General features: G+C 44.1%; 2 protein-coding genes across 4 annotated transcripts; one reads left to right on the top strand and one right to left on the bottom strand.

Annotated features, from left to right (window-relative positions):
* The first annotated feature begins 25,231 nt into the window (after positions 1 to 25,231).
* LOC147451770 (epoxide hydrolase 3-like) lies at positions 25,232 to 27,489 on the top strand. The gene is made up of 6 exons (XM_086517636.1): positions 25,232 to 25,456; positions 25,706 to 25,807; positions 25,915 to 26,126; positions 26,201 to 26,383; positions 26,524 to 26,744; positions 26,937 to 27,489. The coding sequence occupies exons 2-6, from the start codon at positions 25,738 to 25,740 to the stop codon at positions 27,187 to 27,189; spliced, it is 939 nt and encodes a 312-aa protein (XP_086373762.1). The 5' UTR covers positions 25,232 to 25,456; positions 25,706 to 25,737; the 3' UTR covers positions 27,190 to 27,489.
* Positions 27,490 to 41,979: 14,490 nt separating this feature from the next.
* LOC147451769 (homogentisate solanesyltransferase, chloroplastic-like) lies at positions 41,980 to 130,458 on the bottom strand. Of its 3 annotated transcripts, XM_086517634.1 has the most exons (11): positions 130,138 to 130,458; positions 90,974 to 91,024; positions 90,183 to 90,301; positions 89,953 to 90,099; positions 71,347 to 71,572; positions 67,708 to 67,781; positions 67,550 to 67,642; positions 66,328 to 66,445; positions 42,911 to 42,973; positions 42,771 to 42,803; positions 41,980 to 42,695 (listed from the first exon to the last, which is right to left on the bottom strand). In XM_086517634.1, exons 1-11 carry the CDS (start codon positions 130,441 to 130,443, stop codon positions 42,621 to 42,623), a joined length of 1,305 nt encoding a protein of 434 aa, XP_086373760.1. In that variant the 5' UTR covers positions 130,444 to 130,458; the 3' UTR covers positions 41,980 to 42,620. The 3 variants fall into 3 exon arrangements, 2 of the variants coding, with proteins under 2 accessions (XP_086373760.1, XP_086373761.1); XM_086517635.1 differs by lacking the exon at positions 130,138 to 130,458 and having other exon boundaries at positions 90,974 to 91,093; XR_015188822.1 differs by lacking the exons at positions 41,980 to 42,695; positions 42,771 to 42,803; positions 67,708 to 67,781 and having other exon boundaries at positions 130,138 to 130,434.
* Between the last annotated feature and the right edge of the window lie 13,721 nt (positions 130,459 to 144,179).

Below are 144,179 nucleotides of genomic sequence, written 5' to 3'. Positions count from 1 at the left end.
TGTCCCAAGTGTTGCCCTTGTTTACTTAGCGCGTGCATGATCATGCCACATATATTGCCTTTGCGAGCAAAAAACATTGAGGATGCTGCTAAATATTTGTTGTTAGATGGCATCAACTTTGAATAATCAGTTTCTATTGAGGGAAATTATGTTGCTATTGTATAGTATTCAAGTTTGCAACCTAGAGCAACTCACAAGCATTCTTTGCACTAACGCACGACACTACTGCATGTAGATCATCACCAACATCAACAATATTATAACACTTATCATCTTCCCTTAGAGAATGGGGCTCAAAATTTTTTGTTCTATTATAGCTACTACGTGAAGCACCTTTTGGGTTTGGTATGACACAATTTATGGGGTTGCCGCATTTAGTTGCGGTAGCTGTGTCCTGGAGTAATATAGTGCCTTTAGTGTATTTTTTAGGACAAAAATTCAAAATTCTCACCTAATTTGGAGGATCGCCTTGACAAAAATCGGCTGAATTTGGAGAATTTTAGTGTAAAAACTGATAAAAATCCTACAATTTTAACCAAAAACCGCGTGATTTTCAATGGGTTCCTTTTTCCATTGGTTCACATAAACTTTTTGGTGAGCTATTAACCCTCACGGCTCACGGACACCATATCACCTACGACGGACGTTGTATTATTTACTTGGTAGGTACCGGGCTTGTCTGTCCAATAGGGAAAGGGTAAGAGTGATCGCCAATGAGAGGTGCACTCTAACTGGAACATTCAAGGGATTAGTTGGCTAAGCATGGGCGCCCAAGTGTGAATGGGGTGAGCTCATATAAAAGTCAACTAAACCTAAAATTCACTCATTCGCTCATTTGTGCAATTGAAGAGTGCTCTTGCTCCATCTCTATCTTCTTCTTCTTCATCTCCTTGTGTGTGTGTGTGTGTGTGTATGCGTGAGAGAGAGAGAGAGAGAGAGAGAGAAAGAGAGAGAGAGAGAGAGAGTGTGTGCAATCGAGCATTGCGGCGGCACGACGGCGGCGAGGCGGTTGAGCGCGGCGTAGCGGCGTCTCCCTCTTCTTCACGGCGAGGAATCCTCCACGAAGCAAGCGTAGAGCGGTGAGTGACACACCATCGTCATCTTTGAGCTTACTAGTTTAGGCTTCTTGTGTGCTTGGAGCCATTTGTGGCTCGCACGCGGTGTATCGGCAAGTTCCTTGCATTGACACGTGCGACATACGCGCACATTTTTGGCGAAGGGTTTGGCCTCTCAACCTACGGGTTGTGGGTTCAAATTCCCCTTTGGGTCTTCCTCTAGAGGGACACCTTGTGCTCACCTAGTGTTCACATTGCTAGGGCTCTTGTCCTTGAACACTCGAGTGCATCCTCCTCCTAGGGTAGGTCTCTCTACCATTCCCAGCATGCGGTGCATCAATTAGGTGGCCATGGTGATGCCTACGCATGGCTCTTGCTCGATGGTCCGTGGCCCTTGCCCGACCATGATTCATGGCTAATATTTGGAAAGGATTGCAATTTGTCGGAAGTAAATTTTATAGCTCTGGGCTACTAAGTGACGTTGTCATACATAGTGTTCCATCATTACAAGGTTGGTTTGCTCACTAAAAGTTTTTCTTGGAAGCAACTTTAATGTGGATGCTACAGTACAAAAACAAATGATGATGTAGTTGCTTGTTTTGTATCAGTTTTTTTTGGTGTCAAGGAGTCGGAAGCTTGCTCGATTGATAGAGGAGCAGAAAAATGTGTCGTAGCTTAATATCGTGCGTTTTCAATTTTGAAAATGCGGTTGAGCTCAAGGGGACAAGGAGGAATTCCGCCCCAAAATAGAGAAAAATAGTGTTAAAACCCAAAAGAATGGCCTAATTTATAAAAATTTCCTCCTTACAAAATCAAGAAAAGGAGCTTTGTATGTTTGGAAAAAAGATTTTTCCCGAACATTGATCCGGAGGATGGAGGAGGAGTGAGCTAACAACAGTAAATGTAGTTCCTCTGCGTTGTGCAGCAGAGCATCTTGAGATGACACGAGACTTGTTGACTGCTGCACAAAGAGCTTAAAACCAATACCAAAGTTTTCATGGGAACTACTGATGATGGTTTTGGTATTGTGCATTGAAAAACAGAAACTAAACAATAAAAACTTGACATTGTATTGTAGCTCTCAATCGTTCCCAAAAGGTTCCTCGGTCCATCTTTTTTGGGAACGATTGAGAGCTACAAAAAAGGGGAAAATGCCCAAATCAAAAGGGGAAAAATGTAGACAAAAGAGATTTGTACAAAATGGTGAAAATTGCTTATGCAAAACCTTGGTTTAACACACACACACACGGGGGGAGAAGGGAAGAGGGGGGGGGGGGGGGGGGGGGGGGGGGGGGGGGGGGGGGGCAACATTGTAGAGAGAGGAGAGAGCGCGAGTGATCACGGATGTGGGAGAGAGCGAGAGAGTGTGAAGAGAGGGAAGTGGGTAGGGCAACAAGATCTACAAGTCTCCTTCCCTCCAATCAACGTAGAGAGATAAGAGAAAAGAGAGATGAAAATTGCACGCACTGTGCAAGAACCCAACGGGGCACAGACCAACAATAAAGTCCTTCCTCCATTGCACAGGATCACAAAAAAAATTGGGTGTACCATGTGCACCATGGGGAAGCAAACAATTGCCACTGCCAAATGTTGATTTCATATCAGCACCCTACCCTTAGGTTTAAACATGGAACTGGGAGCTTTGGTATCGAGATCATGATCATCGATTCATCATCTCCTGAGTCTAAAGATATCTCTTGCAAGTGTGTGAATGGGCACTCACCTCATCACCTCCATTCGTCACTGCTGCTAACAGTCATAATAGTTGCCACAATGAAAATAAGCCATCATTGCAATGCAATCCATAGAAGCCCATCAAAGCCATCTTCCAAGTTCCAAGGCAACGTTACCCTTTGATTAAAATATATAAGTCATTTTACATTGCAATGTTATCCTTAACAAATTCTTCGTCTAAGCTTTTTATGCCTCCCCTTTCTGCTAAAGAACAAAGAGAGGCAATTGTTTTTAAAATGCAAACTTTTTTATTGGTTGGAAGATACTCGTTACAAAGACAACAAAATATTTTCACATTAAGAGTGAATCATGGAAAGGAGGTGTGGCTAAGGAGCCAGTTTAGGTACAGTTAAAAAGCAAGGGTCAATTTAAGAAAATTCAAGTTGTCATGCTTCAATTTTACATTTGTGCTCAATGAAAATCATTGAAGCGGGCATCAAATTGTAGCACTCTTGAAGATCTACTCACACATCTATCCATTTCCATCCTCTATTAGCATTATCTCAACAATATATTAGCTTCAAGTTATAGGCGTACTTGTATTGGTCACGTCTTTTTACTGGCTCCTTTACCCTAGTGTAAGGTATTGAAAACATATGTGTCGTCTCTCCCTTCTTATGAGTAGGACGAGACCTTAGTCTTCCTCCCATGGTGGAAAACGACTATAAATCTAATATCACTGCTCTGTTGTCCATGCCCTCTCATCTTCCTTGCAGCCATCTTCCTCTGTTTCCTCTTCTGCCAAGTTGTCCTTGGGTCACCCAGATCCACTAAAGCTGAATTTTTCAATCTTGATTCTTGAGCCAGTTATCAAGCATTCTGAGAACAGATGACCTTGAGAAAGAACTAAATGGACTTGTAAGAGGGAGATTGTGGGATGTCTTCAAAGTTATAATCCTGAGAAATGGCGTTGAGAGAGAGGGAGGGGGGTTTCATGAACACCCTCATTTTTTGTCAACTACGTCAGCATCAACTACATCCTCATCCATATCCTGAGGAGAAAGTGTCTTGCAATTTCATATAGCATCTAAGCACTATCTCACCTCCGCGACACACACACACACACACACACACACACACACACACGCACACGCGCACACGCGCACACGCACACACACACACACACACACACACACACACACACACACACACACACAGAAGAGAACCTAGTTCCTAGAGAAAAAAGTCCCCCAAAATTCAAGGCATTGAGCAATAGACAAGTTATTACAACACTACACACCATAGTAGCCTAACAATCGATGCCCATTCTTTGAGATGACAGGTTATGGAGTCCTTCATACAGTCACCTATTTCACCTTTTGAACTTGTTTTTCCATATTTGGTTTTAGCATTGAGTGATATAATAAGGAGTCGATAAAAATGTTAAATCAAGCTTACAATAAAGATGTTTTAGTCTTTGGTAGCTCATTGTAAAAGGGCTAGAAATGGCTAGCCATTGATTGGGTACACATGGTAAAATGTAACATGGTGGACACTACCTTTAAACTCTTTCCTCTGATTTGCCTTTATTACTATAACAAAATATTTGCATATCACATTAGGAAGATGATGGGTCTTTGGGGGGGGGGGGCTCTTTTTTTGCCATGAGATCATGGAGGTGATTAACATTTTGACAAATAGGTGCCCGCCATGTATGCAAGAATGGTGGGTGTGTAAGAGAGGTGTAAGAGTGGTCAAAAGATGCACTTTTTCCCAACAAAGGAGGTGAACAATGTTATGAACTTTGACCTTCCATAACTCCAACATTCAATCTTCAATATGAGTGGAGATTATAGATCTATGATCTTCATTTCAAGCTCTTTCCATAGATATGTTACATGATAAGGTTTTCCTTGTTATATATTAAATTTTAATTTGGAGGAAAATTTTGAATTCAAATAAACTAACCATGTTTCATGTTTGAATTCAAAACTTGTGATTTTGTCACTTTATTAATACTAAACGTTTCAAAAATCTAACAAAGAAATCATCGGTAAGCTCAAAAAAGATGTCGACCTCAACAAACACAACGTGTGGGACCTCTTTGCTCAGAGCATCCAGAAAGCAATCAAAACCTCGGGCCCCTGAATCAAGAAAGTTAGGGAGGTACACCTTCTGCATCTTAGAGCGGAGGTACAATTGCTTACCTCCAAAAAAGCCAATGGGCTTGCTACTGAGGATGAGCACAAATGATGGCTCGAAGCCAAATCTAACCTTGCTAATGAGCAGCTAGAAGATATGAAAAAGGCAAGCCTTCTCTCCAAGGAGAATTTCCTTCAACCTGAAGCCTCTAATCAAGCTCAGTTTTTTAGGGCTTTAAAAATCAAGAAGAGCTGATGCCACGTCCGCTCACTCTATGATGAGAAAGGGATAGCGGTTCATAACTAGGATGAGATGGCTGGTCTGATGATGAGCTATCTTAGTCAAATCATTGGACTGCCAGAGATCCAATCCCAAGAAGTGGAAGAAGCCAGAGGGACCTTACTTCAGAGTGTCAAGAAGAAGATTCCCCACTCAGAAGCTAATTTCTTGGAAAGGGTATTTCCGAAGACGAATGTTCACTGGCATTGCAAGCCCTTGGCAAGGAAAAGTCCCCTGGTTGGGATGGGATGACGATGGAATTCTATAAAGAATTTTGGGACGATCTCAAGGTCCCAATCACAAGGTTGGCCAATAAAGCCATTATCGAAGGGTCGTTGGAGATAAAAGTAAAGAGAGGGCTTATCAAACCCATCCCAAAACAGATCTATTGTTCTCAACTGAAACATTGGCACCCTATAACGATGATGTCGGTGGCCTACAAAATTATTGCTAAAGCTGTAGCCCTCAGACTGGCCCCCTTACTAACCAAGATAATCTCTCCCCATCAACATGGGTTCATCAAAGGAAGGTCCATTTACAATAACATCTTGGTAGTAATGGTGGGCATCAAGTACACAATTGTCACAAAGCAAGAGTGTGTTCTGCTACAGTTCGACCTGGATAAGGCTTATGATAGAATAACATGGACATATATAAAAGCCTTCATGGAAGCTCTGGGCTTTGGGCCTCACCTATGTCATCTGGTAAGTGTATAGGGAGCTGGAAGCCAGTCAGAGCTCCTATTCAATGATAGAATTGTGGGCTCTTTTGAGTTCAAAAGGTCTATTAAGTAGGGATGCCCTTTGGCCCCCCTGCTTTTCGCCATAGGATCACATCCTTTAATCACGACGCTCGAAGCTAGTGCGGAACGAGGGGAGTTGCAAGGCTTGGCTTTACCAGGAAATAGCCAACTATTAGCAAAACTTTTTGCAGACAATTCTCTCCTCTTCTTGAAGGCGTGCCCCCAGGTCATCATGAAAGCTGTGGAGATTGTACAAATATTCTCAGTAGCTTCGGGGTCCCAGTGTAATATAGAGAAGTCAAGGCTGATCTCCCTTTCGGAAAATGACTCATTTGACCCTTCTGACTGGTCGGGGGAGATTGTCACAAAAGGGAATATATTTAGACATCTCGAAGCCCCCTTGGGGGTGGACGTAACTCACAAGCAAAGATTTGAGTGGGTGCTTGAAAAAATCAAAACAAAAATGAGTAGGTGGGAGTATGCTCTTCTCCCATTCCCAAGTCGGATAAAAGTGATAAATGCCTTTATGATTCCTTATATTGCCTTCACTAGCCCGCTTCTCAAGATGGCTAAGTGTCATTGGAAAGAGTTCTTAAAACCAGTAAAAACGTTTTTATGGAAAAACAACACGAAATCCTCCAGGCCATGGCAATGGGCTCGTTGGGAATCACTTACTCGACCGGGGAATCAAGGAGGCCTCAAAATTTTGAACCCTGTGGCCCATGCAGAAGCTTGTTGCACCAAATTTTTTGTTTCCTTGGCTAAATAGGATCAAGTTTGGGCTGTCATGATCAAAGATATGATAGAAGCATCTAAACTTGGCTCGAAAGGTGGAAAGTGGAGAGGGGTGGAGGTTCATGACAAACTGTTAGCCCCGACGTGGTCTACCCTAAGAATGGGGGGCAGCTCAAGAGAATTGGTAAGAAAATGCAATAAAGCAGCATGAGTCTTAAAGTGGGGGGAAAAAACGAGATACTTCAAGAACTCCATTTTGCATTGGTTCCACTGGCTTTCCAAAGTTGTAGATTTGGCACAAATTCCCTATTGGATAGAGACAGCCAGGAAGCTGACTGGGGCACTTCTGGGACAGTGACAATAAGAGTTAGAAAACCATTGATCTTTAGATTAACCAGTACCAACTGAATAGCTTGGAGGTCTTGCTGGTCCACGAAGTGATTAAAGATCTTGACAATAAAGTGATGCCTATTTGTGATTCGGAGTTTGACTAGAATGCCTGGAAATGGCCCGGAAGCAGTCTCTTATGGAAACCCCATCCTAAAGGTCATCTATCATATAATGATGCATAAGAAAAATTGGTCTACCCCCCTTAACAAGATATGGAAAAAACAATGGCCGGAGGAAAGGTGGGAGCAAGTAATGGAGAACATTTGGAAGCCAAAGGTTCCGCAACACATGAAGGTATTTTTATGGAAGGTAACTTGTGGTGCTCTACCGACAGGGGTGAAGATTCAGGAAAGAGGGATTGGGTCAGATCGATGCTTGCAATGCAGGTTGGCTAGTGAAGATCTTGCCCACCTCTTCATGGATTGCCCGACTATCAAAGGCCTCACAGGGAAAATATGCAAGTGGGTCCAAAGAACATGGAAAATTGGTTTTTACAAGACTGATCTATTCCTTGGAGGGAAAAATTCAGGTGATCCTGCCCTCCTCATCAGTACTCAAATCGTCAGGTACTTCTTCTTACATCATGTATGGCAGACAAGGAACCGCCGTGTGTTTGAAGGAGGTCTTGAGGTCGGGCGCAAACAACACTCGGAGGATTGGTCTAGGACTACTTGTGCCTTGTTGTCAGTACAACGCATGTCTAGGACGGGGGAAAATCTTGGCCATCGGTAATTAAAAGATCGCAGAAGAACTTGATAATGGACCTTATGTATCAAGGATAAGGGGGCGAGTTGGTAGGGATGGCTGCCCTGATAGCTGATGTAATTATGGTCCCTGGATGATGTCATGGCTCAACACGAGCATGATAAGACCTTGTAATTATTTGGGTTGATTGATATAGTTCACTCACGATTGTGAGTTTTGCAAAAAAAAAAACTAAAAGTTTGACTCCCCAAATAAAGAGGCCTCCTAGAGCCAAGTCTCTTTCACTCCAAGAAAAATCCACTAAAATACTTTGCACTTAGGCATTCAATTTTTATTAGATAAGTATTTTCTTTGTACATTTTGTCTTACCCCAAGTAAATAAATAACATCAATAAAAACAAACGAGGGTCCCTCATTTGATTTCCCTATATTTTCTTATACTTTTTTTAATATTTATATACAGGTGACATTATTCTAGATTCCATGAATTGTTTATGGAATAACCTGGTTTTTTTCATCGTATCCATATAGCATATTTGTGAATAAATTTAATCCATGCATATTTCAAACCTTTAAAAATCTACTAGGTCATGCTCCCATGTAAGGAGGGGCTCACTTTTGATGAATTATGCAAATTCAACAGAAGGGGGGCCAATAAAGACTTTACACAGTGAGGAAAAACATGTTTTTTGGTAGAATTTTTCGCGTCCACCTTCACTTTGATTTTGAAGAAGTGGTTAAAACAAAAAATGTAGCCCACAAGCTAAATGATCTCCTCAAATTTTTTCATAATTTTTGAAGCTACCACCAGTGACATAGGATTTTTTGGTGGACCCTAGTCTACCCACGTTTCTTACAAGTCACCTCTTGTCTTCTCTTACCTCCCTCCACACTTCTACACACTCACACACTCCTCTCCATCTCTCACTCAAACCTACACCTTCCATGGCTTCTCTCACTCTCTTCCCCCTCCCGCCCCCCTCCCTCCATAGTTGTATGTCTCTCTATCACTTTTAAATTACAATTCCATCTTACCTCTTCTTTATATACATAAAATTCTCCATGTAAACCATGCTTAACCTCTACAAATTGGGAGTTCTCATGAACCAAGATCATCATTTCATCGTGGTAATCAACCTTGGCAGTGGTGGCGTAAAGACGAGGGAGAAAAAGAGGTCCAGCGGTCGTTTATGATTATCTACACAAGGGTGAGTCCAACATCTTCAAAGCTTCACCATCCAAGAATTTGCTCACTTGATTTGCCTCTCTTTCTTCAATCATTTAACTTATTTCTACCTATTGTAAACATATCATTACCCTTTTAGTGATTACTAAACACTAACTACTGACCTACTAACACAAATATCCATTGACATAACCCTAAAAATCACCTCACCTCAAGACATGTATATATAGTAAAATCTCTCTCTCTCTCTCTCTCTCTCTCTCTCTCTCACACACACACACACACACACTCATTTCACCTTATCTACCATAAAAAATTCTTTCTCTTGAGCCCACATTCATGACTCAAACAGACAAAGAAGCCCCGCAATATTTTGATATTCAAAAAAATCATAATTTTAATTTGTTAGCATGTAATATAGGATTACCATTAATAACCTTAATGAGGTGTCTCCAATCTATAAATAGACCCCTCTCCTTCTTGTAAATCATCTTCAAGCTCATATCTTTGATCTCTAATCTCTAATTTCACATAGCACCCCAACATGCCATTGCATTCAATGGTTTCGCAATATGAGCTAAGAATTGCAAGTGTCGACCATGTCACCGTACTTGAACCAAAAATCAGAGTCACCTTTTGTGAATCAAGAGCTCATGCTTGCATGATGGTGGCAATCTTTCTTGGATCTACCACAATTCCTTCTTTGGAAATGATGTCTCCCAACAACATCCTACTTGCCATGGCAAACACACACTTCAACGGGTTAAGACTTAACCTACTTTCCCGACATTTTTCAAAACAAAGCTTGAGATGATGCAAATGCTTCAAAATAAAGAAGTCATCCAGAAAGATCCACATGAAATTTGTGAGATATGGACCAAATATCTATTGTATATCCCTTTGGAAGGAACTGGGTGCATTTTGTAGGCCAAACCACATCACTATTTAAGCAAACACTCCCCATGCAGTATGTGGTCTTTGGTTGATCTACGAGTGAATGCCATCCACACTTAGTTGTAGCCATTGTAACCATTCTCAAAAGAATAGATCTATAACCATTCACAATAGAGTACATCTATGAGTGACTGCCATCTGCACTTGGTTTTAGCCACTATGACAATTTTCAAAAGAGTACATCTATTGACCTACAACTTCATCCAAATTAGAATCCAAAAATGGGAGAGGAAAGAGATCCGGCACTATAGCCACATTCACCTTGTGGTAATCAAAATAGATCCGTAGCTTTTTGTCCTTTTTAGGGACCACAACAATTCAAAAGTTGCACCTCTCAGTATTCCTCTAGGTCGTACCCTTCTTTGATCCACCATTTGAACAAAAACAAAACTGATTCTAATTCCCACCATCTATATTTCTTACACGTCTCCCATGTGATTATACTAACTCTGGATCTCCCATCTACAAGTACATTTTTAATGTTACTCTCATGTAATTATGTTGACACTGGATCCCCAATCTACAAGTAAACCTTTAATGTTACTCCCATGTAGTTATGTTGACTCTGGATCCCCCATCTACAAGTAAATTTTTAATGTTAATACCTAGAGCTGCTGCATATGAATTAGTGGAGCTCAGTCATCTACGAGAGGACCCAACTCCTTTGATGATGGTTTGTTTGTTATTGGTCCTCTAGTGGATACATCAATCGTTATTTGAAATATGGTGCAAGTTAGAGCATATCTCCCAACCTCACTTGGATAAATAGATGCGCCATTGTGTCACAAATATGCGACTAGAATATCTCCACATTGATTTTAGTCGGCTCTTCCTTTGGCATGTCACAAGTTGTCCCAACATATTCTTCTCCTTCCATGGTTATGGTGGGATTCCTACCACCAACTTATGCGGTTGTGGTTGTACCTGCTAGTCTGAGATTACCTTGGATTTAGCTTAGGAAGAACTTACGATAGCAATACCGGCTCTTTCTTTGTCCATCTCATAGAATTTGAACCAGTGTAGTAGAACTAAATTGTGTACATATTCTAAACCAAAATGCTTCCAATCAATAGCATTTCAAATAAAGTTTTTCTATACCCAAATTGAGTAAATAACAACTAGGTCTAGAGGCATCAAATGAGCGGCATTGAAGCAGCTCAAATTAAATTGTAGAAAAATATGTCAATTGAATTTCACTTGAATCCAGTGCAAAGAACTTTGGTCGTGAATGAGTGAAATTCTGTGCAATAAAGTGTAACAAGTTCAAGTAACAATTGAAAAAACATAGGTACATGGCCTTGATATCTTGATTGTTTGTATGTATGATTTTGTTCATATTTGACTAACATTGAATATGAGTGGATCCAATGTGAACTCAAGTTACATTCTATTGAACTTATTCTAGCCAACAATGATTGGTATGAGTTTAGAGGTGTCAAAGTAAGTGGCATGGGATTTACTTGAGTTGGTTTTGGTATACTAAAACATAAGTAGATGTAGATGTGTGCAGTAAAGCCTTATATTCTAATTTGATGCAACTCGATGCATTTGGATGCAATTAGAATTAATTGAGGGCCATTACGGTATAATTGGTGCCATTGGGGCTCATGGGTATATGAATTATGTAGATGTTTCAATTTGACATATTTACATTGATTTTATTTGAGGCAATTTTATTAATTAAGGGCCATTAAGCTATAATTGGTGCCATTGGGGCTCATATTTATATGAATGATATAGATGTTTCAAATTGATGTACTTACATTGATTTTATTTGGAACAATCTTATGAGAAAATATCACTTATCTCTACAAGTCTACTTACCTTTGAACTCAAGAACAAGTTATCACTATCTATTTTTAGATATGCAAACATACTCTCTACAAATATGGTTTCAGGGCTTTAACTCATTAGAGACTCTTACCCAATTGTTCTAGTTTCTACCACAAGAGAAGATCAACTAAGATCGTTGAAAACTTTAAAGAGATATAGGTTTTTAATGCACCCCACAGAGATATTTTGACATTATGTTCCATTTTTATGGCATAATATGAAAGATGTAGATGTTTTGATTTAATAAACGTATAACTGGAGTTTTGTGGTCCAAACTTATGGTCATATTCTAAGAATGTAATGAGACTTTTGAATAATCAACACAACATGGACTTGTAGTGTATCCAAATTATATTTACATTTGATGTTTTCTTCGTATATATTGTGATCTCATTTGTCTTTAGACATGTATTATTAATATTATTTGGGAGAATATAATATAAACTATTCAAAAAAATTACGATAATCTCCATCATTGTGTAATATCTTTTACTCTTTTAAGAGAGGGTATCCAATTGTGGTATTTGGAAATCAATTTTTGTGTGTGTGAGATATAATTTGTTTCCCTTGACTTTTATAGCTTTGTCTACAATAATGAGACTTTATTTTGTTTTCATGTTTACTTATATTAAAGAAAGCAAACTGATATATTATTAAGAAACTTGGATGATGAGTAACCATGATATTTGCCAATAATAAGCTTTTTAACTATGCTTATCGGAAAATTGCTAAACTGAAATTAGAAGGAGTCAAAACTTACTACAATAGGCAATTTGACCGTAGTAAGTGAAAAATGACCAAAACTACCAGATGAGGATACCAAAGAGCTAGCTACTATGTAGGAGTCTATGACTTACTAGATGAGGACGCCTAAGAGCAGGTTATTATGTCATAATAACTAATATCTAAATCTCCTAAATGATTTTCTCATGTTAAACTGATCATTTCATATTTGGAAGTACCAGAAGAGAAAAAGCTAGAATATTGGTTAAGCTGGCAGACCAGCCACAGTAGGGATCCAAAGGAGGGAAAACTGGGATCCAAAGGGGGGGGCATCTGCAAAAGAGCAATGTGCAACAATGGGCTTCAAAGACCTCAAGGTTCAGCCCATTAAGACTTCCAAAATGCTAAGGTTCCAAAATTCAAGGGTTATGTCCAATGGTCCAACCCTAGGGAACATTGGATGCTTTGAGTGTACACAAAAGTCTTTGCAAGCTCCTACATAGGAGGGGGCGAGCCCTTTTAGTAGGGGATGAGAGAGAAACACACACACACACACACACACACACACTCATGCAAGCCCCTTTACACAAAGGGCATAGTGGACACATGTCAACTCCCTACGCCAATTGCCCACAAGGTGCACTCAAATCCTATTGGATGGCCATAGAGGTGAGCCAATAAAAATTAGGCTAGATTAAATCTAGTTTAATTCATTTAAAAACACTTAATAAAAGAACCAATAAGAATTAAGCTCTCTAGAAGACTATTGGACAGTCTCCCAAGGGGTCCAATGAGCATTCAGCAGCCCAATGGCTTGTCTGATTCCTATTGGCCAAAAGACAAAGGGGTCCAATGAGAGTTTAGTTGCATTATTTAATTACCTAAGGCTCTCACAAAAGGGGAAAGGGGGACACGTGTCACAAGTCTAGGCTATCACTTATGCTTCTCAATTATGATTGGCTAAGCTTTGCAGGGTCCAATGGGGTGCCAACAAGAGTAATTTGCAAGAGGGGTCGACCAAGAGAGAGAGGGGGGGGGGGGGGCTGATTTTGGCAAGTCATTATCACACACACACTCACATAATCTCATGTGTGAAGCAAGAAGACTCTCCTTCTCAAGATTTAATGGAAAGCTCATCATCTACTCCAAGCTTGTGAGAACAGAGGCCTACACCAACAACTCTTGGCTTTGTGATGCAAATCCAACCAAGAGCCAAGCTTCCATTCATGCTCATCTCCTCTACCATGCTAATTACTAAGCTATGCTAAGATTTTATGAGTGATAATGTGAGGAGATATACTTCTTTCTCATAAGACTACTCCTTCTTCCTCTCAATCTACTCTTATACCCCGCTAGCTCTCACCATCTTCGAAGGTGTGTGAGGTCTTGGGTCTGAGACCATGAGGGAATTGATGTTGTATTTTATAAGTGTTTGCTTAGTGCTTGAAGCTTCCATCTTCATTGCACGAGCTGGTTATTGAAGGAACACAAAGAATTGTTTTGTAAAATGTCTCCCTTGATGGAGGAAACCTATAATACAAAGCCTTTTGGAGGGGGGACCGGCTCCATGTAAATCAGGTTCTCAACTATTATCAGTAGCTTAATTTCTCTCTCTTTTGAAGTATTGTTCATGCCTATCTAACTACGTGTTATGCTTTTGTTCTCTCTCCATCCAAGCACTCTTGCTATGCTCATTAGGAATCTATTCTAATGAAATGCTCACTATGTTCATGTTATTTTCCGCTACACACAAGTTACTAGGCCATAACATGTTACATTGGTATCAGAGCACAAGGTTTCTCTTTTCTGGCTCAAGAAGGGAGGTCCTTAAGCTAGCTATAAATGGTTGGTATTATTGATTGCAATTGAGTAAGTAGAATAGGGATTTTTCAGCCTTGTTGTGCGCCTGTCTTCTTGCAGATAACGGGGCATCACCGTCGAGAGCTATGGTCTTAATACTGGAGTCCTATGGGGCTTGCCTACACCTTAACCAATATTGAGCTATTAGAAGCTTGACAAGAGGCGGTATTGTTTTGGTGTTGAAAGACACTCTCTTCTATTCCTTGCAATTAATGATATTTGAGCCACGGGTACAAGAGCTTGAGTGCTTTTCTAAAGGGCTAAAAAGGAGTAGCAACTAGGGCTTGAAGTGCCAAAGTATACCTAAAAATATTACACCTAAAAAATTGTTAGAATGGCTGACAATAGTAAAGAGAGTGAAATTAATCTTGATAGCTTTGATTTTGCTAATGAGCAGGCTACTAATGATGCCCCTATGCTTGTTAACTACCTTGTTTCTAGGCTGCAACAAGCCATGGGAAATCCATTCCTTCAAAGTGAATGACAATAGCAGCTTCGTGCTCATGGGATTCTCCAACCTCCCCACCATGACGAGAGAGTACCTAGGAAGCCTCCTTGTGAGACTTCCAAAAGAAGCCTCTCTCTGATTCAAGAAGAAGAAGAGGATCCATACGAAGGGCTCAAAATTTTGCTTCTTGGTGATGCATCTCCTTCCCAAAGGAGAACTCAAGAGCCCCGACCAGAATAACGAGAAAGAAGTGGGTCTCGTACCACCTCGGCGGAGATGGCTCCATGAAGACGGTGGGCAAAACACTTTCCATCACCCCCTAAACGGCGAAGAGCATTGAACACCTCTCCACACCATAATTCAAAGAGGGATTATAAAAAAACAAGAGAAGAAAAAGACGAGAGAGAGGTCACCCTCTTCTCCATCTTCTTCATCCTCTTCCTCTTATGAAAAAAGTGATGGTGTGGACAAAGAGGACCAAGGCAAGAAAAAGGGGACAAAGAGATCACCCTCTTCTCCATCTTCCTCAAATTCTTCATCTTTTGAAGAAAGCCATGGTGCAACTTTTGAACCATCAAAAAGAAGATGCCATAGGAAATCTTATGCCGTGTGGAAGAGATTGTCCAAACTCAAGAAGTTCAAAGAGGGAGGAAAGAGCATCTCTTTCCTTACCTACGATGGCACCTTTGGTGCTACGGACAAAGTCTTGGCTTTCATCCAACAATTCGATGCAGCGTTTGGAGATGAGGGCTTCACGGATTCCTCTAAGTTACGCCATGTAGCTATGCATTTTCAAAAGTCCGCCAGGCAATGGTGGTCTAGCCTACGGGCAAACGATGAAGCTCCACGAACATGGAAACCTTTAAGAGCTTCCATTATGAAGGCGTTTTTGGCCATCGATGCCAAAGACAAAGTACTCACTGAATGGCGAAGCTTAAAGCTCTCTCCCTACAAATCCATCCATAAATATGTAGACAAGTTTTGGGACTTACATCTCAAAGCCACTGTCTTCAAAAGGATGGATTTTGGAGAGAAAAAACAACAATTTTGTGCGGGCTTAACTCAAGAAATGGCGGAGTATGTCAACTCCCAAAGGCCACGCACCATATCTGCGATCATACACCATACCATGGTGGCTTCTCGAATCAATTTCCAAATAGGGGCTAAGAGAAATCTTAAGCCCACGAAAAACAAGGGTTCCAATGAGCCTAAGGGGAAGGACAATGTACAAAAGTCTCCTAAGGGCAATTCCAATAACAACAAAGCTAAGGAGAAAGGAGAACTCAAGAGTCCCCACCAAAATAACGAGAAAGAAGTGAGTCTCCTACCACCTCGACGGAGATGGCTCCATGAAGACTGCGGGCAAAACGCTCTCCATCACCTCCTAAACCAAGAAGACCATCACACACCTCTCCACACCATCATTTAAAGAGGGATGATAAAAAACAAGAGAAGAAAAAGGCGAGAAAGAGGTCACCCTCTTCTCCATATTCTTCATCCTCTTCCTCTTATGAAGAGAGTGATGATGCAGACAAAGAGCAACAAGGAAAAAAAAGGCGAGAAAGAGGTCACCCTCTTCTCCATCTTCCTCAAATTCTTCATCTTCTGAAGAAAGCGATGGTGCAACTTTTGCACCATCAAAAAGAAGAGGCCATAGGAAATCCTATGCCGCGTGAAAGAGGTCGTCCAAGCTCAAGAAGTTCAAAGAGGAAGGAAAGAGCATCTCTTTCCTTCCCTACGATGGCACTTTTGGTGCTACGGAAAAAGTCTTGGCTTTCATCTAACAATTCGATGCGACGTTTGGAGATGAGGGCTTCATGGAGTCCTCTAAGCTATGTCATGTAGCTATGCATTTTCAAAAGTCCGCCAGACAATGGTGGTCTAGCCTACGGGCAAACGGTGAAGCTCCACGAACATGGAAACCTTTAAGAGCTTCCATTATGAAGGCGTTTTTGGCCATCGATGCCAAAGACAAAGTACTCACTGAATGGCGAAGCTTAAAGCTCTCTCCCTACAAATCCATCCATAAATATGTAGACAAGTTTTGGGACTTACATCTCAAAGCCACTGTCTTCAAAAAGATGGATTTTGGAGAGAAAAAACAACAATTTTGTGCGGGCTTAACTGAAGAAATGGCGGAGTATGTCAACTCCCAAAGGCCACGCACCATATCTGCGGTCATACACCATACCATGGTGGCTTCTCGAATCAATTTCCAAATAGGGGCTAAGAGAAATCTTAAGCCCACGGAAAACAAGGGTTCCAATGAGCCTAAGGGGAAGGACAACGTACAAAAGTCTCCTAAGGGAAATTCCAATAACAACAAAGCTAAGGAGAAGGGAGTTTACAAAGGACCTTGGGCGAAATCCAAGAAGAAGAAGCTCACCACAAAGGATCTCCTCCATGCCATGCTTGGGGAAAGGTAAGAGAACATGATTCTTTTATTCTCTTTGACCCTGGTTCTACTCACAATTTCATATCCTAAGAGTTGGCCACAAAGCTTGGCATCCAAGCCTATGAGATGGGAGATGTCCTACCCGTAGATGGTGCTTTCAAGGGGCAAGAAGCTTCATTCACTCCCTTAATTGGGAAATTGAGGCTCCATGTCCAAAGCTATGTGGACAAAGAGGACTTGTTTATCTCTCCTCTCACGCATGAGGATGTAATCCTAGGGGCACCATGGTTTGATCGCATGACTGTCAATGTTAAATCCCCTGAAAAGAGAATCTACATTAGGTTCAGGGAAAAAGATATGTACATAGAGGCTAAGGAGATGGGTAACACCATACCCATTGTACATACACAAGCTTTCAATAAGTCAATAAAGAGATCTATTTCCGTGTACAAGATTTTTATTAAAGATTCTCAAAATGAACCTAATGCTTTAGCAAAAGAAAATATAAATAATCGCAAGGAATTAGAGCTATCCAAATTTCTCAAGGGATTTCAAGATGTCTTTATTGACGACATCCCTTGTGAACTACCTCCTGAACGAGGCAATGATGACCATGCAATTGAACTTCTTCCAGGAAGCTCACCGCCTAATAAACCTCCTTATAGAGTTTCTCAAGCTCAACAAGAGGAGAACATGTGGCAAGTGCATGAGTTAAGGGCATGGTTAGGCCTAGCTCATCTCCATTTTGTTCACCTGTGTTATTAGTGCAAAAGAAAGACGGCACATATTGTCATAATAACTAATATCTAATTCTCCTAAATGATTTTCTCATGTTAAATTGATCATTGAATATGGGGAAGTATCAAGGGAGAAAAAGCTAGAATATTGGTTAAGCTGGCGGACCGGCCACAGTAGGGATCCAAAGGGGAGGCCATATGCAAAAGAGCAATGTGCAACAATGGGCTTCAAAGACCCTAAGGTTCAGCCCATTAAGACTTCCAAAATGCTAAGGTTCCAAAATTTAAAGTTTATGTCCAATGGTCCAACCCTAGGGAAAATTGGATGCTTTGGGTGTACACAAAAGTCTTTGCAAGCTCCTACATAGCAGGGGGCAACCCCTTTTAGTAGGGGATGAGAGAGAAACACACACACACACACACACACTCATGCAAGCCCCTTTACACAAAGGGCATAGTGGACACATGTCAACTCCCTAGGCCAATTGCCCACAAGGTGCACTCAAATCCTATTGGATGGCCATAGAGGTGGACCAATGAGAATTAGGCTAGAGTAAATCTAGTTTAATTCATTTAAAAACACATAATAAAAGGACCATAAGAATAAGCTCTCTAGAAGACTATCGGACAGTCTCGCAAGGGGTCCAATGAGCATTCAGCAGCCCGATGGCTTGCCTGATTCCTATTGGCCAGAAGACAAAGGGGTCGAATGGGAGTTTAGTTGCATTATTTAATTACCTAAAGCTCTTACAAAAGGGGAAAGGGGGACACATGTCACAAGGCTATCACTTATGCTTCTCAATTATGACTGGCTAAACTTTGCAGGGTCCAATGGGGTGCCAACAAGAGTAATTTGCAAGAAGTGTCGACCAAGAGAGAGAGGGGGGTGATTTTGGCAAGGCATTATCACACACACACTCACACAATCTCATGTGTGAATCAAGAAGACTCTCTTTCTCTCCTTCTCAAGCTTTAATGGAAAGCTCATCATCTACTCCAAGATTGTGAGAACAAAGGCCTACACCAACAACTCTTGGCTTTGTGATGAAAATCCAACCAAGAGCCAAGCTTCAATGCATGCTCATCTCCTCTACCATGCTAATTACTAATCTATGCTAAGCTATTAGAGGGATTATGTGAGGAGATATACTTCTTTCTCGTAAGACTACTCCTTCTCCCTCTCAATCTACTCTCATTACCCCACTAGCTCTCACCATCTTCGAAGGTGTGTGAGGTCTAGGGTCTGAGACCATGAGGGAATTGATGTTGTGTTTTATCAGTGTGTGCATGATGCTTGAAGCTTCCATCTTCATTGCACCATCAAGTTATTGAAGGAGCACAAAGTACTTTATTATAAAATGTCTCCCTTGATGGGGGAAACCTATAATACAAAGCCTTTTGGAGGGGGAACCAGCTCCATGTAAATCCGGTCCTCAATTGTTGTCAATAGCTTAATTTCTCTCTCTTTTGAAGTATTGTTCATGCCTATGTAACTAGGTGTTTATGCTTTTTGTTGCTCTCTCTCCATCCAAGCACTCTTGCTAAGCTCATTAGAAATCTATTCTAATGAAATGCTCCGTATGTTCATGTTATTTTCTGCTACACACAAGTTACTAGGCCATTAAATGCTACATTGGTATCAGAGCACAAGGTTTCTCTTTTCTTGCTCAAGAAGGGAGGTCCTCAAGCTAGCTATAAATGGTTGGTATTATTAATTGCAATTGAGTAAGTAGAATAGGGATTTTTCAGCCTTGTTGTGCGCCTGCCTTCGTGTAGATAATGGGGCATCACCATTGATAGCTATGGACTTAATAGTGGAGTCCTACGGGGCTTGCCTATGGCTTGACCACTATTGAGATATTAGAAGCTTGACAAGATTCGGTACTATTTTGGTGTTGAAAGACCCTCTCTTCTATTCCTTGCAATTAATGATATCCAAGCCACGGGTACAGTAGCTTGAGTGCTTTTCTAAAGGCATAAAGAGGAGGAACAACTAGGGCTTGAAGTGCCAAAGTACACCTAAAAATTGTTAGAATGGATGACAATAGTAAAGAGAGTGGAATTAATGTTGATAGCTTTGATTTTGCTAATGAGCAAGCTACTAATGATGCCCCATATGCTTGTTAACTATCTTGTTTCTAGGCTTCAACAAGCCTTGTGCAATCCATCCCTCCAAAGTGAAGTGCAACGGCAGCTTCGTGCTCGTGGGATTATCCAAGCTCCCCACCATGAAGAGAGAGTACCTAGGAAGCCTCCTTGTGAGACTTCCAAAAGAGTCCTCTCTCCGATTCGGGAAGAAGAAGAGGATCCATACAAAGGGCTCAAAAATTTACTTCTTGGTGACGTGTCTCCTTCCCAAAGGAGAACTCAAGTGTCCCCACCAAAAGAACGAGAAAGAAGTGAGTCTCCTGCCACCTCAGCGGAGATGGCTCCACAAAGACTGCAGGCAAAACGCTCTCCATCCCCTTCCTAAACCGAGAAGACCATCGCACACCTCTCCATACCATCATTTAAAGAGGGATGATTAAAAACAAGAGAAGAAAAAGGCGAGAAAGAGGCCACCCTCTTCTCCATCTTCTTCATCCTCTTCCTCTTATGAAGAGAGTGATGGTGCAAACAAAGAGGAACAAGGCAAGAAAAAAGCGAGAAAGAGGTCACCCTCTTCTCCATCTTCCTCAAATTGTTCATCTTCCGAAGAAAGCGATGGTGCAACTTTTGAACCGTCAAAAAGAAGAGCCCATAGGAAATCATATGCCGCGTGGAAGGGGTCGTCCAAGCTCAAGAATTTCAAAGAGGGAGGAAAGAGCATCTCTTTCCTTACCTACGATGGAACTTTTGGTGCTACAGACAAAGTCTTGGCTTTCATCCAACAATTCGATGTGACATTTGGAGATGAGGGCTTCACGGAGTCCTCTAAGCTACGCCATGTAGCTATGCATTTTCAAAAGTCCGCCAGGCAATGGTGGTCTAGCCTACGGGCAAACGGTGAAGCTCCATGAACATGGAAAGCTTTAAGAGCTTCCATTATGAAGGAGTTTTTGGCCATCGATGCCAAAGACAAAGTACTCACTGAATGACGAAGTTTAAAGCTCTCTCCCTACAAATCCATTCATAAATATGTAGAAAAGTTTTGGGACTTATATCTTAAAGCCGCTATCTTCAAAAAGATGGATTTTGGAGAGAAAAAACAACAATTTTGTGCAGGCTTAATTGAAGAAATGGCAGAGTATGTCAACTCCCAAAGGTCACGCACCATATCTGCGGTCATACACCATACCATGGTGGCTTCTCGAATCAATTTCCAAACAAGGGCTAAGAGAAATCGTAAGCCCACGGAAAACAAGGGTTCCAATGAGCCTAAGGGGAAAGGACAATGTACAAAAGTCTCCTAATGGCAATTCCAATAACAACAAAGCTAAGGAGAAGGGAGTTTACAAAGGCAAAAACAAACTCTCTCTTGAAGAACTTGAGCGTTATCGCAAGGATAACCGTTGTTTCAAATGCGGGCGAGCAAGGGCATCTGTATCGTGCTTGCCCCCAAAAGAACACCCACCATGAGCCTCCTAGAGCTACCTTGGTCGAAATCCAACAAGAGGAAGCTCACCACAAAGGATCTCCTCTATGCCGTACTTGGGAAAAGGTAAGAGAACATGATGCGTTTATTCTCTTTGACCCTGGTTCTACTCACAATTTGATATCCACAGAGTTGGCCACCAAGCTAGGCATCCAAGCCCCTGAGATGCGAGATGTCCTACCCGCAGATGGTGCTTTCAAGGGGCAAGAAGCTTCAGCCACTCCCTTAATTGGGAAATTGAGGCTCTATGTCCAAAGCTATGTGGACAAAGAGGACTTCTTTTTCTCTCCTCTCAAGCACGAGGATGTAATCCTGGGGGCACCATGGTTTGATCGCATAGCTACCAATGTTAAGTTCCCTGAAAGGAAATTCTACTTTAAGTACAGGGAAAAAGGTATGTACATAGATGCCAAAGAGATGGGTAACACCATACCCATTGTACATACGCAAGCTTTCAATAAGTCAATAAAGAGCTCTATTTCCGTGTACATGCTTTTTGTTAAAGATTCTCAAAATGAACCTAATTCTTTAGCAAAAGAAAATATAAATAATCACAAGGAATTAAAGTTATCCAAATTTCTCAAGGGATTTCAAGATGTTTTTATTGACGACATCCCTTGTGAATTATCTCCTAAACGAGGCAATGATGACCATGCAATTGAACTTCTTCCAGGAAGTTCACCGCCTAATAAACCTCCTTATAGAGTTTCTCAAGCTCAACAAGAGGAGATTATGCAGCAAGTGCATGAGTTAGTTGAGAAGGGCATGGTTAGGCCTAGCTCATTTCTATTTTGTTCACCTTTGTTATTAGTGCAAAAGAAAGATGGCGCATATCGTATGTGTGTCGACTATAGAGCACTAAATAGGATCACTATCAAGAATAGGTTTCTCGTTCCACGGGTAGAAGACCTATTTGATAAGCTACAAGGGTCGAACTACTTTAGTAGAATTGACCTAAAAAGTGGCTACCATCAAATAAGGATAGTTGATCAAGACATTGTAAAGACCGCATTTTGCACTACGTTTGGTCTTTACGAATACAATGTCATGCCTTTTGGCTTGACCAATGCACCAGCCACATTCAACCGCTTGATGGAGAAGCTATTCAAGCCTCACCGAACCTTTAGTGGAGTGTTATCTGATGATATTATCATCTATTAATAGAAAGAAAAGTGAGTTTTTATTACAAGAGATTCAGTATTTAGGTCACATTGGTTGTGAAGCCTTGGACCTTATGCAATTTACCTCACATGCCCATGATGGTTTCGGCAATTTGTCACACAGCATGGCAGCATGACTCTCGTCCGTTGATTCCTTCTCCATGTTGGCCTTCATTGCCACTCAAACACACAATAAGATTGACAGAATGTACATCTACGGCGGAAATCGACATCCAGCTTTTTTCACCTACAAAACCTTGTCTATTTTGGAAAGGAAAAAGATCGACATACAAGTAGGTGCAACTGCACCTACTCAATATATTTCGGGTTTATGGTAAATAACAAGTTCTTAGAATGTTCTAGAAAGATGGCATTCCTTGGCATACAATACTATTATATAATTATGGGAAATTAGTATCAAGTTTTTGCAATAATAGGAATGTCTTCACTAAATATTGCCATTAAATAAAAAACATTTGGAAATTGCAAGGTGTAGTGTCCCTTTGCAGGTTTTTGTACTTAGCATAATGTGAATTTTCTGGCTTTTCTATTCACCGTGGACAATCAGAGGGTTGGTCTTTCAACTTGCTGGTTGTTTCTATCAGGCTGCATATTGTTATTGCTAGGTCGTTGGGACATAAAGTCCTTGGCCTTCTGCACCTACTCAATACGTAGTTAGATTTTCTTAAAACATTGCCTTTTTTTGCTCAAGATTTGGAGAAAGTGTACAAGTGTTGTGTTTTGACATCTAATCAACTGAAACTTAATGATAAATGTGGGTTTTTATTTCTCATGTCATGCAATCCATATAGAGATCGGATGGTATACCAGACTGATTCATTGACCTGAACGTATCAAGACTGGACAGAACAAAAAGAAAAAACAACCTTTGTCTATGGAAATGATTGTCATTATCTGTTTTGCATACAACCTCATGTGAGGTTCTCATGGGAGATGACATTGACTAGATTTTTTTGAAATGACTGAGCATATACAAAGGAAATGCTGCCGAAATTTTGCGTACATAGTTTAGCTTATAAATGGTTATTAACTTTAAAATGAAGAGGACGGTTGGACGTTCATCATGTGAATTCTATATGAGTGCTGGTTGATGAGATGACCATCTATACGCATTTCCTATTCTCGAGTCTATGAAAGAAGCAGATCTGGAATGCAGGAAGGCATTGTTATGACTCACGAAGACTTTTTGGTTGAGCTTTCTAACGGTCTTTTTTGGGGTTGAGCTCTGAAACCTATGTCAAGTTGTACATTCATTTTAATTACATAGACTGAAAGTTGGAATCTCATGGTTTTTATACAACAAATTCATAAAGGTTAACTATTCCAAAGATTGGCTTTTTCTGAGGTTGAAAGAGGATAGCTTTTTGGGCGGTTGTCTGGATCCACATACATGTCTCTTTTGATAAAAGATATGCACATCTGGTGAAGTATTGGTTTTTGGCTTTGTTGTTGGTACTGATATATAATTAAAGCGAATTCATGATGATATTTATGGCATATTGGTACTGATGAAATGTTTGCAGGGGATTCTTGTGAATTGGGATGATTGGGGTTCGGAATATTGAGCCTCACGAAACAACTTGAACAAACATATCAACTGGTTACACTTACTATGCATAATTGTTAACTTTAGCAATTTGAATTGAGGCTTAACTTGATGGTTTTTGACATGAAAATAACACATTTACAGCTTTTTACTTTTCAATAATTTAGCTTTGGATTGGTTGCTAGAAGCATTAAACCTCATGTGAGGGTCTCAGCAGAGATGGCATTAAATGGATATTTGAGAAATTGTCCATTTTACGAAGGAAATGCTGCCCAAATTTTTACTTTTTCTTGTCATAAAATCTAATCTCTGTTAGGTTGTTAGTTTCTTTGTAATTTTGGACACCGATAACCAGGGGAAGGGGTCATTGACACCTGTTTTCCCAAGTAATGCTAGTACTGACGTGCTTGTGTTCTTGGATGGTGGTAGGTAAGCGGTTCTTTCCTTGGGATACGAAGGGAACTGCACTAATAGTTGGAGATTATCCAGTGTTTGGTTTTGTACTTGTTAACACTTGTCTGATAAATATATATATGCAATACATCCAGTCTAAAATGTTGTCATTTGTACAATCTTGTCTCTATCATTTTTTACTATAAAGACGTATTTTTATGTATTCATGTAACCCTTGTCTGGTCTCTAGTCCCATTGTATGGTTCAATAGTTTGTTAAATCAAACTATTGTTAGATAATCGATCATACACACACACACACACACACACACACACACACACACACACAAGCCCGACTTGCTAGTGTAGCTTCAGACTCAATCTCAAGTGGAGGTAGGGTTGTCGTAGTCGAGAATGTGGAGCTAGAGCTGCAATGCAAGTTGCGTGGTGGGTCGTGGCTCAAACCCCTAGGTTGCACTAACTCCACTCGAGCTTGCACTAATTGCATTGGAGCCGATAGCTTATTCCTCGTTTAGTTTAGCCTTCATGTCGCAGGGGAGGACACTTGGAAAGGAATAGCATTTTTCCATTATAGAATAGAATAGTTATAGATGGTTATTCGGAGCACTCAACTAGGGTAGAAGAGTCAATTTAGAGGTGGTGAAAATGCACGCGCAATTGGGAGAGCTGTACTCCACCATTTCGAGCATGGAGGTGTACAAATGAAATAGCTTGGTGTCGGCAGGCTCCAACAAAAATGGAAGCGCGAAGGGAGCTCTGCAGGCGAAAATCGGCCAGGAATACGGTGAAAAAACAAGGGTCTAGTGACGAAAACGACAACAGGCTTGTACCTTGAATTGAACGGTCCAATCACATTCTCAGACGTGCTAACCAAGGAGAAACTGGTGCGTTGGTGCCTTTAAAGGGGTAAATTATGTTTTATTATTTAGAGGTCGACTGGTTCCTAAAGAGGGACCCATCATTTTACTGGCTCCTCTACCCTGTAATGTAGATAGAGATGTGCCATATTCCCAATTTCATGTCAAAATGTAGATAAAGATGTGCATAGAGCAGAGTTTTATGTTGAAACGAAAGCAAGCAGTGTTTCATTTTGTCGCAGCAGCTAGGCTATAACTATCTTTCTGCGTTGCAAGACATACTATCAGAAGAGCTGGAGTTCGGGGCAATGGAGGGCGTGACCCACAGAACCATCTCGACCAATGGCATCTCCATGCACTTTGTCGAAATGGGCTCAGGTCTCTCTCTCTCTCTCTCTCTCTGAAGTGTTGAAAATCCATTACACAATTGCGATCATTATTCTTTTAGTGGCCTCCTCAATTTGAGTAGCTTGTTGATATTGTAGGTCCAATTGTGCTTTTTCTTCATGGTTTCCCTGAAGGGTGGTATGGATGGCGCAAACAGATTGCAGCATTTGCTAAAGCAGGATATCACGCAGTAGCTCCAGATATGCGTGGCTATGGTGATACATCTGCACCTGAAGGTGCTGAAAACTACACATTCTTGCACATTGTGGGTGATTTGATTGGCCTCTTAGATGCTTTACAAGTGAAAAAGGTATGTATGAACATCAGGGATCCCTTGAAATGTGCCTTGATTTGAGATAAGGTTTCTGGATATGGAGCATGCAGGCTTTTGTTGTTACGCACGATTGGGGTGCTATAATTGGCTGGCAATTGTCCCTCTATCGCCCAGACAGAGTCATAGCACTTGCAACTCTGAGTGTGTATTTTACACGGCGCAACCCCAAGGGAAGCATGGTGCAGTTATTAACAGAAGCTTATGGGAAGGAACATTACATGATTAAATTTCAGGTTTTAAACAACCCCATTGATTTTAAACACAGATTGTTGTGCGATTGGCTTCTCATCATTATTTTGACCATACGCATTTCCAAACGTTGCCTGCATTTGCTGTTGAGAATCTATGATGAAACTTTCAAGTTGTGTTTCAGATTCCTGGGAAAGTTGAAGCTCAGATTGCGAGCATCACGCCGGAAGTCTTGTTTACACATGTATTTGGGACTCAATTAGAGCAAACTTTGGGCTTTCTGGAGAGGCCCAAGGAAGCGCGACTTCCGGACTGGATGTCAGAGGAGGAACTCGCTTACTATGTTGCAGAGTTTAGCAAGCATGGCTTTACCCCTGCACTCAACTATTATCGTGCTTTAAACTTGTAAGGCTCATTGTCGTGTTGCTGTCACTGCACTGTGTGTAGGTGTACATAGTGTACGCTATGTTGTTGGATTGGGTTTCAATTTTGAACTGTTATACGGTTTTTCGCTGTAGTGTATAGACATTATTTGACATATTGCAGAGCTCGCCTCTGTCCAAGATGTATAATCATAGTTTTTTCTCCTATCCGCAGGTCTTGGGAGCTCACAGCTCCATGGTCAGGTAGCAAGGTGATGGTTCCTTCGATCTTCATTATCGGAGACCGAGATCTTTTGTATGAGTTCCCTGGGGCGAAGGACTATATCCATGGTGGCATGGCAGCAGATGTTCCCTTTCTCAAAGAGACGATTGTACTTGAGGGAGTGCAACACTTTTTGCATCTGGAAAAGCCCGAGGTTGTGAACGATCATATTCTCAGTTTCTTCAAGGGATTCTCATATATGTAGACTTTGTGCCCCTCAGAGGGATCAATGGTCGGGAGCATGAGGGCTGTCAGATGCACTTGTGTAAAGTCGGGTAGAATTTGTAAACTTGGCCACCACAGATGAACGGCCCCGATCTTGCCCTCCCACCATGCCTATGTGAAATTGACATTAGGGTGCTAAGTTCAGATGTCAAGTTCAATCTCTACCTTTCTAGGGTGGAATTCAGAGCAGTCTTCCATGTAAAAAATATTGTATTGGGCTATTCAAGATTGGTATCAGTGACATTAGTCTCATGAAGGATTGTGCTTACCAACTTTGCTACACTTTGGGTGCCATCAATGACCAGCTTCTAATCGGGAAAATTGTGTCAGAAGTTGTATTTTATTGCCCTCTAAATAAGTTGGGAAACTTACCAAAATACTTCTGTAATTTGTGGAAATTCTCAGTATACCCCTCAAATTTCAAAAATTCCCATCATACCCTTGCATCATTTTGGAATGGATTTGCCCCAATTTTTGCATAGTCTAATGTTTATGACAAGGGAGATCTATCTTTTAGCCACAAATAGGGACATCTGTGTTCAAAAATGATTAAAAAAAATTCATATGAAGAGCCCTAGATACCATCTAAAATCCTAGTTCTATCATTTTCTATTGAGGAGAGCCAATCATCTTGTCAGGAGTTGCAAAAAGAATTGTTTTTTGAGATGTTTGAGAGGTTAATCAGGGGTATTTTGGGAAATTTGGCAAAATAGAAGGGCATTTCGAGAATTTTGGCCAAATATGAGGGGTCCAATTGGAATTTTTGAAATTTGATGGGTATGTTGGTAATTTCCCCTAACTATAATTAGTAGCTAGAGAGAGAGAAGAAGAAGAAGAAGAAGAAGAAGAGAATTTTAACGTCATAGGAAACTATCCCAAGAGACCTTAAAGATCTATCCGACGAGGAGAGTTGAACTCAAGACCTGTTATTCAAGAGGGAAATGGCATAACCAATCTACCACACTTGGGTCCAAGATAGAAAGGTTATACTGTTTTCCTCAAATTGGCACACACACACACACCCAAGAAGAAGAGAATTTTAACGTCGTAGGAAACTATCTTAAAGATCTATCCGACGAGGAGAGTTGAACACAAGACCTGTTATTCAAGAGGGAAATGGCATAACCAATCTACCACAGAGAGAGAGAGAGAGAGAGAGAGAGAGAGAGAGAGAGAGAGAGAGAGAGAATAATCACAAGTACATCATTCCCATAATTCTCCAATAATTAGCTTCCACTTTATTGGGAAAGAGTACCTAGCATTCTTGCAACTCTTTTGAAATCTGGCACACCTACACTCAAGGGTACATGGTGCATTCATGCTAAGGTCAAGAGCCAAATTGAAGAAATTTGGGAAAGCTCTCAAATGCAGTTCTTGGCATACAAACAAATTACTTATAATTGTTTTTTGTGAGAATTGGTTTATTTTCCAAGACCTTATAGCTAGAAAATGTTGGAAGTAGGGTTGCACGAGTGCACACAGAGCTTGTAGAAGTTGAAGAAGCTCAAGGCACACAATAGAGAGTGAATTGCTTAGTGCACAAATAGAAGAGATAAGTAGCCCTAGAGTGATGGGTGCATATACAATGCACGAGAAACGAAAAAGTACAGTAGCAATTATGAGTATGTTTGCACACATCACTACCACATATATGGTAGCAAATCCCCCTTGGGAGTGATGCGATGAACAAGAGTTGGCACATAGTGTATAGGGAAGTGCCATGCCCTAAGGACATGATCAATCGACAAAGGAAATCAAGTCCACAGCTTTGCACAAAGCTTTGAACGTCTCACGAAGCACTGCCTTTGTTAACAAATCCTTTGTTAGTACATAAGCCAAGCTAATCTCTCCTGCTAAGAGTCTTTCCCTGACATGGTGATAATGCACCTAAATGTGCTTTGTGTGAGCATGAAAAATTGGGTTCCTAACAACTGATGTCAATGCGCTCTGATTCTTTGTGTTCTATCCACGAACCAAATTAGCTATAAGCAGTCTGAGCCATATACACCCAATCATAGCTATGAAGAATTCCATGCCTCACAACTAGAACTGGCCACAGTAGATTGCTTCTTCCTCAACCACGATATATAGGAACTACCGACCATGAAAGAGAAACCACTTATAGACACTCATGTGTCATAACAACCAACCCAATCTAAGTCTAAATGTGGGCGGGGTGCCAACCCCCACAATATCCATGTTAGCAAAGCGATCTTGCAGGTTTCTTATGATGGTTTGTGATAGCGAGAGCACTCCAAGATGCACTCAAATTCACTTCATTGATAGATCAAGCCATAGAAAACATCTATATGTTGACAACAATGTATTTCGATACCTTGAAAAGATCGCACTTGTTTTGGGCAACCTATTTTCAACATTTTAATTATGGCACTCGAAGCACTCTGTAGCATTCTCTAAGCGAGCTGTATCTACTCCTATGTTTGAAACTCGGTTTAAATGCACTAATCGTGTGTAAGAGTAAAAACACGGCGTAGACAACATACTCAAAGTTACACAATACTGCGAGAGTTACATCAAAAAAATATTTCACCTACGAGAGCATACCTATGCTCGAAATCACAATGCTACTCCCATACGAGAGAGATACGAGCGGAAGAAGCAAGGGGGAAGTCGGGGATAATAGCAATAGTTGTACATTAACTTTGTGTTATCTAAAACTTGAGTTATTTTACAAAAGGTTGCTTTATACCTTAGCCAAGGTTTAGAAAAGATTGTTTTGACTCAAAATTAGGGTAAGTGGGGCTTGAGATCACGTCTAAGTAATAAACACTTACAATCTGGAAGCTCATGGCCCTAATTACCAACTATACATTTCCGATCCGAATGAATAAAATAAAGTACAAGGTTTGGACTCAACGGGATTTGCATTCATAGGTGAAGACGGAATTACAACTCTTGGGCTCAATATGATGGGAAGTAGTGGCTTGTTAGCTTGGGTGAGAACATTCACCTTGGGTCATTTGCGACACAATTATCGGATGGTGAGGTAGTGGGTGAGCTTCCATGCTTTGTGCTTCTTTTGCAAGGCTTCCAAAGCCTCTTCGTACTTGATGCATAGTTTCTTTTCCCCAATTTCTTTCTTCAGCTCTAAAGTGTGCCCGTATGGCTGTCATGGATCCAAAGATCTTTGACATGTAAATAAACACCTCGATATAGATCCCTCCTTAAATAAGTTTATGTAATAAGATGGAAAAAACATAGAAACCATAAAAGATTTTGTTCATGGGTTGTTCTAAAAGATCGTAGCATAATCCTTTGTTGCCTTCAAGGAACGACATCCATGACCCATCTGTTTGCTCGACATGATGAAACGTTTCGAAGCATATAAGAAGCATTATGGCGATCTTGACGAACATGATACATGTGATGTATGAAATGCGCTTGAACATTGCAATAGCATCTATTGGTGTCTTTACCATATATTCTTTTGTGGGTAATGTTGAATGGTCAGTGCCACTTCACGCATCAGCAACACTCAAGTCATTTTTTAGCTTTAGCTATCTACCCCTACACTACGATTTTAGCACATCAAAATCAGCCTTTTGTTGAGCTAAAAGCACCCCACAACAATCGGCACGCTCCGAATTCATGTGACAAAAATTTTGCATATTCATTGTGCTGCAAATTAAGAATGAACTACCACAAGCCTACAACTTTGTTTAACATGCATTAGTTTCGGCCCCACTATCTTGTGAAGCTGCTACAACTTGGAATACGACACAAAAACCCAAGGTGAATTCTATTGGCTAATCAGATATCACACAATCCAGGCTACTAAAGCCATTACAATAGATTCTCTTGGCCTATTTAATTTGGGAGCATACTCGGTGCATCATCCAACACGCCAAGTAGGTAGCAACTGGACATAGACCTATTGGGGTATAAAGCCCAATGTGGTCGCCCAGGTAAGTGGGCGGGCCGCCAGGTATGTACACACATTCTTTTGTTAAAACCTAATAAGAACTCACTATGCTCTACACATTACAGTAGAGCGAGTTCACCATATCGTCGTGCTCTTCTTCTCGTACTCTCTCTCGCGTCGCACTTCCGCTCGTACTCCTTCAACTGGTATCAGAGCTCAGATCGAGGCTCGGGGCAGCATTTGCAGGTAGCCAGAGTCACCTGCTCAGATTGGAGTGAGATTCGATAGGCGAAGACACGGCCCTTAATCTTGTGGGCGAGGCCAAAGGGCTCGGTGTTCTCAGAATTTCATTTTGAGGTCATCTCGGCCACCGTTCGGCTTCGACAAAGCTCTACGCAGGCCATTTTCGACTACGTGGTATTTGCGGGTGCAGATCCGACTCTGCAAATTTGGGGTTTCGGCCTACGACTGCAAGTGCTGAGGATATCTGCACTTCTAGAGTATTGATTTGTGGCTGTCTACACAACGAAGGACGGCTCACAGTTCTTGGAGGCGTGCCACATACGACACGGGCGCACCTACACACAGACTGTAGGCGACATCCACTAGTTCATCAGGTAGCTTAGGTTTGCTGCTTGATATTCTAGATTCCATCCTGACATTGCAGGTACTTCCACATGGGATGTATTGTCAGAGATGATGTATGTCTATTGAGGGTTTGCTGGCTGTGAGTCACGCAGCAAACAACCACCGCAGCGGTTACAGCATACAGTGGGAAATTTGTGGATGTATGACTTTGTGGAAAGTCTATGAACTGTCCCATTTACTGCAGCCTTTGTTGAGGGTCGAGTGAGGTTTTATTGAGCTGGGGGATTCTCGAATGTTGAGATCCTTTCGGTGATACAGGTCTTGGAGCGATCCCTCGAGCACCCTTAGATAGGCAGCTAGGATGTATTGACTGTGAGTTAGACAGTTGGGATTGCATCTTTGCTTTACTGCTGTTGAGGCATTGTCGAAGTCTATGCTTACAGGACAGTGTGACAGGACAGTGAGAGCCAGTACAGTGCAGGACAGGTTTACCCGCAGCTTACAGTGTTAGAGTGACAGTGTTTTTTGAGCTGTTTTTGGTCTGTTTTTGAGTACACCAGAGCCATTTTACAAAGGAGACCTCTACTGAAATTCCTCCAGAATCTGAAGCTTTCTTGGTTCATTTGACAGGTTGATATTGGTTCAGAGGACAGTTTATAGGGGAAACTCTGCCGAATTTTTCCCAGAAAAGTAAACTACTGTGAAGCGTAGCTATGACTGGATCACAGGACACTGCTCTTAACAATATCAAGAAGCTGTATGGAACCAATTTTCCATTGTGGAAGAAGCAGATTTGGCACGTGTTGGTACAAAAGAAGCAGATAAAACCTATAAAGCTGAAGGGGATAAAACCAGAAGATGTGGACGAAGATGAATGGAGCGAAATGGATGAATTGGTACTTTCTACCATTATGTTGACTTTGGCAAAAAGCGTTTACTTCAATGTAGCAGACGAGATGTCGGCTTATGAAGCATGGACAAAGTTGAGTGATCTTTATCAGAAGCACAGTGCAGCTTCACAGGTATACTGGCTTAAGAAGCTTGTTGACTTGAAGATGAAAAAGGGACACCTATGTCCAACCATCTGAATGAATTCAACACCATCTACAGTCAGTTGTCAGCTCAAGGTGTCAAGTTTGATGAACCTGTTAGAGCTATGTTCCTGTTGATCACATTGCCGGAAAGGGACACTTTTCGCACAGCTTTGAGTAATTCTGCACCTCCAGATAGTTTGACCATAGCAGGTGTAGAAGGCAGTCTGCTTACCGAAGAAACCAACACAAAGACAATGGACAAAGGCAAAGGAACAGCCTTAGTTGTCAGGGGAAGGACCAAAGAAAAGAACAAAGGTGGAAAGAGGAATCAGTCTCGTAGCAAGTCCCGCAGTGCTAAAGGCAAGAGTGACATAGAATGCTACCATTGTGGCAAGAAGGGTCACATGAAAAGAGACTGCAGAGAATGGAAAGCAGAAAAAGGCAAAGAGAAATCTGAAGACAATGGTGAGAAGAACAAGTCCTCAGTGAAGATTCAAGAAATAAATGTGACAAACACTGTTGTAGAGGATGACACTCTAGTGTCAGGAGACATCTACTTCTTGAAGAATACAATGGACTAAGCTCTTCTTACAGCATCTGATGGAAATGCACTGAGTGATTGGATTATAGACTCAGGGGCATCACTTCATGTGTCTCCAAATAAGGAGTGGTTTACCTCTTATGTGTTGAAGGAGTACGAGCGGAAGTGCGACGCGAGAGAGAGTGCGAGAAGAAGAGCACGACGATATGGTGAACTCACTCTACTGTAATGTGTAGAGCATAGTGAGTTCTTATTAAGTTTTTACAAAAGAATGTACATACCTGGCGGCCCGCCCACTTACCTGGGCGACCACATTGGGCTTTATACCCCAACAACCTCCCACTTAAAGTCCAATGTGGTACTTTAAGTGTGAGAGAAGCTACTATACAAGCTAATATACAAGAGATGTAGAGAAGTGATGTACTACCCTACGCCTAACTGCTTGCGAAAATGCGCAAAGCTCTCTGAGGAAAGTCCTTTTGTAAGTAGATCAGCAGGATTTTCTGTGGTGTGAACTTTGACAAGCTGAAGTTGCTTGTCCTCGAGCATTTCCCTGATGAAATGATACTTCACATCCACATGCTTTGTCTTTGAGTGATAAACTAGATTGCGAGCCAATTGTATAGCACTTTGACTATCACAATATAACACATGCATCTCTTCTTTGATTCCCAAATCTGTTACTAGTCGATTAAGCCAAATTGATTCTTTGCATGCCTCTGATGCTGCAACATATTCAGCCTCTGTAGTAGACTGAGTAAGACAATCTTGTAATCTGGAACGCCATGATACTGCTCCACCAGCCAATGTAAAGACATACCCTGACGTAGACCTTCGGTTGTCTAAGTCACCTGCATAATCTGAGTCTGTAAAACCCTTTACACTTAGCTCCTGACTCCTATAGCATATACGCATACTCTTTGTAGCTTTCAGGTATCTCAATATTCCTTTCACTGCCTCCCAATGTTTCTTGCCTGGGTTTGACGTGTATCGACTTACTACTCCCACTGCAAATGCAATGTCTGGACGAGTAGCAATCATTGCATACATCAAACTACCCACTACAGACGCATATGGAATCTTATCCATTTCAGCCTGTTCTTCCTCAGACACAGGAAAATCTTGTTTGCTAAGTTTCACATATGGTGGCAATGGAACACTCAATGCCTTTCCCTTCTCCATATTGAAACGTTGCAAAACCTTGTCAATATACTCTATTTGAGATAACCAAATCAACTTCTTTGATCTGTCTCTCTCAATGCGCATACCAAGCCTCACCCATGTCTTTCATGTCAAATGATTTTGCCATCTTTGACTTCAAAGCTGAAATTTCTTCTAGGTGTTTGCCAGCAATCAACATGTCATCCACATACAAAATAAGGATCAGCCAACTGCCATCCTTAGCCTTCTTTGTATATAGACAGTGATCGAACTCACTACGTTTGTAGCCTTGAGAAAGCATAAACTTGTGGAACTTATGGTACCATGCCCTCGGTGATTGTTTTAAGCCATAAAGACTCTTTAACAACTAGCATACCAAATCTTCCTTGCCTTTCTCAACAAACCCTTCTGGCTGCTGCATGTAAATTTCCACATCTAAATCACCATGCAAGAACGCTGTCTTGACATCCATTTGGTGCAACACCAAATCTAATATGGCAACCAATGCAAGAAAGCATCTCAATGTAGTCATCTTGACCACCAGAGAGAAGACTTCATCAAAGTCAATGCCTTGTTCTTGCTTAAAGCCCATTTAAAAGGTAGACCCTTTTTTCCCTGTGGTAATTTAACTAGCTTCCATGTCTGGTTTTTATGCAGAGCTGTCATCTCTGACTGCATGGCCAAGTGCCAATTCCCGGAGTCCTTCATTTGCACTGCTTCCTTGTAACATGAAGGCTCATTGCAATCAGTCAACATGACATAGTTGATAGATGGAACAAACCTATCAGGAGGTCGCGTGATACGTCCAGATCTACGCACAATAGGTGGCTTAGGCTCAGCCACAACCTGTGGTTCCACTCTATCCTGTCCTTGCTCCTCTTGAGCCCTGACATTTTGTCTTGCATGTGCAGGTCCATCTTCTTGGAAGACAACTCTTCTAATCTCCTCAACCCTCTCTGGTTTAGAATGATATTTGGCTTCATTAAAGTGAACATCATTGCTGCGGATAACCTTTCTGGATTCGGGATCCCAAAGTCTGTACCCCATCTCACCAAAATTACCATAGCCTAGAAAGACGCACTTTCTACTCTTTGGCTCAAGTTTGTTACTAAATTCCTTTGAAACATGAGTATATGCCTCACAGCCAAAGACTTTGAGATGCTTGTATGAGGGCATTTTGCCTGACCATACCATCTATGGCACCGAATCCTTCTGCAAAACCTTGCTAGGAGATCTATTTATAAGATGAACAGCTGTTGATACAGCTTCAGCCCTTGGCAGTTGTGCATTAGACAACATACTTCTGACCTTCTCTTGTATGGTCCTATTCATCCTCTCAGCAACACCATTTTGAGGAGGATTCTAAGGAGCAGTAAGTTCACATTTTATACCTTTTGACTCACAAAAGTCCTGAAAGGCCTTTGAAACATACTCTCCACCATTGTCAATGCGTAAGCATTTAAGCTTCTTGCCACTTTGATTCTCCACAAGTGTCACAAACGTTTTGAAAACACTAAACGCTTCATCTTTCTGCTTGAGAAATTAAACCCATACTTTCCATGAGTAATCATCTATAAATGTCATAAAGTAAGAAGCTCCCCCTAGAGATAGGTTAGGCATAGGTCCACACAAATCACTATGAACAAGTGCCAACTGTGTATCTCTTCTACTGCTTCTATGCTTATGTGGCTGCTGTGTTTGCTTACCATACAGACAATGTTCACAGAATTCAAAATCATTAAATGAAAAACCAGGCAAATAACTAGAACGAGACAAGATTTCCATTCCCTTCTTGGACATATGTCCTAACCGGCTATGCCACAAAGAAACGTTTGGCTGCTCGGTTACATTGATTACATTTTTTAGAGACATTTGATACATAAATCATGTAAAGTCCTCCAGAATTTACTCCATGTGCTACTGTCATGGAACCCTTGGATATCTTCCACATGTTCTGTCCAAAACTGGTGACGTAGCCAGCATCATCAAGTAAACCTGTGATGATCAAGCTCTTTGTAATTGCGGGAACATGTCTCACATTTTTCAACGTGAAAGAAGAGCCATTCTGAAACTTCAATTGAACATCTCCAACACCTAAGATCTCACATGTCTGCCCATTGCCTAGCCGAACATGATCTTTAGTGGTCACATTGTTGGGGTATAAAGCCCAATGTGGTCGCCCAGGTAAGTTGGCGGGCCGCCAGGTATGTACAGATATTCTTTTGTAAAAACCTAATAAGAACTCACCATGCTCTACACATTACAGTAGAGCGAGTTCACCATATCATCGTGCTCTTATTCTTGCACTCTCTCTCGCGTCGCACTTCCGCTCGTACTCCTTCAACTGGTATCAGAGCTCAGATCGAGGCTCGGGGCAGCATTTGCAGGTAGCTAGAGTCACCTGCTCAGATTGGAGTGAGATTCGACAGGCAAAGACACGGCCCCAATTCCTGTGGGTGAGCCCGAAGGACTCGGTGTTCTCAGAATTTTATTTTGAGGTCATCTCGGCCACCGTTCGGCTTCGACAAAGTTCTGCGCAGGCCATTTTCGACGACGTGGTCTCGGAGGGGCGGGTGCAGATCCGACTCTGCAAATTTGGGGTTTCGGCCTACGACTGCAGGTGTTGAGGATATCGGCACTCCTAGAGTGCTGATTTGTGGCTGTCTACACATCGAAGGACGGCTCACAGTTCTTGGAGGCGTATCACATATGACACGGACACATCTACACACAGATTGTAGGCGACATCCACTAGTTCATCAGGTAGCTTGTGTTTGCTGCTTGATATTCCAGATTTCATCCTGACATTGCAGGTACTTCCACATGGGATGTATTGTCAGAGATGATGTATTTAATGATTTTGAATTCTGTGAACATTGTCTGTATGGTAAGCAAACACAACATCCACATAAGCATAGAAGCAGTAGAAGAGATACACAGTTGGCACTTGTTCATAGTGATTTGTGTGGACCTATGCCTAACCTATCTCTAGGGGGAGCTTCTTACTTTATGACATTTATAGATGATTACTCAAGGAAAGTATGGATTTACTTTCTCAAGCACAAGGATGAAGCATTTACTGTTTTCAAAACGTTTGTGACACTTGTGGAGAATCAAAGTGGCAAGAAGCTTAAATTCTTACGCACTGACAATGGTGGAGAGTATGTTTCAAAGGCCTTTCAGGACTTTTGTGAGTCAAAAGGTATAAAACGTGAACTTACTGCTCCTTACAATCCTCCTCAAAATGGTGTTGCTCAGAGTATGACTAGGACCATACAAGAGAAGGTCAGAAGTATGTTGTCTAATGCACAACTGCCAAATGGGTTTTGGGCTGAAGCTGTATCAACAGCTGTTCATCTTATAAATAGATCTCCTAGCAAGGTTTTGCAGAAAGATTCAGTGGCAGAGATGGTATGGTCAGGCAAAATGCCCTCATACAAGCATCTCAGAGTCTTTGGCTGTGAGGCATATACTCATGTTCCAAAGGAATTTAGGAACAAACTTGAGCCAAAGAGTAGAAAGTCCATCTTTCTAGGCTATGGTAATTCTGGTGAGATGGGGTACAGACTTTGGGATCCCGAATCCAGAAAGGTTATCTGCAGCAATGATGTTCACTTTAATGAATCCAAATATCATTCTAAACCAGAGAGGGTTGAGGAGATTAGAAGAGTTGTCTTCCAAGAAGATGGACCTGCACGTGCAAGACAAAATGTCAGGACTCAAGAGGAGCAAGGACAGGATAGAGTGGAACCACAAGTTGTGGTTGAGCCTCAGCCACCTATTTTGCGTAAATCGGGACGTATCTCACGACCTCCTGATCGGTTTGTTCCATCTATGAACTATGTCATGTTGGCTGATTGTAATGAGCCTTCATGTTACAAGGAAGCAGTGCAAATGAAGGACTCCAGGAATTGGCAATTGGCCATGCAGTCAGAGATGATAGCTCTGCATAAAAACCAGACATGGAAGCTAGTTAAATTAACACAGGGCAAAAAGGCTCTACCTTGTAAATGGGTTTACAGGTATAAGATCGCCACTCATGATAGTCAGCCAAAGTACAAAGCAAGGCTTGTTTCCATGGGCTTTAAGCAAGAACAAGGCATTGACTTTGATGAAGTCTTCTCTCCGGTGGTCAAGATGACTACATTGAGATGCTTTCTTGCATTGGTTGCCATATTAGATTTGGTGTTGCACCAAATGGATGTCAAGACAGCGTTCTTGCATGGTGATTTAGATGTGGAAATTTACATGCAGCAGCCAGAAGGGTTTGTTGAGAAAGGCAAGGAAGATTTGGTATGCCAGTTGTTAAAGAGTCTTTATGGCTTAAAACAATCACCGAAGGCATGGTACCATAAGTTCCACAAGTTTATGCTTTCTCAAGGCTACAAACGTAGTGAGTTCGATCACTGTGTATATACAAAGAAGGCTAAGGATGGCAGTTGGCTGATCCTTATTTTGTATGTGGATGACATGTTTATTGCTGGCAAGCACCTGGAAGAAATTTCAGCTTTGAAGTCAAAGATGGCAAAATCGTTTGACATGAAAGACATGGGTGAGGCAAGTCATATTCTTGGTATGCGCATTGAGAGAGACATATCAAAGAAGTTGATTTGGTTATCTCAAACAGAGTATATTGACAAGGTTTTGCAACGTTTCAATATGGAGAAGGGAAAGGCATTGAGTGTTCCATTGCCACCATATGTGAAACTTAGCAAACAAGATTGTCCTGTGTCTGAGGAAGAACAGGCTGAAATGGATAAGATTCCATATGCGTCTGCAGTGGGTAGTTTGATGTATGCAATGATTGCTACTCGTCCAGACATTGCATGTGCAGTGGGAGTAGTAAGTCGATACACGTCAAACCCAGGCAAGAAACATTGGGAGGCAGTGAAAGGAATATTGAGATACCTGAAAGCTACAAAGAGTATGCGTATATGCTATGGGAGTCAGGAGCTAAGTGTAAAGGGTTTTACAGACTCAGATTATGCAGGTGACTTAGACAACCGAAGGTCTACGTCAGGGTATGTCTTTACATTGGCTGGTGGAGCAGTATCATGGCGTTCTAGATTACAAGATTGTGTTACTCAGTCTACTACAGAGGCTGAATATGTTGCAGCATCAGAGGCATGCAAAGAATCAATTTGGCTTAATCGACTAGTAACAGATTTGGGAATCAAAGAAGAGATGCATGTGTTATATTGTGATAGTCAGAGTGCTATACAATTAGCTCGCAATCCAGTTTATCACTCAAAGACAAAGTATGTGGATGTGAAATATCATTTCATCAGGGAAATGATCGAGGATAAGCAAATTCAGCTTGTCAAAGTTCACACCACAGAAAATCCTGCTGATCTACTTACAAAAGGACTTCCCTCAGAGAGCTTTGCGCATTTTCACAAGCAGTTAGGTGTAGGGTAGTACATCACTTCTCTACATCTCTTGTATATTAGCTTGTATAGTAGCTTCTCTCACACTTAAAGTGCCACATTGGACTTTAAGTGGGAGGTTGTTGGGGTATAAAGCCCAATGTGGTCGCCCAGGTAAGTGGGCGGGCCGCCAGGTATGTACACACATTCTTTTGTTAAAACCTAATAAGAACTCACTATGCTCTACACATTACAGTAGAGCGAGTTCACCATATCGTCGTGCTCTTCTTCTCGCACTCTCTCTAGCGTCGCACTTCCGCTCGTACTCCTTCAAGACCACCAACCACGTATCTACGGACCAATTTTCAGTCACCTTTTGGCCGCCATCCGGCCATGATATTCCGGCAAAAATGAATATTTTGGATTAGTGATTTTTCTCATGCACTATAGCTTCTACTCATAACAAGGGCCTTAAAAATGTGTGTTTCTAGAATTAAAAACACAAAGTTAAATAAGGCTCTATACTTAACAATCTCCCACTTGGAGCCCTTGAGCTCGCCACTAGTGGAGAGGACCAATAAATTTGATAGCACCGGGATGAGCTACCATCAACACAACAAAACAAGGTTGTAGTATATTCTAAGGCATGTTGACCACGTTAGCAACGAGCACATCCAACACTGTTGGTAACCTGCTTTGGCAACAAGCATACTTGGCATCCAATTAGAGCATCGCAAGTGGGTGAACAAATATTGGCTTAATAAAACATTTTGCATGCTTTATGAGCTTCAACATGTAGCAACAACACAAAATTAGGGTTGCTCTCAAGCTTCATTCAACACCACACCAACCCACTAATTACCATGCTCAGATACAAGTGTGCATTTTCAAGACTTCTAGGCTTGCGGCATACAAGGCAAATTTGAGAGCATCAAACCATGCAACAAACAATTGTTCGCCCCACAATATCAGCCTCACATTGGCTAGATTCTCACGGAATTCTTTGAAGTCCAATGACCCACTTCCGACAATCCACGACTATCGCCTCTCAACAGAATCTCCAACGAATCGGCAAGAACATCAATGTCGCGAGCATGGCCTTGAGAAATTGGCAATTGGTTCTTTTTTCTTAAATTTTAGTTTGGTTTACTAAAGAGGGGAAAGGAGGAAGGGGAGGAGGTTCTTGTGTGTGTTCACTAAAAGTTACAAACCAAAAGACTTGGACAGCACGCAAGCACTAACACAAAATTGAGCACACAAGTGCTTTTGAGCGTCTTTTTCAGCATTCTCTCATTGAGAAATATCATTAATCAAAATATCATTGCATGCACTTCAAAAAAATGAATAGGGGAAATCATGTACAACCAGAGCACCAAAATATGCATGGCAAATATCTTATTCGAAACAAAGAAGAAGAAGAAAGTAATCATTAAGGGGAGAAATCAAAGCAAGCGACGGCATACATTGTCGTGGCAAAGATCAAAGGAAGAAGCTGACAACAACTATGACTATAAAGACATTCTCTAGCTTTTATTTTTGCCTTACAACTCGGTCTCGATCTTTATATATGTACTCAAAGGGGAGGTCTTCACTGGCAACAGCCTTCTTGTGTCTTGCAACTAAGTCTATAATGGCATTCTCTAGCATTTTTTTTGCCAGAGAGAGAGAGACGGAACAGAAAAATGACAGGTTCATTAAATCCTATGCACTACATTTCTTAGAGGTGAGGGATCAAAGGTTTTTTTTTCCAAGTGCATGGACTCCGTAACCGAACCTTAGCGGAGAGCTTACAGTAGAACCAAGCATAGGCTAGCAATGTGAACTTTCCCAGGTACATATGAAGCCTTTCAATCAGACATTATACATCAAGGCCAAAGATATTCGTTATTCAAAGTGGCAGAGTTTCGTTTCGTTTCGCCGTCTCACTTATATGGCAATTTCTGCAAAATTTTAGTACCCTGAGGAAATTATACTTCTAGTCATAGCTGGAATTGAGCTTTATGATTTACATGCAATCACAGGTGCTACTTTAATAGCTTGACAACAAACAAGAAAACATTCTTGTTTGAAGTTTGGAGATGGTCAGAAAACTTCAACAAGTTTTGGGTCTTTTGACACCAGCTTGTGATGACATTCAGCGAACCCATTTATTGAATATAGGGAGGTATATAATCTGTAAAAAATGATACACAAGAGAAAAAGCTAACAACTTAGCATTCATATTAACCCCTTGCAACTGAAATAACTTTTGTAATTTTGTGAGTACCTTGGTGTTGTTCAACTCACAAAATTGGGTAGGCTATGATTTCGCTAATGTCCCTGTTCACTGCTCGAGAAAACTGGCTTTCTTGGCCTTGGTTTTAAGGTCAACCAATGACACAACAGGGATTCATGCCAAAACCTAAGATAATTACCAAGATTTGTAGCTAAAGTGCCCAACTCTTAACCTTGAAAATTAAGGCCCAATGAAATTACAACAAGGATTTCTCGATTTCAATTCCGAAATTTACACTACAAACTGGGATATGTGAGCACTGTCCCTGTTCAAAATCTTCAATGGTATTCCCAATGAGTATCGCAGTCGAAGGCTAGCCACTCCCAGGCCCTCTGCAAGCTGCCATCACCTGCTCAAGCTAATCTTGGCCTCACACTCAATGAATTGCAGCTTCCTCGGCAGAAAAAATCTTTATTCAAAAATGGTAAATGCGGCACGTTGACCGTTGGCATACACATGATCATATCTTAACTTGCTTCTTTATCATGCAGGCCTGGGTTTTCGGATGCTTTTAGTCCTCCAAAGTTGTAAAATAGAACGGATTACTCAGCTCTCTCAAAACGTCAGATGAAAGGAAACATGGCATACTCAGCATAAAAGAGGTTCCAAATGAACCTATAGTACACAGCAATTGCTTCCTGCCATACACCAAATGAATAACATTAGAAGTTCTTTCCCTACCCTGTAAGCATAATTACAGGAAAAGTAATTACCTTACTGTACTTAGATGCGTCCAAAAGCCATGTCTGCAGGGTGAACCAACCAATATGTGAGTTCAGAGGCAACACTCACACAGAAAATCAAAACACGACAACACCAGTAAAAATATTTGATCATAAAGGTAAGAAAAGACCTGATATATGAGAGCAGCTGACAGCAGGGAATGGCTCACCACCATAAAACCTTTTCTAAAAACCTGCAAAATTGGTATTTTAGTTTTGAGCATTCACATTCCATACGTGGTAAAAAAAACTTGGAAGTCCTGATCAATTCTTTGGCTATTGTAGATTCATTCAAACAGAGAAGTCTAAAACCATATCACAATTGTACTTTCCCACTAACCAATGAGTTTTGTTGTATCGTATGACATCCAGCTGACAAGACATCTTGTATACAGTTTTGTCTCTTAGGCAAGTTCTCTTTTGCCTTCACAAGACCTTGATAGAATCTCTCCTGGGTAGTAGCATCTTCAGGCCTTGGATGAGTTTTGTTTGCACTGGGGCCTGTCGCCTAAACCTTGGGAAAACAAAGGGCATGATCCTTCATACCTCTGGACAGATCAGGACTAGAGCTGTCTTCACACTAGCAAGGTGCTGAGTTGAGATCGTTGACTCCTATGTACATTTGGTAGTTACTTTCACTAGCCTCCCATGACATCTTCGGGCCTGGGATGAGTTTTGAGGGGCCTCACAATGAACCTAGGGAAAACCAAGGTCATGATCTTCTAGACCTCTGAGCCAGTGTGACATGAAATGTTTCGGGGTTTCGGACTTTCAGAAATGTTTCGTTTCACAGCTCAAAAAAAGCGAAACACAGGTTTCGTTTTACATATATGTACATATAATCATACATTGAATATACGTGCAAATTCACCTATCAAGACATGTGAAATACCAAAATCTAGATGTGAGACTTGAGTCACCAGTGAACAAGGTAAGTTAGCAGCCAGCTGCAGCAACGTACGTGTAAAGACGAGGGGGCCAGAGGCTGACGTGAAAGGTTCACAGAGAGAGAGAGAGAGAGAGAGAGAGAGAGAGAGAGAGAGAGAGAGAGAGAGAGAGAGATTATTCAATGTGTGTGAGGGTCAAAAAATCTGTCGATTTTTTGCTATGTACATGGCTTAAAAAATCCCCAAACGGGTTGTTTGAAGTCAACTGGCCAAAAGGGGGGCAAAAAAAAAATCAACTCGGTTCACCCGTTTCGCCGAAACATTTCAGCCGTTTCGCCGTTTCGAGGTTTCAAAGGGCCGAAACGCGTTTTTATGTCACTATGTTCTCAACAGATCACCCTAGCAACCAAATTGAGATGAGATTGTGGACTCCTATGTGTATTTGGAAGGTACTTTCACTGGTGTTACAGAAAGCTTTTCCATGGCAAGTTTTGCAAGAGACAGACTCACTAGAAGGTATGCAGTCTAGGCAATGCTAGGGTGTTGATGCCACTACGAACACTGTCAGTAGAGAGCCACTTCTACACCCCTCCTACTCAGAGAGGAGTCAAAAAACAGTTGGCGAGATTATTGGATCTTGCAAGGGGCCCAGAGCACCCTGAATTGGGCCATAAGTATATGTCAAAGGGCAATTAGAGAGGTATGAATGCACATCAGCCGGCCAAGCAGTAGAGAGCGGAGAAGGCTTTTTCAGATCTTACTGCTATCTTTCGTGGACTCTTCACCCCCTCCCCATGCATGCATGATAACCAATAACCCCAGTTTGGTACCGCATGGAGCTAGTTGGATACATCTATATCATGATTGTACTCCCTGAGCCTATAGCTTCATACTCATAGATTTAGAGTTCCATCCCTTCATCACCCATACGCAGGATTGAGGCCCTATTTTCCTGTACTTTTGTCCTTGTTTTAATAACCATAGGGCACACATATTCATTGATGTCTCACAATTTCCGCCTCTACAAGACGATTATAAATGCAATGACAGTGGGGCTTTGACCCTTTGCATTACATAAAATCGACCATAGCTCCATATACAAGACAATGGGAAAAACCCTAAAGGTACACAAGGAGATCATGGGGGAAAATCCCAAATCAAACCACTAGAAACATCTTAATATAGATACTACAATTAGGTGGTGAAGATAGCTATCTGGATTGCGAACAAGTCTACACAAATTTGCCTAAAGCTCTTTCCACCTCAAGCGATGTAGCCCAGTGCCGGGTATCTGATTCATATAAAGCATCCGTTGTAAAAACCTCTTATAGCAGCTCATAAATCCAAGGACTGTGAAGCCCCTAGGCCGTGCCTCCAAATCATCCACATCCTGATGTACCCCAAAAGAGGATGCGGATCTACGGCACAACCAAACTGTAAGAGAGGCGGCAAGAGGGACCCACTCGCTGTCCACCTCAAAAGCCAAGGGAAGGTACCAAGATGCACATCTCTCTAACCAAACCAACTTCCCTAAGGTATCTCTAAATTGACTCTCAAACAAATTTGCAAACTATCTGATATCCATAAAGTACCTCGCCTCAACCATGGTCTACTTCTGTATGGTATCTTAGACAACCTCTTCGTCCAAAAGTAGTGATCATGTAAAACCTGAACACCAAATCTGATCATGGGAGCTCTCTCTCGACCAAGGAAAATGCGACGTGCTCCTAACAACTGCAGGAAAAACATATCGACCCATCGTGGTCCACTCCTCAAAGAAACAATGGAGATCTCCATGGGCCAACCTCAAAGAACTGAGCAAGCAAGATCTCAGAAACCGGGACATCTACTGGAGATGTGAAACCTGCTGAATAGTCAAAATCCTTTGAAAACTGCAAAGACTCGCTCTCCTGCTCCCCCTGAGCAAAGCCTATTGTGAGAGGCACCTACGATTGAATCTCCAAGAGATCCAAAGTCTGCTGAACTGGCCAATCCTGGGGCAACTCAAGCTGCTCTTGGGCTGCCATCAAGTGTTGATCCTCCTCTATCCCTCTGTCCAGCTCCCCTGAACCTCCTCTGAATCCAAACCTAGTAACCTCTACTTCGGAGATCTGTCTAAGAATGCTCTGCCTCTGCCAACCTCTATCTCACTACCACTCTGTAAAGAAGGATAGGTTGTGCATGTACCTACCTACCTATCTCTCTGTATAGCTCAACACTGTGAGGCTGTTGAGCACTCTCATGCTGCCGACTCCGCACAGGGTCTTGCTGTGCAGAACTCTGTTGGGTCTGTTGTGGCTGTGAGGATCGTCTCTTCCTACAAACGGTCTGTCTCCGTTGTCGCCCTCTTAGGCAATCCCTCACCAAGTGCCTTATCTCATGACATCTAAGGCATTGGTTTGGTCTTCCTGTAACCACAATCCTCTGCGAGTGTAGCATCTTTTTCCACTCAAAAGTGATAGTATCTGGAAAGACTATGAAAGGGGTACTAGCCACCTTTATAGATGGCAAAGATGTCGAAATCTGCATTGAATGCATGAATGCATCATACTTCGGATCATGCGGAAGGCTTGATATGCTCACATTGCGGGCTCACATTCCTCCCCTACATCCACCATTTTGACAACCATTTGGACCGAGCTGCTGCAGACTATGCGAGTGTAACCACAATACTCTGCGAGTGTAGCATCCTTTTCCACTCAAAAGTGATAGTATCTGGAAAGACTATGAAAGGGATACTAGTCACCTTTATAGATGGCACAGATGTCAAAATCTGCATTGAATGCATGAATGCATCATACTTTGGATCATGTGGAAGGCTTGATGTGCTCACATTGCGGGCTCACATTCCTCCCCTACATCCACCATTTTGGCAGCCATTTGGACCATAGTAACAGGGAATGGCCATTTTCAGGTCCGCGTTCCCCGTTCCCATCCCGATTTCCCGTTCCGAGTCCCCGTTCCGTGTTTCAAACGTGTGTATCTGAAACAGGGAATGGCATTTCATGCATGTTACCGTTCCCCGTTCCAATTTCCCATTCCTGGTAACTATGATTTGGACTGAGTTGTTGCATACTCTTCGTAGTTAGTGGGATACTTCAGCCAGGCCCTCTAGGGTAGCGAAGCAGCGAAGATGCAACTTTCTTCACACATGGGTAAGATCTTCAATTCTTTTCAGTCGGGATCATGCCCATATCACATGGCATTATGCACCTCCCTAGTGGCTCATTTTACACTCGTCGTACAAACCTCCTTGACGTCAACATAGCCTACACATGCGCGCGCGCGCGAGAGAGAGAGAGAGAGAGAGAGAGAGAGAGAGAGAGAGAGAGAGAGAGAGAGAGAGAGAGAGAGAGAGAGAGTGTTATATTACCGTCTTCGAAAGGCCAAAAAGACCCATGAGACCAAAACTTACAACTGTATCAGATGTGCTACAATCATCTGAGATAAAGCATAAAAGAAAAGAAGGAAACATCCGAGAGAGAAATGAAATGTTATATTGACGTCTTCAAAAGGCCAAAGTGACCTATGAGACCAGAAAGTTACAATGTGGTGGATCTAATACAAAGTCAGAGTAACAAGATGACAAAATGACAAAATGACAAAATAAAATACTATGGAATCCTAAACTGCTAGGTGTGAACTAAGCAGCTGGCTGGGATAGCTAGATCACAAGAGATCCAGCATCGATCGCTAGCGGATCTCATCAATCTCCTCCATGGTAAGTAGTCTGACCGAGCGTTGTACGTGTCGGGCCAAAGTGATCTGAATCCTCTGATGCACCCTCCATCGACGCTGTGTAGTCCTCTGCAATCGTGGGCGTCTGGATCTCCCCAGCTCGGTCGCTCCGTCGATCAGTGTGCCTCTGGTGTGAGGCGACGAGCTCCGCTGTGGTAGTAGCTCCTCCGGGTGTCCAGTGGCAGCTCTAAAGAAGTCTGCGATCTGTCTCTGAGACTGGCTAGCCTCTCCTCTCATCAAGCTCTCTATGTGTCTGCGCAGCTCCAGCAAAAACAGACCCAGGCATCTCTGATCCTCATACCGCATGAACAAGCAATGGAAGCGGCCTCGTATCTCGTAGTAGACGGGGCAGTGGCATGTGTAGTGCAACTCTGTCTCAGGCTCGATGTCATACAGGGGGAATATCCTGGCCTCTGTTGGTACTCTGCTATATCTCCCAGTCTCAATCCGCAGCTGGTGTGAAGATGTGCGTATCTGGCCAATAGCATATCGTATCCCATGAGACAAGTGGGTGTCCATGTATCTAGGCCTCGTCACAAAACCGTCCTCCGTAAGCGGGAGAAGATGATATGTAGAAAGCCATCTTCGTGCCCAGCTCCTGTGCTGGCTATATCCATGTCCTCCTGGTGTTGCTAAATTGGCTTTATCTGACATAAAAATAATTCTAAATGAATTATTGGATTTATAAGTGAGAGGGTTTTCTCGCTTGGAACACCATGAAAAATAATTCTAAATGAATTATTGGAATTTTAAGTGAGAGGGTTTTTCTCACTGGAGACATCCGAGTACAGAGTATTCCTAGTGCATCATTCAAAGTAATGACGGGAGCATTGAGAACGGGAATATCTGTAAGGCCACCAGGAACCGGTACTTCTGATGCATCACATCGGATGGGTGACAGGGAGCATCAGAAAGAAGTATCCGACCATCCGGGAACGAACATCTCTGATGCGTCATAGGATGGGTGACATAGAGCATCGCGAAGGAGATTGTACCGTAAGTTCGGTAGGAAAGGACTAGGTGATGGGTATTCCTGATGCGTCACAAGGTGGGTGACAGGTGCATCGGAAAGGGGATATCCATAGTCGAGAGGAAATTCCGAACTGTGTTAGAATTATGCACAAGGAAAAAGCAAGCACTTGAATGAAGATGGGTTCAGAGGAAACTTTGAGGAAAAACAAATGCTTTTTGAGAAAGCGGGATTGCCTTTCGGGAAAGCAGATGCTTTCTCGCGAGGAAGTCTATGTCTGCATTGCAACTGTGCATGTGATTGCATCCAGGGACGCCTGGGAAGTGCTATGAAAGCATTGTGTTTAACTTATAAGGTTTTATTGAGTTTTTGGACAGATTCAGACCATTTTTAAAGGTGACCGACCGCCCACTTAATAAGTGGGCAGCTATCTCATAAATAAGGCAACAGATCAGCAGCGTTTTCTCTCTTTTTCTGGCAGAACAACGGAAAAAAAAAAAAAAAAGAGCCGCGATCTCTACGCGAGCAGCTATTCGTGCTCGTGGCTAGAAGCTATAAAGCAATCACACGCCCTCTCCCAAAGGGAAGGACCAATCTTTGCAAGGAGGAGATGTTACTGCAGATTTCAACCGTAAAGAAGACGTTGCCGGTGATGCCCATGGCTGCCCCAAGTGTACCAGATGTCGCCAAGACCCAGTGCGCGAGTTCCCTCGCGAAGAAGTGTCTACGAAGCGTGTTTCCATCGCGACAAGTTGCTGTTTTTCTCTGTTTTCAGCCCATAAACGTCGTAGACGGGGCTGATTTACGAGAAGGAACCCGAGAACACACCTCTTTTGTGTGTAGGATTGGAAGAGAGGATTTTCTATGTAGAGATCTCTTCTGGGGAATTTCTTTTTCGAGAACCGAGATGCGTTTCGAGCGTCGAGACTTTGAAGGTAATGATTTTCATGTTATGATCTTTGAGTATTTGATTGCAGGTGTACTTCCTCTTCGTGAGGGAGTAGGAGCAGAGGAAGGCATGAGCCTCTATAGGAGAAAAGCGCTCTGAGGAACTAGAGCCAGATCAGCCCAAGGGTTTCGTACCCGAGTTTCGGAAGTAGATCCACGGATCGGAGAGAGGTAGTCTCTCAAGTTGGGATCCGGAAGTTGGGATTCCCAAGTAAGGACTTCGTGTCCGGGAAAGCAGAGTTATTCTGCGGGAAGAGGACTCTGGAAAGAGAGTTGGAAAAGAGTTGCAGGGATGCCATGCCCTGAGTCTAGAAGGTGAGATCCAGAGGCGAGAACCTTGATTCTCGAGGAATTGGAATAAGCAACGGAAGTTCCTTGGAATAGGGTTTTGCCCTAGGAATCGGAAGCTGAGGCTTCCGGGAACCATCAAGTCTTATTCTAGAACGAACGTGGTAATACATTCGGTTCAAGTGCTTGTATAGACTTCTCCTCAGTAATAAAGATACTATTACGGGGGGGGACCAGCCCATCTTCTGGTCCCAGTACTGTGTCAATCTTCTCACTCTCTATCTCTCTCTCTATTTTATTTCTCTTTATATCCTCTGGCTTCAGTAATAAGTGATAAATCCTATTTATCCGAATGTATTTTATAGTGTTGTGCACTCCCGTTTGTGACACCTGGTGTCTAGCCGAGTCAGGTCCTGGCGGATGAGCCTGGTGATCTCGGACTGTGTAAGAGTCAAAGAGGGTGCATCCAGTGAGTAATGGAAGGGAGGCAATCTGTCTATGCTAAACCCATGCGCCTGAAACTATGATGTAATCTCCCCATGCCAGCATGCTCTATCTCCCTACATGGCTAACTGTTGAGAGGACTCAAGTGCAAGGCTGGCATATCTGTCTCTGGGAAGTTCCCACATGCAGTGTATGAAGGAGACACATCTGATGAGCGCCTCAACCGCTAGTGGGGGGGCAGCTAGCTCTGCCCGGACAATAGCACGTGGTACTGAAGCCTTAGCTCTAATGAGCCATGAGATCATAGAGACCAAAGGCTTCTCCATGTCCCCCCATCCATCACTGTGGCATGTCTCCCATGATGATCCAATGAAGGTCCCCAAATCTCAGCTCCATAAAGCAATGCAGAAGCCACCAAAGTGTCAAAGAGCCAGAGCTTCGTCCGAGGCTCCTGAAACTGAACCTGTGAACACATCCTTTCCAATCTACCCAATGTTGCATGGGCTCTCGTCAATCGAGTCTCTGCTGCCCTCCTCAATGAAAATGCTGGCCCACTAAAAACCACTCAAAGGTAAGTGTAAGCATCTGTATACTCCATTGTCTCCTGGCCGTATGTGAATGCGGGCGCTAACCTCCTGATCCACTGTGGGGTGGTATGAAATACCATGACCTTGGTTTTACCAAGGTTGACGGACAAACCACTTTCCTGGGCAAACCTATGCAAAGCATCCAAGTGACGTTGCATCCTCTCCAGAGAGTCGGAGATCAACACAATATCATTAGCATATAACAATAGTGGAATCCATGTCCCTACTAGCTGTGCACCTCTATCACCATCTCTAATGTAGTCAGAAACCTCATCCACATACATACCAAATAGAGTAGGAAAGAGCGGGCAACCCTGCTTCACCCCAATAGTTGAGTGAACCGATGTGGATAGACCCTCTGAGGTGCGTACATGCCCCACTACTGACGTGTATAATGCCATGACCCCCCAAATGAGCTCTGTGGGTACTCCCATCTGCTGTAATCTGCGCATCAATCTAGCTCTAGGCACTCTGTCAAAAGCTTTGCGGAAATCCACAAAGCTACAATAGATCCGTCACCCATGCGATCTGCCCTCCTCAATGATGGCTCTGAGTGTCAAGATATGGTCAAGAGTAGAAAAACCCTCCTGAACCCTGCCTGCCCGGCTGTGCGTATCCCCTCCCTCTGCCCATCTACTCAGCTGTTGCTCAAGAATAGATGCGTACAACCGTGCCAATGTGTGTCCAATCATGATAGTGCAATAATTCCCAAGCTTTATAGGGTCTCCCGACTTGAAGATAGGTACAACAGTAGATAGGCTCCAAGTATCAAGCAAGAGCTCACACATGGCATGGTTAAACATAACTGCTAGAAGCTCTGCTAGTAGATCTCTGGCATGCGTGAAATGCTCAGCCACTAAGCCATCATGATCATATGCTCTCCCAGTCCTCATCCTGTCAATGGCCTTCCTCACCATCTCAACCGGCGGTGATAAAAGCACATGTGTGTGGGCATGGATTTGGGGGGGTCGAGAAGGGGGGGCTTCTCGAGAACTGTGTACAGAGATGATGTGTACTGGCCCCTCTGTGCACAGACCTCTGTAGATCCCATCTATGTATACAGAGTCCGTCTCCCGCGTGAAGGTGTAGCGAGTAGGGGTTGTTGCTCGTGGCCTGTGTGCTACAGTAAACTGAAAAGAGATGGTCAACGACACCAGAGCATGATCCACTGCCACACCAGCAGGTTTGGGTCCAACCGTGAGATCCTGGATACTAGAGATGAGGCTCGGCTGTGCCATGACATAATCCACGGTGCTGGCTCCATGTCAGTGTGGAAAGCATGCAAAACCCCCGCAGCGGGAAATCTCTGTAGGCCATTCAAGATGGCCAATCCATGTGTAGCCCCCATGTCTATCAAGTGTCGTCCATACTCAGTGTGTTCCCCATCCTGTGATAGTCTGGATAGGCCCGTCTCTGCAACATCCAGCTCTCTCAGCATCTCCTGTGAAGTATCATAAAATACTATCTGATGATGGGCAGTCCTAGCATTGAAATCCCCTAGAATGATGATGTCACCATCTCTAGAGAACCCCCATATGTCATCATCCAAAATAGAAAAGGGGGACTGTCCTCTAGGTGGTGCATAAACTGACGTACTCGGGGGGAAGTAGCAAATAGCAATGTAAAGATATCTGCCTGTCTCTGCTCTCAATCTCACCCACATGTACCTAGCTTGCTCATCCCTGCAGGCTATATGTATCAATGGCTGCAACTCCTCCCTGAATAACACTGCAACTCCTCCTGAGCCCCTGCTTTGATCGTGTCTCTTGTCTACAGGCTGTCTCCCATCTATATCCACTAATGTGAGGCATAGACTGCCTAGGGGCCTGATGTGTCTCAGAGTAGAAGACGATGTCTCTTCCGGTAAAACTATCCTCAAAAGCACCCACGTCAAGGTGCATAGATCCATTACAATTCCAGGTGGCAACTTTGAGTGTGGTCCCATAGGTCTCGCACCGTCATGTGGAGCGCCGCTGTACAATCACCACCCGACCATCTCTGTAGAAGGCATACTTTCCCTTCTCCCTTGCTGCTTGAATCTCTGGCATTACCTCTCTCATATGCGCAAGTTGTGTGAGAGTGAGGTCATCTCCAAGGAATATGCCTGTTTTCTTTAGTGTAGGACGCCTCTTCAAGAAGTCCTTTGCCTCCATGGATGGGAAACGGATGATTAAAGCTCTCTTTTGAAGTCTCCCCATTTATTTGTGTCTTCTTCCCTACCCTCCATGCCTTTGTATGAGTAGCCTCAGTACCCATCATGCGGAGAAGTTCTGCGACTTCTCCTTGCACATCATCTCGGTCTTTTAGACCGGTTACTCTTATATGCAAATCTCTAGTTTTCCTTCGCTGCTCTTCTTCTAGAGTCATGTTGATGATTGTAGGAGTGGGGACAGATGTGGTTTCTTTCCCTTTCCCTTCCTTAGCGACTTCTATCCATTTCTCGGCCTCATCCGCCTTCTCTGTATCGTCGTGATCACATCCATCCACGAAGACGTCTTTACCACACTGTTTCTCCTCCTCTTTGATCATCCGTACCTGCTCCTTAATGACCTTGATTTCCTCTATCACCGAGGGCTGGATTTCCCCTTCCTCTAGTCCACTGCTTGATCTATCAACAAGCTCTCGCTTGAGGGTTGAGACCTCTTCTTTAAGTGCTTTTGAATCCACCTTACGTGCTTGTAGCTCTGCGTGCAAATCCTCTTTCTCCTTCTTCCATTGCGTGCCTTCGTTGAGAAACATTTGAAGAAGGTTGGCCTTCTCTTTCCACCATCCCTCCGTATCTGCTTTCCACTCTTTCATCTCCCTTTCCATTCGTGTTATCCGCTTGTTTGTAAGCACAAAGGTTGCCTTCGTATGGGGCTTACACACTGGCGAAGCGCTCATGACCTCCATCAAAAACACAATTTGCACTTCTGCAAGAGAGGCCAACACACTATATCGACATTACGCATACATCCATGTCCCGTATAATGCATACATATGTTTTCCTCATATCAATCATACATTTTCTGATTTTCTGATTTTCCTTTCTGCTAATTTCTTTCAATGTTGTTCTGTAATTCCCTGCAGGTCTGCAACTCGTGAGAGTTCTGGGTCTGAGCTCTGAATTGCATTAAAAATCAGGTTGAGGCAGGTGTAGGTGCTCGCGCCGCTGTGTTTGAGGGTTCGTGCACCAAGCTCGGACAAGTGCTCGTGCTCGAGCTACTGTGTTTTATGGTTCGCGTAGGCTAGGGCAAGCAGCAAAAGCAATAGCGCACAGGCAACAACAGCCCGTCAACAAACAACAGCAGCCGGCAGCCTGTCTGTCACATGACACATCCAGCCCTATGTGTCCGTGGACAAGCTACAGCATGACCAAGGTTCAGACAGTCGAGTCAGTCTGGATTAGAAGTGATCTGGCACTTTTTGTGAGTCTATTCGTAGACCGTGCATGCCCAGTCACTTAGTGTAGATGCATATCCTCTGGTTGCACACAGCATGATCATCAGATATTTCCATTAGAATCAGTTAGGGAATTGTCCAGTGCAATTAGCCTATTTTACCTATTTTTGACATTTTTCACTTATTAATTTAAGTGACTTTCCAACAAAAGTAGGTAGGGCAATTTTGCTAAGTTTGTATATAAGCAAACTAGAGCTAGCACTATTTGGCAGAAGAGGCAGCAGGAGCACATGCTCAACAAGCACCTTCTCAGCAGAACCCCCCCAAGAGACCTAGCGGTTTTGCTCCACAGCAACAGCCTAGCGTTTTTGGACCAGATCAGCCAGCGATTTGCACTTGCAGATTCCGGCAGCAGCAGGACATCAGATCAGCCTAGCGTTTGCATTTGCAAGACAACCGGCGTCAGAATTGCAGATTTTCAGCCCTAGAGTTTTTGCATCTGCAGCCAACCCTAGCGTTTTGCAGATTCTCCGCGACGGAAAGTCAAGGAACATCAGCGTTTTCAGTTTTCAGCAGTTAGTACCCGCAGATCTAACCTTCCCGCAACAGTTCCTCGCCGCACGGGCAGTTTTCACCAGGTTTACAGTTTCAGCCCAGAAAACGCAGATTTCAGCATCTGCGGTTTTAGTGCATCGTCGTCGCATCGTCGTCATCGACATCGGCACCGACATAGAGTCAAAATTTAGCACATTGAACATTTGCAGATTTCAGCCCATAGCGTTTTTGGACAGCAGTAGAAAGATTGCAGATTTCAGCCCTTAGGTCGACTTCCTCATCATCGTCGACATAGCCTAGACTTGCATCAGTCTCATGCATACCATTTGTACCAAATTGTGCAACCATAAGTAGACCGCTCTCGCCATAGAGAGTGGGGCCTTCGGAGAAGGGTTTTACAACGTCTCTGGTGTCGTATCTCTCTTCTCTCTCTATCTCTAAGTCTCAAACACTTGTACGCAGTGTCCATTCACTTTGTTTGTGATCATAGCATTCTCTCATTAAGAACGGAAGGCTCTACCTTCCATAAGAACAAAAAGAACCTTGAGCACAGTTCGGAGCACTCATCTTGAGCAAAGCACAAACATTCATTTCGCTACACCTAACATTGGTATCAAAGCTTTGGCAGTGTTCTGTATCACTCAACGAAAGAACCACAAGAATCACAAGAATTTTTTTTTGCTTGTTGCGATCGCACGAACCCAAGTTCGCTTGGGCGTGTCGATTCCTAATCGTGTTTTTGAAGAGTGACAGGAATCCCAGAAAGAAGGGCTTGTCCAGCCTCCCCTTGTGTCTCTTTTCACTCATTGAGAGCGGACCGTGCACTTAGCGGCCGGCCAATCGACGTTTGGTGGGAAAAAGCAACCTTGGTGTGAGCGCAAGGCCGTAAAGGGGTGCGCCCGCAAAAAGGAGTAGAACTCGGGTGAAGAGAAGATCCTTCTCCAACACGGTTTACAAGCGAAAGAAAACCTTAAGAACCTCAAGAAGCGCAAGACACTCAAGAACCCCAAGAACTCAAGACCCCCAAGAACCCAAGTTCCTCGTGAACTTGAGAACCCACAAGAACCCACGACTTCAGAATGGTCATCACTCGAAGCGGAATGGATACTTCGCTTGGAGGTGATGAGCATGAGAGAGGCGAAGAAGAATTCCCCACCAGGAGGTTTTTCTGACCCTCCCCCTTTCCCATCTACGTCAAGGATTGCACTAACTCCTATGGAGGCTTTAGACCAGATGTTTCTGGAAAGGAAGTTAGAACGCGAAGCAAGAAATGCAGAAAGAAAAGCAGACATGGATCGCAGGCATGCACAAAGAATGGCAAAAATGGAACGCAGACACGCAGAAAGAAGAGCAGAAAGAAAGGAAGCCAAAGCACGATCTTGGCTTTCGAGTCGGGGTCCAAAGAACCCCCACATGACAATTCGATCATTCAGGAGGAACCGATCTTGGCTCTCGAGCCTAGGTCCAAAGAACCCTCACAAGAAGTATTATGTGTTTGCATGATTGATACGCACGCATTGTTCGAGTGTTTCATTCGTGATCATTTCCTGTATTTTAGTCAGCATCTTTATGTGATCCCTTGTTCTATACATGACATATTGTACGTTGAGCACGTTTCACTCATGAATGAGCACAAACGTATGCAGATTTTTCATGAAAAGCTGAAAAGTATGCATTCAAGGAAGTCACATTCCCTGTCTCTTCCTTGGCACGACACATTTGTAGAAAGAGCACATGAAAGTATGAGCACCAAGCATGGGCATTTCCGTTGTGAATTGCCACAGTTGATTGTTTTAGATCATAAGAGAAAGATTCGATCTCATTGTTTGCGTGTGTGTGGTGAACGGGTTAGCACTCCGTCTATTTGTTCATCTACATTGCATGCACAATCTTTGAGGAAGACAAGATTTTTTCGACTCACTTTACAGGTATGTTCATGTTTTTGTGTTGGAAGTGGTTTCACAAATTTTCAGCCATGGACATTCTTGAAGATGGAAGAAGCATGACTCTTGACGAAGTTGAAGCATTAAAGAAGCCACATAAGACTTTGTGTCGCTTTCGGCGTAGCCCAAAGAAGCAAGCGTTGCAGACCTTTATGAAGTTCAAGTACCGTACGACCCACACATCAGAGTGGGCCGGCGAACAGTCCCTTCCAAGATTCCGGATGCTACTGGCGATCTCCCCTGACGCCATACAGTTCGGTACCGGTACCTCACTTTGAAAAGGAGGGGATGTCACGTGACACATCCAGCCCTGTGTGTCCGTGGACAAGGTACAGCATGACCAAGGTTCAGATAGTCCAGTCAGTCTCGATTAGAAGTGATCTGGCACTTTTTGTGAGTCACTTAGTGTAGATGTATATCCTCTGATTGCACACAACATGATCATCAGATATTTCCATCAGAATCCATTAGAATCGGTTAGGGAATTGTCCAGTGCAATTAGCCTATTTTACCTATTTTTGACATTTTTCACTCATTAATTTAAGTGACTTTCCAACAAAAGTAGGTAGGGCAATTTTGCTAAGTTTGTATATAAGCAAACTAGAGCTAGCACTATTTGGCAGAAGAGGCAACAGGAGCACATGCTCAACAAGCACCTTCTCAGCAGAAACCCCCCAAGAGACCTAGTGTTTTTGCTCCACAACAACAGCCTAGCGTTTTTTGACCAGATCAGCCATTTACACTTGCAGATTCCGGCAGCAACCGGACATCAGATCAGCCTAGAGTTTTGCATTTACAAGACAACCGGCGTCAGAATTGCAGATTTTCAGCCCTAGCGTTTTTGCATCTACAGCCAACCCTAGCGTTTTGCAGATTCTCCGCGACGGAAAGTCAAGGAACATCAGCGTTTTCAGTTTTCAGCAGTTAGTACCCGCAGATCAAGTCCCAAACCTCGCAGATCTTACCTTCCCGCAGACGTTCCTCGCCGCACGGTCAGTTTCCGCCAGGTTTACAGTTTCAGCCCGGAAAACGCAGATTTCAGCATCTGCGTTTTCAGCGCGTCGTCGTCGCATCGTCGTCATTGACATCAGCACCGACATAGAGTCAAAATTTAGCAAATAGAACATTTGCAGATTTCAGCCCATAGCGTTTTTGGACAGCAGTAGAAAGATTGCAGATTTCAGCCCTTAGGTCGACTTCGTCATCATCGTGGACATAGCCTAGACTTGCATCAGTCTCATGCATACCATTTGTACCAGATTGTGCAACCATAAGTAGACCGCTCTCGCCATAGAGAGTGGGGCCTTCGGAGAAGGGTTTACAACGTCTCTGGTGTCGTATCTCTCTTCTCTCTCTATCTCTCAGTCTCATACACTTGCACACACAGTGTCCATTCACTTTGTTTGTGATCATAGCATTCTCTCATTAAGAACGGAAGGCTCTACCTTCCATAAGAACAAAAGGAACCTTGAGCACAGTTCAGAGCACTCATCTTGAGCAAAGCGCAAACATTCATTCCGCAGCACCTAACACTGTCAGCAGCAGCAGCAACTGGAGTTTTATTGCCAAAAACCTTTGCATGTATGAAATTTGCTATCATGCAGCCTTTGCGTGTCACTTTGCTGCCATGGCTCCCTGCGTACTGCCCCTTGCTGCCCGAAACCCTAATGCACAGGCAGCGTTGCCCTATGGAATGTTGCACGCTACCCCCTGCCCTATGGAATGTTGCACACACACACACACACACACACACACACACACACAGAGGGGGGGGAATGTCGTGACCTCCTAAGATATGTTGAACTCTAGCCTTCTTTGCTCAAAACCCTAATTCATAGGCCTGCTAGCTGTCCGAAAGCCTAGCCCGTACTCTGCCCTTGTTGCATGTCTTGTTCGTAAGCTCCTTGCCTGTTGCTGCTCTGTCGACCTCCGCCAGCAAACCCTGATCGTGGCTTCTGTTTGCCTCTGCCAACAGCAACGGCTGCTCCAGTCCACAGCATCCGCCCATAGCCTTTTCCCCTCCGCCTCTTATGTTTGTCTAGGCCAACGTGAAGGCTTCCCAGCCACCTTGCATGCACCCGCCATTCTTTCCCGCCTTACCTACAACTTGTCAACCTACAGCTCCTTTAGTTGCAACCTTGTCCTGTATCCAGCCAACAGACTTCCTGTCCTTGGCTGTTTTCACCTGTTGGCACTCACCCACTAATTCACACACACATACACACTCATTCACAGTACTCTTAACATCTTTCGCATAACCCACACTCGCCCATTTCTCTCGGGCTTCGAAGGGCAAGGAAGGAAACGGACAGCAGGTTTTGTTTCGAATCTAAAGCTTTATTAGTGGGGGTTTTCTCTCTCAAGGATTATGGCACCGTCTTTTGTCATCTCAAAGGAACTTGAGCAGAAGATAGGTGATTGTATTAAGGTTCTCTCTTAAAGAGGGGTTGTCAGCCGCTTGATCAGATATTCCTATGCTCGTGTCAACATTCGAGAGTGGCTCACGTGCACTCTCGTTGGTTCGGATGAAGGCAAAGTGGAGGACATCATCTTGCTCGGCAGAGGTACTTTTGTTGCTATTTTCTCATCGCAAGAGCTTGCCTCTAGGGTCGTCAGCCACACTCCTCTCAGCTTCAGAGACAGATTGGTTTCTTTGCATCCATGGTACAAGGATTTTACATTAGCTACTTACGAGGACACATAACAGGTTCCAAAGTATCCTCTAAAAATAGCTTTTCAGAGTCGCCTGCACAATTTTGTTTGCCACACATGCTAAGAGAGATGGGCTCTATCATAGTGAAAGTTGTGTCTTGCTCGTAAAAGTCCAACTGGTGACCTGCATCTAGAATCATCTATAGAGTGCCCTGTCTATATCCTAAGGAAATAAGCATGAAGACAAGGTCTGTCGGCAAGCCTTGAAAAAAGGGGTGTGACCCCGGAAATTGCAAAAGCCATACAACTACCCCCCACCTCATGAACCCATCACGGATGCTCACTCCAATCAACAAACAAATTGCCATCCACAATGGCTGCGCATAAGGATAAACCCAAAAATAATGCCTCAAGGACTCATCCTCTAAAGTACATCTCTCATGAGTCCGGTGACTACAGCCCAAGTGCCAATAGGCAATCCTGCATATGCTATCAACCACACGAGAAAACATATCCTACAACTGATCCTGAGGGTCCATATGCATGACCAAAACTGTCATTGGAAAGCAAGAAGATGCGCTGATCCCTTCCATACCTTTGACTAGTGAAGACGGTGAGGTGGGCGCCGTGTCCGCAATAAAATCCTCCTCTTAAGGGATACAGTGTACTCAAAAAAGAATAGAGGGGCTCCATCATCGCACAATGAAGGCCACTGCCACTCACCAGGATCCCAATCCAATTAGACAAGGGGCTTTCCATGACAAATCCATAATCCCCAAAGTGGTGCCTCCTCAGTAGTGAAAACAGGTCAACACATGATCTCCTCGCAAAAGAGCCTACCATTCTAACAGGCTATCAATGGGTAGTCAATTGCAGGTGGAACCTCACTCTGAAACTCCAGTTTGATGTGACATCCATGATGGCCAGTCTCAACAATGCTAAATACTAGAATCCCTTGCCGACCAACAATCGGGACTCCTAAACAAGGATCAAAGTACACCCTCCAACCTTGATGAGAAGGTTAAAGAGTCTGTCCCCCGATGTAGCCCCATGCCACTTAAGTGGAATAGACTCATCAATCTTTCTCATACGGGCAACAACCCCCTTGTGGATCTCGTAGGTAGCACCTATAACATGTGCACCAACCAAGGAAGCATCTGACCAATGGCGTAAACCGCATGCTGGCCCGTCATCCCATCTCGCCCAATCAATGTGAGTCATCGCCCCTAGCTAACGCCCTTCTGAACCTGTCACATATGCATTCCATACAAGTGGCTGCCTTGCTACCTCTTGGACACAAGAAGGCGGGTATCGAATCAAAGCAAGACATAATTCCTTTCAAATCCATAGTAAGCAGCACATAAATGGTGATAAACGAGATGTATCCAAAGGTGCATCTGTAAAGATAAATCTCATGGTCGCGGACCAAACCCCGACAGAATCCATAGATCCAAAACGTGGGGAGGTATTTGACAAAGCATGGTACAGAAACAATTTCCAAGGCTTGATCTCTCGAAACAATCCGCGCACTATGAGTTTGGCAAGCAATGCCTTGCTTTGTATCTCTAGATCAATAATCCCCAAGCCTCCCTCTTCTCTAGGGAAAATGACTATGTCCCAATGGACTCGTGTTATGTGTGAAAGAAGAATTGAGCTATGGAGCATTAACAATGTAGCATTCATGGTTGTGTGAGCACCATGGCATTAGAGAGATAAATAGATTAGAGATAAAATGTAGTCAATACAATGAAACGAAATGTGCTTGATTGATTGGAATAAAGGAGAGAGAATGCAAGTTTTGCATGATGACCTTTACATAGGCTCAAGATGGAAGGTGGTAATAAATGCAAGAAAGTGATATGCACCACATGTGGTAAAGGGGAAATAGCATGTGTGCATAGCAAAGAAAGATGTGTTAGGGAAATCTATGTAGGAAGTTGTATCCATGCACATAGGGGTGCATGCTAATATGCTTGGCTTTAGGGATTGGTCACACATAGTGTGTAAGCTAAAGGCTTACCCTAGCAGACGTCCCTGTAAGCCAACGCTTACATGAAAAAAGCATGGATTCTAATCAAGGAGTCTAATATGGGTTACATTGGGTAACTACATATGGCTCATAAGATAAATCTAGGGAAAATTACCAAAATACCCCTCTAATTTGTGGAAATTCCCAAAATACCCCTCAAATTTCAAAAATTCTCGAAATACCCTTGTATCTATTTTGATTGTATTGTTCAAGATTTTTTAATCTTTATTCCTTTTTGATAATTGAGATCCGTTTTTGCATGCTTAACATGTAATTTGCCACAGATTACCTCGCAAAAAAAGGCAATTATTCTAAAGATAATGAAGCAATTCATCTCCAAAGCCTACATAATCAACTCAAATTTTGGATTTAGCATCTTATATTGATAAGCAACGAGTCTCTTATGAAAAGCTACAAATTTTTTAATCTTTGGAGAAATTTAATTTCACACCCAGGGGTATTTTGAGAATTTTCGAAAATTTGAAGGGCATTTTGGGAATTTATGACAAAATATTGGGGGTGTTTTGGGAATTTTTAAAATTTGAGGGGTATTTTGGGAATTTCCACAAATTAGAGGGGTATTTTGGTAATTTTCCCATAAATCTAATGCAAGAGGGTAGATCTTACAACCAAATTTTGGATTTGGGGCAGTGTCTAAACCCATTACAATGCATCCTCACAGTAAACAATGTTGACGTCCCCTTCTTCTTCTTCTTCATCTTCTTCTTCTTCTTTTTCTTCTACAATATGTACTTTGCCTTTGGAATCTCTAAGACTCTTTTGGTTCTTAGCATTATCTTTGAAAAAACATATGTTGGGTGCATGCTCCTTGTTGAAATGAGGGCACACCTTAATGCAGAAGCATTTTATGAACGTTAATGTCTTGATAGGCATTGCATGCATAGCGTGGCAAAACAATTGAGCGGTCCCCAGCCCTCCCTAAGAGCAAGGTAACGTGATGACCTGCCAGGAGACTTTGGTCCAAGCCAACTGTGTGTCTCGCTCTAACCACAAAAAATCCTAATCAACCTCTCCAGTTTGTTGATGCAAGACCTTGAGAAAATCCAGCAAGACATGATGTACCACATAGTAGCCAAAAGCACCTGGTTGGGCCACTACAACCCTGCCAGCAAGAGAAAGCTGTGTTGAACTCCAATGGAGCAATTTTCTCCTGATAAAAAGGAGGAGAGGAGCAATCAGTTGTTCTGGTGACAGATCCAAACCAACCTGACAGCCCAAGTATTGTATTGATGTCCTTGTGGAGATCCACCTAAAGCCCTCTCCATGTGACCGATTGGGCATGGAAGCACTACCAAGCTAGAAAGCCAATGTCTTATGCCAGCTAATCAATGCTCCCGATGCACAACAAAACACCTCAAGAGACTACTCACACTTATGCAAGTTGGCCTCCCGGTCCTCTAGAAACATGCTTAAGTCATCAGCAAACTTAGCGTCCAAAAGCTCATCTCCCCAAATAGGTAGTTGCAGTTCACGCAAACCAACCTTCAATGAGCTCAACAATCTACTCGTCGCCTCAACATAGAGAAGGAACACGAAGGGGGCATGAGGGAAGCCCTGTCATATAGATCGTGTGAGCATGAAGCATTCCCCTCCCCCCCCCCTGCCAACAGCACCTGACTGTGCGCACACCTATAGAAAGCTTACACTCCCCTGATTCATACATCTGAAAAGCCCATCCGGCGCATAGTACCCCTTGACACAATCAAGGAGGAGTAACACAAGGTCCTCTCCTCAAAGACGAGCGAGAGCAATCGCCTCCCAAAAGGTGAAAATGTTGTCAAGGATACTACACTCCTTGACAAAGTTCGTATGTGTCTCATGCATGAAGCTCCCAAGTAGCGGCTGAATTCTCAAACTCAGAGCCTTTGCTAAAATTTTGTAGGCTCAGTTGAGAAAGGTGATGGGTCGCCAATGTCGAATCTCGTTCAGGGAGCCTCCCTCCTTGGGGATAAGATAGATCAAACCCTCACTTGTGCTATCTAAGCACTACAAAGGTCTCAACCAAGAGCCTCCCAATACTCCAAGAAGCAACTGGGAGTCAAACCATCCTCCGCGGGATAGCCACCCCGGGGAAGTGTCCTGAGGGTCCCGACGCTCTGACTGTGGCTCTTCGGCTGATGGCAACTTCCAGTAAAAGTTAGTAGCATATCATCGGGCTCTGTAGCAACACATCCACCGGGCCTCCTCAATTGGCAAACACTAGTGTGCGCATGGCAAGGACCCACAATCTCAAAGAACTCACCAATAACTCTGTGCCCACCTGAGTCCACAAAGACATCTGACGATAGAAGGCAAACTCGTGGCATTTCTCCTCAATGGTGATCAACTCCTGCCAAGCCTGTTGGATCTGCTCTTCCATCCAAGGAGGTGACGCTCTTGCATCCGTTGTAAGGAAGCAATGCCCCATCGGAGCCGCTGCTCCTCCTCTTTGGTTGCACCCAAGCGAGCTGCAGACTCTTGGACGAAGAAACGACTAAGCTCCACAAGGCCAGTGGCCGCGCTAGCAACAGGTCACCCTGTGTCCATACTAACTCACCAAAGCGCCACAACCTACTCTCTAGGTTCTGCATCCAACAAAATCCTCTCTAGAATGCATAGCATGATACTACCACTCCTCTCTCTATCTGACACGGTAAGAATCATTGGCGTATGATTGGAAAAAGTAGTCCTTGCCAAAATGCATATTGAACCGCCCATGTCACAAATGTGGTCACTAGCGTAAAAGCGATTTATCCTAGATAAATTCACGGCCCCTACTTTGTGGCTAGATCGAGAAAGAGAGGCTATCTTAGGGCCGTACAAAGCCCGCATGCTTCCATAAATCCGAAATCCTCAAAGTCATACATAGACGCTCCCAAGCAGCCAACTCAGCCCCATGAACAATAGCATGGCTACCCCCAATCCTAGCCGAGGGGTCCTCCAGCATGTTGAAGTCCCCCCAATCCACCTGCATGAGGCAAGGACTCTGCAATATGTGACCAAAACTCAGCCCGTGCACTCACATGGTTGGGTGCATAAATGTTCAAGAGCCCACAAGGCTACCTTGAACTTGCAAAGTGACCCATTGGGCCCTGGCACAATAATACCTCTACCAACAATGGCCTGCTGCCATGAGTCCGCAATAGTCATACATACAACTCCCTGAATGCCTCCAGGCCCAAAAGAAGCTGACCAAAAGGTCTCATGGCGGCCACGCAAAACGTGTCCACAATCCCGAATACGGCTCTCACAGAGGTGATTCTCCTAAAGCATAAGAATATCTATCGTGCCACCCACAAGGGATCTCTGAAGCTCGTGTCTCAAATGATTCTTTTGGCGTAAAAATTGGGATCCACCTAGACCCTGCACATTCCATGAGACAATCCTCATGGGATCAGTGAGAGAACACCAATACTACCGTGGCAGCCAACCTCGCAATCTTCAGAGCCAGCTTGGATGGAGAGTACTCCGCATTCGAGTGATCCCAAGAGAGGCGTGCCTAGAGTAACTATCCAACCCATGCCCAAGATGAGGGTGCAATCCAAAGGGCTACATCCTCTGTCCATGAATCCTCATGTACAAATATATAGCAAGGTGCACTCTGGGTGTCTGTAGAAAAATATATATTACAATGTGTTTATAACCAACTGTAGTAGCCAATCTAGTATTGTATGCAGATTCCACTCTGTGTGATCCCTGCCACACAACGAAAAGGAGAAACCAACCGCTGTATCCAAGGCCTTGGCACCTCTGGCTGCCAGAAAGAGGATATGTACTCTGAAACAAGCTGCCTCCTCGAGCTTAGGAAATGGGTCGCCAAGAAAGCACGTAAAGTCGTAGTCGAAGAAATCCCATCGTCCCGCCGTTGAGTGTGAGATGGGCCACGAGATGAGGCTACAGGGCCCGTGGGGGAGATGAGAGAGACAAGAGGGAGGAAAGGGGGGGTTGGGGGGAGGCTGGGGTGGAAGGAGACTCCTCAGGTATATCTTGTTGTAGAGGGTCAAAACGGTTCCTTGTAGAAACCCAATGTTGTTGGCCTGTCATAGGCCAGCCACCAGGGATGGCTGTATGTCGAGCCCGTCCCTGATAGTGGCGGCCATGAACCTGCTGCTAGCCATCAGTTTACTGACCACCCATCTCTGAAGAGGTGTCAGCCTGTGTACCCAGGGTCTATCTCTGTTCTGCTTGACCAGCCTTGGGAGGCTGAGAGTGTGGCGGGGGTCAAGTTCTCTAGCGAAGACAAGCCTTCGCCAGATGGCCCATTGGTTTGCATATGAAGCATTGGCTCGGGGATCCCAGATACTCCACTCTGGCGGAGCAAACCACCACTCAACCTAGGCAGAAGAACTCCCTTCAAGAGAGTGTGGGTGTCTTGAACCAAAACGCATATTGTAGGTATACGTGCTGCCTTGGCAACAACTGAAGCTCCCATGCGTGGGGTCTCCAAGACTGTTCCAATCTCAGAACCAATCCTAGATAGAAGCGAGAGGTACTCTCTCCTCAGGCAAGGGAAATAGACCGAAATGGGCAAACCTGCTTCCTCGACAAGAACATTAGAAGCTCGATCAAAACCATGGCACCATTGTCGAAAATGAGCCCTGACTGCTCGAATGGCCAATGGGCTCATTGAAATGACTTTGGAAGCCATCTTGGGAATCTCAAACTCAATCTCGTAGTAACCACGCCCAAGTAGTTGTACGTCGATGATCTTGCCCACCTCTGCAAGAAGGCGGGTCTGGAGGAGGTCACGCACCTCGTCTCTGCTAGCCCAAGTGCCGATAATCTTGCAAATGACAGAGGTGGTCTGAAGGCACTGCACCTTTGTTGCAAGGCTCCCTTGCTCCATCGGCGATAGAGCAAGTTGGATGGTGGTCTTTGCAGGGGGGGGGGGGGGGGGTTTGTTTGAGTTCCTCTGGGGCGGAGCAAGAGCCTCCATTTGTGTTTTCTGTTATGGGAAAGAGAAAAGGCAAGTCAATGTCAGTGGCGGCGAGATGAAAAGACGCAGTTCGAACGGCCAGCAAAGACAAGGGGGGGGGGCGTTTTGTTTTGGGTGTGTTCTACATGTGCACGTGGAGTGCCAATACTGGTCATGGTGCACGTGCATGGATAGAAACACAAAAACAAACCTCTGGAAGTATACAAGCAGCTACAATGGCACCGAGATAATTCATGAGTAGCAATCCAGAACCAAGGAAAGCAATATTGCGCACTCCAAGCTTAGTTGCAAATGTGGATATCTGAAACCTGATAAATACCCAAAAAAACTGTCACAAGCACTTCAACAAACTCTGATAACAAGCCTTTTTTTTTTTTGCAATTTATCTATACAGTAAAACAATATGATACTTCATGTTAACATAAGTTTCAAACTAAATCATAGAAAATAACGTAGGAGTCCTCAAGTTAAAGATGTGCAGGAAAAGTGATAGAAACTTCTAAGCGACTAATCCCTCAAGCTAAATCTGATCATTTATGTTTGGCGCTATGTTAGGAGGTTCAATTTTCTCTTCAAGCAAATTGTTCAAGAGCAATTGTGTCCTCTATCCTCACCTGTTTGTGGTCCATTTTGCATCTGGCACAACTGTGCCTCACGACGTGCATACTTCTAGCTGTTACCCACTGCATGGTATCTGAAAATGGTGTTTCTGAAGGACAGCCATTCTTTTTGGTTGAAACCAGTTTCTCACTCCGCCAAATTCTCAACTTCAAAAATAAGACTACTTTTGTTTTGCTTCAGTAATAGCCAGCAAGACCTAGGAAACACGAGATAGTCTTTTCTTCCCTATTGACGATTGTCTTTTTGTTGCTTCATATGGTGCAATCTTTATGCTCACATCTTGATGTATAATCTCTCAGAGACACAATCCTTTTGAGACTGACTGACACCAGGACACAACACAATTTGCTTTCCAAGCACCTTAAAAAGTAAACAATTTACTGATGGGATATTTGTGACAAAAAAGACCATCAGTATCAATCTTCAACACAACACCCTAAGCTTCCATATGACAGCACATGAAGGTAGCTACAGAGAACACATATTCACACTAGCAGTGCATCAGATATGCACTCCAGCACCTGCAACGCTTCAAAGGCAGTTTGGAAGTTACTCTGATGAATAAAAGATGACGTACATGGCAATACAAGTACAAAAACATCTAATTTGAACTGAAATTTGACTAATTAGTATTGAACTTCCTGATTTCATATGATCTTGACCATTTGAACGGGAGCCCAGACCAACTTCCAGCAGAAGATTCATGAACAAAACGTGGGGACAAGAAAATAAACTACTAACCCATTTTGAAGGACTGATAAAGAAGGTCAGAGTACATTGCACAAACTTACTTGCGATCTCCTTCCACATCTGCAAGATCTTTTGTGATGGCGATCACAGTAGCAAAAATTGTCACAAAAGAAGTAATGAACAAGATAGGCGGACTGCAAACACAAATCACAATCAATAAAGAAACATTTCACTTCAAAGCTTGCTGCTTGATACCAACCTCCATGTATAGGCAAGTCCTAGAGACGCCCTTGTTGCATAATAGACACCAAAATTAAGTAGAAACCCACGTACCTAGATTCAAGTTAATTTCTTCTGATTAGCAAGTGTAGTCTGCCAAAAGGGGAAAACACGAAACTTTGAGAGATGGGGTGGGTTTTCTTTTTTTTGGGGGGGGGATGAAAAACTGAAACATCAGTAGACTCCATGTGAAGGCAGACAGCCACATAAGTTGCAGCCCAAATAATTGAGCTTGTTCTTAGACCATGGTTACCCAAAATTCCACTTTTTCCTGTCTTATTCCGTTTCCATTGTCGCTTCTACCCCCCTCATTCCCTACAATAACTCAAAAGTCCAATTATTTCCGTTACTGTTTCCATTCTTGTTCCCTTTCCCTGTTTCCCATAACTATGTTTCAAACTCATCACATATGGTTAAGACTAAATTATTTGATGACCTGCTTTGGTGCAGCAAAAATTACTCGAGCACTTCTTCGCTCTTTGCTTTTGTATTTGCTAACCGTCCTGGGCTTAAGCACCCACTATGCCATGCCTGCGTAAACCCTTACTAACTCCTTAGTATTAACATTCTTTACTCTTCTAGCTTAATAGAACAACACCTTTGAGAGCTGTAATTTTGTTGCTGACTTAGCCATAGGTTAAGATATAAAATTCTTATAAACTATTAGATTAGCCACAATGAGACTCTACGTCACATGCTGTGGCATTGCTCTAGTCCTCACAATTATCTTCATTGTGCTACACAACGGCTGCAATATCATTTTCATTACTACCGTTTTGGAAAACTCTTCTGAACTTTTAGTAAATTGTGGCCAGCACTACCAGTATGTGCCTATTTCCAGACTTGGGTGCGTTCTTAAACCCTTTGGACTCTTTATCATACATGCAACCATCTTCAGCACGCTTTTTATCAAGGCAAAAGTTCTTTGGTTTTCCCTACCCCCACTTTCAAACTCAGTACTTCAATCTTTTTGTGATTTATTCCATTTGAATAAGACATTTCACTTCAGCAGTTTGAGGCCTTCTACAACTGTTTCTAGCCTTCTTTCAAAAAAGATATGTGTGTGTGTGTGTGTGTGTGTGTGTGTGTGTGTGTGTGTGTGTGTGTGTGTGTGTGTGTGTGTGTGTGTGTGTGTGTGTGCGCGCGTGTGTGCGCACGCGCGTATGTGCGTGTGCACGCCAATGTGTAGCGAGCAGGCTTCTTCAGCGGTGGTGCACACAAGTGAGCCTTCTTCAGCGCGAGAGGGCTTGGTGGGGTCGGGAAGTCCTGTGCATGAGAAGAGATAGGTGCAGTAGAAAGCAGGTGAGCAGTACATTGAAGCAAAGCGAGTGAATCAGCTACCGCAGGGACCTTAGCACAGCCCAGTAGGTTTTCTCAAGTTCATGACAGATTCCGCTTCGGATATCATCTGCTCCTACAAACGACGGAAACAAATGGCCATGGAATCCTCGGAAATGGGTGAGATATGCGCATATTTGCTTGAGGCTTTTGAGGGGGAAGGAAAAGAACCAACCACGAAGGTCTTCGTTCCAGTAAAAGAATGGACCTAGTGGCACAGTATGCATTAAATGCCATCTGGTTCTGTTCCTGGTTGCTTATTCACCTCTGCCTTGCTTTCCGCTTGGAAAGATGTTACTGATCATCTCTACTGGCATGGCAGGCAGCAAGCAGATGCAAATTCCTTGCGATTGGAAAGCATTCATTGGAGTAAGGTGTTCTCTATTACCCTGGTTGATCAATCGCCTCGTCAAGCCTACTTCCTCTCTGGTCGTGAGTATGCAAAGTGGATGATGTGGTGGATTCAACTGGGAATCTGCTTACTTTTTCTCAGGCAGCAGCACGCTTTGGGTTGGGCATGCATTATCGTCGGATTTGGAGCCTGCTTCAGCGTATGCTGGCTGATTTCCTCCCTATTCCACCGCTGGCAGGTGGTTGTCGTATGCAGGATTGGACTTTATGGGACACTCCTATAGATGTCATTTCTGCCCAACAGATTTATGCTTCTCTTGTGCAAGACTCTTGGCTGGCTGATCACTGTAATACGCTTTGGGCTTTGCACAAATCTGAACGATGGTGGAGACAAGCTCTCACTGTGATTTGGAAGTCTCACTTGCCTCTTAAGGAGCGTCTGTTTCTTTGGCATTGTTTGTTGGGAGTTCTTCCGGTTGGAACTCTCCTTGAAGCGCGTCACATTAGCTCCTCTCGTTGTGTCAATTGCTCCATTGTTGATGAGAATGTCAGACACCTGCTTTGGGATTGTCGTTGCACCAGGACATTCCTTCGATGCGTTTCTGCGTGTATGAATCTTCGATTTCCCTCAATGGTTTTCCACAAACGTTTCTGGCTTTTTCGCATTCGTCGGACTTCCCTCCAACGTTTTGCCATCTTTTTCGCATGGGTCAGATTTTGGTCGTTGTGGTCTCTGTGCCACCATCGCAATCTCCGTATGTTTCACCGTCGAGAGGTGGATCCTTTTCCATCCTTCAAGATTTCATTGAGGCAATCGTTACATTTTGTCTTTGACAATGAGGACATATCCCTAGAAATCTTGCAACTCTTCTATGTTTGCTTTTAGCAATTTTACATCGCAAAACACAGTTGTGTTCAACTGTGTTCTCTCCCTTGTATATGATCTTTTTGGTGGGTTGTGTGTGTGTGTGTGTTTTTTTTTTTTTTTTTTTGGGGGGGGGGGGGGGGGGGGGGTCCTTTCACAGTTTGGGAATAATATTGTTTCTACAAAGAGCAGAAGATGATGCACCTAGATGCTATGTTGTGAGCAAGTCATTTTAAAAAAAATGTTTCATTGCAAAAAAAGGGAGTCCTTAAAGTTGTCAGAGTAAGAAAAATTTAAGGTCCAATAAACCTATGAAAACAAAACCGCTTGTTTTGAGTTCAACCTGGTCTCGAGTCATAAAGCCATCTGTCATCAAATGCATCTTCGCCTCATGGATCAATGTCAAGAGTAAAGCATTGATACCTAGCAATGCTTCACTATGCATGCCATGCCATGGTACGGTATGACTTGAGGTGCAACATGTCGACATACACCTAGCATTACAAAGTAACATTGTATGGGCGACTAATAGATGATTGGAAGTGCATGCAACTTCTTCTGTTTTGACTATGAATGTATGGAAAGGCCCAAATAAAGACATCAAGCCCAAGCCCTTAGCCTTAACAACACTTCCCACTGAAAAAGCTGCAGCATTGCTGTGAGTTTAACAGAAAGAGATTTTCCCTAAAAAAAGCCTTGGTCAATGCCACTAACAATTGAAGAGAGCTAGTCATGTCTTATATTACTTTGCCACAGAAAATAAAAGCTCTAGAGCCTTGAATGAATCACCACTTTCAAGACTAGAGTAAACAAGAAAACACCAAACTTGAATTTGAGTTTATTTGTGAATAACGACACTTCAATACTTTAATCAGTTGTTCAAAAAAAAAACGCAGAGGTATTTCAATGCTTCCACAAGCCAAGTCGTGAAGACCTGTTTCTTGTCGAGCTGATCTAGAAAACCACTGAAGGAACTCTTAACACAATTCTCAAATGCAGAAAAAGCAGTCTACAATCCAGCTTTTATGTTCAAATGCAAAACTTCAATGAAATTAGCACACTTACTGTTGCAATTATTAAAAAGGCTGCAACTGCAAAGCGCTTTAACCTTAGAGGCGGAACCGAATAAATTGCACCAAGAAATAGCCCAAACGAATACAAGCCCGTGATGAGAGGGCCAAAATTTGTTGCCACAATAATCACACCAAGTAGTGCAAGAGAAAGTACTAATGCCCATGCAGCGGGGATTGAAAGATCTCCAGCAGCCACAGGTAGAAAAGGCTTGTTCACTCTATTAAACAGCACAAAACATCTCAATCTTATGTTAAATCAATCTCTCTCTCTCTCTCTCTCTCTCTCTCTCTCTCATTCTCATGGAAGCAATCTCCCCTGCACAGGACCTTGCACAGGACACGGAAGCCGTCAATGTCTCACCTGTTTGCAAGTCACGAGCAAAGGCAACCTTCATGCTCACGAACAAGCGGATGGCGCAGATGGAGAGGGAAATGAAGGAGTGGAAAACAGAGATGGAAAGATGGTGGAAGGAGAAGGCCAACCTCCTTCAGATGGTCTTCAATGAAGGCGCACAATGGAAGAAGGCGAAAGAGAGCCTTAACGCAGAAATACAGACACTCAAAGAAGAAGTCTTAGCCCTCAAACAAAGAGAACCCAAACGCCGAGATACGGACACTCAAAAAAGAAGTCTCAACCCTTAAACAGGAGCTTGCTGATAGAGTAAGCAGTTGACTAGAGGAAGGCGAATTTCAGCCCTCGGTAATAGATGAAATCAAGGAAATCAAGGAACAGGTAAGGATGATCACAGAGGAAGAGAAACTGAGTATGGCAAAGACATCTTCATGGGCGGAGATGATAACAAGGACACAGAAAAAGGCCGACGAGGCCGAAAAATGGATTGAGGTCGCCAAGAAAGGGAAAGGTCAAGAAACTCCTTGTACACCGACGCTTATCAACATGACCCTCGAAGAGGAACAAAGAAGGCGGATGCGAGCACTGCATGTGAGAGTGACCGGTCTCAAGGACATAAACAATGTGGAGAAAGAGGTCACAAGCCTTACATCCATGATGGGGATGGAGAAGCCTTTGCACACAAAGGCATGGAGGGTAGGTAAGAAAAGTGATGGCACGGGAGATTCTTCAAAGGGGAGAGCTCTCATACTACGCTTCCCCTCGTTGGAAGAGAAGAAGGAATTCTTGAGGAAGAGGCCTACTCTCAAAAAAACACGTATTTTCCTCGGTGATGACCTGACTCTCTCACAGCTCGCACATATAAGAGAGATAATGCCAAAGATTACACCGGCAAGGGAGAAGGGAAAGATAGCCTTCTACAGAGATGGACGGGTGGTGATTTTAGAGCGGTGCACTGCATGACGGTGCGAGACCTATGGGACCACACTGAAGATGGCTACCTCGAATTGTAATGGGTCTATGAGGTTGGACGTGGAAGCATTTGGGGACAGTTTCAAAGACAAGGATATTGTTTTCTTCTCAGAGACTCATCAAGCCCTTGGACAGGTAATGCCACATGTGGTAGGATACAGATGGGAGACATCTCACAGGACAAATGCGAGATCTGAGCATGGGAGTAGAGGTTCAGGAGGAGTAGCAGTGCTATTCAGAGAGGAACTACAACCATTACTGCATATTGTACGAAGAGATGATCATGCTAGATATATGTGGGCGAGACTGAGAGCTGACACAGGTCGATTCCTATATATTGCCATATGTTACTTTCCTCCCAGCACATCAGTGTATGCTGCATCCAGAGGGCAGTCGCCTTTCTCTATACTAGATGATGACATATGGGAGTTTTCTAGGGATGGTGATATCATTCTCCTAGGGGACTTCAATGCCCGAACGGGCAACTCGCAGACAGTCTTCTACGACACTTCAAATGAGATGCTTAGAGAGCTGGATGTGGGTGAGTTGGGACTTGACAGATGCTCAGATGACAGAGAGCAGACGGAGTATGGAAGATACCTCGTGGAAATGACGACTACACATGGATTAGCCATACTTAATGGTTTACAGCGATTTCCTAGAGCAGCCGGTTTCACATGCTTTCCACACAGACATGGGGCCAGTACAGTGGATTATGTTATGACACAACCAAACTTTGTCCCCTGCATCCAAAATTTCACAGTGGGAGCCAGGCCAGTGGGCATAGCAGTAGATCATGCTCTCTTGACATTGTCCGTTAAATTTCAGTATAGTACAACCCAGACATCAGGAGGTAGGACACACACCCGCTATACATTTACATCAGAGACTGATTTCGTTTATACAGAGAAGATCTGGGACCGTCTATTGGAAGGCACAGCTGGCACAAAATGGTACAGGCCTCTCAGTGGAGGAGTACACTACTCTACTGACTGAGACACTGCATGGGGCTGCATCAGCGGCATACCCACACACTCAGCCGAGCAAGAGACGGCATTCTGGGAGCATGCCCCAGAATAGTTGGTATGATGAGGAGTGCAGAGAGATGAGAGCCCAGCTTCAGAGGGATCTTCTTCTAGGAGTCATCACTTACAGACAGTCTCGGATTGCTTTCCGACGCCTTGTGCGACGGAAGAAGCGAGCTTACCGAGCTCAGATGGACCAAGACTTATATCAGATGTTCTTGAGTAGGGACTCAGGAGAGGCATGGCGACCCTTCCATGAGCACTCCCCTCCCCCGGTGATTACTTCACCTGATGTGTGGGGCCAATATGCGACATCATTATATACGGTTCCTAGACAGGAACCCCTTCCAGACCCTACCAAGCCTTGTCCAGCTACGAGCACTTTCTTTACATCTGAGATGGTACAAAGGGCCATCGATAGGATGAGGACCGGGAAGGCATATGATCATGACGGTCTAGTAGCGGAGCACTTTATACATGCCAGGGATATGCTGATGGAGGTTCTCGCAGTGTTGTTCAATCGTGCCATGTGTGAGGGGTTGGTTACCTGAGACTTGGAGGTTGTCTAATTTTGTGCCCATCCTCAAGGTTGGTGACCCTACAGAGCCTGGGAACTACCGCACTATTATGGTTGGACACACATTGGCACGGTTGTATGCATCTATCTAGGAGCAACACTTGAGTAATTGGGCAGAGGGCGAGGGTGTACGAGCAAAGGGTCAGGCTGGCTTCAGGAGGGGTTTCTCCACTCTTGATCATATTCTGACACTCAGGGCCATCATTGAGGAGGGCAGAGCACATGGGAGACGGATCTATTGTAGCTTTGTGGATTTTCGCAAAGCATTTGACATGGTACCAAGAGCTCGATTGATGTGCAGACTACAGGAGATGGGGTTGCCCATAGAGGTGATTTGGGGGATTATGGTTTTGTACAGATCAGTGATGGGACATGTGCGCACTCCGGAAGGGGTATCTGATTTAGTTCACTCTACTATTGGAGTGAAACAGGGCTGCCCATTGTCTCCTACTTTATTTGGTATGTATGTTGATGAGGTGTCTGATTACATTGACAGAGAGGGTGACAGGGGTGCCCAGCTGGCAGGGACGTGGATCCCATTGTTGCTATATGCTGATGATATTGTGCTGATATCTGACTCACCAGAAGGTATGCAACGACATTTGGATGCACTACGCAATTTGTAGAGGATAGTGGATTGTGTGTAAACCTAGGTGAAACCAAGGTTATGGTGTTTAACACCACACCGCAATGGGTCAAGAGATCAGTACCTACTTTCAAATATGGTCAGGAGATTGTGGAGTATACAGATGCATACACTTACCTGGGGGTAGTCTTTACTAGGCCGAGATTTTCTTTGAGAAGAGCAGCAGAGACTAGACTAACTAGAGCTGGCGCAGCTCTGGGAGGAATGGAGAGGATGTATTCGCAGGTTCAGTTCCAGGAACCTAGGACAAAGTTATGGCTCTTTGATGTTGTGGTTGCCTCTAACTATGTTATATGGGGTGCAGGTTTGGGGACCTTCTGTAGGCCAAAATGGTTGGAGGCGTATGGAGAAGCCCATGGTATCTATGATCTCTCGGCAGATTAGAGCCAAGGCTTCTGTACCGCATGATATCATTCGAGCAGAATTAGCTGCCCCCCCTATGGAATTGAGGGGCTTACCAGATCAGTCTCCTTTGTACACAGTCTGTGGGATACTACCAGAGACAGATATGCCAGGGTGGCTCTAGAGTCCTCTAGACAATTAGCTCTTAATGGGGATACGATATGCACAAATGGCATCATGGTTTCAAACACATGGCTTCACCATGGACAGATTGCCTCCTTTTCAATACTCTCTACAGGCACCCTTAAGGTCTCTGACGCGGGTAGAGATTAATAGACTCATTCATCAAGATCTGATCCAGCTAGACACGAGGAGTACCTGGATAGAGCCGATATAGGAGTTGGGTACAAAGATGGCTTTCTATAGAGACCATCTTCTCCACTTCACGGAGGATGGGTTTGTGATTCGACCTAGCTATATGGACACACATCTTTCTCATGGTTTGCGTTGTGCCATTGGCCAGATACGCACGTCCTCACATCAGCTCGAGATTGAGACTGGCAGATTCAGAGGGACACCAGCAGATAGCAAGATATGCCGCTTATGCCATCTAGAGCCAGAGACAGAGGTACATTACATATGTCACTGCACAGTGTACTATGAGATATGAGGCCGTTTTCATTGTCTATTCAGAGAAGGTTTTGGGCCTCTATCTAGGGTCATGAGTTATGAGGATCAGAGATGTCTTGGGCTATATCTACTTGAGTTACACAGGCATAGAGAAACTTTACTGAGGAGAGCTGAAGAGAGACAACCCAAGAGACAGATCACAGATTTCTTTACACTAGATATTGTACACCCAAAAGAACAGACAGAGGAGCAGCCAACAATGGAGAGGTCTGCCCGCACTACTGGCATTCTCATAGACCGAGCTAGGGAGATCTAGACAACCCCGATGGAGAAGAGGAGCTACACACTTTCGAAGGAGGCTACAGCAAAGGATTCGAGCCATACTTTTTCGTCGTCCAGAGTGCATATGAAGATGGATCTCTATGAAGATGGATTCTCTACTTCCCTCCCATATTGTCTACACATTGTACTGCTTAGTTCACACATTTCGCGCCTTTCACCTTTCACACCTATCAGCTTAGTTTAGGATTCCGTAGTATTTCTATTCTGTTATCCTAGTTTAATTTATTTTGTTAATCTGACTTTGTATCAGATACACCGCATTGTAACTTTCTGGTCTCATAGATCACTTTGACCTTTTGAAGACGTTAATATAACATTTCATTTCATCTCTCTCTCTCTCTCTCTCTCTCTCTCTCTCTCTCTCTCTCTCTCTCTCTCTCTCTCTCTCTCTCTCTCTCTCTCTCTCTCTCTCTCTCTCTCTCTCTCTCTCTCTCTCTCTCTCTCTCTCTCTCTCTCTCTCTCTCTCTCTCTCTTCCAGTATTCTCTTCAGGCACCCTCGCTGTCTCTTACACGGGTGGAGATCACTAGACTCATTCGTCAGGACCTGATCCAGCTCGACACCAAGAGGACATGGATAGAGCCGCCTCAGGAGTTGAGCACGAAGATGGCTTTCTATAGAGAGCATCTTCTCCACCTCACAGGAGATGGGTTTGTGATTCGACCCAGCTACATGGACACACATATGTCTCATGGTTTGCGTTGTGCCATTGGTCAGATACGCACATCCTCACATCAGCTCGAGATTGAGACTGGTAGATTCAGAGGGATACCAGCAGACAGCAGGATATGCCGATTATGCCAGAGAGAGCCAGAGACAGAGTTGCACTACATATGTCATTGCACAGTGTTCTATGAGATACGGGGGCATTTCCACTGCTTATTCAGAGAGGGTTTTGGTCCTCTATCTAGGGTCATGAGTTATGAGGATCAGAGATGTCTTGGACTATATCTACTTGAGTTACACAGGTATAGAGACACTTTACTGGGGAGAGCTAGAGAGAGGCAGTCCCAGAGACACATTACAGATTTCTTTTCACTAGATATGGGACAGCCAGAGGAGCAGCCACCACTGCAGAGCTCGTCCCACACTCATTCGACCACTACTGGCACTCTCATCGATCGAGCATTGGAGCTACAGAGATACAGACGACCGCGACTGAGGAGAGGAGCTACACAGCATCGACGGAGACTACAACAGAAGATTCGAGCCATACTCTCTCGACATCCAGAGTGGAGATGAGGATGGATCCTCACCATTTCTTCCATCTTTGTTTCACACACTGTTACATCCAGTTTACCGGGTACCTATTGTATCAGCTGCTACACCCACGTAGTTTTAGATTGTAGTAGTAGTAGTAGTATTTTGTTCCACTTCTAGTTCTTTTCTAGTTCTTTTGTACCCAGACATGGTATTAGATTCACTATTTTGTAACTGATTGGTCTCATAGGTCATTTTGGCCTTTTGAAGACGTTAATATAACATTTCATTTCATTTCATTTTCTCTCTCTCTCTCTCTCTCTCTCTCTCTCTCTCTCTCTCTCTCTCTCTCTCTCTCTCTCTCTCTGAGGTCACCAGGCTCATCCGCCAAGACTTGACTCAGCTAGACACCAGGAGGACATGGATACAACCAGCACAGGAGCTGGGCACGAAGATGGCTTTCTACAGAGAGCATCTTCTCCAGCTTACGGAGGACGGTTTTGTGACGAGACCCAGATACATGGACACCCACCAATCTCATGGGATACGATGTGCTATTGGCCAGATACGCACATCTTCTCACCAGCTGCAGATTGAGATTGGGAGATACAACGGAGTACAAGCAGAGGCCAGGACATGCCCATTGTGTGACATGGAGCTTGAGACAGAGTTGCATTACACATGCCGCTGCCCTATCTACTACGAGATACGAGGCCGCTTCCATTGCTTGTTTAGAGAGGGTTTTGGACCACTCTCCAAAGTCATGGGATACGAGGATCAGAGATGCCTGGGTTTGTTCTTGCTCGAGTTGCGGACACAAAGATAGCTTGATGAGTGGAGAGGCTAGCCAGTCTCAGAGCCGGATCACACATTTCTTTAGAGCAGACATTGGACAGCCGCAAGAGCTACTCCCACAGCAGAGCTCACATTCGTCTCACACCAAAGGCACACTCATCGACCGAGCGATTGAGCTGGGGAAATCCTGGCGCCCATGACTACGGAGGACTACACAACATCGACGGAGGCTACATCAGAAGATTTGGAGCACTCTGGCCAAGCATGCACGACACCCGGTCAGACTACTGACCATGGAGGAGATTGATGAGCTCCGCCAGCGACCGATGCTGGATCTCTTGTGATTTAACTATTTAGCTATCCCAGCCAGCTGCTCACTTTGCTTAGTTCACATCCACCAGCTTAGGATTCCATAGTATTTTTGTTTTGTTATGTTGTTATTTTGTTACTCTGACTTTGTATCAGATCCACCACATGTAACTTTCTGGTCTCATAGGTCACTTTGGCCTTTTGAAGACGTTAATATAACATTTCATTTCATTCATCTCTCTCTCTCTCTCTCTCTCTCTCTCTCTCTCTCTCTCTCTCTCTATATATATATATATATATATATATATATATATATATATATATATATATATATATATATATATATATATATATATATATATATATATATATATATAGAGAGAGAGAGAGAGAGAGAGAGAGAGAGAGAGAGAGAGAGAGAGAGAGACACACACCCCACATGTTAAGGATATAGATGGGAGTCAGCTAGTAGACACGAGACGAGATCACAGCTTTGAGGACGAGGATCTGGTGGAGTAGCAGTACTATACAAGGAGCAGCTACAACGGATGGTACACATTGTACGCAAAGATGCTCAGGCTCGGTATATGTGGGTGAGCCTGAGGCCTAAGACTGGCGAATACCCTCCAAATACCTCTATGTTGCTATTTGCTATTTTCCACCTAGCACATCAGTTTATGCGGCACCCAGAGGGCAATCACCATTTACTATACTAGACGAGGATATTTGGGAGTTCTCTAAAGATGGTGATGTTATGATTTTAAGAGACTTAAATGCTAGGGTAGCGCATCAGCAGTCAGCTTTCTATGACACTCAGAGGAGACGCTTTTGTTTGACACCATTGATATAGGCCTGGCCTGAGTCTCGCAGGATGGAGAGCATACGAAGTATGGCAAGTTCCTTATTGAGACAGGTAGTGTGCATGGCTTGGCTATATTGAATGGTATACATAGTTTCCCTCAATACAGTGGCTTGTCGAGTCTGCAAAAGAAGTCTCCTCCCAAGGGAAACAGAGTATTCCAAAAAGGATAAGAGGGGGCTCCATTGTGGCTCAACGAAGGCCACTCCCACTCACTAGGATCCCTCTCCAACTTAACAAGTGGCAATGGCTCAACGAAGGCCACTGCCACTCACCAGGATCCCACTCCAACTTAGCAAGTGGCTTTCTTTGCCAAATCCAAAGTCTCCAAAGTGGTGCCTCCTCACTAGTGAAAACAGGGTCAACACAAGACCTCCTATGGAAAGAGCCTACCACTCTAACAAGTTGCCAATGGGAAGTCAACTGCTGATCAGATGAAACCTCACCCTAATACTCTAGTCTGATGGGACGTCCATGATGGCCAGTCTCAGCAATGCTAAAGAGGAGATTCTCCTACTGAGCAACAATTGGGTCTCCCAAGTGAGGGTGGATCTTTAGAGAGATGCACACAGTTGGTCTGAGCAGGAGACTGGAGGATCGATTTGCTGCGAGCTTGCTTCGCTCTTGGGAGCAGTTGCGGAGTGGCCTTGAGCAGCACCAGCCCACTTGCACAAAAGAGCGCTTGAGACAACCCCTTGTTTGGAACCCCATGGTTAGTACTCATAGAGACCACTTGGTTGGTAGTAGGGTCCCATGGCAGTGGGTCCAGCATGCACTCTAGACTACTGGCTTCAGTTTTTAGGTTTGCCAGAGGAGGTAGAGAGCATCCAGCTACATGGCATGAGAGGAGTGCAGAGCATGTGCTAGGACATCACAGAGGCTTTACCAGTTGAGTGGCTCACTCTTCTAGAGACAGCAACTCCCACATGGATGGGGGCCTTCACGCGACTGGAGGTCCTCATTGTCGTTCAGGCTTGCTCAAAGTCTGTACCCTCCATGTTCTTCGAGATCCAGGGGGAGGGTCGACTACACAGAGGCTCAGTAGAGGCTCCACAGGTTGCAAAGTGTTGTTTTCAGAGGATACGAGTAGTGGGCATCTATGAGAGGACTTGTGTCATAGATCCTGACCCAACAGATCTTGAGACAAGCCAATGGAGGCTTTGGGCTTGGGAGAGCTACCCTCTGGCACGAGTGCAGTGGGACCTTGGAGAGTGGTTTTGGAGAGCCCCTTCTCTTCAGCCAACCACCCTTGGATCCCTTTCTTTCAGTACATGTCACATGCTGGCAGCACGGAGAGAGGCTCGTCTTGCTGCAGCAAGAAGAGGGTCTCACAACTAAGTTCTTGTCAGGCTTTTGGGTGTGGTTGTGGGACTCCAGACAGCCAAGGCGAGTCACTTTGTTCCAGTGGCTAGTTGCACACAAAGCTACAACAGTGGGGAGTTGGCTGGTACATAGTGGCCTTTCGGCATCTTGTGCAGCTTGTGACCATCCTTTGGAGAGTTAGCGTCACTGTTTGTGGGACTGCCCCATGGCACGGCAGGTTTGGCTTTGGGTTCTTCAGCTGATGCCAGCTCTTTCCACAGCGCGACAGTACACTTGGGGTGTTGCAGCCTGGTCCACCCTCACGGGCCCTGCGCTCCAGTTTGAGCTATCTTCCACCAGCAGGATGATAGTGATCAGCCCCTTAAAGTCCCTCGTCTAATGGTGTGGCTGAGAGATATAACAGGACGTGTGAGAGGGTTCGATGCATCATGCATGTTGTCCACCACTAATCTCCCTCAAGGTTTTTGGGGAGAGGCACTTAAAACTGCAGATCATATTTGCGATCGTTCACCCCACACTGCCTTGAAAGCTAGCATCCCTGAAGAGGCTTGGTCTTGCAAACCCGCTTCATATGACCACTTACACATTTTCGGTTGTGAGGCATTTGTGCATGTAAGGCCTGAGTTGAGGAGCAAGCTTGATGCTAAGTCCATGAAAGAAATCTTTATGGGATATGGAGATGAAGGAGAAATGGGCTATAGAGTATGGCTACCTCAACTTCAAAGGGTTATATGCAGGCGAGATGTTGTATGTAATGAGGCAAAGCTGCTTAAAAACAATGTTCCCTCTAATGTTGACTCTAAAAAGGTCAAATTTCAGCAGGTACAGCCACCTATTAGTTCTGAAATTGAGCCTCAGGATGCACCACAAAGGCCCGAAACTCTCAATGAGCAATTGGTTATTGAGCCAAAAGATGTTGGATAGCCATTGTATGCACCTGAGAGCGATTTGCAGCCAAGAGAACGTGCTGAAAGTAGGGCTGAAAATGATGTACAGCAGCCCATAAATGATGATGTTGTCGTCCCTCTCTATCTAGAACCTATGCTAGATAATGTAGATCATTCGGTGCGGAGATCTAGCAGGGAGAGGAGACCGATTCAAAGATTTGACCCCTCTTTGCAAAACATTATGTTGTCAAATGAGGAAAAGCCTCTTACATATAAAGAGGCCATGTCATGTAATTCTAAGAGCAAGTGGGAGCTGGCTATGCATGAAGAAATCAAGGCACTACATGCCAATGATACTTGGGATTTGTTTAAGTTACCTAAGGGTAGGAAAGCCATTCCTCACAAGTGGGTGTACAAAATCAAAATTGTCATTGGCAAACCCAGGTACAAAGCTAGGCTTGTTGCTAAAATATACACAGAAGGCAGGCATTGATTTTCAAGAGGTGTTTTCTCCTATAGTGAAAATGATTACCCTTTGTGTTCTTCTTTCTCTCGTTGCTATCTTGGATTTGGAGATGGATCAAATGGATGTAAAGACACCATTCTTGCATGGTGATCTTGAAGAAGAGTTGTACATGATGCAACCAAAAGTTTTTGTCATACCTAGCATGGAAGACCTTGTATGCATGCTGAAAAGAAGTTTTTATGGGTTGAAACAAGCTTCTAGGCAATGGTACAAAAAGTTTGCACTTTCATATTGAAACATGGGTTCAAACCATAGTTACGTGGAACGGGAACGGTGACGGGATCCTCGTAGAACGGGGGAACGGGGAGGGGTCCGGAATGGAAACGGCACGGAACGGGAGGCATAAAGACACTCAAATAATGCAACTTTAAAGCTTTGTGTGATTGAATAGAAGTAGTATTAGGGTGCTTTGACTCTAACACTCACAAAACACTTGATTTAAAGAACATTCAGCCTTACTATGGCAAACGTGTGTTGTGTAGACTTGAGAGCTTAAGAGGGGGGGAGAGGGAAGGGGGGAGAGAGCTTGAAAGTTGAGAGAGAGAGGGAGAGAGCTTGAGAGAGCTTTTAGCCTTGTAGACTCTAGAGTCTAGAGTTGAAAGCTTGTAAGAGGCTAGAGCTTGAGAGTCGAGACTTGAGAGGGTAGAGCTTTAGCTTTGGCCCTTGAAAGCTAATGCATTATTGTGAAGGTAAGGGGTGGGGGAAGGGACATCTAACAAGGGGAAGGCTCACAAGACAAATCACCAAAATCTGAAAATCTGCCCATTCCCCAACCGTTCCAGACCGGCCGTTCCATTATCAAAAGCCTCTGCAGAACGTCTGGCCGCTCCGGACCATGTACCTCCCCTAGAACGCCGTTCCGGCGTTCCCTGTCCATGGCGTTCCCCGGTAACTATGATTTTGGCACACAAGGACAGAAAGCTAAAAGGTAAAGTGATTAGGCAGTTCTTGGTTAAGTTCAAGAACTATCCTACATTGGATGCGAAGTGATGGAGGAGGAGGACCTAGCAGATACTCCTCAGATTTTGGAACTTTACCTTGACGCATTCGGTTTAGCATAGTCTACTCTGATAGAACCCGACTTCAGCGAAGGTGAATCTAGTGCAACGGGTTTGCACAAGAGGGCAGTCACTCTGCTCCTTTGTCAATGAATTACCCCGATTTTGAATAGAGTCACTAATGTCCCCTTTGGGTTTCAAGGATACTAAAGGGCTGAGTAGTATTCTGTTGTATGACTTTATAAGTGGAATTCCCGAAAATGCAAATGATTAATTTGTACTTGACTTGTTTGAGTGCGGGAACTGAAAGATGAAATGACTGCAGCATTTCGGTCTCATAAATCTCTATAGACATGATTGCAATAAGGATTAGTTAATCGGGCATCAGAATGGATCTAGATGCGATTACTAAATACGTTGCCGATTGATCATGGTCTGAGATTTGGAATGAATTTCTATGTGATTTGTCATGTGATATCTTGTGATGTCAAGTGAGGGGGTATGTCACAAACTGGTACGTGGCAGGCCTTTGGACGCACACACCCTACGGTAGGAAATGCCACTTGGCAGCAGCCCCCGAAAAACGCGCCGATATGCTGACGTGGAAGTGCCGTACGGATCTCCGCAAATTTCGTTGACATGCTGACGTGGCAACGTACCGAATTCCGTGATTTCCATTGACAGGCCATACGGAAATTGCGTTGGCAGATTTTGGCAGCTTTTGAGTTTGAGAAGCTTTTGAGTTTAAACTGATTTTGGGGCTCTGCTTTTGGGCATCCCTTGTAAGATAAGTCCTTTGAGACTCAGTCCTCAGAGCATCTGGACGCAGAGTCTAAGAGTGAGTACCCGCAGACTCTCTTGTACTTTTGCACACAGATTAATATAAAAACAAATACCAAAGGAGTGCCAGTCTTTGGGGCCAATACCTCTTGGCAAGGAACTACGTCGGACCGTGTCGTCTTTTGTGAACTGTTTTGAAGTGAATCTCTATTGTGTAGCGGTATAATCTAGACTAGGGGTGTCCAAGTTTGTTACATGATCCTCATACGACGAGCCTGTTTTGGAGAGGCTTATTTGAAAACATGGGCACTACGCTCAAGTTTTTCTCCTCATTTCATCCACAAATTGATGGACAGTCAGAAGAGGGTAATTCTACTATCTTAGATCTGCTGAAATGCTCTCTGTTGGATAATAAGGGCAAGTGGGAACAGTATCTACCCATGCTTGAGCATGCGTATCAAGTTAGCAAAATGGGTCTCTCAAGGGAATGGTCATGGCCCTAAGAAGTGTAGATAACTCTGGCCTCTCGTAGTTCAGAGGAAACTAGTGACAAAAGCGTCTGCCTTAGGATTTTGGGTGCATAATCCTGGTTGTTCTTCTTGTATACTTTTCCAGTGTATGAGGAGAGCGGCCAGGAGTGCCCTACCCGACTCCTAAAACAAAAAAAACAAAGTACTGGGTGCAGGAGGTGATCACAACTTTAATGGAAAGCTTGCCTTCTCCCTTGTCTCATGTAGCACGATGATTTGCTCTCATGCGTCTCTCTCCCCTTTGCACATATGGTAATGCCCCACTAGTTAGGCTTCTCAAACTACAATGTACAGTTCTAGGGGTTTTATGCTAATTGCTAATTGCTAATCCCCCACAGCTACGCATAGTTCCATTGCAAAGGATTGCAAAATCGGAGAGCTTTCTCGCATGAAAACTTGTCCAATTCAAAGGGGAATTGTCCCATTGCGTGCAGGAGCACTTGAGACATGCGTAGACATGTTCGCTCCGCCCAAAACGATCCAAAACAGAAAATTACAGCCTGCTGTATTTTTCTGCAGGTTTAGGGTTTCGCACCTAAACTACAGGACATTGCCAAGAAAGCCTCGGGAAAGCCTTCGGATGCTTAAACAGGGCTTTGGGCACCTGCAATGACAAAACAGGGAATTACAGCATGCTGAAATTGACTTGCAGCTCACCGAAAAGCTTCCAAATTGCAAGGAAAAGTGTCCTTGATGGGTACTTTTGACCAACAGGGGTTTTTGCACCGTTATGCTGGCGAAATTAGGTCAAAAACCTGCAATTACAGCAATGGACAAGTTTGGACAGCTTGGTGGGAGTTAGGTGAAAGCGTTGGATCATTTATTTGCAACAAGAATAAAGAAATACCGAAAGGGGCGCCAGTCTTTGGGGCCTACAGGGTGTCGCTGTCTGCTTGGAAGCACTCTAGCTGCCAAGCCGTGTGTTTGTTTGAAGTGTTCAATTCCAAGCACACGTTTATCCTTGGAGTTGCTTTGTGCTGTAGAGTTCAAGTAAAGATTCGGGTGAAAGCTAAAGTCTACCGCCCTGCGGGCCAGTTTCAATGCTCTAGACTTCAGAGGATAGTTGCACTCTCTACTACTCAGGCTGAATATATTTCAGTCACTGAGGCTTCCAAAGAAGCCATATGGCTAGCCCGCTTGGTCAGTGAGCTTGGATTCTCTGATGATACACCTATCCTTGGTTGTGATAGCCATAGTGCAGTCTGTTTGGCTAAAAATGCCATGTTTCAAGCGCGTACCAAACATATTGATCTGCGATACCATTTTATTAGATAAATGCTTGATGATGGTTTAGTCTCATTGATCAAAATCAGCACACATGAAAACCTTGCAGATGCTCTTATCAAAATCTCTCTAAGGCACCATATGAGCATTGCCTACAGATCGTGAGAGTTACATATAGGCCTTTCAATGGTAGGTTGTTCGGGATAAATGCCCAGAGGTCACTTCCGATCTCCTCTGGACCGTTCCCAGCGAGTAGCTCTGCTCGAGAGCTTCGCAGATATATTTTCTATATATTTTTAGCCCAACATTTTGGGCCTGTACAAGCATTATACTTCATTTATTGGCCTTTAAGCCACTTGAACTATTTTTAACAGTTTCACATTGTCCAAGTGGCCAAGTGGCCAAACGGCACATTTTAATAAAAGAATCCCATAAACCTCATCACTCGAGTTTTTGAACTTCTAAAACTTACGTTGCTCTCTCCTGCAACAAGCGCTACCTCTTTCTGCCTCTCTGGAGTCGACCTGTGCGCACGCACTCCGCTGCTCAAACTCACCCAACCTGAGTTTGCGAACCTCCTCTTTCACGATTGTTCATAAAGCATTAGCAACCATTGTGTGGTCTACCCAAATCAAGTGTGTCGGATTGTGATACAAAGTTCGCGTTACATTTTTCGCATGCTTTGTTTAAAAATTTTGGCGCTCAATTAAAAAAAAATTATACATTTCATCCACAATCTGATAGGCAAAGTGAAATTTGCAACCAATAGCATTTGATGTTCTCAAAGCATATGTTCATGATAAACAATCTAAGTGGGAACAATATCTATTGTTAGTTTAGGCTATCCTAAATGATTCGTTCTCTAGTGCAATCGGCCATGCTTCATATGAGACAGCTTTTGGCCGACCTTTTCAGTTTCAGTCTTTATTTACTAGGTGTATGTCCAAATTTAATGATGCTAAGTCTCTTAGTCAAACCTATGCGGAGGTAGTCGAGCGTGTTAAGCTTCGGCTTAGCAAGGCTCAAGAGTCCTATTTTAGGCATGCTAATAAGCATCGACAGGATGTCTCATTCAAGGAAGGTAATTGGGTGTTTTTAAGGATCATGAAGCAACGTTTCAAGCAAGTTGGTAAGAGCTTTCCTAAACTCTCCTTTCGTATAGTCAAAAAGTTAATAATGTTTCCATGCAATTACGTTTACCACCTTCTCATAATGTTTTCCATTTTTATTGGCTTAAATTGTTTCAGGGTGACCCTCCAAGGAGCATTCCAAATGAGAAGCAACCGGAGATAATTGACGAAGTCCAAGTTATGGAGCCTGAACAGATCCTTTTGAATCGATTCAAGCACGGACCAAATAAACAAGCGAGGCAACGCTTCCTGAAGTTTAAAGATCGAGGGACACATGAAGCTGCTTTGGTGGACGAGGAATTTTTCATCGACTATCCATATTTGCTAGCCTCATACAAGGAAGCCATGCAGCTCGGTACTTGTACCTCACCTTGAGCACGAGGAGATGTCACGTACACATGGCTCTATGTGCCTCATGGACATACTTCATCGACTTTCAGAGCCAATTTTGCACCTATCCTTAGATAGGAGTATCTAGAATCCTAGGAGGATTAGTACCATCAATTTTGTGAGCCTGTTTGCAAGACTTGCATGTCCCGACAAGTCCAACAGAATAGGTTTTCCACTTTTAAAACCCTCTTGCATAAATGGATTGTACAAGAGTTTTGAGAAATGTTATTACACTTCGGTGGGCATCTGACACGACGAGCATATAGGTCTAGGTTAAAGTAACGCGTCGGTTCAGTCCATTCGTCAAATGGATCACAGAACAACGAGTTATCGCCAAAAGACTCACATGTGCACACATTACCCAATTGGCACACCTGACCTTGCATCTCAACTTCCCTATAAAAGAAGCACATTGCCCAACATTTTACAATAGATAAGCCAACGCCAGGAGATCAGCCTAAGTTTTGCAGACCAGCCGCCTGCCGTTTTGCCATTCACGAGCCATCCACCTGGAGCAACCATTCGGCCCAGCGTCACCGGAATCGTGGTGGATCTGCTAGCGCTACCTCTTTGCTGCAGCCGGTACTTCGGCCGCCCATTGAGAATCTTCTCAGCAATTCCCTTGCCACATCAAGTGCTCCCATCGTTGTCCATCATAGGTTCCATCATCATCTGCATTTTCAGCCCTGTTTCACGCGACAAATCGGCTGCGTTTTTGCAAACAGATCTCAGCCCTTGATTCCTCTCACATCGAGAGCACAAATCAACCCTAGATCTACCCCTTGGTGGCCATCAGCAACCACTCAACGAGACAGTTCCAAAGGTGCATCAAATCAGCCTAGAGGTGCTTCATTTAAAAGAGTTGCTGTGGCAACATTCCCCATTCAAGTCAGTAGAGTTTGCATTGAGGTATTACATGTGTGTACATTCCATTTATGCAATCAAAAGCAAATACCACATCGGCAATGGTGTGGGGGGCCCTTGAGAGGGTTGGTTGGGATTCGGGAACCCATTGGGTCTCTCTCTCTCTCTCTCTCTCTCTCTCTCTCTCTCTCTCTCTGGAAATAAAAGGAACCATCTCTCGTGCTAAGGAGCACACATTAACGCAAGGAAAGAACTAAGGATTTGTGGAAGAGAAAAGCATAGATCTTCACCATTTCAATTCCACTGCACCTGACATCGCTAGTACAAGAAACTGGATGCACTTTAGAACTCTTCAATGACTCAAATTTATAAGGCACTTCTAGGCATTTTCTACCTTACATATCCTAGCAATGCAGGGTCTCTGAGGAGTGATGTAACTACAAACCCCTCGAGACCTCGAAACAGCCGAAACCACAAAAACGTTTCATGTCACCTTGCCTCATAGCGAGCAATATCAAAGTCCAAATACCACAAGACCAAGGCAACAAACTAGCTACGAATTGGTAGCGCAGAGAGTGCCTAGAGCTGAGATATTTCCGTTGAAGATAAAACAATGATGAAAGTGCCTCTACCCAACAAAATAATATCCTCTAAATCCTCTCTTTGCTAAAAAGAGAGGACTGAAGCCAATGTTTGACATACCTCTTTGAGAAAGAGCGGCCAATCATCGGACAGATCAGTTCTCACTGATAGAAGAAAGAAAGAAAAATCTTTTTACATCTATTAGAAGCCAAAGTAGGCCGATGAGACAATCAAATATACATGTGTATATACTCCATCTATCAAGAAAGGACAAAAGTACAAAGTAACAAAATGTGGTGCTATAGTAGGGGGGCAAGGGGTGATCCATGGGAGGCTAGGATACAAGAGCACATGTCAAGCCCATCCCTTATCTCATTCCTTGCCCTCTTAGATACCTTCAGAGGAGCCATCACCCGACCACCTTCCAACCTTGCACCTCATTGACCCTAACCCTTGCACCTTACCTCTCAACTCACTTACAAAAGTGATGTGAATTTGGGTGCTGTGAATGTGTGAAGATCGCAGCAGCCACAATGCACTTAAGCTGGGGTGAAACAGCCATGGCTCGGGGCTATGCAATTGGTAGCAATCCCGGCTAAAGCTGCTGCTTACTGTACAGCAAAAGCAAAAGTGTAAAATGCTACAGGGAGGAAGTGCGTGTGCGCAAGTGTGCGTGTGCGTGTGCGTGCATGAACAGTGAATATCTGTGGGAAAAAACTTGCCGCAGCAGCCACACACACCAGCAGCGCAATATGTTGACTCACACAGCTCAGTGTAGAAATCTCAAATTGCTGAGCATTGGTTGGGGAGTACACTTGCAGGATCGACAGCAAAGAAAACTCAGCCTTGTAAGCATTTCTGTTCTTCGACACATGAGCATGACTCTTGGCTTTCCCATGACCCTTCTCATATCCTTAACATCCAGGAGAGTTTGGCTAAGAGTCTTTCAGATGATGGCAAAAGACCTTAAGGCATAGTGGGACAGGTCCAAAGAAACAAGGAGAAAACACAGGGATTTTGTAGGAGGCATGCCGAGACAAGAGGGAGTTTTGGAGCATCATCCAACTGATTGCGGATATGTAATGCCCTGTTCGGGACTCTTAGATGAGCAGCTGTCAAGTGTAAACCTAAAAACAAACCTCTTACATGAACATAAGGCAAGATACTCTAAAACATCTGCAGAATGAGCAAGCAAGAGAGGAAAGACTTGGGAAAGGTTTTAATCAGACACAAAATCTGCCCAAACAACTAACCTCAAAACTAGAAAATCTGCAAGCTCAAAGAAGAACGGAATTGTATGATGAATGAACTACACACTTGTCAATGCCAATATCGTAGATTTGATTAATACCAACAATGTATCCATTTCCACAAAGTAGCGCCAATAAACCTCGAAGTGCCTTAGGTAGAAGGCCCCAATCTATGAGATGAGAATTGTCTATCAAAGCCCTCACAACAACCGCCCTGGCATATACATCAAGTTGTAAGACAATGGCAATTTGCCGAATCATTGTACAGTCTTAAAATTCCATTTGAGGGTCACATACGTAGTTCCAATGATTGTTCCTCTGATGGTGTGAGGGCGAAGGAATCTCCAAAATGCATCTTGGAATCGAGCAACTCTGGTGGGAAAGGACGCTCGAGTATCCGGTGACAATGTATCGCCCTGCATAACAACGGGGATGCTATTATGACCTTCACAACTCTTGGAAAAAAACCATGGATGCTTCTGTATTGATAATTGCAATCAATAGAAGCTGAAATAATAGGTTGATGTGATCTTTGTGATTCAAATTGCTACTGGCCCAATTTATTTATATTGAAACGTGATAGTTTCTTAACATTAATTGAAGTGTAAGAGTTACCTATCGTAGCAAAACAAGAAGATTGTCCAATAAATCCAGAAGCAACCCAAAACATTCAAACTAGGAGGACTTTGACAGAGATTATCACCAAGCACAGCTTTAAACTGGGAACAATTTGGCAGAGAATAACACTTACCACAGTTTAATTGCATAGAAGCATTTGTAAAAAGAAAAGCCCAATCATATGCAATCTGGTTAAACTTAACTCAGCACCTCAACAAAGACATTGAACATAATGACATTTGTACAAAGCTCAACTTTTGAGCTCGAGGTACCATATCCTTCAGTTTTGTTCTACGTTCCTTAGAATCATAGCTTTACATAAAAACTTTTGGTGCTGTCGTTCCTGATTGCAATGATTTGAATACAATGTACCTTGGTCCCCAGAAAAACCATCAGGGGGCAAGGAAGTGAACATAAATGGACATTAACAGGTGAAAAGGCCAAGCCATCAGAAACAAACAAAAAAATACCTCTTCTGAAGCTCCTGAGTATGACCCACTAACAGCGGAACATCCAGTCACCTGCCCACAGAAAATAACAAAAACTGGATAAGCAAGCTCTCTATCAATAAGGACCTCAGGGTTTGACATATGTTGCACAAACAATTGGCAAACTGGATTCAAAGCACTTTATCCTTGCCACTACATTTACTCTCCAAACAATCACATACACCAAAGCTCAGCAGAGGCAAAAACACAACACGAAGATTTCGAGAAAATCTGAAGCAAAGATCTTGAAGACCAACTTATTTTACGCATCGCCTGCACTATCAGGACAAAGGTTTTTGTGTAGTGCCACTAAGGTCATGTAAGGTGCAGCAGAATGAATGTTTGAACTTTGCTCAAGATGAGTGCTCCAAACTGTGCTCAAGGTTCCTTTTACTTACAGAAGGGAGAGCCTTCCGTTCTTTAATGAGAGAGAGCAATGGACACTGTGCGTGAAGGTGCATGAGAGTGAGAGATAGAGAAGAGAATACGACACCAGAGACGTAAAACCCTCCTCCGAAGGCCCCACTCTCTATGGAGAGAGCGGTCTACTTATGATTGCACAAATCTTTACAATGCTTGGACTTGCCGACGATGTCGACGACGATGAGGACGACAACGAGACGGGCTGAAATTTGAAAACTCTACGGGCTGAAATCCGCAAATCTTCTATCTCGCTGAATTCTGACTCTATGTCGATGACAATGTTGATGACGACCGTACGACGACGATGCGTTGAAAACGCAGATGGTGAAATCTGCATTTTCAGGGCTGAAACTGTAAACTGCGCGGGATCTGACCGTGGGGCGAGGAACTGCTGCGGGAAGGCGAGATCTCCGAGGTTCGGGACTTGATCTACGGTGTCTAAGGGGTGAAAACTGAAAACGCTGATGCTTCTTGGTGTTCCGTCGCGGTGAATCTGCAAAACGCTGGGGCTGATCTGCAAATCAAAAACGCTAGGGCTGAAAATGGTTCTGTTGTCACCGGATGTTCTGCAAATGCAAAACGCTAGCCTGATCTGCTGTGTCGTGTTGACGCCGGGGCTGATCTGTGGTCACAAATCGCCAAGGCTGATCGTATGCAAAAACGCTAGATCTTTTGTGGAGAAAACGCCAGAGTAGTTGCGGGGGTTGGTCTTGCTGAGAAGTTGCCTGTTGAGCAAGGTGCTCCTACTGCCTCTTCTGCCAATTAGTGCTAGTCTAGGTTTGCTTATATACAAACTTACTCAATTTGCCCTACTTACTTTCCAACAAAAGTCACTTAAATTAGTAAGTGAAAAATGTCAAAAATAGGGAAAATAGGTTAAATGCACTGGAAAATTCCCCTGAAGGATTCTGATGGATTCTGATGGGAATGCTTATGATTATGTTGTGTGCAACTAGAGGATATGTATCTACACTAAGTGACTAGACATGCACGGTCTGCGAACAGACTCACAAAAGTGCCAGATCACTTCTAAATCTAGACTGACTGGACTGACTGAACCCTTGTCGTGTTGTAGCTTGTCCACGGACACATAGGGTTGGATGTGTACGTGACATCCCCTCCTTTTCAAAGTGAGGTACTGGTACCGAACTGTATGGCGTCGAGGGAGATCGCCAATAGCATCCGGAATCCTGGAACGGACTCTTCGCCAGCCCACTCTGATGTGTGGATCGTGCGGTACTTGAACTTGATAAAGGTCTGCAACGCTTGCTTCTTTGGGCCGCGCCGAAAGCAACACAAAGTCTTCTGTGGCTCCTTCAATGCTTCAACTTCGTCGAGAGTCATGCTTCTTCCTTCTTCAAGAATTTCCATGGCTGAAAATTCCTGAAACCACTTCCAACACAAAAACATGAACATACCCATTCCATGTAAAGTGAGTGGAAAAAATCTTGTCTTCCTCAAAGACTGTGCATACAATGTAGATGAACAAAGAGACGGAGTGCCAAACCGTTCACCACACACGTGCAAAAAATGAGATTGAAACTTTCTCTTTTGATCTAAATCAATCAACTCTGGCAATTCACAACGGAAATGCCCATGCTTGGTGCTCATACTTTCTTGAGATCTTTCTATAACTGTGTTGTGCCAAGGAAAAGACATGGAATGTGACTTCCTTGAATGCATACTTTTTAGCTTGTCATGAAAAATCCGCATACATTTGTGCTCATTCATCAGTGAAACGTGCTCAATGTACGATATGTTATGCCTAGGAAAAGGGATCACATAAAGACGCGGACTAAAATACAGACAACGATCACGAACGAAACACTCGTACAATGCGTGCTGACTAATCATACGAACACATAGTACTTCTTGTGAGGGTTCTTGAGACCTACGCTCGAGAGCCAAGATCGGTTCTTCCTGAAGGGGTGCTTTGGACCTAGGCTCGAAAGCCAAGATCGGTTCTTCCTGAGGGGGTTCTTTGGACCTAGGCTCGAGAGCCAAGATCGGGTCTTCGTGATTGATCGTCTCTGCAATGAGGTTAGCTTCACTAGAGAAAGTATCAACTAACACATCATCCTTCTTGTGAACAATCACATCTTCTTCATGCAACTCATCATGCTTGTGAGAAATCACATCTTGATCATGCAAATCATCATGCTTGTCAGTGTCATCCAAATCATCATGTTTATCATTATCATTCAAATCATCATGCTGAGCATTGTCATTCGAATCATCATCATGCAAATCATGTGTGTCTTGCTTTAGAGAAGAAGAGACTGAGAGAGTCTGCTTCTCCTGATTCTGTGCAAAGTGTACCTGCACTTGAGAAAAAAGTCGCAACATCTCTTCCATGTGTCGGTAGTTCATTGCCTTTCTTGATTTCTTCTCACGATCATATTCGGCTTGTCTTTCTTTGGCTTCCAAGCGTGCTTGCTCGCTCTCACGCGCTATGGCTGCCATTCATTCCTCGTGTTCGCGCTCCATTTCTGCTCTTCTTGCTTCGCGTTCTAACTTCCTGTCCATAAACATCTGCTCCAACTTCTCCATAGGAGTTAGTGCAATCCTTGGCGTAGATGGGGAAGGGGGAGGGTCGGAAAAACCTGCTGGTGGGGAAAATTCTTCTTCGCCTCTCTCATGCTCATCACCTCCAAGCGAAGTATCCATTCCACTTCGAGTGATGACCATCCACTAAAGTCGGGGGTTCTTGTGGGTTCTTGTGGTCTTGGGTTCTTACGTTCACGAGGAACTTGGGTTCTTGGGAGTCTTGGTTCTTGGGGTTCTTGAGTTCTTGAGGTTCTTACAGGTCTTGAGGTTCTTGAGGTTCTTCTTTCGCTTGCAATCTATGTTAGAGAAGGATCTTCTCTTCACCGAGTTCTGCTCTTTTCCGCGGGCACACCCCTTGGCGGCCTTGCGCTCACACCAAGGTTGCTTTTTCCCACCTCACGTCGATTGGCCGGCCGCTAAGAGCACGGTCCTCTCTCAATGAGTGAAAAGAGGCACAAGGGGACGCTCGACAAGCCCTTCTTTCTTGGGATTCCTATCACTCTTCAAAAACACAATTAGGAATCGACACGCCCAAGCGAATTTGGGTTCGTGCGACCTCAACAAGCAAAAAAAAATTATGTGGTTCTTGTGGTTCTTTCCTTGAGTGATATAGAACACTGCCAAAGCTCTGATACCAATGAAAGGTGCAGCGGAATGAATGTTTGAACTTTGCTCAAGATGAGTGCTCCGAACTGTGCTCAAGGTTCCTTTTACTTACGGAAGGGAGTGCCTTCCGTTCTTTAATGAGAGAGTGCAATGGACACAAACAAAGTGAATGGACACTGTGCGTGAAGGTGCATGAGAGAGAGAGATAGAGAAGAGAATACGACACCAGAGACGTTGTAAAACCCTCCTCCGAAGGCCCCACTCTCTATGGAGAGAGCGGTCTACTTATGATTGCACAAATCTCTACAATGCTTGGACTTGCCGACAATGTTGACGACGATGAGGATGACGACGAGACGGGCTGATATCTGAAAACTCTAAGGGCTGAAATCTGCAAATCTTCTATCTGCTGAATTCTGACTCTATGTTGATCACGATGTTGATGACGACGGTATGACGACGATGCGCTGCAAACGCAGATGCTGAAATCTGCGTTTTCCGGGCTGAAACTGTAAACTGCGCGGGATCTGACCGTGCGGCGAGGAACTGCTGCGGGAAGGTGAGATCTGCGAGGTTCGGGACTTGATCTGTGGTGTCTAAGGGGTGAAAACTGAAAACGCTGATGCTTCTTGGTGTTCCGTCGCGGTGAATATGCAAATTGCTGGGGCTGATCTGCAAATCAAAAACGCAATGGTTCTGTTGTCACCGGATGTTCTGCAAATGCAAAACGCTAGCCTGATCTGCTGTGTCGTGTTGACGCCGGGGCTGATCTGTGGTCACAAATCGCCAAGGCTGATCGTATGCAAAAACGCTAGATCTTTTGTGGAGAAAACGCCAGAGTAGTTGCGGGGGTTGGTCTTGCTGAGAAGTTGCCTGTTGAGCAAGGTGCTCCTACTGCCTCTTCTGCCAATTAGTGCTAGTCTAGGTTTGCTTATATACAAACTTACTCAATTTGCCCTACTTACTTTCCAACAAAAGTCACTTAAATTAGTAAGTGAAAAATGTCAAAAATAGGGAAAATAGGTTAAATGCACTGGAAAATTCCCTGAAGGATTCTCATGGATTCTGATGGGAATGCTTATGATTATGCTGCGTGCAACCAGAGGATATGTATCTACACTAAGTGACTGGACATGCACGATCTGCGAACAGACTCACAAAAGTGCCAGATCACTTCTAAATCTAGACTGACTGGACTGACTGAACCCTTGTCGTGCTGTAGCTTGTCCACGGACACATAGGGTTGGATGTGTCACGTGACAGGTCAAGAAGTTAAGTTTAAAAAAATCTACAAATATCGCAGCTTGACAAGCAAGTTGACATTTGAAAAGCTTCATTGGGGCTTGAGAAAAATAATTAAATTGGGCTTTAAATAAACCTATACTTATGTAGTTTAGCCCTTGTGCCTAGAATCTTGCGCCCTTTGTTTGTACTCTTCCTACTTGACTGGGTTTTCCCTCCACACCCTGGTCTCTATGACCAAATCCTCCCGAGTAGTCTTTTGGAACTCGTTTTGTATGGAGCTTCAACACACGTCTTGAATTGAAACTGTGTTTACCTACAGTTTTCTTTGTCCTTAAGACTGCAGCATGAAAACACGCTATTTAACTTTCTCAGAAGATTGTTTGACAATCTTTCACATACTCACCAAAACTTGAATAATATATCCATAGTTCAAACAGAGAAAAAATCAACTTTCATTCTGTGATCTCAAATGGAACTATTTTGGGGAGCTTGAGCCAATGTTACCGACGAACACCCCTTGTAGCCTAGGGAACGCCGGAACAGCGTTCCAAGCACTTGTCATAGCATGGAACGACCAGGCGTTCGGGACCGGTAGAGCAAAGCGGAACAGACAGGGAAAGAACATCTTGGAACGGGCGGAACGGTAGGGAACGGCCGGACTCGATAGCAACTGGCCAGTTTTTGAAAGTGCGTTATTTTTTTAGTGAGCCTCCCCCCCTATAAAATGCACACCCTCCTCCCCAACACACACACACCCTCCCCTTAACTTCATACTACATAATGCACAAGCTCTGAGCTATCAAGCTGTATCCTCTGAAGGCTCAAGCTCTTGAGTCTCAAGTCCACAACCTTCAAGCATTATTCGGGTGTTTTTGATGCCTCCCATTCCGCGTCATTTCCATTCGAGGCCCTCGGCCGTTCCCCCATTCCGCAAGGATCCCGTCGCCCTTCCCTTCCGCGTTCCAGGTAACTTGGGTTGAGCTGGGCATACTCTATATATAAAGGACCAAGATACTTTTCCTGTTGCTTCACAAAGAACCAATTTGCCACAAACTGCACAACAGTGATCCAACATTTCATCCATCAGGAGGAGCCATTACCGCCTCCCCTTCTGTCACTATCCCCCAACGTCCCTTGCTCTCCCACGCAGTCCCCCTCCTCTCCCTACCTTGCTGTCTCTGCCCCCTCCCCCCCCCCCCCCCCCCCCAAAAAACACACACACATCGCCAAGCATCTCATCCTGCCAGCCCTCCCTTACCCCGTCTCCCCCATCCTCCTCGGCCTCCACTAGGATTGTGGTCCTCAGCTTGGTTTTCCCTAGGCTCGGCTTGCTTCTCTTCTTTGGGGCTGCTTGTACATACTTTTCTTTGCCATGTTTTCTTTGCTTCACACTCCAACCATCCATCCTACTTCTTAGTAGTAGCAGACACAAATGGAGAGCTAATCTACACCAAGACAAATGGATCCTAGTGAAGCCCCTCTCCCAATGTAACCAGAATGGCTTCACGTGGCGATAGAAAATAACAACTAGAACGGACTTTAGCACACCCGATAGTAAATCTACAAATACTTTAGCCACTTAAACTGAAAGAGCGATTCACAAGAGAGACGCGACATGGAGTGGCAGAGTTTCACTTCCACAAGCACTCGACCCTCAACTAGGCACCCCTTGCTGTATTTCTTTATTATTTATCTCCAAGAATACAACTACCGGGAAGAGCACGTGTCCAAAAACAAAATGATTGAGGCTCCCCAAAGGTGCATATTGAAAGACCCTTGGCCATTGCTTTTATAAAAGCTCAAAAGGCTTTTGAGTCAACTGCTTTTAAAACCTTGAGATCAAAAAACTCCAGAAAGTCAACACTTTCAGTAACTCGCTCCAAAATGCCATTTGTCACAAACTGCTCACGTGTCAAGCCACTGAAGAACGGAGCCACCGTGCAGATCACCGGCCGAGGGGCCTAAACCCTAAGAAGCAGAAGCAGTAGAAGAAGATGACGTGGCAAACTGTATGGAACTCCGGATTTCGCGCTGGCTTGCTGATGTGGCAGACTGTACGAAATTCCGTGTATCACGCTGACTGCTGACATGGCAGACTGTACGGATTTCCGTGATTTGCGCTGACATGTGCTGACATGCCACTGTACGGATTTTCGTAGTTTGCGCTGGCAGCTTTTGGACAAGATGCTTTTATACCGGATACTTTTGAGTTTAAGGCTTTTCATGTAAACTGCTTTTGGGCCTAGGGCCTTTAAATATGAGGCCATGGGCTCATTCTCTGGTATGCTTCTGGACGAAGGTGCAGAGATGGAGTATCGGCTTGTACTTTGTTGATGCAATATAAAGAAATACCGAAAGGGGCGCCAAGGTTTGGGGCCAATACTCTCTGGGGTGGAATTCCGCCACTCCGTGTTGCGTGTGCTCTCTCTCTTTCAGTTTCAGTTGTTATTGAAGTGCTAAAAGTCTATTCAATCTGTTCTTTATATTGGCACGTGGTGCCCGTCTTGTGACAGTGGTATCAGAGCGTCAGGTGTGTGCTTTTCTAAAAGCATGAAGGTCCTACAAAAGAGCAGACAGAGCAAACCGGAGCTTCCAAAAGCCTACTGGAATTTTATTTGAAGTATCTTTGAGGCCCGACCCTGGACTTATTAGTGACTCCCACCCATACTTCATTGTGCATCGGGCGCGCTCTCGTCTTCATCGCTCATGTCTTACAGCGCATAAGCCAAAAAGATCACTTGCAAGAGAAGGATCCAAGATTCGTTTCGAGTCACTATTTTTCTCAAAAGCAGTGCCATGCAGATGTTGATGTCTATAGCTACCAAGCCGCACACTCCAAGGACTTGGCAAGCTTTCAAGAAAATTTTAACCTGAAGTTATATGGTTTCTGACATCTTCCTTCGGAATGCAACTTCTGGTAGAGTGGGGTATCCTAAAATGCTTGCCATGGAGACCCTAGCAGATTATATCTTGAAATTTCTTGACATCTCTCAGTAGATGTCTCTTCTCGAGCTGATAAACTTGGAGGTCCAATGTGATTGTTGTCTTCGGACTACCATCGCCGCCAAAGGAACACTGCTGATGGACCATGTTGTGGTCGGTAACGACCTTATGGAAGGAACCTAACCCTAAATTTTGGTGCAGGTTTCAAGATGGAAAGCCAGTCGACTTTTCAAGCTCGACTGATGTCGAGATTGCTTTTTAAGTTTAAGTTTTGTTTGAGAACTTGTTTGGTGATCCTGTTTGAAATTTGTTTAAAATGGATGGTATCTGTTTTGAACCTGTCTTGGTGCCGATTTGAATTGTTTGACTCTGGTTTTCATACTGGTTTCATTGATTGGTGATTGTACTCCCCAGTGGAGAAGTGAGAAATACTGTTTTGGTATTGTTTGAACCTCGAAATGACACAAGCCGATGTCTGGGGAGCGTTTCGTTGTATGTTTGGAAACCTCGAAACGACGCAGGCCGACGTCTGGGGAGCGTTTCGTTGTATGCTAGAAAAACTCCGAACGACGCAAACCGATGTCTGGGGAGCGTTTGGTTGTATGCTTGAACCTCCAAGCGATGCAGACTGCGGTCTGGGAGAGTTTGGTTGTACAGTCCTCTGAGCTCATGGCCCGGACCTTTTTAGGTTATTTGCGGGGGAGTGACAAGGTAGTCGTTAAGTAGCTTCATACCACAAACCGTTCGTCTCGAGGGAGTGCTCAGTGGCGTTGTTCGTTGTGTCTTGTAACATACATATGTGAGCATTTGTGTTGCATTGTGATGTGCCAACCACTGAATATTCCTAATTGGATGAGATTGCATGGATATGTATTTTTAGTGCATCAAGACACCCGTGGAAGATCACTGCGGTCTGGGTGTGATGGCTAATTTTACTATGCCGAAATATCAAGAGTTCTGATATGGACGAAAGGAGAAGCCAACTCCTTGATCAAAAGAGTCGAAAGGAGAAGCCAACTCCTTGATCAAAACAGAGGAAAGGAGAAGCCAACTCCTTAACAAAAAAAAAGAGCAAACTAATTGTCCCTCGGAAATGTTTGAGCTAACTTGAGTTGTTTTGCAGATATATTGTAATTGCGGACCATTACTCTCTTTCAAGAAGAGGGGATGTCACAAACTGCTGACGTGTCAAGCCACTAAAGAACGGAGCCACTGTGCAGATCACCGACCGAGGGGCCTAAACCCTAAGAAGCAGAAGCAGTAGAAGAAGATGGCGTAGCAAACTGTACGGAACTCCGCATTCGTGCTAGCTTGCTGATGTGGCAGACTGTACCGAATTATGCGTTTCACGCTAACTGCTGACTTGGCAGAGGATGGAGAACCGGCTAGTACTTTGTTGATGCAATATAAAGAAATATTGAAAGGGGCGCCAAGGTTTTGGGGCCAATACTCTCGTGGGTGGAATTCCGCCACTCCATGTCGCGTGTGCTCTCTCTCTTTCAGTTTCAATTGTTGTTGAAGTGCTAAAAGTTTGTTCAGTCTATCCTTTCTATTGGCGCGTGGTGCCTGTCTTGTGACACTATTTCATTAGTGTGAATCCCGCTATAAAATGCAGCACAAAATTCACTGCAAAAAGCAGGCCAATAGCATCAGAATCTCATCCTTCATTCCAGTGCATCTCGGCCTTGACTCATCAAGCACTTCCTCCTCAAGTCCCTAGGTTATGCCACGTCATCCATTTGTGACATCCCCCCCCTTTCCCCCTTTGAAGAAAAATTTGACGAACAGACTGGACCGACCCTTCCTCTAACCTAGACCTACATGTACGTCATGCCAAATGCCCACCAAAGTGTAATAACATTTGTCAAAACGCTTGTACAATCCATTTATCCAAGAGGGTTCCAAAACTTATTGGACTCGTCCCGCAGGTCCTGCGAATAGACTCACAAAATTGCCAGTACTAATCCTCCTAGGATTCTAGACACGCCTATCTAGGGATAGGTGCAAAATGCCTCTTAAAGTCAATGAAGCATGTCCACATGACAAACAGAGCCATGTGTTAAGAGTTAAGGCATCTCTGTGGATTCGTCCAATCCGTCCCAGTTTCTCCCAAGAACAGGTGTTAGGGAGTGAGTCTTGTTTTGTGGCTGTGCCCGGCCAATGTGAGGTTGTTTTCTCAAGTCGGGTTGTGTTTAGCCTTGGTTTTTGGCTTGGTTCCATGGCCATACAGGCTCCTAATGCCCTAGGTATTTTTCCCGAGTGCAATATAATGCACTGGAGCGGCAGCCTATTCCATGCCTTGTGGTGGTCAGCAGTTGCTTGTATCCCTAGCATTTTCCCTCACAACAGCTTGAGGAGGGCCTGGAGAGGAGAGATCCCAGATCCGCTAGAGGGCAGCCATACTTTGTCAGTTGCCTTGAGGTTGGTCTCTCTCCCTCCATTCAGATTTGCCTTCCAGCCAGGAGGAGTTGCACGTGGCTTTGTTCCTAGAGCTTCTTGGGGTGTTGGACAGTGCGGTGGTCGAGTCTATGGTCTCATGTAGAGGAGCAGTTGGCAATGTCACTATCGGTTGTAGTTGTGTGTACCTCGGGTCTATTGATTGGGCTTGTCAGATCTATGCCAGACCATCCTTGGTCACTTGTATGAGCAGCCTTTTACCAGCATGGAGAGCCTTTCCCAAATCTCTCTCTCTCTCTCTCTCTCTCTCTCTCTCTCTCTCTCTCTCTCTCTCTCTCTCTCTCTCTCTCTCTCTCTCTCTCTCTCTCTCGGCAGATGCAAAGAGGTGGCTGACATTAGGTTTGATCTCAAGGAGTTTGCTTGAGTAGCTGAGTTCTTTTTTGGACACCAACAGCTTCTTTGGCAAACATGATCCTCATGTGACGAAGCAGTTTTTGTCTTGAAGACGTTAATATAACATTTCATTTCATTCTTTTTCTCGTGCTCACTCCCCTTGGTCTCTACGCTTCCGCATCGTCGACTTTGACAGCTTGGTGTATGCTCGAGGGCTCGGTGAGGGGCTGATTTTCAGCCAACAGTAGGGCGGCTTGCAAGTACGTTTTTTTCTTGTAGAGAAAGCTGTCTTGATATTCAGTTACAGAGGAAGTTGTTTTACTCCAAGTTGTCTCAGATTTCTTTTTGGTAGGACTTATTCTCTTTTCTCAGGAAGAGGGCTTCCAGTTCTTTGGTTCTTCGTCATCGGACAGTTAATTTCTCACTAGCCTCGGTTGTCCCATTCTTTGGACTTCTCGTAGTAGCTTGGAGATTCTAGCATGTGGTATATGACCGGAGGTGCAAGTTTCCGACTTTTTCCTCGAGGATGGAGCACTTCAAAGTTGGGAAATGATCCCAATACCAGCAGTTTATGCCTTTACCCTCAGTTTTGATGCGTTCTCTTGGAGCAATTAGCAGCAATACCTTCACCAAATGCTTGTTGTGCAACTTGTGAGTCGGTTGCGTTAAGGAGATTCTTGATACAACTGGATTTACTTCCAGCGGACATCAATGTACTACCCGATCGTCTTTCGGGGGTAGCGTTGGATGTATACTGGCCAAAAACTATTCGACCTCCAAATTCTGTAGCAAATATCCTCATCCATGAAGTTGAAGATTACTCACTCCAGCTTCCTAGTCCGTCTTCCTTTCCAGGAACTGAGAGGGGCTATTAGAGTTCAGGCATCACTCTGGATTTGTCCAGTCAGTCCCACTTTCTCTCAAGGATGAGTGTTAGGGAGAAAGGGCTTTTTGTTGCTGTGCCAAGCCGATGTGGATTGTTTTCTTAGGTCGGGTTGTGTTTAGCCATGTATAGCCTTGGGTTTTTGGCTTGGTTCCATGGCCATGCGGGCTTCTAATGCCCTAGGTATTTTTCCCCAGTGCATTATATTGCTCACTTGCCGATTCCCCTAGTTTTCCCTATTTTTGCCCATTTCTACGGTCGTGAGGGCTGTGAGTCTTGGTCGGGCAGTATCCTTAATGATGTATAAAGGTGAAGGGGGGGAGGGAGGGGTTACTCTCAAGCAGTGTAGATCAACCCCATAGGGGGCACCCTCTCATGGGTGCCCTTGAGGGCATGCAGAGGAGGCCATCGGACGGCGTTGAGAGCATGCTAGCGTTTTTGGCATCAACCTCTCCTGCGTTTTTGGGCAGCCTAGGTGTTGCAAATCTCCATCGACGGCAGCCTATTCCATGCCTTGTGGTGGTCAGCAGTTGCTTGTATCCCTAGCATTTTCCCTCAGGGCAGCTTGAGGAGGGCTTGAAGAGGAGATATCCCAGATCTGCAAGAGGCAGCCATACTTTGACGGTTGCCTTGAGGCCCGTCTCTTTCCCTCCATTCAGATTTGCCTTTCAGCCAGGAGGAGTTGCAAGTTGCTTTGTTCCTAGAGCTTCTTGGGGTTCTGGCCGGAGTTGACAATGTCAGTATTGGTCGCAGTTGTGTGTACCTTGAGTCTATCCATAGGGCATGTCAAATCTATGCCGAACCATCCTTGGTCACTTGTATTAGTAGCTTGTTATCATCATGGACAGCCTTTCCCAAATCTCTCTCTCTCTCTCTCTCTCTCTCTCTCTCTCTCTCTCTCTCTCTCTCTCTCTCTCTCTCTCTCAGATGCCTAGTTACCCAGAACGGGAAATCGGAACGAGGAACGGCAACATGCACGAAATGCCATTCCCTGTTTCGGATACTCGTGCCTGAAACACGGAACGGGGATCCGTAACAGAAAATTAGGATGGGAATGGGGAACGGGGACCCAAAAATGGCCATTCCCTGTAAATATGCTCAGATGTCCTGTCTCTTTCTACCTCTATCATCTCTCGTCTCCACATGTGCCTTATTGATGTGTGTGGCATTGCAGGTGTTCTAGATCGGAGTCGAGGTGTCCACCAAATCACGAGCCACTTCTTGTCTTCCTTGCATCTTTCGCTGCCACTTTTGACATCATGTGCACGTGACATTGGGTCCGAAAGTAGCAAGAAAAAGCATTTTTAATGAAAATCAGCTTTAAAGAGAGAAAGTCTGTTTTTAGAGAGAAAAATCTTCTTAGTTCTAGAAAGAGAAAATTTGTAGTGGAGAAAAAATCAGAAATTCAGTTTGAGAGGGAAAATCGGCATTCTCTGAAAAGAGAATCTAGAGAAAGAAAATCATTATGTAACATAGAGGATTTTGGTCTAACAAAGAGATTGGCATGGACCGCCTTTCTAGAGAGAGAGAGTCTCTGGCTGGCTAAATGAATGCAATAATCAATAGCGTCTATGACCTCGACGCAGCAACCCTACTCCCAAACATGTCCATTTATGATCAGCAGCCAAAGCTCATCTTGAACTTATGAATCAATGAAATTCAACATCTTGTACAATGATCAGTCGGCCAATGTCAAGGCATTGATTGATGATTAAAGCATCTAAAATCTGGGCGTTCAAATTGCTTCCACGTGTGCGATTCATAAGGAGTAGCATCACTTTTAGGTAGTGGCGTTGAGTGCTGCACAGCATAGAGTCCCTGATGAAGAGCCATACATACCCAATCATGGTGAATCTAGTGGAATTGTGGATCCGATTCAATGGGAGAAGCAAGAGGGGGCTAATTGCAAGAATCTTCGGTAGTACTAACCGCATTGACTTTTCCATTAAATCTTTCATCTTTGCTAGACATAGTGAAGACACCAAAGGGGAGAGAGTAGCAATTCACCAGATCTCCACAAGCCCGCTTTAGATGAAAACAGGCAAGTGAGAGGTTTCTCTACAAGAAAAACACACTTGCAAGCCGCCCTACTGTTGGCTGAAAATCAGCCCCTCACCGAGCCCTCGAGCATACACCAAGTTGTCAAAGTTGACGATGCAGAAGCGTAGAGACCAAGGGGAGTGAGCACGAGAAAAAAAATGAAATGAAATGTTATACTAACGTCTTCAAAAGGCCAAAATGACCTATGAGACCAAAAAGTTACAATAATGGGTGAATCTGATAACATGTCTGAGTACATAAATTACAAAGTTACAAAGAACTAACACTAAAACACTAAGGAGAAAGGAAATAGGGGGTGGAGGGGTTTTGCGGGTTCATATGAAATCTCTCATTGGTCGCTGTCGGATCTCATCAACCTCCTCCATGGTCAGTACTCTAGAAGGAGAGAGAGAGAGAGAGAGAGAGAGAGAGAGAGAGAGAGAGAGAGAGAGAGAGAGAGAGTCTCCTAAACCAATCAACCTTGGCAATGAATAACTGAATGTGTATACAATGGAGGCAAGGGGTTGCTTATATAGCAACCTCAGTAAATTGCCCTACCCAAGACTTTGACAAATAAGTAAAATAAATACCTAAAAGCCAAACTAAATAATGGGATCACATTGGGCAGTTCACTTGAGATGCCAAAACTCTTAACACCCTCTTTGCAGCTCATAGTGGACATCAATAGTGAGACCAAGTCGATGAAGAAGCTACCATGGACATCCCAGTAGTGGCCACCAATTGGATACACCTCGGTGTTGCTCTCCTCAACATTGTACTTGAAAGTAATGCCATCTTGAGCATCGGTTGCCTTTGTAGAAACTTTAAACTGTAGACCACACTACGTCCAATAATCCCCATTCATGAAGTGTGAACACATCACGTCACGTCCAACATATAAAACTCCAAGATAATGAATTGTTGGAACACATCCTGTCCATGATCCGACCAACAACAATGAATTGGCGCGCCCATCCATAGTGTTTTAGACATCTAATTGGTTCCCTCCCAGATGCATGTGCATTGAACTCCGACCTACGGGTCCAAACACCAATAACTTGAACTCCAGCACAAGGGTCCAAATTAATTATAGGGAGCATTGCTTGCCCCTCTTTGCCACGGCCTCTCTCTGGCTAAAGCTAGTGGTGACACTTGTCATTTGACTAGAAACCTAACGTTGAGGCCACTGTGGCCGCCGCCACGTGTGCCATGTCGATCTACTCTGTCAAATCTTTATTACCGTAATCTCTGTCCAGCTTGCCTTTATCCTTGTCTTCCTATGAGTTCTTGCTTTTGCCTTTGGCTTCAAACTCTCGAGCCAAACAAAGCGTTATGACAATTGTGGTCGTACCTCGTGGGTACCAAGGTAGCTAACTGAGTACTGGTACTACCATCCTTGCCCAACTGACTGACATTTGCCGTTGTCCTCTAGCGAACTCCTCCATTTGCTTTTGACTTCACAAACTCGAGCCAAACAAATTGTCGGGTTCCTTGAGAACTGTGTTGTTGCATAGGCCGCTAACTGGATGGTTGACGACCTGTTATCCATAGCTTTTGATTGGTTTTGGTCGATGTCGTCACGGGCGCTCGAGCAACGGGAGGCCATTTTGAAGTTGCAAGATGTAAGGTGCAACGGAAGTGAATGTTGAACTTTGCTCAAGATGAGTGCTCCGAACTGTGCTCAAGGGTTCCTTTTACTTACGGAAGGGAGAGAGTGCAATGGACACAAACAAATGAATAATCCGCATACATTCGTACTCATCCATGAGTGAAACGTGCTCAACATACAATATGTCATGCCTAGAAAAAGGGATCACATAAAGACGCTGACTAAAATACAAGAAACGATCACGAATGAAACACTCGATCACTGCATGTTGACTAATCATGCGAACACATAGTACTTCCTGTGGGGGTTCTTTGGACCTAGGCTCGAGAGCCAAGATCGGTTCTTCCTGAGGGGGTTCTTTGGACCTAGGCTCGAGAGCCAAGGTCACCTTCCTCTAGGTACGCGGCTAACTGTGCCTCTTGCCATGGGTGGTACCAATTGATGGCATCACCGGCAAAGTACATAGCTGCCGTCAAAACCTTGCTATTTCCTGTCTTCTTAGTTGTCACAAAATAAGCATTAAATTGATGCAACCAAGAATGAATAACCGTAGCATCCATCTTACCATCATACTTATTGAAAGTCAACTTCTCTATGACTGGGTTGTTGGGAGTCCGAATCGCGGCTTGCGCCACTTGAGGAACTACCAACATCTTTCGCTGGTTCGGACTTCGACACTCCAAGTCAAGAATCAATCACGACAGCACCAAATAACCACTTCAAATCAATTCACAGATCACAATAGATTTGCATTGGCCCGGCGGAGTTCTGTGCCTAGAGATATTGGCCCCAAAGACTGGCACCCCTTTCGGTATTTCTTTATGTATTAATCAATCTTCAAAGTACAAGAGAGCGGTTAGGGTTTCACTCTCAGGGTGAGCCCTAAACCACTAATTTAAAGATTACAAGGGATGCCCAAAAGCAGAGCCCCAAAAGCTGCAGATCAAAAGCAAGTGTTCTCTCTCACAAGCTCTCAATATGGCTTCTGTCAGTTTTGCAGGCATAATCATAGTCAATTACAATGCTTTCAAGAGAGGGGTATGTCACAAAGTGATGACGTGGCTACCGACAACAGAAACCCTAATTTCTGCCAGAAACCCTAATTCCTGCAAACCCTAATTTCTGCCAAAAACCCTAATTTACAGAAAGCCTAATTTCTAGAAAACCCTAAACCTAACTGCTTGCTGAAAACCCTAAAGTGGCTGAAACCCTAAATTGGCGGCTGAAAATGCCACGTGGCCAATGTACGGAATTCCAGAATTTTAGGGCTGAAAAAAAGCTACCAGCAGCGACGCAAGTGGGGCTGATTTTTTTTCTACGCAATTTTGCTTTTTGACTCCATCCAAGGGAGAGAGAGAGAGAGAAAGAAAACAAGTTGCTGCGCTTTATTTTTACAAAATCCATGAGAGCTGGTGAGAGAGAACACTTGATTTTGATCTGCAGCTTTTGAGGCACTCTGCAGGGCATCTGGATGCAAAGTCTGAGAGTGAAACCCTAACCGCTCTTTGTACTCTGACATTGATTTTAATACATAAAGAAATACCGAAAGGGGCGCTAGTCTTTGGGGCCAATATCTCTAGGCACGGAACTCTATCGGGCCAGTGCAAATCTATCGTGATCTGTGAATTGTTTTGAAGTGGTTATTTGGTGCTGTCGCGATTGATTCTTGACTTGGAGTGTCCAAGTCTGTTACAGTGGTATCAATGTCACAAAGTGATGACGTGGCTACCGACAGCAGAAACCCTAATTTCTGCCAGAAATCCTAATTCCTGCAAACCCTAATTTTTGCCAGAAACCCTAATTTACAAAAACCCTAATTTCTGGAAAACCCTAAACCTAACTGCTGGCTGAAAACCCTAAAGTGGTTGAAACCCTAAATTGGCGGCTGAAAATGCCATGTGGCCAGTGTCCGGAATTTCACAATTTTAGGGCTGAAAAAAAGCTACCAGCGACGCAAATGGGGCTGATTTTTTTTCTACGCAATTTTGCTTTTTGACTCCATCCAAGGGGGAGAGAGAAAGAAAACAAGTTGCTCTGCTTTATTTTTACAAAAGCCATAGAGAGAGCTTGTGAGAGAGAACACTTGCTTTTGATCTGCAGCTATTGGGGCTCTGCTTTTGGGCATCCCTTGTAATCTTTAAATTAGTGGTTTAGGGCTCACTCTGCAGAGCATATGGACGCAAAGTCTGAGAGTGAAACCCTAACCGCTCTCTTGTACTTTGAAGATTGATTAATACATAAAGAAATACAGAAAGGGGAGCCAGTCTTTGGGGCCAATATCTCTAAGCACGGAACTCCGTTGGGCCAGTGCAAATCTATTGTGATCTGTGAATTGTTTTGAAGTGGTTATTTGGTGTTGTCGTGATTGATTCTTGACTTGGAGTGTCCAAGTCTGTTACAGTGGTATCAGAGCACGGCCGATTTCTCTTCTACGGGAAATCCGATCCCCAATTTTTTTCCGCGGCACCTATGACTTCACGCAAGGATCAGTCGACTCCCTCTGCATCTGGACATGCGAGCAGGGATCACAACGAACATTCCGGTAGAGAGTATGGCCCGCCTCGGCCTACTCAGGCGGAGCGACGAGAGATGGAGGGTCGTCAATTGATTGGCGATGCAACAAAGATGATGCTCAATTTTGCAAAGGACCCAAAATTTGCAAAGTATATGAGCGAGACTTCTTTTCAGGAACTGCACGAGCAGTGGCAAAAAACCACTACACCACCCCAGAAACCTGCTCTCAAGAAACCTTCTCCTCACAATAAATATTCAGAGAAGGAACTAGAAGAGGTGGTTGATGCACGGATTGCTCAACTTTTTGACGCGCAAAGGAAAACCAAAAAGCACGGCAAAAAGCAGAAGAAAGGCACTGACTTCCCGGGTTATTTGGGTCGTCAGTCGACATTTGTCAAAGCAAAGAAACAGAAGAAGCGTGTTCACTTTGAAGGAGTACCCAGTTCTTCTTCTTCTTCTTCTTCTGACAGTTCTTCTAGCTCTTCAGATTCGAGCGAAGAAGACAGAAAAGGCAAAAAGCGAAGCAAGAAACAACGCTTCAAAAAGGGCAAGAAAAAGGCAAAGAAGGCTAAATCTCGCCCAGAAACTGACAGTTCTACTGAGGACTCGTCTACAGATAGCTCAGATTTCGATGACAGAAACTTTTATGCGAACAAGAAGAATTTTTATAAAGCCAACCAGTATGACCTTCTGGAAGATAAAAGCAAGAAAGTCCGAGAGTTTAAGGAAGGTGGACACTCGATCAAATTTGATACTTTTTCAGGATACTCAGATGCTTCGAAGGCTTTGTCTTTTATACAGCAGTTTGACATCGCTTTCGCGAGAGGACTCTACTCAGAGCACTCCAAGATTCGGAGAGCTGCCTCTTATTTTAAGGAGAATGCTCGCACTTGGTGGTCCACGCTTCTTTTAAACAAGACTGCACCAGTTAAATGGCTGAAATTTAAGAAGCTTTTTATTTCTTCTTGGTTGACGCAAGAGTATGAACGAGATATACAAGTTTCTTGGAACCATCTTCGGATGACCAAGAAAGGTACAATCAATGCTTACTGTGAAAGATTCTGGAGCTCTTTTCTACCCACCTCTTCATTCAAGAAGATCTCGTTCAGAGAACAGATTGAGCGGTTTACCTTGGGTCTACCTACAGAGATCCGAGATCACTGCTTGGAACAGAAGTCAGCTTCTATTCAGGAGTTGATGAGTCATGCGAAGCGGGGCTTTGCCATTCACTCTGGCAGTCTGGCCTACCCCACAGATGAGGCCATGACACAACGAGCCGAACAGACTTCTGGGAATGAAAGTAGAAAGAAAAAGAGCAACCCAGAGAAAAAGGATGCACGACCCAAGCTTACTCTTGAGGAGAGAGCTTGCTTCATCAGAGAGGGGAAGTGCTTTGGATGCGGGGAACATGGACATATCTCCGCAAAGTGCCCTAAAAAGGCACAGAAAGAACATGATAAGGACGACAATAGGCCTGAGAGTTCGAGAGCAGCTGAGGAACGTGGCAAAAAAGGCAGATAGAAAAGCAGAACTGGTACCACATGGCGTGGGACCTGCACCGAATCAAATGAATGGAAGTACAAACTTTGCCGCTTTTTAAGGCAAAGTGAAGGATGAGGAAGCTCTTTTGAAGGAGCCAAGGCCAACTTCTTTTCACTTGGAATTGGCAGCTCGATTTGAAATTACGCCCGACAGACTGACGCCATAGGCGGAGGTAGTTCGACTGGCACCCGGATGGGATGTTGCCATTACACCGAGCATTGGCAAACTTCGTTTGCAATGACAGGGGTGTTTAGGGCACGCGAGTGACGTTCTACTCGGGATCCCTTGGTACCACAAGAACTACGCCGTGGTTGACTACCGGGCCGAGAAAGCGACAAATGAAGGGCTCAGAGATTGTACTTGATGAACTTCAATTTCTATACTCATTCTTTTGGGAGAGAACTGAACGATGGATAAAGGTTGAATACGTTTTGACCAGAACAAAAGAACGCGAAGATTTTTCTCCACACTCATGCCGATTGCTTTTTAGAGGGCCTGAAGATCAGACCATTGATCTGATACCTGGAAGCACGCCACCGAACCGGCCACCTTAGCGTGTGAGCCGAGTACAGAATAAAAAGATTATGAACCAAGTGAAAGACCTCTTGAAAAAGGGTCTTGTCCAGCCTAGTACTTCACCGTATTGCTCTCCACTATTGTTGGATTTGAAGAAAGACGGATCTTGGAGAATGTGCATCGATTATAGAGCTCTCAACAAAATCACCATCAAGAACGATTTCCGATTCCTAGGATCGATGATATACTCGACAGGTTACAGGGATCCTTGTGCTTTAGCAAGATTGACCTGAAGAGTGGATATCATCAAATCCAAATCGCACTGGGAGGCGTCTACAAGACAGCTTTTCGGACAACTTTTGGGTTATTTGAGTTTTTGGTGATGCCTTTTTGGTTTAACCAATGCTCCTGCGACATTTAAAGGGATGATGGACATAATTTTTTTTCGAGAGTACAGGCTATTTGTTGGCACTTTCTTTGAAGATATCATTGTTTTCTCCAAGAATGAGGCAGAACACAGAGATCATCTGCTTCAAAGATACATTTTTTGGGACATACTCATGCCGATTGCTTTTTAGAGGGCCTGAAGATCAGACCATTGATCTGATACCTGGAAGCACGCCACCGAACCGGCCACCTTAGCGTGTGAGCCGAGTACAGAATAAAAAGATTATGAACCAAGTGAAAGACCTCTTGAAAAAGGGTCTTGTCCAGCCTAGTACTTCACCGTATTGCTCTCCACTATTGTTGGATTTGAAGAAAGACGGATCTTGGAGAATGTGCATCGATTATAGAGCTCTCAACAAAATCACCATCAAGAACGATTTCCGATTCCTAGGATCGATGATATACTCGACAGGTTACAGGGATCCTTGTGCTTTAGCAAGATTGACCTGAAGAGTGGATATCATCAAATCCAAATCGCACTGGGAGGCGTCTACAAGACAGCTTTTCGGACAACTTTTGGGTTATTTGAGTTTTTGGTGATGCCTTTTTGGTTTAACCAATGCTCCTGCGACATTTAAAGGGATGATGGACATAAATTTTTTTCGAGAGTACAGGCTATTTGTTGGCACTTTCTTTGAAGATATCATTGTTTTCTCCAAGAATGAGGCAGAACACAGAGATCATCTGCTTCAAAGATACATTTTTTGGGACACACTCATGCCGATTGCTTTTTAGAGGGCCTGAAGATCAGACCATTGATCTGATACCTGGAAGCACGCCACCGAACCGGCCACCTTAGCGTGTGAGCCGAGTACAGAATAAAAAGATTATGAACCAAGTGAAAGACCTCTTGAAAAAGGGTCTTGTCCAGCCTAGTACTTCACCGTATTGCTCTCCACTGTTGTTGGATTTGAAGAAAGACGGATCTTGGAGAATGTGCATCGATTATAGAGCTCTCAACAAAATCACCATCAAGAACGATTTCCGATTCCTAGGATCGATGATATACTCGACAGGTTACAGGGATCCTTGTGCTTTAGCAAGATTGACCTGAAGAGTGGATATCATCAAATCCAAATCGCACTGGGAGGCATCTACAAGACAGCTTTTCGGACAACTTTTGGGTTATTTGAGTTTTTGGTGATGCCTTTTTGGTTTAACCAATGCTCCTGCGACATTTAAAGGGATGATGGACATAATTTTTTTTCGAGAGTACAGGCTATTTGTTGGCACTTTCTTTGAAGATATCATTGTTTTCTCCAAGAATGAGGCAGAACACAGAGATCATCTACTTCAAAGATACATTTTTTGGGACACATTGTCTCAGCAGCAGGAGTGCAAATGGATCCGGCCAAGATAGACACTATACGTGATTGGCCCGATTTGAAGAATGTCCATGAAGTTAGAAGCTTCTTGGGACTGTGTTCGTACTATAGGGGGTTCATACAAAAGTTTGTAGAGGTTGCTTCCCCTTTGCATATCTTGACACAGAAAGGAGTCCCTTTCTCGTGGGGATCCACAAAGGTGACTGGCTTTCAGACATTGAAAGAGAAGTTGACTACGGGACTAGTTTTGACTTTGCCGGACTTGCAGAAGTCATTCGAAGTATATTGTGATGCTTGTGGTCGTAGTCTGGGTGCGGTCTTAATGCAAGAAGGCCATGTCATTTCTTACGAGAGCCTATTGTTCTCTAGGCCGGAGATGACAGCACAGATTCATGAGAAAGAGCTTTTGGCGGTTATCCATGCTCTTACTCAGTGGCAGCATTACCTACTCGGAGCGGATTTTACCGTCTTTACAGACCATCAGAGTTTGCGCTACTTCTTGTCACAGAAGCAGCTTTCAGAAAAGTAGATTCGGTAGGCGAATATCTTGTCACAGTTTCACTTCCAGATTGTCCACGTACAGGGACAGAAGAATGTGGTGGCAGATGCTTTGTCTTGGAAGCCGTTGGTTCTGGCTATTTCCGCGATACATCATAGGAGCTTCGAGGATATGGTCGATGAGTATGCCACAAATACAGATTTTGCAGATATTTTCACACGGATACGGGATGGGGAGACAGTAGCAGGATACTCCATTCGGGAAGGCTACTTGATGAGAAAAACCATGTTGTGCATTACTGTAACAGACTTGGACACTCCAAGTCAAGAATCAACCGCGACAGCACCAAATAACCACTTCAAAACAATTCACAGATCACAATAGATTTGCATTGGCCCGGCGGAGTTCCGTGCCTAGAGATATTGGCCCCAAAGACCGGCGCCCCTTTTGGTATTTCTTTTTTTATTAATCAATTCAAAGTACAAGAGAGCGGTTAGGGTTTCACTCTCAGACTCTGCGTCCAGATGCTCTGAGAAGTGAGGCCCTCACCACTAATTTAAAGGTACAAGGGATGCCCAAAAGCAGAGCCCCAAAAGCTTTTAAAATAAAAAGCATCCGTTCTCTCTCTCTCTTAGAGAGTCTCTTTTTTTTATAAAAAAAGCAAGTTCTCTCTCTTTCTCATAGCATGAAGAAAAAGCAAGATTCGCGTCGCTCATCTTTTTTTTTTTTTTTTTTTTTAAGCCTCCGTGATTTCCGGAAATTAGGGTTTTTGACAGAAATTAGGGTTTGCAAGAATTTTAGGGTTTCTACTGTCCGCCACGTCATCACTTTGTGACATACCCCCCTCTTGAAAGCATTGTAATCGACCGCAATTACGCCTGCAAAACCGAGAAAAGCCATAAACCGTCTTAACAGACACTGACTGTTAGTACCTACGTATTAGGAACACACATCTAGCACATGTACAAAATCGACAGTCACATCACAGGACATCACCAGACATCACAGGACATCACATGACATTCAACATTCATTCGGATCTTAGACCATGATTTATCGGCAATGTAGCTAGCAATCACATCTAGGTCCAATCGGGACCTCAACGATGTCCGATTGACTAACCCCTATTGCAACCATGTCTATTCGAGATCAATCAGACCAAAATGCTGCAGTCATTTCGTCTATCAGTTCCTGCACTCACAAGAAGTCAAGAACAAATCAGTATCATTATCAGGAATTCCATTTCATAAAGTCATCCAGCAGAATACTGTCAGCTCTTAGTATCCCTGAAGCTCAAAGAGACATCAGTGACTTTAGTATCAAAATCGAGGCATCTGTTGACAAAGGAGCGGAGTAACTCCCCTCTTGTGCATCCCACTGCACCAGATCTTCGGCCAAGCTGAGTTTCTGGGTTCTACTTGGAGTAGACTATGCTAAACCAAAACATCGAGGTAAAGTTTCACAATCCGAGGAGTATCTGCTAGGTCCTCCACCTCCATCCACTTCGCATCAAATGCAGGAAAGTTCTTGACCTTAACCAAGAACCCGCCTTCGGACTTTACCTTTCTTCGTATCGTTATGTGCCAAAATCTGTTCAGGAACAAGGACTTCCTCGTTTTCTTCCACTTCGGGTTGCTCATCAGGCTCCCTATTATCAGGCACATCACCCTTAATAGGGTTCAAGAGACTCACATGCAATGCATTATGAATCCTCCAAGTATCTGGCAGTTTCAATCGGAAGGAGACATCATTTATCTTGTCAGTGATCTGGAAAGGTCCATAGTATCGCATACTAAGCTTTGGAAAAAGCCTCTCCTTTCCCTTTTTCTTTCGTAGGCATGCCTTCTCAAAAGTAAGAGCACCCAATCATCCTCCTTCAATTTCAAGTCGCGACAATGGCGATCCGCTGCCTTTTTCTGTTGTTCTTCAGACTCCTGCAAAGTCTCGCGAACCTTGGCAAAAGCCGTATCCAAATCTTGCGAATATTCATCCGCTTCAAATATCTAATCTTCATGCTCAAGAAGGATGGAACCTTCGCAGCACTTTCAAGAATCTCACATGGCGTCTTCCCCGTCGAAGAGTGTATCGTGTTATTGTAGGCAAATTCCACCAAAGGTAAGTTCTTTTTCCATTGAGTCTTCTGATCCGAGATACAAGACTTCAATAAATCTAAAATCACTGAATTGGCAATCTCAAATTGCCCGTCAGTCTGCAAGTGGAACGATGACGATTGTCTCCGACAGAGATCCCAGATTTATAAGTTTGTTTTGGAAGGCAATTTGGGAGAACATTGGCATACCAGAGTGAATGGCAAAGCCCCGCTTCGCATGACTCGTCAACTCCTGAATAGAAGCTGACTTCTGTTCCAAGCAGTGATCTCGGATCTCTGTAGGTAGACCCAAGGTAACCGCTCAATCTGTTCTCTGAATGAGATCTTCTTGAATGAACAGGCGGGTAGAAAAGAGCTCCAGAATCTTTCACAGTAAGTATTTACTGTATCGCTCTTGGTCATCCGAAGATGGTTCCAAGCAGCTCGTATATCTCGTTCAAACTCTTGCGTCAACCAAGAAGAAATAAAAAGCCTCTTAAATTTCAGCCATGTAGCTGGCGCAGTCTTGTTCAAAAGAAGCGTGGACCACCAAGTACGAGCATTCCCCTTTAAATAAGAGGCAGCTCTCTGAATCTTGGAGTGCTCTGAATAGCGTCCTCCCGCGAAAGCAATGTCAAACTGCTGTATAAAAGACAAAGCCTTCGAAGCATCTGAGTATCCTGAAACTTGATCGAGTGGCCACCTTCCTTAAACTCTCGGACTTTCTTGCTTTTATCTTCGAGAAAGTCATACTGGTTAGCTTTGTAAAAAAAAATTCTTCTTGTTCGCATAAAACTTTCCGTCATCAGAATCTGAGCTGTCTGTAGACGAGTCTTCAGTAGAACTGTCAGTCTCTGGGCGAGATGTAGCTTTGTTACTTGCTTCGCTTTTTACCTTTTCTGTCTTCTTCGCTCGAATCCGAGGAGCTAGAAGAACTATCAGAAGAAGAAGAAGAAGAACTGGGTACTCCTTCAAATCGAACACGCTTCTTCTGTTTCTTTGCCTTGTCAAAAGTCGACCGACGACCCAAATAACTTGGAAAGTCAAATAACCTGGAAAGTCAGTGCTTTTCTTCTGCTTTTTTGCCGTGCTTTTTGGCTTTCTTTTGCGCGTCAAAAAGCTGAGCAATCCGTGCATCAACCACGTTCTCCAGTTCCTTCTCCGTATATTTTCTTGGAGGCAGAAGGTTTCTTGAGAGCGGGTTTCGGGAGTGGTGTTGTGGTTCTTTGCCACTCCATCTGTACCTCTTCCAAAGAGGTCTGGTTCATATATTTTGCCATCTTTGGGTCCTTGGCAAAATTGAGCATCATCTTTGTTGCATCGCCGATTAACTGGCGACACTCCATCTCTCGCCGCTCCGCCTAAGTAGGCCAAGGCGGGCCGTACTCTCTGCCGGAATCTTCCTTGTGATCCCTGCCCGCATTTCCAGATGCAGAGGGAGTCGACTGATCATTGCCTGAAGCCATAGGTGCCATGGAAAAAAAATTCGGGGATCGGATTTCCCGTAGAAGAGAAATCGGCCGTGCTCTGATACCACTGTAACAAACTTGGACACTCCAAGTCAAGAATCAACCGCGACAGCACCAAATAACCACTTCAAAACAATTCACAGATCACAATAGATTTGCACTGGCCCGGCGGAGTTCCGTGCCTAGAGATATTGGCCCCAAAGACTGGCACCCCTTTCGGTATTTCTTTTTGTATTAATCAATCCAAAGTACAAGAGAGCAGTTAGGGTTTCACTCTCACACTCTGCGTCCAGATGCTCTGAGAAGTGAGGCCCTCACCACTAATTTAAAGGTACAAGGGATGCCCAAAAGCAGAGCCCCAAAAGCTTTTAAAATAAAAAGCATCAGTTCTCTCTCTCTCTTAGAGAGTCTCTTTTTTTTATAAAAAAAAGCAAGTTCTCTCTCTTTCTCATGGCATGGAGAAAAAGCAAGATTCGCGTCGCTCATCATTTTTTATTTTTTATTTTTTATTTTTTTTAAAGTCCCGCGATTTTCGAAAATTAGGGTTTTTGGCAGAAATTAGGGTTTGCAGGAATTTTAGGGTTTCTGGCAGAAATTAGAGTTTTTGTTGTCCGCCACGTCATCACTTTGTGACAATTACACAACGGTTGAGGGAAAAGGTTATGACTGAATGCCACTGTCCATCTTTTACGGGTCACCGCGGCATTGCTACCACCATGAAGGGGGTAGAGAGATACTTCTTTTGGCCAAGACTCAAAAAGGATGTGGAAGAGTTGTGCGCAGTTGCTTGGTATGCCAGAAGGTCAAGTTTGACACGCATAAAGGCACAAGGATTGTTACAGCCTTTACCCATACCCACCCACCCCTGGGAAAGTATTGCAATGGATTTCATTTTTGATCTCTCGAGAACATAGAAAGATCACGATGATTTTCCGATTACATGGCACGTCTGAGACGATTGTCTCCGACAGAGACCCCAGATTTATGAGTTTGTTTTGGAAGGCAATTTGGGAGAACATTGGCATGCAGTTGCAGTTCTCGTCATCGTTCCACTTGCAGACTGACGGGCAATTTGAGATTGCCAATTCAGTGGTTTTAGATTTATTGAAGTCTTGTATCTCGGATCAGAAGACTCAATGGGAAAAGTACTTACCTTTGGTGGAATTTGCCTGCGATAACACGATACACTCTTCAACGGGGAAGACGCCATTTGAGATTGTTGAAAGTGCAGCGAAGGTTCTACCCTTCCTAAGCAAAAAGATAAGATTTTTGAAGCAGATGAATATACACGAGATTTGGATACGGCTTTTGCCAAGGTTCGCGAGACTTTGCAGAAGTCTCAAGAACGACAGAAAAAGGCAGCGGATCGCCACCGTCGCGACTTGAAATTGAAGGAGGATGATTGGGTGCTCTTACGTTTTGAGAAGGCACGCCTAAGAAAGAAAAAGGGAAAGAAGAGGCTTTTTCCAAAGCTTAGTATGCGATACTACGGACCTTTCTAGATCACTGAAAAGATAAATGATGTCTCCTTCCGATTGAAACTACCAGATACTTGGAGGATTCACAATGAATTCCATGTGAGTCTCTTGAAACCTTTTAAGGGTAATGTGCCTGATGATGGGGAGCTTGATGAGCAACCCGAAGTGGAAGAAAACGAGGAGATCCTTGTTCCTGAACAGATTTTGGCACATAAGGATACAAAGAATAAAGGTAAAGTCCGAAGGCGGTTCTTGGTTAAGTTCAAGAACTATCCTGCATTGCATGCGAAGTGGATGGAGGAGGAGGACCTAGCAAATACTCCTTAGATTGTGAAACTTTACCTCGATGCTTTTGGTTTAGCATAGTCTACTCCAAACGGAACCCAGAATTCAGCTTGGCCGGAGATCTGGTGCAGTGGGATGCACAAGAGGGGAGTCACTCCGCTCCTTTGTCAACAGATGCCTTGATTTTGATACTAAAGTCACAAATGTCTCATTGAGCTTCCGAGATACTGAGAGCTGACAGTGTTCTGCTGGATGACTTTATGAAATGGAATTCCTGATTATGATACTGATTTGTTCTTGACTTCTTTTGAGTGCAAGAACTGATAGACGAAATGACTGCAGCATTTTGGTCTGATTGATCTCGAATAGACATGATTACAATAGGGGTTAGTCAATCGGACATCGATGAGGTCCCGATTGGACCTAAATGCGATTGCTAGCTACATTGCCGATAAAGCATGGTCTAAGATCCGAATGAATGTTGAATGTCATGTGATGTCCCGTGATGTCGTGTGATGTGACTGTTGATTTGGTACATGTGCTAGATGTGTGTTCCTAGTACGTAGGTACTAACAGCCAGTGTCTGCTAAGACGGTTTATGGCTTCTGTCGGCTTTGCAGGCGTAATCGCGGTCGATTACAATGCTTTCAAGAGGTGGCTATGTCACAAAGTGATGACGTGGATACCGACAATAGAAACCCTAATTTCTGCCAGAAACCCTAATTCTTGCAAACCCTAATTTCTGCCAAAAACCCTAATTTACAGAATCCCTAATTTCCGGAAAACCCTAAACCTAACTGCTAGCTGAAAATCCTAAAGTGGCTGAAACCCTAAATTGGCGGCTGAAAATGCCACGTGGCCAGTGTACAGAATTCCGGAATTTTAGGGCTGAAAAAAAGCTACCAGCGACGCAAGTGGGGCTGATTTTTTTTTCTACGCAATTTTGCTTTTTGACTCCATCCAAGCGAGAGAGAGAAAGAAAACAAGTTGCTGTACTTTATTTTCACAAAAGCCATAGAGAGAGCTTGTGAGAGAGAACGCTTGCTTTTGATCTGCAGCTTTTGGGGCTCTGCTTTTGAGCATCCCTTGTAATCTTTAAATTAGTGGTTTAGGGCTCACTCTACAGGGCATCTAGACGCAGAGTCTGAGAGTGAAACCGTAACCTCTCTCTTGTGCTTTGAAGATTGATTAATACATAAAGAAATACCAAAAGGGGCGCCAGTCTTTGGGGCCAATATCTCTAGGCACGGAACTCCGCCGGGCCAGTGCAAATCTATTGTGATCTGTGAACTGTTTTGAAGTGGTTATTTGGTGCTGTCGTGATTGATTCTTGACTTGGAGTGTCCAAGTCTGTTACATCTTTGGACCTAGGCTCGAGAGCCAAGATCAGTTCTTCCTGAGGGGGTTCTTTGGACCTAGGCTCGAGAGCCAAGGTCAGCTTCCCCTAGGTGCGCGGCTAACTGTCCCTCTTGCCATGCGTGGTACCAATTGATGGCATCACCGGCAAAGTACATAGCTGCCGTCGGAACCTTGCGATTTCCTGTTTTCTTAGTTGTCACAAAATAAGCATTAAATTGATGCAACCAAGAATGAATAACCGTAGCATCCATCTTACCATCATACCTACTAAAAGTCAACTTCTCTGTGACTGGGTTGTTGGAGTCCGAATCGCAGCTTGCGCCACTTGAGGAACTACCAACATCTTTCGCTGGTTCGGACTTCGAGGCAAGAACCTGTCTAACCAATTCTCGAGTGCGGAGGTCTCTCTGAATCTCAAGATCGGCCTCAAAGGCCGCTCGTCTTTCTTCGGCTTCCTCCTTTCTTTGTGCTTTTCTTTCTTTCGTGAATCGCGCTCGCGTTCCAAAGTAATGCGAGTTGCTTCTTGTTGTGCCAGCGCAACGCACTTCGCTTCTTGTTGTTGTGCCATCATGTCCATCATCGATTTCACCAAAGCCTCCATGGGATTTGGTGCAATCCCTAGCGTAGATAGCGAAGGGGGAGAGTCACGAAAACCTCCATGGTGAGGAAATTCTTCTTCACTACTTTCCTGCCCATCACCTCCATGCGAAGTATCCATTCCGCTTCGGGTGATGACCATGCACTGTGATCTTTGGTTCTTAAGTTCACGAGGAACTTGGGTTCTTGTGGGTCTTGGGTTCTTGGGTTCTTGGGTGTCTTGAGAGTCTTTAGTTCTTGGGGTTCTTGAGTTCTTCTCTCGCTTGCAATCTGTGTTAGAGAAGGATCTTCTCTTCACCCGAGTTCTGCTCTTTTCCGTGAGTGCACCCCTTGGCGCCCTTGCGCTCAAACCAAAGTTACTTTTTCCCAAATCACGTCAATTGGCCGGCCGCTAAGTGCACAGTCCGCTCCCAATGAGTGAAAAGAGGCACAAGGGGAGGCTGGACAAGCCCTTCTTTCTTGGATTTCCTGTCACTCTTCAATAACACGATTAGGAATCAACACGCCAAGAGAACTTGGGTTACGTGCGACCGCAACAAGCAGAAAAAAATCGGTGATTCTTGTGGTTCTTTCCTTGAGTGATATAGAACACTGCCAAAGCTCTGATACCAATGTAGGGTGCAGCGGAAGTGAATGTTGAACTTTGCTCAAGATGAGTGCTCCGAACTGTGCTCAAGGGTTCCTTTTACTTACGGAAGGGAGAGCCTTCCGTTCTTTAATGAGAGAGTGCAATGGACACAAACAAAGTGAATGGACACTGTGCGTGAAGGTGCATGAGACTGAGAGATAGAGAAGAGAATACAACACCAAAGACGTTGTAAAACCCTCCTCTGAAGGCCTCACTCTCTATGGCGAGAACGGTCTACTTATGATTGCACAAATCTCTACAATGCTTGGACTTGCCGACGAGGTCGATGACGATGAGGACGACGACGAGACGGGCTGAAATCTGAGAATGCTAAGGGCTGAAATCTGCAAATCTTTATCTGCTGAATTCTGACTCTGTGTCGGTGACAATGTCAATGGCGACAATGCGACGACGACGCATTGAAAACGCAGATGCTGAAATCTGCGTTTTCCGGGCTGAAACTACGAACTTAGCGGGATCTGACCGTGCGGCGAGGATCTGCTGCAGGAAGGTGAGATCTGCAAGGGTCGGGACTTCTTCTGCGTGTACTGACTGCTGAAAACTGAAAGCGATGATGCTTCTTGGTGAAACTGCAAAACGCCATGCTGATGCAAAAACGCTAGGGCTGAAATCTGTCTGTTGCGGCCGGTTGTCCTAAAATGCAAAACGCTAGGCTTCTTGATTGGTCTTGCTGCTACCGGGGCTGATCTGCTGCGCACAAAACGCCAGGCTGCAAGTGGATGGAAACGCTAGGTTCTTGCAGATGCAAAAACGCTAGCCTTGCTGAGGGGGGGGTGTCTTGCTGAGAAGTTGCCTGTTGAGCAAGGTGCTCTTGCTGCCTCTTCTGCCAGAAAGTGCTAGCGCTAGGTTTTCTTATATACAAACTTAGTAAATTTGCCCTACCTAGTTGCCAACAAAAGTCACTTAAAAATAATACGTGAAAAAATGTCAAAAATAGGAAAAAATACGTCTATGCACTGTAAAAATGCTATTGATGGGATCTGATTGGAATCTGATGGTCATGATGTGTGCAACCAGAGGATATGCATCTACTCTAAGTGTCTGGACATGCACAGTCTGCAAACAGACTCACAAAAGTGCCAGATCACTTCCTATTCTAGACTAACTTGATTGAACTGAACCCTGGTCATGCTGTAGCTTGTCCACGGACACATAGGGTTGGATGTGTCACGTGACACAAGAACTGGAAACTTGCACTCCTCGCACTCCAAGGACGTCGTACTAATCCCAAGCAATTCCGATCCACTGGCATTTCCAAAACGTGTAAGGTGCAGCGGAATGAATGTTGAACTTTCCTCAAGATGAGTGCTCCGAACTATTCTCAAGGTTCCTTTTACTTATGGAAGGGAGAGCCTTCCGTTCTTTAATGAGAGAGTGCAATGGACACAAACAAAGTGAATGGACACTGTGAATGGAAGTGCGTGAGATTGAGAGATAGAGAGAGAAGAGAATACGACACCGGAGATGTTGTCAAACCCTCCTCCAAGGGCCCCATTCTCGATGGCGGGAGTGGTCTACTATTGCAATCTGATACAAGACTGATGCAATGAGTCAAAATCCTGTGATGTCAACGTCAACGGTGTGGACGGGGAGGACGAGACTATGGCTGAAAACTGAATGCTTGGGATGCTTCTTGTCGGCTGTCCTTTCTTGCTTGGGATCACTGGATCTGCTGCTCTCCTATCTGTTGAATTTGCTGCCCTAAACGCTGATGTTGTCCTTGTCAAAAACGTTGGTCCATGGGCTGCAAAAAAGCAACGATGCGGGTGCTGAAATGCTGGTGGAAAACGCTAGGATGTTGGCTGGATTCTGCTGCTTTCAAATCGCTGAATAGGCTGCTGAAAACGCATGTGCAGAGGTTGAAAAACGCTACCTGCTGAGGCTTCTTCTTGCTGAAATTGTTGGCTGAAAACGCCAATGCAAGGGGCTGAAACAGCCAATGAAGGGGGGCTGAAAACGCTGATGTTGCTGGAGAAAAAATGATGGTGTGTTTGGCTCCAAAAACGCCAGGTTGGGGCGGGGGGGGGGGGCGTCTTGCTGAGAAGGGTCTCCAGAGGCCTACTGCATTGAGTGCCTGATGCTCTCCTTCTTCTTCTGCCAGATAGTGCTAACTTTGGTTTGCTTATATTTTATCTTAGCAAAATTACCCTACCTAGTTCCCAACAAAAGTCACTTAATAAATAAGTGAAAAATGTCAAAAAAAAGAAAAATGATGGTAATGCTGATAATCATGTTGTGTGCAACAAAAGGATATGCATCTAATCTAAGTGACCGGTCATGCACGGTCTACGAACGGACTCACAAAAGTGCCAGATCACTTCCTATTCTAGACTGACTTGACTGACTGAACCCTGGTCATGCTGTAGCTTCTCCACGGACACATAGGGTTGGATGTGTCACGTGACATCCCCTCCTTTTCAAAGTAGGTACTGGTACCGAACTGTATGGCGTCGAGGGAGATCGCCAATAGCATCCGGAATCCTGGAAAGGACTCTTCGCCGGCCCACTCTGACGCGTGGGTCGTGCGATACTTGAACTTCATAAAGGTCTGCAACGCTTGCTTCTTTGGGCCGCGCTGAAAGCGACAAGTCTGTTGTGGCTCCTTCAATGCTTCAACTTCGTCCGGAGTCATGCTTCTTCAAGAATCTCCATGGCTGAAAATTCCTGAAACCACTTCCAACACAAAAACATGAACATACCTATTCCATGTAAGGTGACTGGAAAAAATCTCGTCTTCCTAAAAGACTGTACATGCAATGTAGATGAACAAATAGACGGAGTGCCAAACCGTTCACCACACATACGCAAACAATGAGATCGAATCTTGTCTTGCTGATCTAAATCAATCAACTGTGGCAATTCACAACGGAAATGCCCATGCTTGGTGCTCATACTTTCTTGTGCTCTTTCTACGACTGTGTCGTGCCAAGGAAGAGACATGGAATGCGACTTCCTTGAATGCATACTTTTCAGCTTTTCATGAATAATCCGCATACATCTGTGCTCATTCATGAGTGAAACGTGCTCAACGTACAATATGACATGCCTATGAAAAGGAATCACATAAAGACGCTAACTAAAATACAAGAAACGATCATGAATGAAACACTCGAACAATGCGTGCTGACAAATCATTCGAACACATAATACTTCCTGTAGGGGTTCTTTGGACCTAGGCTCGAGAGCCAAGACCGGTTCTTCGTGTTTAATCGAATCTTCCTGTGGGGGTTCTGTGGACCTTGACTCGAGAGCCAAGTTCGGTTCTTCGTGATTGGTCGAATCTGCAATGAGGTTAGCTTCACTAGAAAAAGTATCGACTAACACATCATCCTTGTGAACAATCACATCATCATCATGCAAATCATCATGCGTGTGAGAAATCACATCTTGATCATCATGCAAATCATCATGCTTGTCATTGTCATTCAAATCATCATGCTCATCATTATCATGCAATTCATCATGCAAATCCTGTGTGTCATGCTTTGGAGAAGAAGAGACTGAGAGAGTCTCCTTTTCTCAAATCTCTTGCATCTGTGCCTGAACTTGAGAAAAGAATCGGAACAAGGCGGCTTTCCTTTCATTGTGCTCATGCTCTATGGCTGCCATTCTTTCTTTGTGTTCACGCTCTATTTCTGCTTTTCTTGCTTCGTGTTCTAACTTTCTGTCCATCATCATCTTGTCGAAAGCCTCCATAGGATCTAGTGCAATCTTTGGCGTAGATGGGGAAGGGTCGGAAAAACCTCGTGGTGAGGAAAAATCGTCTTCGCCACTCCCATGCTCACCACCTCCAAGCGAAGTATCCATTCCGCTTCGAGTGATGACCATCCATTGAAGTCTTGGGTTCTTGTGGGTTCTTGTGGTCTTCCGTTCTTAAGTTCGTGAGGAACTTGGGTTCTTGGGTTCTTGAGGGTCTTGAGGTTCTTGAGGTTCTTGCGGTGCTTCTTTCGCTTGCAATCTATGTTAGAGAAGGATCTTCTCTTCACCCGAGTTCTTCTCTTTCACGTGGGCGCACCCCCTGGCCGCCTTGCACTCACACCAAGGTTGCTTTTTCCCACCTCACGTCGATTGGCCGGCCGCTAAGTGCACAATCCGCTCTCAATGAGTGAAAAGAGGCACAAGGGGAGGCTGGACAAGCCCTTCTTTCTTGGGTTTCCTGTCACTCTTCAAAAACAAGATTAGGAATCGAAATGCCCAAGAGGACTTGGGTTACGTGCGACCGCAACAAGCAAAAAAAAATTATGTGGTTCTTGCGGTTCTTTCCTTGAGTGATACAGAACACTGGCAAAGCTCTGATACCAATGTAAGGTGCAGCGGAATGAATGTTGAACTTTGCTCAAGATGAGTGCTCCGAACTGTGCTCAAGGTTCCTTTTACTTATGGAAGGGAGAGCCTTTCGTTCTTTAATGAGAGAGTGCAATGGACACAAACAAAGTGAATGGACACTGTGAATGGAAGTGCATGAGACTGAGAGATAGAGAGAGAAGAGAATACGACACCGGAGATGTTGTCAAACCCTCCTCCTAGGGCCCCACTCTTGATGGCGAGAGTGGTCTACTATTGCACAATCTGATACAAGGCTGATGCAATGAGTCAAAATGTTGTGATGTCGATGTCGACGGTGTGGACGACGAGGACGAGACTATGGCTGAAAACTGAATGCTTGGGATGCTTCTTGTCGGCTGTCCTTTCTTGCTTGGGATTGCTGGATCTGCTGCTCTCCTATCTGCTGAATTCGCTGCCCTAAACGTTGATGTTGTCCTTGTCAAGAACATTGGTCCATGGGCTGCAAAAACGCTATGATGCACGTGCTGAAATGCTGGTGGAAAACGCTAGGATGCTGGCTGGATTCTGCTGCTTTCAAATCGCTGAATAGGCTGCTGAAAACGCCATGTGCAGAGGTTGAAAAACGCTAACTGCTGAGGCTTCTTCTTGCTGAAATTGTTGGCTGGAAACGCCAATGCAAGGGGCTGAAACCGCCACTGAAGGGGGGCTGAAACGCTGATGCTATTGGAGAGAAAATGTTGGTGTGTTTGGCTCCAAAAACGCCAGGTTGAAAGGGGGGGGGGGGAGGGGTCGTCTTGCTGAGAAGGGTCTCCAGAGGCCTGCTGCACTGAGTGCCTGATGTTCTCCTCCTTCTGCCAGATAGTGCTAGCTTTGGTTTGCATATATATTTTATCTTAGCAAAATTGCCCTATCTAGTTCCCAGCAAAAGTCACTTAATAAATAAGTGAAAAATGTCAAAAATAGGAAAAATAGGTTTAATGCATTGGAAAATTCCCCTGATGGATTCTGATGGTAATGCAGATAATCATGTTGTGCGCAACCGGAGGATATGCATCTAATCTAAGTGACTGGTCATGCACGGTCTGCGAACAGACTCACAAAAGTGCTAGATCACTTCCTATTCTAGAATGGCTTGACTGACTGAACCCTGGTCATGCTGTAGCTTGTCCACGGACACATAGGGTTGGATGTGTCACGTGACAAAACGCTCCAAAGATTGGGTACAAAACCCTCTCTTAAGTTCCACTCTCCGCCGCTTCATCTCCCAAGACGCTTCACAAGCTACTTCACAAAATTTGCCACTCCCAAGCTGCTCCGTACCTCGTTTTTATCTCCCAAGCCACCGCTCTTGTTGTCCCTCTCTAGGTCTCCAAAGGTGCCCTCCACAGCTTGTGGGAACCTCTTTCAAGCCACTGCTTTTAACTTTGCTAAGAAACCTTTGCAGTCTCTCTGGCATTTCTTTTTTGTAAATGCAACAAGAAAAGGGGGGGAAGGCGCCGCTGTTGCTGCCAGCGTTTCAAAACGCAGGGGAGAAATCAGTCGCCAAGGGGGCACCGGTCAGGGCAGCGTTTCAAAACGCAGGCAAGCAGGGGGGGGAGCTTGTGGACTGTCGTTTGGGCATCTCAGGACGTAGCAAGGGAAAGCGGCGCCGTCACTAGAGGGAACTGTCGGACAACGATTTGACATGCTTCCAAGGTAAAGGGGGGGCGATGGCAAGAGGCCAGCTTTTTGAAACTCTGCAATGGCATTCCAAAAGCATTGGGGTGTGTCTCCTACTAGGCTGCGTTTTGGCAGCGTTTTGAGATGCCGCAAAGAGAGGCAACGCCGACGACGAGGTAGTCTTCTCCTCTCTTGCGGGCTGCTCCTCCACGTCCAAGGCCTTCAAGCACGAGCTACACCAAGAAGCTATGATACCATGTCAAAGTCGACGATGCGGAAGCGTCGAGATCAAGGGGGGGGGAGAGAGAGAGAGAGAGAGAGAGAGAGAGAGAGAGAGAGAGTCTCTTGAACCAATCAACCTTGGCAATGAATAACTGAATGTGTATACAATGGAGGCAAGGGGTTGCTTATATAGAAACCTCAGTAAATTGCCCTACCCAAGACTTTGACAAATAAGCAAAATAAATACTTAAAAGCCAAACTAAATAATGGATCACATTGGGCAGTTCACTTGAGATGCTAAAACTTTAACACAAGCATCGTCAAGCCTAGGTTCTAATATCGTATCAAAGTGTGCAGGAAAAGATGAGAGTGTGGCAGAAAGAGGAGGGTGAGAGGGAGACGGAAACACACACACACACACACACACAGAGATAAATTTATCGTCCTCGGGAGGTCACATATGACCCATGGGACCAAAAACATACATACAAAGAGTGTCTCCTCTCATCAAGGAGAGGGGATAATGGTTGTTACATTGGGGTTGGATGACACAAGGGTCAGTAAGGTTGGAAAGGATCTAGTGGCTAACGAATGACAACCCTAGGATGCAATTCAAAAATACACTTCAAAAATACAAAATAGAAGAGGGGAGACCTACTAGGCTAAGGGGGTGGTATCTGGCGGTATGGTGGAAGGCTTGGGAGATTGAAACTCTTGTATGGTGGCCTTCCCTCCACGATATACCGCCCACTTGCCTTTGGCTCGTGCCGATTGCACTTTCTTGAGCTCTTCACCTCATGATACCATGGAACGGCGGGTCAAGGTCGGGAACGGGGACGGGGACGAGGACGAGACGGCAAAAGTTAGGAAACAGGGACGGGAACGGGGTCGGAACAGCAAAAAAAAAAAAGTTTTTTGGCATTTTTGACCTACACACATGCCACACACATAGAGCATCACTTTGACCACAAATTTACACTAAATAGACCAAAGAACATGAGTCATATAGATGCAAATGTGTTAATAAAACATCGAGAAATGAGGAACCAAAGGGTGGCTTTTATAGCCATTGGAGTGCTTCAAAGTTCAAAAATATGGCTCTTGAAGAGGAACTAGCCGTTAGAAACGATCAGTTTTTCAAATTTTAAAAAAAGTTGACTGTTTGACTGTCGTCCCCTGCCGTCCTCGAGAAGTTTCGGCTGCGTTCCCACCTAGTAGGCAGTTTGCCGTCCGTCCCCACCCGTCCCCACTCATCCCCGTCCTGGAACCGGGCGTCCCCCGTCTCTAGGCTCCGTCCCCTGTTACTATGCTTCACCTTTGCGCTTGACTTGTATCGGAGTGAGTTCTTCGGCAATCCAAAATCCGGTGTCCTTGAGGAGACTTGATTGTTGGAGTAGCGTAGTCATCCCTCTTTGTTCCCGAACTCGAGGATGGCATATCTGCTCGGTATACACTTGGTATTGTGCTTGTTGATGATGACTTCTACATCATCATGGTCAACCTGGATTGGCTTGAGGGTCTCATTGAGGAAGTTGGTGCAATCGAAGAAGTTCTCTTTGCACTTATTCATGGTGTGGGTAGCCCACTGATACAAACGTTGAGGGCATTTTCTTCTTGGCGATGTCGTTCTCGAAGCTTCATTTTTACACAAGTCTCCACTCTGGCGAGCGTAACTGTGTGAGCTTTGGTGACTTTGGCTTCCACTTCCTTTACCTTGTCGGTGGCAAGGCCAATCATAGAGTTGACTCATGCCTCGAGCGTGACGAGACACACTTTGAGGTCACGGTTTTCTTCCAAGACTCAATCAAGAGCTGCCTAAAGTTGCCCAATGCGATCTGTTTTGCTTGGAGCCGCCAAATGGCAACAAAGCTTGGCCGTGCTCACACAAGGGTTTTCGGGGTGTTGATTCCCTTAGTCGTCATGTTGAAAATCAGTGGTGTGACCGCCCTCTGTGTTGAGGCCAATCAATAAGGTAGAGTATGCCTCTCTGTGTCACAAAGAAAGCCTGTTGATGGGATACAACCCGGCACTAGTCTACTGCCGACGATCCGTAGACCCTAACTGTCGCTACAATAGCGCAGTAGGTCAGCAAACCCATCTTGAGCGCCACACAAGCGGTTGCGACTGCACACGATGGGGTTAACTACTCAAGAAGAGGGGAGGGGCAGAAGAGGGAGGGGCAGAGCTGGTGGTAACACCCCCCATAGTTACCCGGAACAGGAAATCAGAACAGGGAACAGGGAACGGGGAACGGCAACATGCATGAAATGCCATTCCTTGTTTCGGATACTCACGTTTGAAACACGGAATGAGGATCCGGAACGGGAAATTGGGATGGAAACGGGGAACAGGGACCTGGAAATGGCCATTCCCTGTAACTATGACGCCCCCCCACAAGGTCACCCTTCGCCTAGGGGGAGGCTTGATCACCTGCTTAGGGTTAGAGAGAGAGAGAGAGAGAGAGAGAGAGAGAGAGAGAGAGAGAGAGAGAGAGAGTAGACAAGCTCTACCGAGCATTTCTCTACTTGGCACTGTCATATTTCTACTCATTCCTTACACACTTCCTAATGCGGCCCACCAGCCACTACTTAGAACTTACGACATAGTCCCCACAATCTACTTATGTTTTTCCTCACAAGTCGCTCATTTGTGGCAAATGCATGTTGCCACATGGAATCATAGAGTCTTGATTCTTGACCATGTTTTGGCTTGCTTTCTTTCATGCTATTTTGAACTTATTCATTATATGTCTACCTTCTATGTATGAATAACAGCTTTTTTTTTCAATGCAGTTTTAGAGATGATCCCAGATAGACTGCTTGTCTATTTCTGGGAGTAGGGACTCCCCCGTTCTTTTATTCAGCACCTTGGGTACCTCACATTGGTGTACCTACATCACTCTATGATTGCATGCAGCCATACCTTAGACCCTTTTGCCTTCATTGCAACCACGGCTCCCCCTTTATTGTTTAGGGGCTATGCCACGACCTTCAGTATTTGTAGTATAGTTTTTCTTTTCCACCTTGTAGGTCATTTTGGCTTGTTGAAGACTGTTGAAGGAGTAAATACTCTCTCTCTCTCTCTCTCTCTCTCTCTCTCTCTCTCTCACACACACACACACACCTTCTCCTTGCGATTGTGAATTTCTGATAATCGAGCCCTGTTACAAATGCGCTTCTCTGCTTGAAGAGCAGCTGCAGCGGTTATAACGGAAGAGGCATCCAAAAAAAAGATTCCCTTACACAGGAGCGGGGTATTCCCGTGAGCTAGTGAAGTAACGGTGGAGCTATACGAGGCGGTTAGACGCACATTTCGAGGGAAGGGCGAGGAGCAGGTCGAGGCATGGAGGGGAGCCAGCCATGAAAAAGGAAGCGATGCCACTGCCATGGCGCTGCTACTCGTGGCAACAAAATCAATCTTTTTAATCATTCTACAATATATATACATTACGAGCTACATCTAAGACGAGGTGAAGGATGTCTTACGAATTTTGAAAACGGAAAATGAGAGCGAATCTGGGCAGATGCGGAAGTAGGAAGGAGGTGCAGGTGGTGACTAACGGGCCCGGGGGAAAGCAGCCGAAGGCCTAAGAGTGCGGGGGAGGGAAAGCGAGGGCCGCGAGAGGGGGGCAAACCTGTCGAAGGCCAAAGAGCGCAAGTTGAAGGCAGGGAAAGTTTTTTTCCTCATAACGATGGCGCTGGTGATGGCAGCACAGTAAACATGCTCGATTGGTTAGCTTGCTGACTTGTGAAATGTGTCGCCTATTGGGTCGAGTTCGAAATCTCCTTCCAGTTTTTTGAAGGATAGCAAATATCAAGGTCTGGCCTATGCCTCAAGTTGGAGGAATCTTCAGAACTAATGAACCATAGCCAGTATTTTTGGTCCTATGGTGAAGTATTCACAGAGGCCTTCAAAAGGCAAAAAGGTGACTATTGAGGGGTCATGAGAGCAAGGCTCGAGAAAAGATAGGCTCGCTTTATCCAAAGCCTGTTCAAAATGAAAAATGGCCAGCTCAAGTTTGGACAAGAAGGTTCTCAAGCCGGTTCAAATTATGGAATTTTTAGTTATAATATGAGATTTTTAGTGCGATTATCCGTCTCAAATTGAGAATTAGCCTGTCCATATGCGTGTGAAAAGGTTCCAAAGCCAGGTCCACAAATGTTTCCCGAGCCCTGCATGAGAGTTAAAAATCCATTTTAAAAAGGTAAAAGCTCATAATTCTTAATGTAAAGTTGTGGAATTTAGTTTACTTCTTAAGCAGTGTTTGAAAAAAACCGGGGCTTAGTGTATTTTTAACCGACTAGAGTTGCAAAATCTTGGCTAGATTATGAGATATCCTTGACAAACACCTGTAAATATTTACAAGTTTTAATGTAAAAACCGATAAATCTTTGATATTTTGACATAAAAACGGACAAACTTTCAAGTGTGCCCTTAATTTCTTTGGTTAGGAAAAATACTTTTAGCAAGCCCAGTTCTTAAATTTAAAATGATTTGTGGTTTTAAAAAATCAAAAGTTTTTGAAAATTTATAATGTTCAAATAATTTGTTGCACCCTTTCCAAAATAAAGTAAATGCAGCAATGGGAAAGATCATGTGAAAGGCTTTCTCTTCAATGCTCTTGAAAGCTTTCAAGACTTTCAAGGGTCCTTTGAGGGACACTTGTCAAACACCAAGAATTGGATGACCTTCATCCATATGGATACTAAGGCCTTTAGAGTTCAATAAGATGAGAAAGGGACTAGGGTTACATGAAGAGCTCATTCTCTTGAAGGTAGCTACATCTAAGATAAAATGAGAAAGGGTTACATGAAGAGCTCATTCTCTTGAAGGTAGCTACATCTAAGATAAAATGAGAAAGGGTTACATGAAGAGCTCATCTAAGCCAAAATGAGAAAGGGTTACATGAAGAGCTTATTCTCTTGAAGGTAGCTACTAAAGGGGATCGGGGAGCACCACAGACGGAGAGTGAGAGAGAGAAGGAGACACACAACACAGATATGGGTGGGGAGACTCCAAGAGTGAGCAGCCCCCTATACACTTATGCTATGTATAAGGTATACAAGTCAGTGGGCGCCCAGACTCTGGGCGGCCGGGCAAAGCACAGACGCCTATACCCCAACAACCTCCCACTTAAAGGCGACTGTGCCTTTAAGCAAGGGAACCTAGTCTAAAGACTACAAAAGGCGAGAGAAAACCGCTCTCAACCAATGCCCACTGGTTGGCTGTGATCGTGTGCATCCGATTGTCCTGCTCCCGTGTAAGTCCATACACCACCAGACATACCGCACACGTACTGCAAGTATGTACGCAATACCTGCATATCTCCCTCATGCACTATGCCATCATCAATCAACAAACGACTGACAACCCCAACTGCAAATGCTCCCAGTGCAGCTGCGATATTTGATCTCAAGATCAACATCTCATACATGAGACCACCGAATGCCGATGCAATGCTAGCGGGCCCTGCTAGCTCTGCGGAGCATGCATCAACATATATATCCCTGGCAATAGGCATCTCTGACTGACAAGGCGTGTCAACCACATGCATCTCCTGACTGTCCACAAAAGACGCATCAACCTGTCGTGCAACCTCAGAGCAAACCAGCTGCTCTAGGTGTCTGTTGAAAGACATATCCTGCACAACTATATCCCCATGGTCACTGTCGAGCATAGAAAGGAATGATTGCATAATCGCTGACATCTCAGTCTCCTCTGCAATCATCCACTGCAAACATGACCACTCAATCTGTTGTGACTCACTAGAGCTCTCATGCTCTAACTCCGTATGCATAGACTCTTGCACAACGTCCTCCTGTCGTGACTCACTAGAGCAAGACCGCTCTACCTGTCTATCCTGCATAGAAGTATCTCGCACAACTGACTCTCTGCTTTGCTCAGTCACTAGCAAAGCATGCATGTCTGACTCTGTCACCTCTCTGTGTGACTGCTCAAGTCGTGCCCCAACTGTGTGCACAACGAGCTCACTACTCTGCACTCCATGCAAAGTACCCTGCAACCCATTAGCAAAAGAGACTCGCCTGCTCTCTCGCTCTCTACGTGGCTGCGTGATCACAGAGACAACACCGTCTCTCGCGTGATCCACATGCAATGGGTAACCTGTACCACTCCTGGCACCTCTCGCAATCACTAGCGAACCCAAATGCATCACAAAATCTCGCTCTCGTAGCGAAATCTGACATCCACAATCTCTAAGCTGACCAATCGAGATCAAACTCACTGTCAAATCTGGTACATAGCGCACATGTCGTAACAAGTAAGATGCACCACTCGGTAATGACAGTCTCACATCTCCTGCACCTGCTATCGCATGCACCGATCCATCGGTCAAACGTACACTGCCAAGCATCCCACTAGAATAGCTTCAAAACCATTCACGATGTGGGGTGACATGAAACATAGCATCTGTGTCTAGCAACCACTGCGAAGGGAGTGCACTATCCACATGTATAGCATCTCGTGCATAGCTCGAGGTAAAAGTGACATCCTCGTCACTAGTATACTCCGACACTACATGTGCCTCAATTGTCAAAGCAACTGAGTCCATGGCATTACTACATACATCTCTGAGACTGTCATGTCTCCTACGATGTCGCATACGACGAAAACAACGCCGTCTAACGTGTCCAGAATGACCACAATACCAACATGTCACCTGTCGGCGTGCTCGTGAATGTACATGTCTCACACAAGTCCGTGATGACTCAGATCTATCATACATATCATGTAATCTGCGCCAAAGTGCTCTCGTAGTAGTCTCATACATAACAAGAGCATATACAGATTCCGCAAGGTGCAAAGAGAGTGTAGATAGTGCCATCTCCTCTAGCTCCTACCACTGATCGTCAGACATGTTTGAAGGTCTACCTGCATCACCACTCAATGGTCGATGCAACCCTCGTTGTGTCAATGCATCAAGCATACACTCTCTCCATGCCGCAAAGTCTGACCCATCAAACACGCGCATCTGTGAGAGGTCACAATCTGATCGATCACCTGTCTCTGCCATGAGCACAATGTAGCAAACTAGAAAGCAAAACCACCTCACCAACAACACCTGGAAACTGTCTACCAATATGGCCAAAAACACGTCGAAACGGATGGGCTTGACGGACAGAATTCTCAGATTTGCATTCTACAAGGAGAAAAACGAATCTGAAAACAGTGCTGCATTCTCAGATCTGCATTCTACAAGGAGAAAAACGAATCTGAAAACAGTGCTCTGATACCAATTGAAGGGGATCGGGGAGCACCACAGACGGAGAGTGAGAGAGAGAAGGAGACACACAACACAGATATGGGTGGGGAGACTCCAAGAGTGAGCAACCCCCTATACACTTATGCTATGTATAAGGTATACAAGTCAGTGGGCGCCTAGACTCTGGGCGGCCGGGCAAGGCACAAACGCCTATACCCCAACAGCTACATCTAAGATAAAAGTAGAAAGGTTTACGTAAACATGTAAGTTTTTCCAGAATCTTACTCTTCTTTTAAACAGAAATCATTTATATATGCTACGCCTAGGAAGGACACGAATGGCACAAAGATATCAATTGCTCGCCATCTTCACCTTGCTCTGTAAAAGGACCAAGGTAATTAAACAAGTGAAAGATCATGAGACCTTTTGACAGAAGGAAAGGTAGAGGCTTTCTTGTGGAAATATCTAATGTTAAAGAAGTTAGTGGAGGATTCAACTGAGAGAGAGAGAGAGAGAGAGAGAGAGAGAGAGAGAGAGAGAGAGTATTGAAGCTTTTATCCTTAGCTCTTTAACTTTTCCCTAATGTTGCCACAAGTACTGCTCACAAATTGTTGGACGGAAGCGACTCACACACCCATGAAGTGCATGCAAACACTACCTAGATCAACATAATGTCAATCGAGGACACAGATGACACGATAGGCACACGGAGGAAATCTCTTGAGCTTGTCAGGATGAGACCATCCTACACATACAACACTCTAGAAGGCCAACTAAACCACAATCAAGAACCTCACTACCCTCAACTAAACCACCTAGCCACATACACACATACGGAAGGTAACTCACCTAATCATGCCCGCACTAGGATACACCTGTCCCTAAGCTTCTATACTCAAAACCCTCACTCTAAACCCATCTGCGAAAAACGCGTAGGATGACAGAGCAGAATTTTGAAAGTGCCCAAAACTGAAATTTATGAGTACCTATGTGTAGCTTATGTCGCTACGATTCTATAGACTACTAGCACGCAGAAAACAAACATCGTTTGATACACTTACGACCACAAATAGCTCGTAGATGCGTCAGCGTGTGCACTTCGTCCCGCGTGGAATGCTTGGCGTTGTCGCGTAGTTCTCCTCGAGCCATCAGCAATGGTGAAGTCGGATCTCCAATGTGATGAGCGAGCCGGGCGTAGCGAGAGGATAAAGCTCACGCTCACTCTCTTTCTCTCTCACACACAGTAGACGACAGCGCTAAGTTTTGATTATGATAAAAGTCTTTTTTACAAAATGACCTAGGTACTTTATATACTAAGGCTACCTTAGGTTTAACCAAAAATGGGGTTGAAAGGGTCAAATGGCTTTGTATTTACAATCTGGAAGTGCCATTGCACCCCGGCTTCTGAAACTAGAATAACTACTCATTACAAATGACGTTTATAGCCATAATCCGCAGCATTTCATAACTCGCAAAAGATAAGACTTTGGTACGAAACTTGAGTTATGTTGTGTTGTTGACCCAGCGGTCAACATTCCCCCCTTCCGCGTTCATGTCGTCCCCGACATGACCTGATTGTCAATGGCGATGTGGTCTTTGCTGTCGTTTTGTTGTTGTAAAGAAAGTATAGACTATAGCCTTTGCAGTAGCTTGTCTTGTTCGTCCAATCCGATGTACATAGTCTTCACATGATTCAGGAAAATCATAATTGATGACGAACTTTATGTCTTTCACATCCACGCTCCGAGCTGCAACAGCAACTGTTTCTGTCATTATAGATCTACTGCCAGATCTAAATTCAAAAAGAACCCAATGTCGTTTAACTTGACTCTTATCATCATGGATAGAGAAAGGTCCATCCATCATTTTCTCCAGCAAATCTGGGAATTCAGAGTATTTGTGATTCACAGAAACAACTTCGACAATCTGTAGAATTGAGTGATTGGCTTTCTGATCTTGTGAGCCAATGACAACTTTGTAAGAATTTTGTAGAAATTGTATGGCTAAACCCTTAACTTCTTTAGGCCAAGTTGCACTCCAATGCAAAGTTTGTCTGTTAGGCCGAATCCAGGACTTAATTATTCTAATTTGAGGTTCAAAACCCTGTCGAGCATTCGATGCGCATTATCAAGGACAAGATTTTGAGATCCTCTGATTACCCTTATGTCTGCTCTTTGTCATTGAGGACTTATTTGTTCTTGAGTTATGTTGTGTTGTTGACCCAGCGGTCAACACTTTGCTGTTGTTTTGGCTTCATCTGTTTCACTGCTTGTATCTTTGTCGAACCACAACAAGAACTATGATCCATTAGAGTGGACATCTATCATCATAACCATTCATCTTTTGAGATCCTCGGATTACTTTTATGTCTGCTCTTCTTCATTGGGGACTTCTTTGTTCCTGTGCAATCATATTGTTAGTGTTGTCTGTAGCTTTGTCATTGTAGGCCATTCTTCAACTCGCCATTGAGGTGAAATATACTATGATCTGAAATTGGTGCTCCAATTCATTTGTCATTTGATTTGAGTAGCATTTCCTTATTGTTGATGTAGAAGGAATAGGTACAAGTGGATGGTGATAGGTGTCTTTAGATTAGGGTCTAAAACCTGGATGACCAAAGGGAAAAAACCCGGTGGGAAAAAAATGCCTTTGGTATACGCTCTTATTGGAGTTGAGCAGTTGAACGTGAAGTACATGTTCATGAAAGGTGAGTGCTTGGGTGAAACACGGAAAGAGTGCTTGATGCAAGTGCCAATTATGGGACACTCTATATGCATATGAGAAATTTGTCAACAAAAGCATGCAATGTGAAAGAAGGAGATGATGGGTGTTTCGAGGAATAAATGTAGCACATGTGACATCAAAAGATGTCTCAATAGCTTCCACCTTTCCAAGAAGGGTTATCGATGTAGAAGTTTCTCCACTCGTATCTGTGCTCAGTACGAGAGTGTCTTTTGGACCTTCTCCTTCACTTCACCAGACTTAAGTACTTAGACTTTGACTCTTTTGCTCACCTATACCAGCATGAGCCACACAACGTAAATATGCTCAACTCTTCCAGCTTGAGCAGTACCTAGAATAGCTAAAACGCTTAGACCACAGAGAATATTACTTGAAGCTTTGGGACTAACACCTCACTCATTTTGTGGCTTAGCTACTCGATTCTGACTTTTGTGACTTGTCGGTTGCATGTTGACACTGCTTTGTGACAAGTTCTTCGGCTGTTGTAGTGGCTGCTGAGACATACTTCGTGAAGTTTCATCGTTTTCCTGTACCTTCTTCTCTTTGTAGTGCTCAGGCCTCTCGTCAGTCTTTTCTTCATGTGGATTATGGATTTTTTTTTCTTAATAATAAACAAAGAAAATCTTAAAACAACTCAACAAAAGAAAAATCATTCAAATAGAAATCTAAATGCTATGTACACTATACACATGTCCCTAGGGGGTCATATATGGATTTTGTCCCCATACTCCTTTGTAACACTACTATGAGGGCATATACTCTTTCGTCAAAAAATTATCACAATAAAACGCAAAAATTCAATGCATCTCACAAAACATTTCCCTCTAATAGTCATAATCTCAGGTCCGCATTCAGAATGCCTCCCCCCTTCCTATTTGGAGTCATCCTTTACGACAGGGTATTGCAAAGGGTATGTGTTGTGCTTGGGCAATTAAAAGTTGTGCCTATGCAGGCCTTGTAATGTAGCCCTATTATGCATACACAGTCAATGCATGGAAAAGATTTATGTTGTGCAAGATGTGGGTATAAGCAATTTGCTTATTGGCATTTGTTGGCGAGGCTTCCTATTCTAAGCAATGTAATGGTCTTTGAAGCTCCCGTATTGTTGCTTGATTGAAGCGACTTGCTCTCTTCTAACTGTACTGTAATCGTAGGAAGAATTGTAAGAATTCAAGCGGCGATGCACTGACAGCAGTTTTGTTGTTCTTCTTTGGGACCCATTTCTTTGCGATTCTTGGCTATTTTGTTGCTGACGCTCGTTTGGGAACCCATACTTGCCCATGCTTCGTTTGTGTTTGAAGAGACTTCTTTGGGATCCACCTTTTTGTTGTGTGAGTCAACAGTGGTCTTTGCTTCAGCCCTTGTACGCTTGGTTGGCGACGGGATTCGGGCTTTGAAAGTTGATACTATGGTTGTTTTGGAATCCAAATGAATTCCTGACTTTTTTGTGATTGAATCAACTTCTTTGGAGCCCAAACCCGAGTTGTGAAAGCTTGCGACTTTGTGATATTCTTACCCGTTCGTGCACGCTTTCCTTGTTTTTGTTTTGGTGTTGGATCTTGTGATTTGTCATTAGAGATCTTTGTCTTCTTGATCCATATCTGTTTTTGGTCGATCTGGCTTTTTGGTATCCAGATTTGTCGAGCGTTTTGGCTTTGACTTATTGTCCTGTTCTTTTGACCTGTCATGGTTGTTGCTGAAGGGGTTGGTGATAGTGATGGCCTGAGTTGATGATAGGGGATGTCGTAAGATAATCACTATCGCTACTATCCTCAGCAAGGTTGACTTCTTGTACTTTCCCTTGATTTTTTGGTTGGTAGTGGAAAGTTACTGTCTGTTTGCTCGTGGGTGGTAGTTTCTTGGAGGACTTTCTATCCCATTGATTAGAGCATTATTAGCTCGTTGCTCTGGTCGTATTCCTCCTAGCTGAGTCTTTGAGTCCTTATTAGGAGCCATGTATGAGGATGCTTGTGGTGGCTGTGTCTTCACCGAGGACTTTGGAATCCACTTTTGATGCACTTTATTTGTGTAGCGATGACATTGATTCCCGGGTCGTTGATCTTCTTGAAGCTCGAAGTGTTCTACAGAGTCATAGAACTCGTCGTCTTCTTCATCTTTTGATTCTCCACATTTCCTTGTTTGCTCCTTATTTCGAGAGCTTGTTGATGTCTGGTTCTCTTCGTTTTCCTGGATTACACTCACTGCAAAATAAGGAACGACATCATAGCCATTTTCATCACAAAACTTTGTTGTGGGAGCATCCTCCACGGCGCACACGTCCAGAGTAGACAAGATGTGTTCCCATACAAAAGGCTCTAACTCTTCTTTAGGAAATGGTTCTGGGATATAGTCCTTATCCTCTATAACCCGCTCTAGGATACAGTCCTCACGTTTCAAGCTACCACATTGTGAAGCTCCACACATCCACAGGTCTTTAGGCTTACCTAACCAAGCTGGCAGTTCTGATCCTGCTACTGTGGCGGAATCAAACTCCTCAACCGGTGTTCTCGTCACATCCCTATAGCTATGGTCCCTCAAGTTTATCTTTGTTATGGTTTCCATATGTCTCAGGTATATATGGTCAAAACCCCAATCTTGGACCATTTTCAATTGTCGCATGAATGGTCTTCCCAGAATGATGTCATAGTTGTTCTTCTTGCCAAAGTCAACAACAACAAAAGTGTGTTCATATTCAATGCCACAAGAAGTAACAAGTACTTTTTCTAGCAGTCCTATGGGCTTTTCCTTGTGTCCGTCTGCAAGCTGCAGGGTCATTCGTGTGGATATCAAGGCAGGTTTTCCCCATTTTTTCCAAACCTCTTTGGTTGCAATGGCCACACCAGCTCCACTGTCAAGGATTGCCATGGTTTTTACATTATTGAATTCCATAGGAAGGGTGGTGTTTCCATCTTCTCCCTCGTAATACTCGCCTACCTTGTTTAATGGCACTGGCCTAGTATTTAGTTGAGGCATTTCAAGCTCTTTGATGCCTTCCTCGATTTGAGTCATTGGGGTTTTTACACCAAATTTCTCTAGACATTTACCCACATTAGCCCACATGTTTGGTCTTATTCTGAGAAACTCGGCTAACATTATTGTACAGGTGACTGGGGTAGATAGAATATCTACTAGCCCCTTTGAATCGATGGCCTTGTTGGGAGACATTCTCTTTGATGGGACTGCAACCACATCTGACTTGGTCTCGTACTCTCCCATGTAGGACGGTAGTGTTCTTAGCGAATGGGGTTGACTATTCATAGATTGTACAGATCCTTTGTCGCCCCAACATGATTGCACGTCTAGATTCATTTGAGATCCAGTCTCAAATTCCTCTATTGGTGGTAGAAACACTCCTTGTTCATCACCAGTCTTGTCTATTCGTCTTCTTGGGTCATCGGATTCATTGGCCTCTCTGACTTGTTTCCACAATTCATCAAAACCATCTATCTTTTTACAATCCTCAGGTATAGCTTGGTGAAATCCCTCGGAAGAGTTATCCGTGGTATTCAGTACTATCCTTGGTTCTAATGCTGGGTCTTTGAGGTTTGGTCTATGCTTATGACTAGAATCTGGCTCTTTTAGTTCCTGGTTTGGTGGGATTACTTGTGTAGGCATGAAACGGATCCTCAAGTTTTGCAACTGGTGGTTCTAGTAAAGCTTTGGGCTGTTTGAATCATTTTCTTGCACATTTCAAACCTTTGCTTTTCTAGTTCCGCATAGGGATATTTCATCCACCTATGTTCTTGGGTTTGGTTGTTTTTGAGCCTCACATCATAGGCTTTCAAGAGGGCATCTAATGTCTCATTAACCTTCTCTGCCAACACAGATCCTCCTAAACTCGCACTTCTCGGTTTCTCATCCGTGGATGGTTCTTCTAGAGGTTTAACCATCTGTGTAAGAGAAGGTGCCTCCTTTTTCTCATGTTGTTTTATCTTTTCCTCAGCTTCGGTAAGTTTCTCAGCTAGGGATTTTTTCTCTCGTTCCCTGCGTGCTTTCATCCTAGTCTTTCTAGCTTTCCAACTATTTCGTTTGCTCTTGGTTTTCTAACTAGGTGCGTCTGTCTTTGGTCCATCATCTGTCTTTGGACTCATGTCACTTTCCGTGTTCTTTGTCTCTGGATTCTCATCAGCTTTCTTTTGAGCTTGTGCTCTCGTAACCACTTGCACTGGTACGGCATTTTCATTTTCTTGAGCTACTAGGTAGCTGAACAATAATCCCTGATACATTTGTCGTGATTTTCCTGATTTGGTTTGGTTTTTTCAGGCAATCGGGGATCAAGTGAGTGATGCCACACTCAAGACAATAGGCATTTACTTCAATGATCTCCGTATGAGGACATTGTTTGACCAAGTGGTTGTCATGACTTTTGTGACAATCTGTCTCTGGTTGAGGAGATTCTTTTAGCATTTCCTCTTGGCTATAAGCAAGATTTGACCTAGATTAGCCGCTATTTGCAATGAATCGCAATGTCCTTTCGTCCATTTCATACCTTCTTTCTTTCGAATGAAACCCAGGAGGTGGAGGTTGTACCGGCCTCACCACTCCATGTGTTTCTCTCACATTTTGTTGCTCCGAAGGGTAGTACTCACTTTGGTTGCTATACCACATTTTAGCTGGTACTGGCGTTGGTTTATTTGATGCTTCCATCATTGGCATGTAGCTCATGTCTATCTGTATTCTAGCACCTGGCAGTGGAGGTTGTTGTCCTAAGACAAGCTGTGGCCTTAAAACTCCTATTGGTCTTGGCGCATTCCCCGTAATGTATCTAGGGTGAGTAGGTGCTTCTGGAACAGGTTGTACATACCTCTCCCGAGCATTTTCCATGCTATAATAGCACTCTTCCCCCGTATGGTTCGTCCATTTTTCTCTCAATTTCACACCACTTCGGCTCTCCCGAATCAGACCTTACAAGAGGAATCAACCTCTTGACCAAGTCGTTGATAAGCTTTTCTTGATCAATATGTGCCGTTGGCTTGGCAATGGACTCACTTATCTGTGAAACACTGTGCTGAGAGGATGTGTCATCTCCTTGACTCTTTAAGTCCTTTTCTTTGTATGCCTCACAGTTATCCACTAGATAAAGAGCTTCTTTGATCAACTCGTTTAGCGTCATCCTCCTTATCATATGCAGATCCTTCTGAAGGCCCGCAGGTCTCATTCCCTGGATAAAGATCAACATTAGTCGTGCTTGCGTAGGTAATTCCTCTCTCGGACAGAGCTTAACATATCTCTTGAGCCGTAATGATGCTTTGCGTACTGATTCATTCTCTTTCTGTTTGAATCTATGGATTTGCGAGACCGTGTTGTGAGCAATGCCTTTTGGCGAGAATTCTTCAATAAACTCCTCAAACAGCTCATCTAGGGTCTCAAAATCCCATTTTTCCACCGAGTCGAACCATGTAGCTACATCATCTTCTAGAGTCAATCCAAATCCCGCAAACTGTGTCGCAAAATTTGAAACTTCCTCTGCTCTAACACTCTTCTAAAAGCCGCTACGTGATCTCTCGGATCTTTATCTTCGGAGTATTTTCTGTTTACCCATTTCTGGACTTGGGATGGTCTAACTCGTCTATTGTCTACAAGTCTAACTAGAGACTCTCCCAATCCTTCTCTCGTTATCGCTCTTGAAGGGAATCCTGGTGGCTCTCTTCTTGGAACTCCTATAGGAATTCTCGTGTTTGGTGGAGGCATTTGTGGTCCTTCATTGACCAAATATCCACCTCTTTCTAGTACAGTCTATGGATTTGTGCTTTCTACAACTCTGTATTCTCGTCCATACTTGTCGACAACTATAGATCTCCATTGACAGTCGACTCCGTATGTGTAGACATATAAGAGCTTGTAATCCGTTATCTCTTCTAGGTATGGATCTGAGCACCTATAAAGATTGACCTCATTGTCGTCAATGTATCTATATAGTCCTTCACTCTCATGACCAATCATCCAAACTCTCTCAACAAGATGGGTCTTTATCAATTGCAAGTTTGGAAGATCCATTGTGGGAGGATATTCCTCTATCGTCGGGATCTCCAAGCTTGTGTAAGCTGCGTTTGAATCTAGGGTAGACATAATTTCTGGGCTTAAGAGATTTTGCTTGGTTCAAGTAGACTTAGTCCACTGTGTTCAAGTTCTTTGGTTAGGGAAAAGTCGAAACTATGTCCAAAACCGCAACCGTTTCGTCACAATTCTCGCAAATTGTCGCTTTCAGACACCCCTAACTTGTGGATGTATTTTGAGGCCTTAAACGATGTTTCTCAGGCTACGTTTTGATATAAAAACTTTTCCGATCCGATACCGTTTGTGAAAGTTATGGCCAAAACAGTGAAATGCAGTTTAGACTGGTCAAAATGAGTCCAAATTCAATTTTAAAAGAAGATTTTGGATCTCTGTGACACTGTGACACTGTGAACACTTCTGTATGGTCAAAAGTACAGTTGGACCCTAAAACTGGCCTGGAGACATCCTACACGTAGGATGTCTATATGCTCAGAATTTAACAAAATTTGGTCTAGAGACTCCCCTTGAGCCCAACAACACAATGGTATGCTCAGAATTTCATTTGGACCAAAACATGGCCTTGAGACATACTACGCGTAGGATGTCTTTTTGCTCAGAATGACTTGAAATTTTCACCCCAGCTTCTCCTTGATGTGCTGATCACAGTGGTGTGCTCATAGGTTGGTTTGGAGTCCTAAATCAAGCTAGAGACATCCTACGCGTAGTATGTCTAACTGCTCATATTTTGTCCAAACTTGATCCCAAGATTCTCCTAGTGCTCAACAACCCAATGGTATACTCAAAATTGAATTTGGATGCCAATAGGTCAAGATTTGGGTTGCATAAGCTTCTAGTGCACTGCAAGAGTAGGATGTATGACAATTCTTATCTTTGCTTGGTAAATAGGCCAAACAAGGTCCAAATTCACTATTGAAAAAAGTTCTGGAATCCTTGAGACACTGGGAACCTCCCTATATGGCCAAAGTAGAATTTTGACCACTTTATGACCCTGGAGACATCCTACGCGTAGGATGTCTTTTTGCTCTGTTTCAGCTCAAACTTGCATTGGAGCTTCCCCTTGATGTGCTAAACTCACTGCTATTTTTACTTTTTGATTCTGAAACCTATAGGTTGGTCAAATGATCAAGAATCTGTTCCAAAAGCCTGATGTCTGTTCTGATGAATTCCTAAGTCAAATCAACTC

The sequence above is a fragment of the Adiantum capillus-veneris genome, chromosome 8 (assembly GCF_014529385.1).
Source record: "Adiantum capillus-veneris isolate H3 chromosome 8, ASM1452938v2, whole genome shotgun sequence".
Classification (NCBI taxonomy): Eukaryota; Viridiplantae; Streptophyta; class Polypodiopsida; order Polypodiales; family Pteridaceae; genus Adiantum; species Adiantum capillus-veneris.
This window is presented reverse-complemented; position numbering and strand designations above follow the sequence as displayed.

Excerpts from the sequence above, each read along its gene's own strand:
- LOC147451770 (XM_086517636.1), top strand. The coding sequence starts at position 25,738 with ATGGAGGGCGTGACCCACAGAACCATCTCGACCAATGGCATCTCCATG. Across the intron at positions 25,808-25,914 it reads CTTTGTCGAAATGGGCTCAG|GTCCAATTGTGCTTTTTCTT; the intron begins GTCTCTCTCTCT and ends TTGATATTGTAG. Across the intron at positions 26,384-26,523 it reads ATTACATGATTAAATTTCAG|ATTCCTGGGAAAGTTGAAGC; the intron begins GTTTTAAACAAC and ends GTTGTGTTTCAG.
- LOC147451769 (XM_086517634.1), bottom strand. The coding sequence starts at position 130,443 with ATGATTAAAAAGATTGATTTTGTTGCCACGAGTAGCAGCGCCATGGCA. Across the intron at positions 90,302-90,973 it reads ACTCAGGAGCTTCAGAAGAG|GGCGATACATTGTCACCGGA; the intron begins GTATTTTTTTGT and ends GTTGTTATGCAG. Across the intron at positions 66,446-67,549 it reads GATGTGGAAGGAGATCGCAA|GTTTCAGATATCCACATTTG; the intron begins GTAAGTTTGTGC and ends GGTATTTATCAG.